Source organism: Cavia porcellus, unplaced genomic scaffold, assembly GCF_034190915.1.
Source record: "Cavia porcellus strain 051 isolate PalLab524CR breed Dunkin Hartley unplaced genomic scaffold, mCavPor4.1 scaffold_8, whole genome shotgun sequence".
NCBI lineage: Eukaryota > Metazoa > Chordata > Mammalia > Rodentia > Caviidae > Cavia > Cavia porcellus.
The window spans coordinates 15,986,389-16,092,411 of record NW_026947491.1 but is presented as its reverse complement, the minus strand read 5'-3'; the positions used below and the strand labels follow the sequence as shown (position 1 = coordinate 16,092,411).

General features: G+C 48.4%; 2 protein-coding genes and 1 long non-coding RNA gene across 19 annotated transcripts in view; 2 read left to right on the top strand and 1 right to left on the bottom strand.

Moving 5' to 3' along the window:
* Positions 1-6,739: 6,739 nt before the first annotated feature.
* Kidins220 (kinase D interacting substrate 220) lies at positions 6,740-78,477 on the top strand. 15 transcript variants are annotated; one of them, XM_023562950.2, is made up of 33 exons: positions 6,740-6,911; positions 12,774-12,917; positions 15,186-15,284; positions 16,114-16,212; positions 20,116-20,214; positions 20,969-21,070; positions 22,236-22,334; positions 23,167-23,364; positions 24,894-24,992; positions 26,142-26,240; positions 27,639-27,737; positions 29,758-29,935; positions 32,468-32,632; positions 34,056-34,235; positions 35,571-35,736; positions 37,806-37,957; positions 38,222-38,511; positions 40,607-40,747; positions 41,109-41,352; positions 41,468-41,556; positions 42,183-42,327; positions 45,237-45,399; positions 55,563-55,741; positions 57,219-57,445; positions 59,788-59,904; positions 60,574-60,630; positions 65,503-65,535; positions 68,318-68,452; positions 70,181-70,279; positions 70,997-71,233; positions 72,539-72,619; positions 76,721-76,772; positions 78,158-78,477. In XM_023562950.2, exons 2-32 carry the CDS (start codon positions 12,810-12,812, stop codon positions 76,769-76,771), a joined length of 4,230 nt encoding a protein of 1,409 aa, XP_023418718.1. In that variant the 5' UTR covers positions 6,740-6,911; positions 12,774-12,809; the 3' UTR covers position 76,772; positions 78,158-78,477. The 15 variants fall into 15 exon arrangements, with proteins under 15 accessions (XP_023418718.1, XP_023418719.1, XP_023418720.1 ...); XM_023562951.2 differs by having other exon boundaries at positions 78,104-78,477; XM_023562952.2 differs by lacking the exons at positions 76,721-76,772; positions 78,158-78,477 and having other exon boundaries at positions 20,972-21,070; positions 68,321-68,452; positions 72,539-75,457.
* Id2 (inhibitor of DNA binding 2) lies at positions 78,036-91,636 on the bottom strand. Of its 3 annotated transcripts, none has more exons than XM_063254434.1 (3): positions 91,176-91,636; positions 90,812-90,875; positions 78,036-78,233 (listed from the first exon to the last, which is right to left on the bottom strand). In XM_063254434.1, exons 1-2 carry the CDS (start codon positions 91,521-91,523, stop codon positions 90,819-90,821), a joined length of 405 nt encoding a protein of 134 aa, XP_063110504.1. In that variant the 5' UTR covers positions 91,524-91,636; the 3' UTR covers positions 78,036-78,233; positions 90,812-90,818. The 3 variants fall into 3 exon arrangements, with proteins under 3 accessions (XP_063110504.1, XP_003464992.1, XP_005001559.1); XM_003464944.5 differs by lacking the exon at positions 78,036-78,233 and adding an exon at positions 89,232-90,024 and having other exon boundaries at positions 91,176-91,635; XM_005001502.4 differs by lacking the exon at positions 78,036-78,233 and adding an exon at positions 89,232-89,985 and having other exon boundaries at positions 91,176-91,635.
* Positions 91,637-103,831: 12,195 nt separating this feature from the next.
* Positions 103,832-106,023, top strand: part of LOC134477244 (uncharacterized) — a 9,070-nt gene continuing 6,878 nt past the window's right edge. The window contains exons 1-2 of the long non-coding RNA XR_010049160.1: positions 103,832-104,396; positions 105,208-105,439. This is a non-coding gene — a long non-coding RNA (uncharacterized LOC134477244). The remainder of the gene's footprint in view (positions 104,397-105,207; positions 105,440-106,023) is intronic.

Genomic DNA, 106,023 nt, shown 5'->3' with positions numbered 1-106,023 from the left:
TTTCCCAGGACTCTGTAGGTTCCCTGTCAGCTGCAGGCCAGCCTGGGCAGCCCAGGGAGTCCCTGGGGCGCCGGGACTGCGGGCATGTGCTACCACATCTAGGCCACCAGCATTTTAAGAGGAGACATTCATGTCTGAAATTGCTGATTTGGACAAAGTCTGAGAACGTCTGGACCCCTTAGGTCAGCAGGGAGACGGGTGTTTTAAAAACCACAGTCCTCACCTCTTTCTCACTGAGGGCGGAGCCCTGACTTTTAGAGAGGTTCACAGGGTAGGCACGGCAGTGACTGTGTGTTATCCCAGCACTCCAGAGGCTGAGGTAGGAGGATTACAAGTTGGAACTCAGCTTGGGCAATTTAGCAAAACCCTGTTTCAAAATAAAGTAAATGAATATAAGAGGCCAGAGATGTAGCTCAGTGCAAAAGCCTTGGTTTGATTCCCAGTACTACAAAAAAAGTAAATCCACAGATGGTTAAGATGTGTTTTCACCTATGTGTCAACCTGGAAACTCATGAGAAAAGTTGAGGAGTTTGGCTTTATCAGAATCTACTATGAGGCCAGGTTAGCTGTCACACCTGTCTTTCTAGCACTTGGGAAGCTAAGGCAGAAGGATTGCTATAAATTCCAGGCCAGCTTGGGTGACATAGTGACTTCAAGGCGAGGGTGGACTACACATTGTGTCCCTACCTAAAAAGAAAAGAAAAAACCCTGTCATTGTTCACAGCTTGCATGGGGCCTTGCACTCATGAGAGTAGACTTTAAAAGAAAGAGAATTCGCAGGATAATGCGTAACTGGAAGGAGTAAGAGGAGACTCAGGAGGGCCGGACTGGGGCACTGGCTGCTGGGGACATGGAGGCAGGGGCTCCGCTGGGGGCTGTTCTGAGGACCCCGAAGTGGCTGTAATCACAGCCCTGTTGGGCAACAGCAGCTGAGTCCTCATGACTGAGGGACCTTCGGTTTCCTGCGAGGGACCCGCATTGCTGGAGGTGCAGGCCCAGGCACGCGAGGCTCTGCTGCAGTCCAGGTGACCACAGTGACAATCCAGGTGACAGAGGCCATAGGGGACCCTCTCCCCCCGGGGTCCTCGGTCTTTTTTTCTTTTTTAATTTTTAAAATTTTATCGGTACCAGGGACCGAATTCATGACTGCCTGCTTGCAAGGCAGGCGCTTATGCCACTGAGCTAAATCCCCAGCCCCAGTGGTCCTCGGTCTTGCAGGGCACCAGATGGCTGGTAAACTCTGGGCTGCTAAACCTGAGTGGCTGTCTCCAAGCCAGACATCCTGGACGGACTGACCTGCTCCACACAGAAATGGGAAGGACCTGCCTAGATGGTTCACACCACAGAGAAAAAGGACGCTCTACTCTCCCTTTACCCATCTGACAGCCATAGGTCCAAGTGATGGGTCCCTTTTTTTGTTGTTTGTTGTTTGTTTTTTTTTTGTAGCAAAACCCACTTTTAAATCCCTGACTGGCTCAGAAGAAAACATAATCATAAATAAAGCTTTTCTCTGTGTACTGGGGATCAAACCCAGGGGTGTTCTGCCATGCAGCTACATCCTCAGCTCCTTTATTTTATTTGCAGATTCATTCAGTCATTCTGAGACAAGGTGTCACTACACAGGTCAGGCAGGCCTTCAACTCATTATGTGGCTCAGGCTGGCCTTGAACTTGTGATCTTCCTGTCTCAGCCTCCTGAATGATGGGATCGTACGCATATACGCTGCACCTGGTTTCTTTTTATTTTGCGACAGCGTCATGCTAAATTCTCAGCGTAGGACATTAATCTGTGATCCTTCTGCTTCAGCCTCCCAATGTGCTGGGATAACAGACATGTGCCACTGTGTCCAGCTGAAATCAGGCTTTTGGTGAGTATGTCTGTTTGTCCTTTTTCCCTAGTGTGATCTCTCTGTGAGTGGGGCCCACATGAAACGAGAGAAATCAAAACAGCACACAGTGAAGCTCTCCAAGAGCAGACTTCTCAGGAGAGGCAGGCAGACGCAGGACACTGCACTGTACCTGGCGATGGTGGGTGGCCCCTGGGATCCGGGCTCGGACGCCCTTTTGCTGGCAGGCAGACAGGTGAGCAGGGTCAACCTGCCTTGCACAGGTGTGAGCGCTGACCATGTCCTGGGTGCTGTGGAGTAACAAAATGAGCACCAACTGCGGGCGGCGGGGTGCATACCCAAAATCCCAGCAGTGTAGGTGGCTGAGGCAGGAGAGTTGCAAGTTTTTAAAAACTTGTACTTTACTGGCACATTTTATTTTTTTATTTAAAGAGAGAAAAAAAAACAGCAGTAAAAGGGTACAAGTCATACAGAATTTCAAGAAAAAAATATACAGTAAGAAATCACTAGTTAATAGATTACATATTGTCCTCTTAGAAACAGTTGTCCAGGGCTGGGGATTTAGCTCAGTGGCATAAGCTCCTGCCTGGCAAGCATGAGGTTGTGAGTTCAATCCCTAGTACCAAAAAGAAAATAGAAACAGTTGTCCAAATTACAAAATTAAAGCATACAAAGTGGACATCCATATAGTGAGACTGCAGACAGTTCTGTTCAATGATCCAACAAAAACTCAGTAATATGGTTTTCTATCCTACACACTTAAATATACATGCAGTTATATTCTTTAGACCGTTAGACTTTCTTTTCCTCTCTTTTTTACAATAACAATTACACTTTTTGGGTTTTATTACTCCCACAGTTCTTATAACTTTTTTTTTTTTTTCTGAAGAGAAAAAAAAAAAAACATGTGACAAAGCAAAACAGAGTCAGTTAGAACAGAAGAATGGACATAGTATATGATGCAAAAACAGAATACCAGGTGATCAAAAATGGTTACCATTATGCCTCTTGCTATCTTAAAAAGAGTTGCCTATATCATCAGGTATAATAGAATTGAACAAAACGGTACAGAACAAGACCAATAAAACCTACATTGGAGACCTTACAGAACTTCAAAAGAAGATAATAGTCAAACCATAATGGGCATCATAGTAAATCTTATTGCCTTCAAAGTGGTTGCCTATACCCTCAAACTTGATACTATCAAACAAAACAGAATATAGTAAAGTCAGTCAGAACAAGATGGGGAGAGCAATACTGGGGTTCAAATCAGGTTGATAGGAAAACAAAAAAGTTACTATAATATATCCCGCTATTTTTTAATTTAGTTTTCCCTTAATTAAAAAATAAGAAAAAATAAATTAATTTTTAAAAAAGGAAAAAAAAGGAGGAGATTGAGATAAAAGAGGACACAGTAACAGAACAACACAGGTAAGAACCAAACAATTTAAGCATCATTATGTTTCACCGCCAGATAACCTGACATAATAGTAGTCACCATAGTGTCTCTTTCCTTGAATTATTTGAGTATAACTTCGTATACTAGAGCTTCAAACATATCAAGACAGTGTGAAACCATTCAAGAGAATGAAAGAATTACAGGGTATTTAGAACCAGCTAACACAAAACCAACAATGGTTTCTCTAATATTTGTTTGCCTATAAAAATTTTGTTTATACTATCGCATATAGTAAAATATAATAAGATACAACATGTTAAAACCAATGGAAATAGATGAGCAACAGCTTGATAGGACTTCAAAGCAAGATGATATTAAATGAGCACTAGCTATTATGGTATCTTGTTTTCTTCATAGTAGCTATTCCTACTATCACAGACAATAAAATTGAACAACCCAGATTAAAACCATTTCAATTAATGAGTGAAAACATTATATGGCTTCAAACCAATATGATTCGGAATCATGATTACCACATACTTTTATGTATTCTTATCATTTCTTACACTGGGGAAATTATTTGGTATTTATACATGTGAGTTTGATTTATTTCACTTACGAGTATGGTCTCAAGCCGCATCCATTTATTTATAAATATCTCAATGTGATCATTCTTTATAGCTGAGTAGTACTCCATTGTATAAAAATACCACAACTTTTTTATCCATTCCTCAGTTGATGGACACTTAGGTTGTTTCCAAGTTCTGGCTATTACAAATTGTGCTGCTATAAACATGGGTGCACATATATCACTGTGGTATGATGCTTTCAGCTCTTCTGGGAATATGCCTAGAACTGGAATAGCTGAGTCAAATGGGGCTTCCAATCCCAGCAATCTGAGAAATCTCCAGACTGACCTCCACAATGGTTGCACCAGTCTACACTCCCACCAACAGTGCAGGAGAGTTCCTTTTTCCCCATGCCCTCTCCAGCATTTATTGTTGGTGGTTTTCTTGATCTTGGCCATTCTCTCAGGAGTGAGATGAAATCTCAGTGTGGTTTTAATTTGCATTTCTCTAATGACTAATGATGATGAATATTTTTTCATGTATTTATTTGTCGTTTTTATTTCTTCATCTGAGAATTGTGTATTCATCTCAGATGCCCATTTTTGGATTTGATCTTTGAATTTTGGGGGCCTGATTTTTTAAAATTTCTTTTTATATGTTTTAGACAGAAGTCCTTTGTCTGAGGCACAGTTCCCTAAGATTTTTTTCCCAGTTTGTGGGTTTTCTTTTCACTATGCTGGAGATTTCTTTTGATGTGCAGAAACTTTTTAATAAGAGGTGATCCCAATAATTGACTATGGGAAGTATTTCCCATGTGGTTTGAGTCCTGTTCATGAATTCTCTACCTACTCCTATGTCTTCAAGGTTTTTACCCAATTTGTCTTCCAATAAATTTAGTGTTTCTGTTTTAATATTTAGATCTTTGATCCACTTAGGTTTTATTTTAGTACATGGGTCTAGTTTTAGGCATGGGTCTAGTTTTAGTTTCCAGCATATGGAGAGCCAGTTTTTCCAACACCATTTATTAAACAAGACTGTCGTTCTTCCAATGAACATGTTTGGCCCCTTTATCAAAGATAAGGTGATTGAGTGTGTTCGTAGTTGTGATGATATCTTCTAATCTATTCCACTGATCTTCGGCTCTGTTTTGGTTCCAGTACCATGTTGATTTTACTACAGTTGCTTTGTAGTATAACTTCAAGTCATGGATGGTGATGCCTCCTGCCTTGCCTTTGCTGCTTAGAACTGTCCTTGCTATTCCAGGTCTCTTCTCGCTCCAGATAAATTTTAGGAGTGATTTCTCAAGATCTATGAGGTATGTTGATGGTATTTTTTTTTTTTTTGTCTTTTTCCTTTTTATCAGTACCAGGGATCGAACTCACGACTGCCTGCTTGCAAGGCAGGCACTTATGGGATTGTATTGAATCTGTATAACAGTTTTGGGAGAATGGCCATTTTCACAATATTTATTCTTCCTATCCATGAGCAAGGGACGTCTTTCCATTTTCTGAGATCACCTTCAATTTCATTTTTCAGTGTATTATAATTTTCCTTATATAGGTCTTTCACTTCTTTTGTGAGAGTAATTCCTAAATATTTCATTTTTTTTGATTGCTAGTGTGAAGGATGTGGCTTCTCTTATTTCTCTCTCTGTGATTTTGTTGTTAGTATGTAGTAGGAATGCTATTGATTTTGTATCCAGCCATATTGCTAAATTTATTTATTATATCTAGGAGTCTTTTAATGGAGTTTTGGGGGTCTTCTATGTAGAGTATCATGTCATCCTCAAATAATTTAACTTCCTCTTTTCCTATCTTTACCCCTTTTATTTCTCTCTTGTCTAATTGCTCTGGCTAGTATTTCCAGCACTATATTAAATAGGAGCGGTGATAAGGGATATCCTGGTCTTGTGCCTGATTTTAAAGTAAAGGCCTTCAATTTTTGGCCATTTAGTATGATACTGGCTGTTGGTTTGTCATAGATGGCCTTTATTATATTGAGGTAAAGACCATCTATTCCAATTTTCTACAGGGTTCTTATAAATGAATGTTGGACCTTATCAAAAGCTTTTTCTGCATCTATAGAAATGATCATGTGATTCTTACTTTTGGCTCTATTGATATGGTGGATTACATTTATTGATTTACGTATGTTGAACCATCCCTGCATGCCTGGGATGAATCCCACTTGGTCATGGTGTATGATCTTCTTGATGATTTGCTGCATCCTATTTGCTAATATTTTATTGAGGATTTTTGCATTTGTGTTCTTTAGGGAGATTGGTCTGTAGTTCTCTTTTTCAGTTGGGTCTTTCTCACGTTTTGGTACTAGAGTAATATTTACTTCTAGGAACGATTTAGGAAGGATTGCTTCCCTTTCAATTTCATTGAAGAGTTTGAGGAGTGTTGGCATTAGGTCTTTGTATTTCTTGCAGAATTCTGCAGTAAATCTGTCTGGGCCTGGGCTCTTCTTTGTAGGTAAGGACTTAATTACATTTTCAATTTCATTAATAGAAATTGGGTTATTCAGTAGTTTTACATTTTCTTGCCCTAGCTTTGGTACTTCATATGCTTCTAGGAATCTGTCTATTTGCTCTGTGTTATCAAACCTTTGAGTTTAGAGGGGGCACATTTTAGATACACATTCCTCATAGGGAATGTGAACCTGTACATGACGCATCTCGCAGTTCTCCTCCCTTTCAACCGCTCTTCCCCTCATTTACAGAAGCTCTGGAGAGCTGAGTTTGAGCCCAGCATGAGCAATTTAGAAATTTAAGGAACAGCCCTGGCCCCAAATTGAAGCCAGACAGGCAGAGGAGGTAGCCCAGCACGGAGGCTCTGGCGGGGCTCAAACCTCAGTAAAGCACGCGCACGTGCACGCGCACACTCACGCAGCGGCCTCCTTGGAGCCGCCCCGCCCACCCCGCCCTCACGTCACCGGTCAGTCGCTTCTGCGCAGGAAAATGGCCGCCGGCAGTGGGGAGGGCACCTTGCTCGCCGCCTGCTCCGCTGCGCCAGTCCCCTGACACCGCCCACGGTGCTGCCGCCGGGTTCCACCGCGTTGAGGCGCCGTCCTGGAGGCGGTTGTTTGTGAGACGGTGAGAGTGAAGGCGGCCGCAGGGGTCCGCGGGTGATGGGAGGAGGCGAGGGCGCGGGTGAGGTGGGGTCTCGGGGCGAGCCGGCTGGGCAAGGTCGGGGGTCGGGAGTCAGGGGGCTATGGCGTCCATGAGGGCTGCTCGGGCACCCCGGGCGATCGAGTCGTGTTCTCGGGAGGAGTCGGCGCTGTCCGGGCTCCGGAAGGTCCGGGATTCGGCGTGTCTTTGGCCAGACTTCGCTGTCCTCAGGGCGGCGGGTCGGAGCGAAGGACGCTGGTGCAGTGGCTTCGGCTCCCTCGCCCCTACCTCCTGGAGAATCCCGTCACTGGGGCCGCATCCCTCCTGTGGCGGGGTGTTACTGTATTCTCCCCCGCGCACCATTGCTGCATTGTCTTGGGCGGACTTTTAATTCAGCACTGCGCCGGAGAACCCCAGCGAACTGGGGACCTCTGCTGCCCGGGCTGCTCTGGCAGCCAGCCACGTTGTAGTTTTTATTCTTTTAAGTTGTTTGGCCATCGCGAGAGGCTTAAGTGGTGAAGAATATTTTCTTATTAAACACTATTTATGGACTCTTCGCGCCCTAGAGGCGCTTGTTAATGCAGGTTTTTTCGCTACCTACGGTCACCAGTGGTAATTGTTCCGCCTGGGGTGTGGCTTGAGTTGCTCCTTGGCATGAGTCTGATGTTCTAGGTTCTGCCCAAATTTGACAACAGCGAAGACCAGAAATTAGCAGGTATTTTTTTAAGCACCTGTGGGGGGTTTTCGTGCGGAGCAGAGGTTTTTTTTGGGTGTGTGTGTGGGAACTGCGGCAAGGTGTGTTCTTTGTTCTCTAGCTTGCTAGTGTGCACTTAATCTTTTGTGGTGTTTGTTTGCGGTGCTTGTTGAAACGTCACTTTCTACCGAACAGGGTTTTCTGGGGAGGGGAAGTGTCCAGTACTTGACCGGTTTTGCAAACCATTTGGAGGCACTAGTTTGAGGGTCTATTTGTACGGGTCTTTCCAGATTTATCTTTTCTAATATGGGGAGGGTTTCTCCAGCCCTGCTTTTTCCCAGCACTTCACCTTCTTCTTGGGTCAGCCACCCCAGGACAGTGCTCCTGCAGCCTTGGTGAGGGCAGGGAGTGGGCATAAGCATCAGAGAAACCTGGCTCTTCCTCCTGCCTATGTCTCGTTAGTGACAGCAAGGTGTCTAGTCATATGGGTGTGGCTTGTGGTCATCTGTGACCTTTTTTCTTTTAGTCACATGATTTTTAAAACTGGTTTCATCCAGAATGTCTTCTGGAGATTTTGGTGGATCCAAAAGCTCAAATGCTAGGGATTCTGTGCTGTCCAAAGTAATGATATTTTCCATTTCTTCTCTATTCCCATTCCCTGCGTCCTCTTCGGTGGGCCTGTGATTGGCGCCTGGAGTTCTGGTTGTTTGTGTTTGCCCAGTCTGGTGGCAAACACCTCGAGGAGATAAGTTTGTGTCTGAGCGCACCACCTCCCTCTCCCTCTTTTTGCTACAGAGGGTTTCTCCCCTCATGACTTGCAGTAGAGGGCTGAGAAATCAAGAAACAGAGACCTCAGTTGAGAGGAGACTCAGAGGACTAGATGAGCAGCTGGAGTCCTCAGCAGCCCCACGCTGCCAGGCCATACTGCTTGTGTCTCTTGAGAGGACTTACGTTCTCTGTCTCTGTTGGATTTGCTCTCTGCTGACTGCAGAACCGCACTGTTTTACACACGGCCCACAGTGGCTGGCTCAGCCGCGGTTTTAATTCCGGTTCCAGATTTACCTGCTTGTCTTTTTGTGCAACATGTGGACAGGTCCTGTGTGTGTCGGTGACAGCAGAGAAAGTGGTGGTTGAGAGGGCAGGGCTGTGGTGGGGCAGAGGCCTGAGCCTGAATACTTGGAGAAGTCACAGGTGAACCCACCGTAAGTCACACTTCGCACCTGTGTGGCTCCTTCCTGTTACTCACTATCTCCTGGGCACCGGGTAGGAGGCAGCCACCAGGTCAGCAATCAACGGTCAGTGGTCAGCGTTCCGCATCTGTGTTGAGGCTTCTGCTTGGCATGCCCTGGCTCGTTTCCTACCTCACGTATTCCTTCAGGTCTGCACAAGTGACCCTTCTGTGCCATCATAGCCAGGGTGGTAGCTTCTTTTCTGAACTCAGAGCACTTTGGGTTCCTCTAGCACTGTTCTTCCTTCAGTGATAGCTCAGGTTTATCACCTTGCTGCAGCGTTTGCTTTTGCATGCTGTTAGATAGGTTACTTAGGTGTGCAAACCTATTTTGTCCTTTGTAAAATGAACATAGTACTTATTCTACAGAACTACTGGAGATTTAAAAGCATAGCTATAAAATGTCTTGGGAGCTAGAGTGACATGTGAATTCTGTTGTCATGGAAGGCTCTTTTGTGAACTGAGCCCGTGGAGGGTACTCTATAATAGTCTGCTACAGGCTGGCCTGGCTCCTGTGTATAGCGATGCAGTGTTCTAGACCATTCGTCACTGTCAGGGAGTACTTCACGTAAACAACTGAAAGGAAGACATGATGTGTTCTGGCTCGTAGTTTCAGGGGCTTCAGTCTATGATCTGCTGCTCCAAAGCAGAACTGTGATGGTGGAGGGTGAGGAAGAAGGAAAGCAGGAGCTGCACGGTATTCAGGAAGCAGAGAGAAGAGAAGGGGAGGGAGGAGAGAGTCAGGGACAAGAGTATCCCCTCCCAGATCAGCCCCAGTGACCTGCCAGCTCCAGCTAGCCTGCTCATCCTGAGAGCTTGATTCTTCCCCAGCCTCTGAACCCATAAGCCTTTGGTGGACCTTTGCAATCCAGACCATGGCAGTGCCGCAGGCATTAATTCGCAGACGGGTGGAACCTGCCCTTTGACTTCCTTCCCCTGGGATCCGTTGACCCCTCCTCTGTCTTGGGCAGCAGGTCAGGCAGTGGCAGAGCAGCTGGAGGTCCTCACCCAAGCTGGGATGCAATTTTTATTTTAATTTTTAACTTACGGAAGATGCACAAGAATAGCACAGTGAACTCTCTTACGCCGCACTTGGATTCATCAGCTGTGAAATTAAAGTTTAGTGGTGCTAAGCGCCATTGAGAGGAACGGAGCAGGGCTTCCGTGGAGGAAGGATGGGGTGCTCAGATGACATTTGTGTGGGGCAGAGAGGGGATGGGAGGTGGAGAGGGCTGAGTGGTCAGCAGGGCCTGGCCTCTTTGCTGTCAGCCATTGCGAAGAGTCAGGATTTGGTTTTGAGCAGGGGGGCAGCAGGCGGGGTTTGGAGACTCCCACTTTGGGAGAGTCCCTGGGCAGATGTGGAGAGCTAGGGCTGCCACCAGGCTTGAGTGCTGGCCCTGGGACGGGTCTGGGGATTGTGCTTGGGCCACTCACTGGGAATGTTCGTGGGAGAAGAAGGGGGTTGGATTGGCCCCTGCAGGAGGCCACAAGCAGGACATGCTGTGTTGCACCTGGCTTCCATGTTATTGGATTCGAGAGGCAGAGTACCAGGGCCGTTGTGGCTGGGTTTCTCAGTGGGGATGAGAAGGTGCTGACCCCCAGACCCTTTTTAGAAGACATTTTGAATATGCCAGAAGAGTGAGCTGTTGCTGTTGTTGTGCTGTTAAATTTGTTCACAGACCCCAGAGATGAGCTCCCTGTAGCTCCTGCTGTTGACCATCGGTGCCTTGTAAAAGCTCATATCAGGCCAGCATCAGGCCAGGCTTTGCTGTTGAGCGAGAGGGTGAAGGAGCGTTGCGCTCTGTTAGAAGCTGCCATGATGGAGTGAGTTAAGGGGTACAGTGTCTTCCGTGGGCCAGGGATGGTGGCAGTGCTGGCTGCTTGGTGTGGAACAGAAGGACATAGTGCTTGCCCTTCAAGTGCCATGATCTGTGTCATAGTGGGACAGCTGCTAGACAGAACAAGCTTAGGAAGGTGCTGGAAGGAAACAGAATGGGTCCTGTGATGAAGACAGATGGGTTAGGGGAGCTAGCGGAAGGGCACTTGGGAAATTCTAATATTCTGCTGTGCCATCAGATCCCAGGATTAGTGCTGGGTTTCTCAAGCTCCTGTGCTAGGCCTCTGTGTGTAACTGCGTAGGTATTTTGGGGTGGGGAAATGGAGGAAGTCAGGCAAGAAGCCTGCTCTGGGTGACATCACAGCAAGTGCAAAGGGGCCTCACCAACCCAGTCTGGTCCCGGGGGTGCAGGCTTCTACCTCCTACCCAGAGCTACTCATACAAAGAGCCTTTGTGTTTTCTTCTGTGGTCCTGGGAATGGAACCCAGAGCCTCCCCCTGAGCTACCTTTCCAGTCTTTTTTATTTTTTGAGACAGGTCTTACTCAACAGACACTAAATTGCCCAGATTGAGCTTAAACTTGGGACCCTTCTGCCTCAGCCTCCCAGAGTACTGGGATTGCAGGTATGTGCCACCACGCCCAGCTGCACATTTTTCTTCCTATGATGAAGTGTCTGTGTCTTTTTTTCTATCTTAGTAAAGTGCTTCCTGAGGTGCTGAGTCAGGCATAGCAGTGCACATGTGCATGGAGGCCAAGTGTGTCACCTCCTTGCTGCAGCCCTGCATGTTAGGAAGAATGGTTCTAGCAGAGAGCACTATACCCCTCTCTTCCCCCATTGTGTTCCTGCATCCACCCTGTCACACGTGGGGGCTGTACTGTCACACAGACCATACTGTGCTTGTCATCCTTGCTGTGGTAATGTGCTGTAGGTCCTGCTCTGCGGGTGCAAGCACCCCTTTTCTCTGGTGTGTGGATGCTTATGTAGGTAACTACACACCAGCAAGCCGTGGGCTCCTCCTGTCCAGGGTACCCACGGAGCACCATGAGGTCTGGTCTGTCAGCAGTGGGCACTGTGAGGGTGGACCCCAAGCTGGGGTGGAGCAGCCCGAGGAGGTAGGCCTTGCTTCAGTGCTCCAGGCTCTGGGGTGACTCTGGAACTGGATGTTTTAACTCTTAGAAGGCAGGCAGGAGCAAGGCTGCAGGTATCCCTGGAAAAGCAGCGATCATCCCGTTAGCCTGGATGGGGAACTGTTGGGTGCTTCGTGGTCGGTCAGTGTTCAGAGGGAGTCCAGAGTGGTCTCGCCTTTGTCCCATGTCATGGTCACAGAAGGATGCTGTCTGAGGGTGCTTCCCCAGAAACTCTCTCTGCTCCCTCTAGAGCACTGAGGCCAGGACCCGCCACTCAGGGTCAGGTGCTTTCTGTCCCTGGTCCCTGCTCCCCAGGCCCTGGTCCAGCCTTGAGTACCGGGGACGAGGAGAGTTGGCTGTGGTGCTTGCTGTCTCTGTCCAGGTGTGTGCACAGCTGTGAGTCCTGGGGGAGGATGGTGGCCACTTGAGGAAGATATCATGGGGGAAGATATCCCAGATATTGGGCTCCTCTGTCCCCCTTACAGCTATGCCACTGTGTCTGATCGCAGCATCCTTCCTGGGCTCTGGGTGGCAGGAAGAGGGCAGGGGCTTGTGCTAGGGCGTTGTGAGTGTAGGACTAGCGCAGGTGAGATGCGCTCTGCAGGCTGAGACAGGTGGATTTATTGGTAGGCAGGCCGTGAGAGGAAGCAGGAGGTCACGGATGCTTCCAAAGTGTGGAGCCCCAAAGCAGAGTGTGGGTGCTGTAGAGCGTCAGCCTGGAGGCAGCACGGGGAGCAGGGGCTTGCTTCACACTCAGGGTGATGAAGAGTATTCGGAATGGCCTGGGTCCAGGCCCGGGTTGTGTTGAGTTCAGAGTGAGCTGCATCTTGGGGAAAAACCTGTTCCGTCAGCATCATGTCTGCCGAATGCCAGCACCAAGGATTGGGACTGGGGATATGCTTAGTAGTGAGTTAGCTCTTTTCTAACCACAGATGATGTACATTTCCTCTATTTTAATAGGTATTGCAATAAAGATAATTACAACTTTCTGCGAAAATGTCAGTTCTGATATCACAGAGTGTGATAAACTATGTGGAGGAGGAAAACATTCCTGCTCTGAAAGCTCTCCTCGAAAAGTGCAAAGATGTCGATGAGAGAAATGAGGTAAGACCCAGTTTCTAAACACAAGTGTTTGTCAACTGTCCTGTCCGTATAAGGCACTGCACTGTGTGGCTGGGGGAGTAAGGATAAATGAGTGGTCTCACCCCTCATCAGATGACTGACCATCGAACTTGCAATTTCAGGTGGGCCTCTAGATCCTTGATAGAATGTGCATTCTAGAAAACTGAAATGTTTCTAGGGATCTAGGGAGCCTCTAGGAGGCAGTCATCCTATAAATAGATAAGCCAGGCAACACTAAGACTTTTAAGATATCTTCTCCAATTAAAACCGATCAGAAACCTAGAGGGAAGACCTAAACCTTGGTAACTCTTTGAAGAAAGTGTAAGGGAAATAATTCAAGTCACAGGGTAGAGACTTCCTGAATAGCACAGGAATTAATGGCAGGAAGGGACAGATGGGCTCTGGGGAATGCAGAGCTCCTCACTGCACCAGAAACTGGCTGTAGCAGGGGACACAGCCCGCAGGCCACAGATTACCAGTCAGGACCTGCAGGAACTCCAGACACTGTGACAACAGAAAGCAGATAGCTGGCCACTTAGTGGGCAGATGGACTCCGCAGATGTGTTTCAAAGGAAGTAAAATGGTCCGGGACCTTAGCATCGTATTTCCAGTGCAGTGTGATTTTTTTTTTTTTTTTGCCAGCAGATACGATGGGCGAGCAGTGGTATCTTACACCTGCCTGTCCATCTGTGTGTATTGGCACGTAGGTGCAAGTGTGTGCCCATATGTGTGCTGCGTGTAGATGGGTAAAATCTTTTTGTGGTACTGGGATCGAACCCAGGACCTTCCATGTGCCAGCAAGTGCTGCCCCTGAGCTATGTCTCCAGCTCTGTCTTTTTATTCTGAGACAGGGTCTCACTCAGTTGCCCAGGCTGACCTTGAACTTGTAATCTTCCTGCATCAGCCTCTTGAATAGCTGGGGTTACAGGCATGTACCACTGTGCCTGGCAGTTAAAGAGTTTTGTTGAGAGATGTTTATTATGGTAAAAAAGCACATAAAATGAAATTTACCATTTTAAATACTTTTATGTTTTTTAAATGTGCAGTTGGGTAGTCTTAAGTGTTTTCTTTTTGGTTGGTTTGTTGATTTTTTTGTTTTTTGAGACAGGATTTCCCTATATAGTCCAGACTGGCTTGAATTAGCAGTGATCCTCCTGCCTCAGCCTCTCAAGTGCTGGGATTATAGGTGTGCCACCGTGCCGGGCTTTTTGTTTTTTTCCAGACAAGGTCTCCTTGTGTAGGTCTGGCTGGCCTTGAACTTACTATGGATCCCAGGCTGGACTTGAAATCTCAGTGATCCTCCTGCCTCAGCCTCCTGAGTGCTGAGATTAAAGGCATGTGTCTCCTTGCCTACCCTGGTAAAACTCAGATTTTAACCCTGCTTGTTTTACTTTCACACTGTCATGTGTTTACGCTTTCCCACCTTTATGGTGTCAAGATCAAATCCACCTAATATTAATGCTCAGTTTTAATACTGTGTGTATTTCTAATGTTTCTTTTTTTTTTTTTTTTTTTGTCTATTTTCCTTTTTATCGGTACCAGGGATCGAACTCACGACTGCCTGCTTGCAAGGCAGGTGCTTATGCCACTGAGCTAAATCCCCAGCCCCTTAATGTTTCTTTGTTTAATGTATTTTTGGTTAGTTAACATCACACCTTTCAGTGATCGTGAATAGAGAAGAATTTTTATAAATGAAATTACCTTCATGTAAGATATTTTATTCGCATATTGAGGGTAACAAAATGTGTTAGTTTAAAAATACTATTCTGGGCCTGGCATGGTGGCACATGCCTACAATCCCAGGAATCAGGAGGCTAGGGCAGGAGGATCACTATGAGGCCAAGGCCAGCCTGGGCTCCACAGAGAGACCACATCTCAAACATCTCCCCCCCCAAAATAAGTAGAAATAGGAAGCTAGAAACTTCTGGTTGGGCTTCTGGCAGCTCTGTGGGTGCCTGCCTTCTACCAGGCCTGCCCTGACCTGGCTGCATGTGTCTCCGAGGCCCACAGGCTGGCAGCTGCCGCACATCCTCCTGTCATGAGGCTCTGGAAGCCAGCACGTTCAGGCCAGGGTTGGTACATGGCAAGGATATTCCCGCTGATGTCCTGGTGGGGCGAAGGTGTCCCGTGGGGGACAGGCAGTGAGGAGGAGAGGAGGGGCCAGCCCCCTTTTTGGAGCTGGGACTCCTGCATTGGTTTTGGATGGGGTGCATTGTCAGGCTGGGCCCCTGAGTCCCCTCTGCTCCGCAGTGTGGGCAGACGCCGCTGATGATCGCCGCTGAGCAGGGCAACCTGGAGATAGTGAAGGAGTTGATCAAGAGTGGTGCCAACTGCAACCTGGAGGACCTGGTGCGTGCCCAGTGCATCCCTGCGTGTCCCCTTTCTCCTTCCGAGGTCCACTGCTGTGCTTCTGAGGAGAGATTCAAGAGTAACTGATGAGTGTGTTACCTTTCCTGGCCTTGCATGCTGTCGCCTGTGTCCATGTGCTCCCGTGAACCAGGTGCTGTGAGCAGTGAGGGCGCAGGTGCATGGTTCTGGGGACACCTGTTGGTAACTTACCCTAATTCTCAGTGCCCATCATGGCACGGAGGACAACGCTCCACTGCTGAAGGAGAGTCACAGTTCAGAGGGTGTGTTTCCTCGCTTGTCTGCTTTCATGGAGTTGCTTTGTGGGCTACACAGCCACTTTAAATTAATGATCATTTGAATTACGTTACTCTCATAAATGAAAGTTAAAACAGGATTCTTGTACCTTTCATTTATAAAATGAAAGAGGATAGTTCTGTCCTTTGTCACAAACTTTCTGAGCTCACCCTGTGGAGTCCATGTGCCTCTGCTCTCAGGTCTGATTCCAAGGTCTCTAACGTCAGAGTACAGTCAGGACTGCCGGCTGCAGGGTTAGCTGTGGGGCAGAAGCCTCTTCTCTCCACCCAAGCACAGTGTGTGAGTAGCAGTGCAGGAACGGAAGGAGCAGCTACGAAGCCACTCCTTTACCACTCCTGCATTGTGCTAGCGATTCAGTAGCAGGAAGTGCTGCAGAGGGCTTCCGGGTTAGTTTCAGCAGCTCAGATCGTGTCCATCCAGTGTGATCAATTGGTACGTCAGCTCAGGTTGATTTTTTTCCTCCCTTTGAACTATGGCCTTTGGTTCTGAAGCCTGCCCTTTGTGTGTCTTCAAGGATAACTGGACAGCGCTTATCTCAGCTTCCAAGGAAGGACATGTGCACATTGTCGAGGAGCTGCTCAGGTGTGGGGTGAACGTGGAGCACCGCGACATGGTTTGTATGGGGTTCCTCATTTGAGTCCACTTGGCCTGGCGCTTATTAGCAGCCACAGGTCTTGTGCAGGCTTCTGGGTTCATGTGTATATGTGTATAAAAATAGTTAAGATAGTTACACGAGTGATTTCTCTGAGCTCACTGAAGAGGAAGATTTGTGCCCATGTTGTTTGGACAGTTGAATGCAGGTGTCTTGTGCTCTGGGTGAATGATTTGGAGATGACAGTGTGTAATGTATTGTTGCCCCCTGATTGATGAATTTTGAAATTTTGTTTTAGATTTCTCCTCTTCCTCTTCTTTTCTTTTTATCCTTGAAGTAAAATAAATAAAATGGATTTGGAAAATAAAAGGATATTATTGTGTTTTTTAGGATTTGAGGTAGAACATTGAAACAACTCTTTGTAGTGTTTTTTTTTTTTTTTGTCTTTTTCCTTTTTATCGGTAACCAGGAATCGAACTCACGACTGCTTGCTTGCAAGGCAGGTGCTTATGCCACTGAGCTAAATCCCCAGCCCCAACTCTTTGTAGTCTTAACCCCAGGTCTCATAATACCCTTTTAAACTGTTCCTAGTCATCATTTTCAGTTTAATTCAGCTTAAAATTCTGAAATGTCCTTTAAAAACAGCTCATTATTTTTTAGTATATTAGTGTTTTAGTACTTTTGTGAAAATTGTGTCCTTTAGGTAGGACTTTTAAGAATGATGTCCTGTAGATTTAAAAGTGTTTTTGCCAAGGGTAATGATTTTCAGAGTTGCTCTGTAGATCTCAGTGTAAATATAACTCTGCGCCAGCCTGCCATTGGTATGCGGTACACTTTGAACAAGACGTGACCCTTCGTTAGCACTGCACTCTGCTCGATGGTGGTGCTGGTTAAGGCGTGAGGGTGAGGAGAAGGATCAGTCAGGCTGGTCCTGGACAGTGTCTTGGCTTTTCAGAAGTGAGTCCCAGTGGCCAAAGAGAAGAAGCAATGACTGCCTTGGTGTTTGCAGTGGGTGTTGGTTGGCTGGTAGTGCCTTTAGTACAGTCAGTCTGAGTCCTTAAGCAACGACAGTGTTCCCCCGTCTCGCACTCAGCAGTGTGTCCCCCAGAGGTTCACCTCGGTAACCCTGGGCTTCAGTGTGCAGCGAGGGGGTGCTGTGCTTCTTGGCATGAGAACACCCTGCTGTAGTTTGGAGGTAAGATACTGGAGAGGGAGTGCCCAGAGACTGGCCATATCCTGGAAGGGGCTGGGGACCTGCCCCTTCTCCCTTCCATGTCCCTTGGGTGTCAGGAGGTGGATGGCCCTTTTTGCCATGGTTCTTCCTGTGACTCAGTGGTAGTGGTGCGAGGTGACCATAGCCTGAGACCTCTGAAGCCATGAGCCAGAGTCAGCCTGTCCTTCCAAAAAGTTGTTTATCTCAGGGCTTTTGTCACCGCAATAAGATTGTGCCTGTGTCCAAGGAGAAGTTTCAGATGTACTGCACAGAACTGCAGGGGAGGAGTTAACACTGGCGGGAGCTGGGTGGAACCTCAGGGGCAGGGGCATGCAGGGAGCCGGGTGGTCTCTGAGTCTTACTAGAGGCCTTGTGCCCATTGTCATTTGAGTAAATAACATGGGTTTTGACTGTGTGCCCAACTGCCTCTGGGTCCTCCATAGATGGGCCCCATGTCATTTAATCGACTCCATTGTACAAGTCCACACACTCAGGGTCAGTTTGATTCTCAGCACAGTTAAGGAACTTGAGGCTGCAGGTGAACGTCTGAAGTCACTAGCTGTTAGGTACCCGGAGAGGATGTGAGCTCAGGCTTGCCTCTTCCAGAGTCTTCTTCCTCTATTTTCTTTGTCCATCAGCAAGGGAGGAAGAAACTTTGAGGTCTGCATTGGCAGATCTGTAAAAACTTGGTAGGATTTTTAGAAAATTATGTCTTAAACTTACTTTCCCTCTTCCTCCTGTTTCTTCAGAACAGTGTTCACAAAGGATCTAAAATCCTCTGCTTGGTTTTAAAATGGCAGAAGTCAGGAAAACTGAGGACTCTGTCTTATAATAGCACTGCACTGAACCTCACAGGACTTGGGGTCAGAGCAGCTGTGGGCTGCGGGAAGGTGGAGGCCAGCAGCCTGAGCAGGGAGGGAGAGGAGAGGAGCAATGCTGGTGTCCAGGACACCTGTTGAGGAGTCTGCACCCAGTGCCAGTCTGGGAGTTCAGGAATTATGAAGCTGCTTCCAACTAAGCCTTCTCAGTCTTCTTACTGAGTGGATTTAGGTGTTGTTTCCTTGAGATTAACATTTTATCTCACAGGTAACTTTCTTGGAGAGTATTAAAATTTAAAGTGAGGCGTGGTATGTAAGATGTTCTGGGTGGACATTTCACAGGTTAAAACATTCGTGTAAGTCATGAATTGACTAAATGGCCAGGTCTGTAATTGACCTAAATAAATTTCTTCATGACCTTGTGAGTTTTGGAGAGTCCTTCTCTGGTATCTTTAGAATGTCCCTTTGTTTGGACTTGTCTCATGTTTCCCGTGATGAAGTCGAGGCTGTGCTTTGTTCTTGAGGACACTGCAGAGCTCAGTGCAGGAGCATGTGACACCAGCATGTGTACTGGCTGATGTTAACTCTGATCTCTTTATCCACCTACCCATCATCCATCTGTCCATCTGTTTGTCCATCATTCACCCATCTTATCATTCATTTACCCATCATCCATCTGTTCATTTACCCACCCATTGTCTGCCCATCATCCACCTCTCCACTCAAAAATCCATCTTTCCATCTGTCTATCTACCCATCCATTATCCATCATCCATCTGTCCATCCATCCGTCCATCTGTCATCCATCTATCCATCTGTCCATCCATTATCCCTCTGTCCACCTATCCATTTATCTGTTGACCCATCATCTATCCATCTACCCATCCACAGTGTGGTGGTTTTTTAGAAACATTCTCCTATGGTATAGTTTCCTGAGGTGTAGTGCATCGATGTGACCCCTAAACAATGCTGTGTGGCCTGCCCTGGCTCCACCACGTTGGTGTCCCCTTGTGATGTCCTTTGTGATCCAACCCTCAGCTGTCTGCCCTATCATGGCTGCCACTGATCTATTTTCTTTCTCTGTAGTTTTGACTTTCCCAGATTAGGATAAGCATTTTTTTTTATATGCTTTTTTTTTTTTTTTTATTGGTACCGGGGATTGAACTCATGACCGCCTGCTTGCAGGGCAGGTGCTTATGCCACTGAGCTAAATCCTCAGCCCCGGATAAGCATTTTTTTTAAAATCCTTTTTTAATGATGTTGAAACAGGATTAGAAGAATTAAGTGATTTATAGTCTCAGAACCAAATGTGAGTTGGTCCAAATACTAATTTTAGAAAGTGAACAGAACACTTGAGTCCTGAGTAAGCTTTGGTTACCCAGCCTGTTTTGTTGAATTGCATTGTAGCTGAAGAGAACACTACTCTGGAAGCTTAGGAACAGTGTGTTATCTCGCTGCCCATGACTTGCTGAGTCCAAAGGAAGTATTTGAATACAGAAAGTACTTAAATATTTAAATTCAGGGGTTACCTGAATTTGTTGGAATCCCTCCGGGAATGAAGTCTAAAGGCAAAGGAGAAAGAGGACAGCTAGGGACCTGGAAAGTTTCTGGAAACAAGGTTTTAAATAGCCAGAAGTTTTAGAAATTTTTAGAGTCCAACAGCAACATTCTGTTTTAGCTTTTGTAATACAGTACAAGGCTGAATTATTGGTGGATGTAAGAGATTTGATTGATTGTATGTTCTAGTGTCTACTTCTCTGGGGACTTGGGGAATTTAAAACTACATACTATCACCGTGGGGAAATGATGGCTTTGGTAAAGATACTCGTAGAAGGAACTCTGTGGTGTTCTCCTGCTCATGGTGACCCAGTTTGCTCTCTCTCTTTGCGCCAGGGCGGGTGGACCGCGCTCATGTGGGCCTGCTACAAAGGCCGCACCGATGTCGTGGAGCTACTGCTGTCTCATGGGGCTAACCCGAGCGTCACTGGTCTGGTAAGCATGAATGGAGGTGCGAACCAGGTGCTGTGCTTTCTGAAGGAGTGCTTCAGGCCAGTGGTGGCCAACTTCTAAGAGATGGATGCCCAGACCAACCCCAGAAGCCACTTAGCACAGAGTACCCATGCTGGACCTACACCTGAATCCTGACATTTTTGTTTAGAAAACAGCTCCTACACTAACATCTTTGTCCTCAGAGAAGAATACAGTAACTCGAGTGCTGTGGGTCCAGCAGCAGTGCCCTCAGCTGGCCTGCCTTGCAGTGACCCACGCATCTGAGTGCGTGGGACAGGGGTGGAGCTTGTTAGCTGGCTTTGGTTCTCCTCATCCGTCACTCACAGGGCACCGTTGGAGCTTGGGCGTTGGTTATGACTGTGTGCTCCCGGAAGAGGCCTTGGGACCCTAAGCCGTCTTGCCTGGTGGTTGTGCCATCTCTATGCATGCCGTGCTGTGGACAGTTGCACTCCCTTAGCTCCGCAGGCCTCCCTGAGCCCTGCCCCACCTGGACAGTCACCTTCCCTGCCCCAGTGCTGTGAGAAGGAGCATGTTTACCACATGGGGCTGAGATAGGCATGTCTCAGGTGCCAGTTGTGTTTTTAAATTGGAGAAAGGGCAGTAACTTGATTAAAAAAACCTCTTCTTTTACACCTGCTGGCACTTTCCTTAGCAAGCATGCACTGCAGACATCTACCTCACAGGTTTTCTCCCTCTTCTTCCATCTCCCTCCTCCCTCCTGCCCCCTCCATGCCAGCAGTACAGCGTTTACCCGATCATCTGGGCGGCCGGCAGAGGCCACGCGGACATAGTGCATCTCTTGCTGCAGAATGGAGCCAAAGTCAACTGCTCGGACAAGGTGAGTCAGCAGGGGCTACCTGCATTCCCCTTGGTCCTGGGAATGTGCTTAGTGTGACATTTTTGTGTTTTTGAGACAGGGTCTCACTGTATAGTTCAGGCTGGCCTTGAATTTACAGCGATCCTCCTGCCTCAGCTTCCCATGTGCTGGGATGATAGCACTGTGTTTTCGAATATTAGTACAGTGTGTATCGATACTTCTGTCACAGACAGAGCCCTTACCTGGCCCTGCCATGGTTCCTGAGTGGCCGGGTAGGGATGAGGGCATCCCGGACTTCTCCTGGGGAGCTCTCTGTCGTAGCGGACCTTCCTCACGCTTGTCTTGTGGCCTGCTCTGCACGGCTTCCTCAGTAACGGTTTGGTTCACTCTCCTGTGGAGCTCAGGATCCTAGAGCCCATCTCACGCTGCTGTTTCTTCCCAGATCAGCTTCCTGCTTGCTGCCGAGGCTCTGTGCTGTGGACACTGCAGGGTACCTCCTGTCCACATGCTGTTTCTCTGTGCCCACTGCTGTGTCCTTGCCACCTCAACCACTGAGCTCCTGTTTACTCTTGAGACTCACTTGAGTGTCACAGCAGGGTGACGTCGCACTCAGTGCTTCCTCCCCTTGGGGTGGAGAGCCTGCAACTCAGGGCCTCTCAGTGAGGTTGTTGATGCCTGCTCACCATGCAGTGTTTGTGCCATGAAGACAGAAATGTCTTTTTTTTATTTTCCTTTTTGATCATTTTGTGCTTCCATCATTTCCATTAGCCATCCTTGGGTTAATGGCCTTGTAGTCAAACAGGCACACACCTGTAATCTCAGCATTTTGTGAGGCCGAGACAAGAGAGTTGCAAGTTTCAGTGCAGCATGGGCAATTTCACCATTTAGTGTGACCCTGTCTCAGATAAAAAATGGTTGCAAAGGTAAAGCATGCAGCTCAGATCAAAGGCCCAGGTTTAGTTCCTAGGACTGTAGCAAGCAAACAAGCAGAACACAGCATAGCAAACAGTTGGTGAGCGCTGTGAGAGCAGCCATGTCCCTGATTATAGACATGTAGCAGAGGGATGAGTGATTAACCATCCATTCAGGGGAAGCAAGGAGAGAAATGGGGTTTATTATCTATGGTTAGAATTGTAAGTAGTGTAAATAAACATTGATCTGACCATGTGTGTTTTCCTTTGGTCAGTATGGAACCACGCCTTTGGTTTGGGCTGCCCGGAAAGGCCATCTGGAGTGTGTGAAGCATCTATTAGCCATGGGAGCTGACGTGGACCAAGAAGGCGCAGTGAGTACCCGTCACGCCCCAGGCCAGGGTGGTGAACCCCTGGCACCACGTGCTCCATGGTGGCCGTTGTCATTGGGAGCTGGGAAGGGTTTGCCAGTGCCATCCCGAGTACTGGGGGAGAGAACTGCTTTGTTTTTAACAGAGACCATATTTGAACTTTAGTGTTTGCCTGGGGAAATTTCTATCCAGTCTCTAAGCAGTACTAAGAATAAACAAGCACATCTGTTTCCCTAAGTGTACCCTATTATGAAAAACAGTAAGTGTATGTGTTTAAGGCTTTAGCACTAATACGTGTTGAGTTTCAGGAGAGTAAAAGTATAAAGACAAATGTTGTTAATTCTAATATAGGTTGTTTGGAAGGCTTTTCTGGTCAAATAATTTTAAACTTTAATTGTGGAAAAAAGTTTTTATGCTCTATGAAAATACTTTTAAAAACTTTACAACTTTTTGATGTTTCTGGACCATATTTTATTTTATTTCATTTTTTTCTGTCTAGTAAATGTTTAAAAATACAAGAAATTTTTTTTATTTGCTTTTGTTTTCGTACCAGGAGTTGAACTCATGGCCTCCGTGTGCCAGGTAGGCGCTAGGCCGCTGAGCCACAGTCGCGCCTGAGTCTTGATTTTAACAAGTCCAGCTTCATATTGTCATTTAGAGAACTAAACTTCCTCCTAGTCCCGTGACTCAGGAATCAGTGTACCTTCAGAAAATGAAAGTTGGCTCCTTGTCACTGTGCTGTCAGGAGTAACCTATGTGAAGGTGTCCGTTTTCCAGTGGCAGTGTGGACTGCATGTTTTCTAGACTGCCCAGCTCATTGGGCTTTTTTTTTCAGAACTCCATGACTGCACTCATTGTGGCCGTGAAGGGCGGTTACACACAGTCTGTCAAGGAGATCCTGAAGCGGAACCCAAATGTGAACCTGACTGACAAGGATGGGAACACGGCCCTGATGATCGCCTCGAAGGAGGGCCACACGGAAATCGTGCAGGACCTGCTGGATGCGGGTACCTATGTGAACATCCCGGACCGGGTAGGTCTGCTACCATCTGTCAGGGTCTTGGATGTGACAACCGCCCTTGCTCTGTCCAGGCCACATCCTCGTGCACCCTGAGGCTGGATGCAATGCGGTCGCCTGTCCTCACTGTGCTCCCACGGGTGTCCTTCCCAGCCAGTGTCACTCATGTTGGGCTCCGCCACCACCTTCCCCCTTTGGCCTCTGTAGATGTCCAAGTTCCTTCTCTCAGCCCAGTGACCTTCCAAGGGCTCACTGAGCTGTCCACTTCCATGGAGGGTCCATGTGACAAGCCAAGGGAGCAGATGTCCCCCCACTTCCACTCGGTGGCAGCCCTTTTACTCTTTATTTTGTGGCAGGATCTCAGCTGATGCTGCCCTCAGGTTCCGAGCTCAGCCTCTGTCCTGGCGTCCTCGGCATGCTCATTGCCCCTTGTGTTCCCACCCTACTCCCACAGTTCTCCTGGAAGTGGAAAACCTCACCCGGGCTCCCCCTCGGCCTGGATGCAGTTTCCCCCTTCTCTGCACTGCTGCCCCAAGACAGGTGCATCCCATGCTCCGGTATCTGCCCTGCCAGCACCTTCCCTCCCTGTGCCTTTGCAGGGCACTGGTTTCCCCGCCAGGCCTCTGTGCTTTCCATCTCCTGACTCCCATCTGCTGCCTTGGGTCAGCCTTCAGCTGACCAGTCCCTTTTCATCAAGTCATCCTGTTCTTCCTGTCTGGTTTTAGTGCACTGTGTGTAGTTTTTCCCTGCTAGGCTGTGACTTCACCCGGAGCCAGGCCCTTCCTGTCCGGTTGCCCAGAGCCTGGAATGCTGCCTGACTGCCATGTGCAGTGACACAGCCTCCCTGCGGCAGGTGCTTACCTGGGCTTTGTGGTGCTAACACGGCCTGCAGGCGCCTGCTCTGGGTCTTCAGGAACAGGCCCTTGGCCTCCTGACCCACTGTGCAGTGGCCTGCTTGTCCCTGAGGTGTGACTCTGCAGTGAGTCATAAGATATTTGTACCCGCTGGCAGAGTAGCCCTTGAGGTCATGGGAGATGGGATGAGGAGTACGTGTCCCTGGGGGATACTGCTGGAGGATGAGGCCTGGGCCACACTGGTGGGGCTGTGTCCTGGGGTGCAGGGCCTGTGGAACCTCAGTGCTGTGGATGCCGCCTCTGTCTGTGGGAATCAGGGGCTTTGGTTGTGGGACCTTAGCCCAAAGGACATTGGTGCTTGTTGGGTGCCTTGACAGCCACAGCGTCATTGTGTCTAGTTTACATCTGAGCCAGAGATGGTCTTCAGAGGGTGTAGATCCTGGGTGTTTGGTCTCTAAACTGTATTGTGGGGCCTCAGGACTTCTCGTCTTGAGGAGTCTGTAGTCCCTTACTCTGAGGACTGATAACGTCAGGTATTAGTGAAGTTACATGTTTGTTTTTCTAATTTGGAGATACTCCTTTTATAGAAAATACTCAGATCCCATCTGCTGTTGATAAATGAATACGCTAGACTCTGAGGCCATGCCCATTTGCTCTCACATCTGTGGACCTTGGCTTTTGTTTTTTCAGAGTGGCGATACTGTGTTGATTGGCGCCGTCAGAGGTGGGCATGTTGAAATCGTTCGTGCACTTCTCCAAAAGTATGCTGATATTGACATCCGAGGACAGGTACGTGCCACCCAGATTACCCCCCAAAATCATTTTTGAGTCAGATTAACAAAACCTGTACATAATGTTAAAGGAAAATTAATATGAGACTCTTCTCTTTAAGAACATGTATTGTAATCTGGGTGGTTTTAGTTATGTTTATTTTTATACTTTTATGTAAACATAAAAAGCGAGGCTGCAGGATGGTATATGATTGACTGATTAACTGACTGTTGAAAGGTTCCAGTGTAGGAGTCTCGGGGTGGGGAGAGAGTGTTAAAGAAGAAGGCCTTCCCAGGAAGGTAGAAGTAGGCAGAGTGAGGGGACACTGTCGCTCCTGACCGCTGGAAGGAAGGAGGCTGTTCCGGTATGGTGACATTAGGAGAACTGGGCACAGGAAGAGAGACAGCAAGGGCAGTGGAGGCCATGCCAGAAAGCTGGGCGGTGTCCGTGTTTCGGAGTAGGACCCCACTCATCTAAACTGTGGCCCATGAGTCACCTGGCGCCAGCAGAAGTCATTGCCTTTTGGGTTAAAACCATATGTAGGCTAAAGATGGCTTTTAGATCACCTGCTTCAGACTTCTGTCCATCTCCTGTGTGTCCATCTCTTGTCAGTGCTATTTCCCTGCTTCTGTCAGTTTTCTCTGCTGCACTCCAGCTCTGCTTCTCAGGTCTGTGTATTGATCCTTGGGGGACGAGACAGGATGCTGAGGGATCCATGTTACTCAGCCAGTGCAGGCACAGGGTGTGCAGAGCTGGACATAGGGGACAGTGCCCCCTCACCTGGTGTCGGTGAAGTGTGCTCTGTGTGGTAGCCTTAGTGACACTGGGCAATCCGTTTGCTGCTTAGGCGCAGAGGTCCACGAGTCCGAATGCATGGACGCCTTGTCCAGGGTTCTTCTGGAGCCAGGGTTTTTCCTGAATGCTGACTCCTCCCTGTAGTGTGACTCCTTACTATATCCTGTGGGCTTGCTCCCTGCAGTCAAGCACTGTTAGGTCTTCCAGGGTTTTTTCAGAAATAAATTTCTTAAAAATAAGTTCCAAGTAGCATAAAGATGAACATTACTTCCCACCATGCTACTTGTTGGACTAGCTTCAGGCAGAAATGCTAATGGTGTCTCATTCATGTTTAACCTGGGGTCTTACGCAACTGATTGTTTAATCACACAGGACAATAAGACTGCTTTGTACTGGGCTGTGGAAAAGGGGAATGCGACCATGGTGAGAGACATCCTACAGTGCAACCCTGACACTGAGATCTGCACAAAGGTACATGTGACATCCCTGTCCTGCAAGTGCCAGCGCCATGCTGAGTCCCCGCGCTGCTTGTAGTTCTGGTACCTGCCGTTGGCTCTAGAGCTCCATAGATTTGACTGATGATGCTCTGGGTTCAGTCGAGCAGCAGCTTTTTATCCTTTCGGGAGCTGTGTATTCATAGCAAAAGACTGTGTAACTTGTTAGTTAAATACTTTTCAGACAGTAGACCACCAGCTGTTCATAAATAGTGAGAAGGCTGGTTTTGGGGCACACACCTGTAATTTTGGTAGCTTCAGAGGTTGAAGCAGGAAGATTGCCAGTTTGAAGCCAGCCTGGGCAGTTTAGTGACACCCTGCCTCAAAATTGAAAAAGAAATGCATTTTTGGAAAAGGGTTGGGAGCGGAGCTTAGGGATCCCTGGCTTTAGCTCTCAGGGAAAAGAGGACCCTGGTGGATTTTTCCCCCAGATTCGTTTAAAAGACCATCGCAGATGGTTATTGATTCTGCATGCCAGTCAGCTCAGTCTATGTTCCTCTAACCATGTGATGGGCACAGGACTTATTAGGGCCCAGGGACGATACCGAGCCCATGGGTAGTAGTTTCCCATGAGAGATGCGTTTGGAACCCTGGACCGAAATGGCCGGAAGTCTTAAAGCCAATGAGGGGTTGTCCATGAGTCCAGCCTGTTTTGTCTGTGGGCCTGGAGCAGCTTGTTTTTTCAGTTCCTGTTTTTATCAGCAGCATCGGCAGCACATCTCCAGGGGAGTCAGGGCGTGGGCACCACACATCCTCATGCTGCCCATGTCTTCTCCTTCCCTGCCTCTGGCTCTAGAAGCCTCTGAAGGTGGTCCTACAGTGCCCGAGGGCAGCAGCCTTCCTGGGACACCTGCTGGCTCCCAGGTGGCACATTGACCATCTTGTTGTTCTGCTTCTCTTGGCCCCATGTCATGCTGTGATGGTGGGCAGCTTTCCTAACTCAGGAAGGTCAGGCCGGGTGGCCTCTTACTTCCCCTTCTTCCATTGGGAGGACGTCCTGAGCTCTGGTGAGGCTTTCCCGAGGCAAATGACAGCATTGCATGGTTTCCCTGCTGCTTGCAGGGGCAGGGCCTTCGGTTTACAGGTGTTGGTCTGCCTGGGTGTTGCCTTGGCCCTGAGCTCCATGGGGCCATCTCTGGAGTGCTGCTTGAGGTCAGTGGGGCATTCTGTGTCCAGCCAGGGAGGAAGAGTTACTTACATGCAGTGAGAGGCATGTGCAAGGGAGGACACGTTCTTCTTCATCTGTGAACTGTGTTTTCTTGAAGACACTATAAATGGTGACCCTTCCCAGCCTGAGCAATGGCTCAATGAGTGCTTTTGTGTGACATAAGGCACGGGGAAACAGAGCCAGTTATATTTCTCACCTGTGCCACAGGATGGTGAAACCCCGCTGATAAAGGCCACCAAGATGAGGAACATCGAAGTAGTGGAGCTGCTGCTGGACAAAGGGGCGAAGGTGTCTGCCGTGGATAAGGTAGGGTCCACTGGGAGCACCTTGTCCCTGCAGTGTGCTGGAAGGGGTTCCCAGGATGGCTCAGAGTGGCATGGGGGTCTGCCCTTGAGTACCCTGCAAGGAGCATCCTTGGGGCAGAACCCATACAGAGGGCCTGGAAGTGCCCTTGGAGGGACAGATGGTGGCTATGGGTGGAGCAGAGTTTTCCTGCTGCGCCTCTGCCAACCCTTTAGACAGCTTTCTTGGTTTCCTAATAAAATTAGCCCCAACATTATTTGATGCTTTCTTTGTGTAGATGTGAGCCCTGGTTTTAGCTCTCATTCTAAGCAGACTCAGATCTCTCTACTTCAGATTGATTTTGGCCCAGGAAAGATGGATGTAGGGACGAGAGAGCTTTAAATCTCCCATGTATGTGTGCCTTGGGCTTTCCTGGTTTGTGAAGTTAGCATTTATCCTTCTGTGCTTCTCTAGGCAGCGGAACAAGGACCGCAGGACCAGTGTGTCAGCTTTCTGTCCCACCAAGTAATGCTGGCTTTAAAAACAAAACAGCAAGGGGCTGGGGATTTAGCTCAGCGGCATAGGCGCTTTCCTTGCAAATGTGTGGTTATGAGTTTGATCCCTGGTACCGATAAAAACGAAAAAGACAAAAAACAAACAAAACAGAACAGCACCGGGGATGTGGCTCAGCGGCACAGCGCCTGCCTGGCAAGTGCAAGGTTCTGGGTTCAGTTCCCTGTATACTAAATAAAAACAAAACAAAAGACCCCATTCATTTTACTTCTGAATTGCTACAATACCGTGTGTAAAAAAGGAAACTTTAGTGTTAAAAATCAGGAAGACAAGAGAATTTACTCATAAGAATAAATTTACATGTGAAGTTGGCTTTCCTAGCACTCAAGTGGTTGCCCGCTGCAGCCCAGCAGGTGTTGTTTCCCCTGTCCTTTGAGACTGTGTATCTGGGGAAATGCTTTCACTTTAATTTGCCTTCTCACAGGCTCAGGGTGAGGAGGACGCCAAGAGGTGAGGGGCAGACAGTAAACTCTGGTGCCCATGCGTTGATTTGGGCGAGTGCTAAGACCACAGAAGGCTGTGGCTGCTGGATGATGGGCGGCGAGGGGCCATCTGGGATGGGGATGAGGACTTGGGGTGCGAGCCCCACTTCTTGGGGTGCGGCTGAGGTCCGCAGTGTGGGGACAGATGGCAGTGAGACGACATTAACTCTTGTGTGGCGTGTGTCACCTTGTGGATGTTTTTGTCACTGCTTGTTGTCCAGCCTCATGCTCTTACAGGATGCTGTATCAGGTCAGGAGTGTCCTCTTCAACTTCCTTTCCCCCAGAGTGCCACACACAAGGCAAGCAGGCAACAGGGCTGGGGAAGGCTCCAGAGAGGAAGGCACCTAGGAAAGAAGAAGAAAAAGCCAGCTGGGGAGTCCCCCCACCCTAGATTCAAACAGAGAGTTGGGCCACTGATGCCAAGAACTCTAGCTTGTTAAGTTTTGGTCGCTGGTCCTCTTCAAGAGAAGCGCAGCTCAGGAAGTAATAAGCAGAAGCACACCTTCTGCAGATAGGAGAGGTCTGTCTGCAGTGTTAGTTTTTCTCAGTGCTGTGTGTGGATGCTGATGAGACCAGAGGGTCCAGCTAGGGGAGAGAGGAGACTGACGTTCAGGACAGTGCGAGTGCACAAAGGTCCTGGGAGCAGGGTGGGTGCCATCGTAGGGCAAAGATAAAGATAGCCATGAGGTGGGTACACATGAGTTTGGAAGGTGGATGATGGCTTACCAGTGACTTTGGCCCTGGCCTGCAGGGTATGGAATAAGATCTGTCACTGCTCTTTCCTTGGGCTGAGGTGATGGGCCACCTTTGCTTGGGGGGCCAGGGGAGGCAGAGGTCCTGAGAAAAATGGATGAGGAACCAGAGAAAGAAACTGGGGAAGACAGATGCTGTGTTTGTACACACGATCAGTAGAAAGAGTGCACACTTCTGTTACCCTACGATGTGCTTGAGAATGTGACCTTGCATGCCTCCTGCTGTCACCTTACAGAAAGGAGACACTCCCCTGCACATCGCGATCCGAGGGCGGAGCCGGAAGCTGGCAGAACTTCTTCTGAGGAACCCCAAGGATGGCCGGCTGCTCTACAGGCCTAACAAGGCCGGAGAGACCCCATACAACATTGACTGCAGCCATCAGAAGAGCATCCTGACGCAGATATTTGGAGCCCGTAAGTGGCTTTTAGATTCCGAGTGTCCAGTGACAAGTAGGAAAAATAAAGGGCAGACTTCAGAGTGGTCATTTAACTGGCAGGTGTAAGGGCTGAGAAGCTTGCTGGTTCACTGTGGAGGACAGTCCCCCAATGCCTGAAGTCTTCTGCGTTGTGCTGTGGGTGCATTGAATCAGCAGTCAGCTTTTAGGACTGCTAGAAATCAGCCCACTTTCTACAAGGTTTTTGTGTGGTGTTGCCCAGGGTGCTTTGTGCCTTTCCCTGAGTGCAGTCTTCTGTGGGTGATAGCCCCCGTTTCCATGGTCCCCTGCTGTGCAGTGACATCTGCCAGATGAGGCCCAAGCTCTGTGAACGTCCTTCCTGCCACTGTCCCTCTCTGCCTTGGAGTCTGGCCCCTTCAGCTCTCCTGTGTCAGTGACATCTTTTGCCTTGTTGTGAATACTTAAGTCCTTGTGCTGTTTCCCTTTTCATACGTAGGGTCTGTGGCTTTTATTCTGTTCGTTTGAGATTGTTCTCCCTTCCACATTTTTGTTCTTCAGGGCTGAAGCTATTTCTACTTCTCTCCTTGCCCTCTTTAACACTCAGCCTAACGAATATTGCGCTGAAGTAGTTTTTGACTGAAAAGGCTGTGCACAAGACTAATCACCCGTACGTGATGTTTTCAGATATGTAGTAATTTTCCGCTGGAATTAAAGGAAAAGTATGTTCCAGAGTCCAACAGGAGAAACAGAATCCTGTCCCCTTCTTCAGCTTTTTATTCTTACCTTGTCCTTCAGTAGGACCCTGTGGTGTTGATAGTTTCTGCATTTTAGAATATTTTCTAATTGTAGTAATGCAGCCTCATTAAAGCTCAAGAATGAAGGCATGAATTTAGTAGAAAATGCGAATGCCTCCTTGTTTCCTATCTCCTGACTTGTAATTATTTGAATAATTCCTTCTGGGCTTTTCTTTACATATATTAGAATATTTTATATAGCTTTAAAAAAGAAAAATCAGGTCATAACATTATAAAAATTTCTAATGACCTGTACCATATTTTAATTGTTACGTATCTTTTTACCACAGATCTTGATAACATACCAACTCTCTGTGGATAAACCTTTGCTTAGTTTTGCTGTTAGCATGCTCTAGGGAACAGCTCTGGTGTATGCCTATTGTCTCTGCTTTTTATGGTTACTTTCTTGAGATAAATTCTAGAAGCAGAGCTGCCAGTTCAGTGGATGCCCACAGTTATGTTCACCTTCCCAACTGACTTAAAATGTTTTTCCTCTGGCAGCATAAGGTGGTACACGATCTTGCAGCCACAGTATGCCAACCTCTTCGTCTTTGCCCATTCGATTAAGAAGAACTCTAATTTTAATTTGTTTTAAAATTATTAGTCTTCATCGATTATTTACCATTTGTAGTCTTCATAGATCATTTACTATTTGTATTTTTGCCATTTTTCTTTTTGTATCATTTGCCTATACTTTTGAGTTTCTAATATTTTTTAAAAGTTGACTGTGTTTTTTGTATGTTAGGATTTTGATCTTAGATGCTGCCTAGATGTGGCATATGTCTCCCCCGGCTTACTCTTGCTTATGCCCATGGTTTTAAATTGTCCATCTAAAAATGTTTTCGTAGTTCATTCATAAATCTTTGCCTATAGTTTTGGCCTTACTATTATGTTGAGAAAGAAATGCATTTTCCAACAAAGATGTTTCAGTTTCAGCCACACTTTATTCTAGAATTTTTATGGTTTTTAATTTTTATGTGTAATTTTCTGATGTTTCAGAAACACTGATTTTGTTATGACTGTGAGGTGGGTAGTGTTTTAATTGCAGTTTTTACAGATGGGTGGCTGAGGTTTGGGGACACTGCATACCACATACCAGTTTATCCACTGGAACTGACATGTAGTGCGCCATCTGCTGGCACCTGTGCTGGGCCCTGCAGTGTCGTGGTGCCTCCATCTGCAGTGCCCATGAACCACAGCAGACTGTGCATGTTCTGTCTTAGCTTCTGACATGTTTTTCTCACTTTTCAGTTTGGACGCAGTTCTCAGATTGTGCATGGCACTGTTTTGAAGTAATGAGTTAGTGTGGGGAGAACTAGTGTCCCTAACACACTGACCCATGTTCTCTGAGGATCTATTGTATCTACTTTCTTTCCATGTGTGGATACTGCACATGCTGAACCTGTCTGTACACACTAATTTGTGTCAGTATTGCCGTAGTTTGTTGATGCTAAAGTGCATTGTGGTCCTCATGTTAAGGTCTGTGATTGGAAGGGTCCTGCAGCTGATGCATAAGAGAGCATCAGATGGCATTTTGGCAGCACTGTTTTTCATTATTGTACATAAAAGAGATGCAGTTTGTGATAAGAAGTGGTCCTCAGTTCCACAAAGTGTGGTATTTAGAAATCCCTGAACCTTTTTTTTGCGAATCTGAATGGTTTAAGGTTTTGTCTGCTCATAAGTGAAACGTGAGAACTGAGGTCCTGTAACAGCAGGGCTGCTATGGGAGGTGAGGCTGTGGTGTGTTTCACTTTCAGGACACTTGTCCCCTACGGAAACAGACGGCGACATGCTTGGCTATGACCTGTACAGCAGTGCACTGGCTGACATCCTCAGCGAGCCGACCATGCAGCCGCCCATCTGTGTGGGGCTGTATGCGCAGTGGGGGAGCGGGAAATCCTTCTTGCTCAAGAAGCTGGAAGGTGAGGACCGTGGGCAGCACAGCTGTTCTGTAGGAAGGAGAATGGGAGTTCTGAGGGCTGGCCGGGCCAGCTAGGGATCTCCTCGCCTCCCCTTGTTTCTCCCTGAGCCCTTTGAGTTTTCTTTCCATGAAAGCCTCAGCCCTGGGAAGCAGCAGGGAAAGCCTTGGTTGCGAGTCTCCGTCCTTTTCTCACTGCTGAGCCCGAACACCCAATACATGCAGCTGAAGGAGGACAGGTTTGTGTGGTGCACAGTGGGTGGAGCTTTCAGCTCAGAGCTGGGATCCAAGGCAGCAAGCTGCAAGTGACAGCAGCAAGTGGGAAGTGACTGCACCGGCCCTCTTTTTGTCCTTTGGATTTTATTCAAGGTGGGGGCACTGAGTCTTATCCAGAACTGTGTCAGACCAACCCATGGACCAATTCCATAGTCACACACCCTGACCCCAGAAACACAGGCTCTGGATGCAGCCACCTCTGCAAAGTGCCCCCTGTGAGTGCAGGGGCTTTGGGGGCCTCTAACCTTGGCACCTCAGGTCTCCTGGCCCCGCCCACATGGAGAGGCTGTGCGGCTCTGCCTGCCCCCTTCCCCGACTCCTGTGCACACTGTTCTGAGTCACGACCACTGTGTTGAGTCATTTAGTCACAACCAGAGCCTTTGCACCTGCAGCTGGGACGCTGTCCCTGAGTCGTGCCTCTCTCTAGAGTCCTTCCCTCAGCATACACACCTTGAGGTTGACAGATCACACTCCTCCTCCTTCAAGACAACGTTCCGTGCTGTGGCTAGTGATTGCCTTGGGTTCTATAGGAAGAGTGACTTGTGTCAGGTGTATTTGGGCTTCCTAGATCTTTGAGAACTGATTGTGTGTGTGTGTGTGTGTGTGTGTATGTGTGTGTGTTTGTGTATGGTACTGAAGGTTGACCCCAGGGCCTTCACACTGACCTCCATCTCCATCCATTTTTTAAAAACTTTTTTATTTTGAGGCAGGGTCTTGCTGAGTTGTCCAGGCAAGATTTGAACTCGAAGCCTTCCTGCCTCAGCCTCCCAAAGTGCTGGGGTTACAGGTGTGCACCGCCATGCCTGCCCGGGAACCCTGGTTCCTTATCACAGTTGTCAGGAGAGGCTCCCGTCTGACTGATGGAATCAGAGAGGCTTGGGGAAGGCACGCAGTTTGAGGACAGAGTATTGTTTGGTTTTGCCTGTGGAAACAACTCACTGTTGCTTTACAACCACAGAAATCCAAGATCAGCAGCCTCTGCCTGGGGGTTGTGCAGCCTCAGCATGCAGCAGGTCAGGGCTTGGTCCTCAGTGAAGTGGTTAGTTCCGTGCCCAGTGACAGCATGTGCTGAAAATGTGAAGATGGCACACCCAACACAGAGCTGTTTCTCACCCCAAAGAGGGTGGCGTTTCCGGGGCTTTGTCTTCCAGATGAGATGAAGACCTTCGCAGGCCAGCAGATCGAGCCTCTGTTTCAGTTCTCCTGGCTGATTGTGTTCCTGACGCTGCTGCTGTGTGGAGCAGTGGGATTGGTGTTCACCTTCACTCTGGACCTGAGCCTGGGCGTGGCGGTAGCCCTGAGCTGCCTGGCTCTTGTGTACATATTTCTAGGTGAGGCCTCGCTCTCTATTTGCTGTGGAAACAGAGAACACACCTGCTCGTTATTCATTGAATACTATCTAGTCTTTCCTTTAACATCTCCATATAGCTTTCTTTTTTTTGTCTTTTTCATTTTTATCGGTACCGGGGATCGAACTCACGACCGCCTGCTTGCAAGGCAGGTGCTTATGCCGCTGAGCTAAACCTCCAGCCCCCGTCTCCATATAGCTTTCATAATTGCTAGAGAAAACGGATCTTGTTTTGCCATTTTATACGCCAAAAGATTTATGCAATCTGAAGAGAAACCATAGTGCTCTTTTGTATTTTATAAAATGGTCTAAAGGAACATTTTGCCCACACTGTCTTAGAGTATGCTTTCCAGTTAGTTTACTATTGCCGGTGTTGAAGTAAGACTAATTCATTATGCTTAGTCTTTTACATGTTGATTAATGATATATTTAAGTCTTTTCTAAAGTCATCTTGGCATGCTCTGGAACATTTTTTGATAACTATTATTTTTATTTTGTCTAAAAGAAAAACTGCACATGGTAGTGCATGCCTATAATCGCAGCACTTGGGAGACTGAGGCAGAAGGATTGTTGCAAGTTCAAGACCAACCTGGGCTACTAAGTGAGCTCAAAGCTAGCTTGAACTACTCAGTGAGATCCAGTCTCAAACCAAAAATAAAAAAAAAACAAAGGAAAGGCTAGGGTGGGGCTTGGTGGTAGAGCTCTTGCTGTGCATGCTCAGGGCCCTTGGTTTGATCCCCAGCATTTCCACCACCAAAAATAACAAATAAATATATAAATAAATTAAAATTAAAAATTAAAGCAAAGAAAATAGAACATAATCTCCATTATTGAGAATGTCTTCTTTTTTTGTTTGTTTGTTTCGTTTCTTTGAGATGGGCTCTTGCTTTGTAGTTCCGGCTGGTTTTGAACTAGCTATATAGCCCAGGCTGGGCTTTAACTTGGGACAGTCCTCCTGACTCAGCCTCATAGTGCTGGGATGACAGGCACATGCCCCAGGCCTGGCTGGGAATCTCTCCTGTGGCAAGAAAAGAGATGGAGTCATTATTAGAGGAGCTGGTAGTTTCAGCAGTTGCCCCAGTGGCATTTGAGTCGGGACAATATCATGTCCTTGATGGTGATTTAAGATTCTATTTTGTCAGCTCCCTTTACATTTTGTATAAACTTCTGTAAGTGGTGGGCTTATAGTTCAGGAATTGGTCAGGGAGCAGTGAGGAGATATGGCTGTGTGCAGTTGGTATCACCACCGTAGCACGTGACTCTTAGGAGTGAAGAAGCTGCTTGACTGATGATTCTTTTTTGACATCTTCTATTTCAGTTGTCATTTACTTTGGTGGACGGCGGGAAGGAGAGAGCTGGAACTGGGCATGGGTCCTCAGCACCAGACTGGCGAGACACATTGGCTACTTGGAGCTCCTGTTCAAGCTGATGTTTGTGAACCCCCCAGAATTGCCAGAGCAGACCACCAAAGCTCTGCCCGTGAGGTGAGTTGGTCCACTTGGTGGAGTGGCCCCGAGCGAGACTTAGCCAAAACACCTTCCACTTGATAACGTGGTGCATTATGTTGCCGAGAATCCTGGTACCTTGAATCTTCTACGTGAAAAATAAAAGTGTACCCTGGTCAGATACATTTGGGAAACTCTGTGGCCTGTCTTCCTCTTGCACGTGAGGTCCCTCTTCCATAAAGAAACATGTTTCACTTTGATTAACCACGGCGTCCTCGTCGCCCATCTTGGAGCACTCTGAATTGAGAGTGGGTGTTGACAGAGGGCCCAGGAAGCCAGCTTACCTCCTGGAGCTGCGTTTCCTCATCTCTGGAAACCTGTGTTTCACATCCAGCAGGAAATGTATAAAAGCTAAAGATGAAAACCACTTAAGCCAAAGAGCAAGAAAAAGCACGGGACTCCAGAGGAAAATAAAATGAAAAAAAGTTGGAAACAAGGCCAAATGGGTTCGGTAGGTGTTAGGAAAAGAATTAAAATGCATTAAAAGATTAAGCACTTTAAAATTACAGTAAGATAAAATGTGTATGTTATTTGAGATGAAAATAAATAGCTTAGACCAGAGAAAACATCAAAACAATATAGGAGAGAAAAATGAAGGGTAAACCAGACATTGCAGCCCTGCCCTGCATTCTGCCTGCGTGGGCTCAGGCAGCCACAAATCAAGAGCATTTAAAACAGTGCAGTTGGAAAGGTACAGATTTCCTCATCACTGTTCTTTAAGCAGCACAGCTTAGCAGTCATTTGTAGAGTGTTTCTTTCATGCTGGGGAGTGGGGACCCTTGCCAGGAGGTGCGAGGGTTCTGCACAGATGCTGGGTGCTTGTGCAGAGGCCCGAGCAGGGCCTGTGGTGGTACCGTACCAAGGGACCCTGGAATTAGCTTGTGGGATTAAGCACCATGAGAACAATACATAATTGAGAGGTTTAAAGGAATAAACTCAGGAAAACTTAGGAGTTGAATAAAATTGGAAGAGATATCTTTATAGAAAATAAAAACTTTATTTTAAAGTGAGTAAAACAGAATGGTATACTGCCATCAGTTGCCCCTCAGAATACTCTCCTCACTTCAAAAACTTCCCCATGGTTTCCCCCACTCTGTGAAGCAGTTCTGGAAGTCCTCGTTCAAGAGTGTCTTAATTGTAGAGCCTGCATGTCCTGAGTAGACTCAGAACATTACCTTTTGTGGTTGTTTTGGCTGTGGGGAAGAGGAGGCTTTCAACAGTGCCAAGTGTGGTATGGGAATAAGCTGAGTGCATACCACAAAAAGAAAACAATAGAGACACTTGAATGTGCTAGCATTTTTAAGTTGAAACAACTAAAATAGCATCACCTAAGACTGCAACGTGTAACATTGTGATCTCAGATCTTTTCTCTTTTTGGGAGTTGGGGTGAGGGGTGGGGAGGAAGTCTCGCTGTGTAGTTGAGGCTGTCTTTGAACTCACCGTGTAGCCCAGGCTGGCCTTGGACTTGGTGATCTTCCTGCCTGTACCACCATGCCCAGCCCCGACTATGTCTTAAAAGCAGTGCTTGTCTATGGAGTTGGGGTGAGAGTTCGTTTACGGTTGGAAGGAGAGTGCAGAAGTGATGATCAGAGACTCAGGACAGATCATCCAGAAGAACAGCTGTGGAGAGAGCATCTTACAACTGTTTCTGCATCCCTGTTGGACGGGAAAGCTATAAAATCCGATACTTGAAAAGTTGAGGTTTTTTTTCGGCATTACTGGGCTTGACATGAGCAGTGACTATAGTAAGGGATATTCTCCTGGCCCTGATGTCTTCAGCTGGCGTTAGAGCTCTGCAGCTCTACTGCCTCCCCTGGCACAGCAGGCAGTGCCTCGAGGCTGCCCAGATACCTACGTTTTCCCTGGGGTTCCCTGCTTTAGTTCCTTGCTCTAACCAAGGTGTGAAGATGGTAGAAATAGACAGTGCCTGCTTGTGAGCTCTTTCCCTCCAAGGATTCTCAAGGCGTATTTTGGAAGGCATGGAGGGGAATGTCAGTGGGCAAGGTTGTTCCTGTGATGCTGAGGTAGCATCTCATGTCCCCCCATAGGTTTTTATTTACAGATTACAACAGACTGTCCAGCGTTGGCGGGGAGACGTCGCTGGCAGAGATGATCGCGACCCTCTCAGACGCCTGCGAGAGAGAATTTGGCTTTTTGGCAACCAGGCTGTTCCGTGTTTTCAAGACTGAGGAGAGCCAGGGTGGGATTCCTTTCCTGCCTTCCCCTTCCCCTCCCCCTCTCCCTCCCTCTCCTCTCCCTCTTTCCTCTCCCTGTCTCCCTCTCTCTCCTCTCCCCTCCTCCCCTCTCCTTTCCCCCTCCATTGGTGTTTGCACTTGCCCATGGGATGAATCTTTCATTTCTCTTTGTGAAAGCTCAGCTTGCACCTCAGTTAGCAGATGCTGGGACTGTAGCGGGCACTCCACGTGTTGGTTAGTAATTGCTCAAATCACTGGTTGTCTCACAGGTAAAAAGAAGTGGAAGAAGACATGTTGCCTGCCATCTTTCATCATCTTCCTCTTCCTCTTGGGCTGCATTGTGGCTGGGATCACCCTTCTGGCTGTCTTCAGGGTGGACTCACGACATCTGACAGTGAACGCAGTGCTCATATCCATGGCCTCGGTGGTGGGGCTGGCCTTCGTGCTGAACTGTCGCACGTGGTGGCAGGTGTTGGACTCGCTGCTGAACTCCCAGAGAAAACGGCTCCATCACGCTGCCTCCAGATTGCACAAGCTGAAAAGTGAAGGATTCATGAAAGTAAGACCCAGTTATGATGTGCCTATGTCCCCACTGCTCTGCTCTGCATGCTGGGGTTGAAGGAAATGCATTTGTAAAGTGATGAGGCAGTGCATGAACTGTTTAGTTTACAGCTGAGTTAAGAGGAAAGTACAGAAGTATGCTCCTGCCTCAGCCTCCCAGTGCTGGGATTACAGGTTTGTGCCACCACATCTGGCTGGTTCTTCTCTTCTCAGTTACTCTGACTGATTGACTGTCTCTAGTTAGTGCATTTAGACTGTTGACGTCAGAGATAATGGGCGTAGATGGGATTAGGTGCTGCCATTTTGGGGCTGTGTTTGCTGCCCTTATTCTTCATTGCTATAGTTGGTCTTTTCCTTTGGTGGTTTTTAAAAAAATTTTAAAGAGCATAAAACCAAACAACACAGTAAAGCCAATCAAAACAAAGCAGTAAAAGTGATATAGGACTTCAAAACAGGATAATAGGAAATCAAGAATGGTTATCATAATGCATCTTGATATCTTCAAAATTGCTGCCCATACCATCAGACATAATAAAATCAAACAAAGTAGAACAGAACAGAACCAATCAAAGCAAAATGTGGGATAAAAATAATAAAACGGAACAAAACAGCAGTATTGGATTTCAAAAATAAGATGGGAGGAAATCCCCCATCTTTGCTATAATGCATATTGTTATCCAGTCAGTAGATGCTCAGACTACCAGCTCTAGGCCTGCAAAGTCAGTCAGACAATTCAAGCATTCAGTTGCTTTTGTACTCAGTTGCTAACAGCTTAGCTTGTGTTCCTTTGAATCAGTTGGTCGCTTATGGTGGGGTGGATGTGTGGTGGTGGCGGCAGTGTACTTGTCTCCCAGCCTGCTTGCCAGTTGGCTCATGGGAAGGGTGAATTGGCTTCTTGTTTTTCCTTCTGTACCCAATTCCTTCAGTGGTTTTCATATTTCTTTTTTCATTAGCCCTGGAATTTTTTTTTTTTTTTTTGGTATTGGGATCAAACTCATGACCTCATGCTTGCCAGGCAGGCACTTATGCCACTGAGCTAAATCCCCAGCCCATAGCCCTGGAATTTGTAATACACATTTACAGATGATCCAAGCCCATTTTCAACACTATTACTCTGTATGTACCCCATTACAGGGATGATCCTATTCATCTCTCCTGCCCTTAGTATCTTTGCAATCATTAATTTCACATAGCTGTATAAATGTGTATGTGCCTAAGATTGTATTTGTCAGCTGTCCTGTGCCTGGGACATCTTACCTGACACCCACAATTTAAAGGAAGACAGGTTTAATTTGGCTCATGGTCCAGGGGATTCAGTCCATGGTTGGCTACCCCAAGGCAGGAACATCATGGCAGAAGGGTGCTAACTCACCTCATGGTGGCCAGGAAGCAGAGGAGGAACAGTGCCAGAGAGGAAGGGTAAGGAGCAAGGTGCAGACTCCAAGGTCATCCCCCCACACCCACTCAGAAGTGTGTTGTGCCAGTCCCCTGCGTAGATCTCAGATCCCATCTACTCTTTGTGTACAGTGCCATAGTTCGTGAGTGTAGGTAATCTGATGGTGATGCCTTTCAAGGTGAGGATTATGTGCTGGACCTGAAGGTGTTACACCTACTGCTTTTCCGAGCCTGTACTTTCTTGAGGCAATACAAAAGGTCTTGGAACAGTGTATCTTTAAAAATGTTCAGAGGAATTAATGCATTCTTCCATAGGTAGTGCTTACTTACTAAGTATAATACAGGTTCTCTTAGAGCCTAGTAATGTGAGCACACTTTAAAAAAAAAATCCAAGCCCTGAAGCCGACATAGTAGCTGGGCCCTTCCTTTGGTCAGGGTCAGAGCCAGTGGGAGCATCAGTGGGGTGCACGCCGGGATCTTCAGGATTTGTACCTGGCACAGGTGCTCCGGTGCTGAGAGCCAAACAGCTGTGTCTCCTGCCCCTTCGTGCCATGCAGGAGTTGGGTGTTCCAGGTGCAAACCTGGTGCAGAAGGCACCGGGGTGGGTGCAAGGGCCACGGACTATGCTCCCCCTGCCGGGAGACGTCCTGTCCACCTTCGCTCTGCCTCAGCACCACCCATGTCTCTCCTCTGCGCAGGTGCTGAAGTGGGAAGTGGAGCTGATGGCCAAGATGGCGAAGACCATCGACAGCTTCACGCAGAATCAGACGAGGCTGGTGGTCATCATTGACGGCTTGGATGCCTGCGAACAGGACAAAGTGCTGCAGATGCTGGACACGGTGTGTCCCAGGCTTCTTGTGTCACTGACAGAGAGAGCACATGCACCACAGGGTCCCTAGGCAATGTGCTAGGATAGCAATAATGGGGTGGTGGTGGACAGGGTCCAGTGTGCCCATGACTGTGCATGGCCAGGGCAATCTGAGCTGTATGTGGGCTGCGGGGCTGTCCCAGTGGGATGGCGCAGGTCTCTGAGGATTCCTTACAGTCAGATGACGCAGACCTAGACTGAACAGAATGACATCTGATGAAAGATGAGAACTGTCCTAAGATTTTTAGGCCCTGAAGGCTGACCCAGAGTTTGGGGAGATCTCTGTATTTTGGAAAAAGTGTGCATCACGACGCCACACTTGTCCTCGCCAGGTGCGCGTCCTGTTTTCCAAGGGCCCATTCATCGCCATCTTTGCCAGTGACCCACATATCATCATCAAAGCCATCAACCAGAACCTCAGCAGTGTGCTTCGAGACTCCAACATCAATGGCCACGACTACATGCGCAACATTGTGCACCTGCCTGTCTTCCTCAACAGCCGCGGGCTTGGTGGTGCGCGCAGGTTCCTGGTGACCTCTGCGACCAATGGGGACATTGCCTGCTCAGATGCGCCAGGTGAGGGTTGCACATGGGTCAAGAGTTACCCTGGGGCGACTCTGTCATCCTCTGGGAGGGCGCAGCTGGCAGCACCCACAGCAGGGCTGACAGGCTCTTGGGCCACCTCCTTCAGGGCTGCAAGAAGACGCGGATAGGAGAGTCTCGCAGAACAGCCTGGGGGAGCTAACCAAGCTGGGGAGCAGGACGGCCCTCAACCGGCGGGTAGGTGTGCTTCGTGCTGAGGCCCCAGGGAAGACGTGGGTACCAGCGAGCACTGGAGGCTCTGTGAGTGCTGTGGCCTGTGAACTGGGGCACACATGGGTGACCTCAGTCCATGATGTGACATGGGCTCCTGTGGCCCTGGAGTTTGGTTTGGTTTTCTGCCATTCAATTTGGAGGTTTTATTTTTCTAAAAAAGTGTTTTTGGTGACATTTGGATATCTGCCTCTGCCATCTTGAGGTATGGATGCAAAGTTAATGGAATGTGTGACCTCGATGGTGCTGAATTCACAGCAGTGTGGGGCACTCCTGGGAGTCTGGGCTCCAGGCTGTGGAGGTGCCATGCAGAGCCCAGGGTCTGTGTTAGATGGTGGTGCCCCTCGTGTTGGGAGGTGGGGTTCTGGGGCTTTCCCTACCCCAAGCCTGCCATGGGTTCTGCTGGAGGTGTCATGAACTGGCCGATGCTTTAAAATCGGCCAGTGCCTCCTCGCCTTTTACTGTGGGGCCCTGTGGGAGCCTCTATGGCATCAGAGCTTCTCCCAGCGCTGTCCATTCCACTTGGGCTGACACGATGGCTTATGTGGCCATTCTGACCACAGAAGCTTAGTGCCCACTCTGCTCCTACTCAGGACACTTACCGGAGAAGGCAGATGCAGAGAACCATCACCCGGCAGATGTCCTTTGACCTCACGAAGCTGTTGGTCACCGAGGACTGGTTCAGTGACATCAGCCCGCAGACCATGAGGCGGCTGCTCAACATTGTCTCCGTGACAGGTGGCCCCTCCCTGACTGCAGTAGAGGCGCTGTAGCAGCCCTGGGCTTTCAGGAATGGGGTGGGGGGGAGGGGGCAGGTGGGCGTGGTGTGTGTGTGTGTGTGTGTACATTGCCAAGTGCATCTCAGGCCATGAACATCATCAGTTGTACATTATTATAGTAAAGCTTGATGACTTTGTCTTTCACCTCATGTTAGATTTAATTTTTAATTTTCCTCTTATTGGAAAGGGTAGAGCAAGACAAAACATTTGAACTTGAGCCCTGCTCACATTACTTATTCTTTTTTTTTTTTCCTTTTAGTACTGAGGATTGAACCCAGGGTCTGTGTACTAAGTTATATCCTCAGCCTTTATTTTTTATTTTGAGACAGGATTTCACTAAGTTGCATAGGTTAGGTTTGAACTTGGAATTGAACTTCAGGAGTGCTGTGATTAACAGGCTTGTGGCACCATGCTGGGCTTATCCTTTTGAATCTTTTGTTCTCCTGTACTCAGGAATGTGTGTTACCTATTGAGCACTGCTGAGTGGCTATCAGTGTTAGGAAGGTCACACCATAGATGAGTATCATAGTATCATAATTGAGTCTGGGATTTTGGTAGATAAATACTGACAGTTATTGAAGAGTTTTCTATATAAAAGTTGTGCTTTATTTGAAATTTGTTTTATTGGGCTTTTTGGAAGATACAGTTTAAAAATAATCTTAGATACCTTCTTTGGACATTTTGTTGTACTCTTTTTTTAGTATTTTAAAGCAGTTTCTCTGTCTTAGGCAGATCTGGTTGGCCTTGAACTTGTTCTATGGCCCAGGCTGGTCTCATACAGTTAGCAGTTCTGCCTCAGCCTCCCAAGTGCTGGGATTACAGGCGTGGCCCACCATGCCCATGCCTGGCTGTCTTTCTTTTTTTTTTTTTTATCGGTACCGGGGATCGAACTCACAACCGCCTGCTTGCAAGGCAGGTGCTTATGCCACTGAGGTAAATCCCCAGCCCCTGTCTTTCTTTTTATAGGATAGATATATCGTTAAGGTGGAACATTTGTTTTTATTCACTCACGATTTAAAAACGAGAGTTCTTCTGTTGTGTGACGACTGGTTACTCCCTGCCCCAGCTCCACTGTGTTCTTTGTTCTCCCCTTCCCTGGGCTCTGCCCTTGTACGGTTGTGTTGTACTGTACTGTTGCTCAGCTCTGAGGCTCATGAGGACACTGTCCCTCGTGGGCTGTGTGTCTGCCTCCAGCACAGCCCTAACTGCCTAGTCCCTTGCTTGTCTTGTCTTTCTCTGTCTCTCCCAGCCTGATCTTGGTTCTTGTGGTGTGGAGGTTGAGCATCTGTCTCTCATCAATACATAAGGTTCTGCACTTGGGCTTTTTTCTTGCCTTTTCCGTGTGGGGTTGAACCCAGGGCCCCCAGCGAGCCAGGTAGGTGCTCCCCAATGAGCCTGCGCAGCCCCTGCGAGTGAGAGAAGTGCTCAGCTAAGCTGCTGGCCTTGGGCACAGCGCACTTGCCCTCTCCGTGCCACTGCTTTGAGGGCATCACCCAGGCATGGGGAGTAGCTCTGTGTGGTGCCATCGTAACTGCTGTTCCCACTCAGTGCTGCAGGTTCTCCTCACAGGATTCTTTCAGTCTGAAAACTGCAGAAGGCATGTGTTGTGCTTGATTTTAATGTTTTGCTTAAGTACTTAAATTCTGTATTAACCTATTGATGTGCTATTAGAGTAGATTCCTCATGTCTTGTTATAATCTGCCACCCATTCACTTCCTACTTTTTCACCTGGTTTGCTGCCTCTCCCTGAACACCCTGCTGCTTTGGTGCCTGTTCTGTCCCAGCATCAAAACAGAGCCTGTAGGTTTCCTGGCTCTCAGGTGCTTGTGACCTTAGGTCTCGAAGGGTAGAGCCTGAAGACCCAGTCACTCGTTAGCAAGTCAGAGCCCGCTTTCCAAGCAGCAGAATTCAGGGATCACAGTATAGTTTGTGTGTGAGAGAGATTCACTGGGGGATGTGATTCTGGGGATGGGAGAGCTGGATGTGAGCTACATGCCTGATAACAGCAAGGAAAGGGCTCGTTTGGGAAGCCAGACAACTAGGAGTCTGCGATGAGATGCAGACTCAGGTGCTAACAACGAAGAAAGCAGCCGTAGCTGGATGTGGTACCACATGCTTAACTGCTGTGTGGGAGACAGAGGCAGAATGGCAAATTTGAGTTCAGCCTGGGTGACTTTGTGGAGACCCCACTGGTTGTTTCATCTAGATAGATAGACGGATGGATGGATCGATAGATTGGTGGATAGTTGGGTAGGTAGGGCTGCAGGTGTAGCTCAGTGGAAGAGTGCCACTAGAGTCAGTCCTCAAGATCCAAGACAAAATGCAACACACACATACGCCCAAATACAAAAAACAACATCAGCAATTCAGAATCCTTCCTAAATAATAGGTCTGAGAAACAGAAGTCAGGTAGTGGGTTACTTACATAGTTAGCCTGTAACACATAGAAACAGAAGTGTACAGGGTCGTGCACCCAGCTGTACCTAAACAAGAATGGGCCAGTGTGTTAGGCCCCACTGAAGGACCATTTGGATCTTAGTAGGGGCCCACTTAGAAGACGGACTGGCGAGTGACAGTGCAGACCATGTGACACAGTTTGAAATTTTTTGCCTGCTTATGTGTGGGTCTAAATCAGTAGTCAGTCAAACACAAAAAATCACCTGGAACTTAAACAGAATCATATTCAAGTCTTTTTAATCTCTATAACACAGCTCTCGATTGTAGAAATCATATAAACACTAGCTCTGACTTTATAGTATAGTGTATTGGCAGGTTTTTGAAAAGTGCATCTTTTATGGATGGATGCAGTGTTTCCCTTGCCATAATGTTACACGTCCATTAATTTTCAAGTGTTTTTGCTTTCCACAGGGAGGTTACTGAGAGCCAATCAGATTACTTTCAATTGGGACCGGCTAGCAAGCTGGATCAACCTCACTGAGCAGTGGCCATACCGGACCTCCTGGCTCATCCTGTACCTGGAGGAGACCGAAGGTGTTCCCGACCAGATGACCTTGAAAACCATCTACGAGAGGTATACACTGACAGCTTCGGTCCCTCCTGCTGCTGTGTGGCAGCCCCTTAGTGTCCTGTGAACGCTGCTCAGATGAGCATAGTGATGCTTAGTCAGACCCAACTTGGATGGCAGGCAATCCATTGGTGCATAAAGCCTTGTGCTGCTGCCATGGAACCATGCAGTGCTACTATTGATAATGTGATTGCTGTTTCTGTTCTTGGTGTGTAAATGATGCACCAGTGAGAGGTCAGCCTCCACGCAGGGGCCATATAGTGGTAAAAAGGAGGGACATGGTAAGTGGTGGAAGTGATTTGAGGTGGCTCCTCACTTCTGTTGCTGGGGATGGAGCCAGGGCCTCTCACAGCTGGGCAGGTGCTCTGCCCTGAGCCACACCCCAACCTCTCATCTTTCTTTAATGAGGCTGGGGCGATAGGTGATGGAGACCTCACCATTTCTCTTGATTTGTGTATCTGTGCACTCTTGCTTCTCTTGATGGACGTGTTGCAGTTGACTTTTTAGCTAAGAGTCATGCCTTGTGCAGTTGTTCTTTCTGCTTTGTGTGTGCAGGTGCAAGAGCTGGCCAGAGAGACCATCTGGGTTAGGGCCCACTGCAAAGCATGTTACACCTTTACAGAGCTTAGCTACTTTTAAAATTTAAAGTATCTTTCCATTTGTACCTATTCCCAAACTTAAAAATAGTTGCAAGGTTTTTTGTTTTGTCTTGTTTTTTGTCTTTTTTGGTGGGAAGCAAATCTCATTTAAGAAGATGAAGATTGAGTTGGATATGTGACATTTTGATTTGGTTTCTTAAAGGTTTCTCTATCTTTTTAAAAAGATGATTTATTTCAGCATAATTATTGGGATCACCACTCTTTTGAGTTGATCTGGACAGGGACTCGAAGTACTGTTAGTAGGGCAGCCGTCTTACACGGTGTTTCATATAATACCTACCCTTGTACAGCTGATATTTTAGTCTCACACTGTGCTGCGGGGGTGATCATTTTTTTATGCCATAGTGGAACTGGGTAATCTGTTCTTGTCCAAAATACCAAATAAATGTTTCATATTATTTCCAAAAAAAATAAAAAAGGAAGTTGCAAAAGTAAGACTAGTGAGAAACAGCTTTCTACCTGCCTTTGTCCAGCTTGACATCGGAACCGTTTCACTTCTGCTTTCTCACATGTGCACTCTTTCTGTATCTGTGTGAATATATATACAGGCATATAGCTTGCCCAGACTCTGGGAGGCTGATTACCCACAGTGCATGATTCGCTCTCAAACCTTAAATTTTGAGAAACTTGCATTCTGATCAAGAATAAAACACACACATTTAAACAGCTGGAGGACAGCAAAAGTAAGGTAGTTTAAGCAGTTTGACATGTAAGCTTTACCAGTCGCGGGCCAGATTGCTGTTTCCTGGATGGTAGAAAACTTTGTCTATAGGACTGTTCTTTCCTGATAGAAATTTCCTTGTCTTTTTAAATTTTTCATCCTAATTTCTAACATTGAGCCACATGAGAAATTTTCGTAAGTTAACTTTTTTTTTGTGGTGGTGCTAGGGGTTGAAACCAGGAACTTGAGCATGATAGGCCAGTGTTTTATCACTGAACTATGTTTCCAGCCCTTAAAAAAAGTGTGTTTTTAAAATTAATTGAAATGTATTACAGACAAAAGAGACTTTTTTTTGATGCTGGGGATTGAGCTCACAACTCTGTGCTTGCAAGGCAGGTGCTTATGCTGCTGAGGTAAATCCCCAGCCCAGAAAGAGACTTTCTAACATATAGGTTAGTGAGAATAGTAATTACTAGATCTTGCTTGTGAAAAACAGTATTTGTGAAAGAAATGTTTTGAGAGGTATTTTTCATATGTAACGAAAAGTGGAGTGGATTTTTATAAAGGAATATTTTATTTTGTTCAAGTAAATACAGAATAGTCTATGTTAGAGGTGCAGTGATGTCACCTTTGTTTTGTAATTAAAGGAGCCTTGTCGGACTCACTGTGTTTGGGTCACTGGGGCTCACAGTGACATTTTGGAGAAATGCGTGTGTCTTATGTGACTGCAAGAATTTTCAAAGAATATTTGTAGCTAGAACAAAGAAGAAGAAAAAGCAGTGCAGAAAGCAGTGTTTGAGAATTCATAAGGCGTTGACAGAGTAGATAGAATACGATGATTTAACATGAAAAACTGTAGGAGGATGATTTGATTAACATGTTGCAAACCACCTATTGGCAGGCATTTGGATGATTTAGATGATGGTTTCTGGTTAACCATAGTTGAATTCTTTGATGCTTGTCATTTGAATAATAAAAAGTTTTATTTACAGCTGACAAAAAGCATCAGTATATAATTGATATTCATTTATTTTATTAAAGAAATCTGATTTGGTAAAAACAATCAGAAAATAGTATTTTAACGCTAGTAGTAAAATTTATTTTTTTAATCTGTAAAAGGCTTCATTTATTTTTATAGTAATTTGATGACACATCTGCTTGCTTTATTCAGCTGAAAAAGAATGTTGGTTCTCGGTGTTTGGCAAAATTGCTTTGTTAAATTATTTTCTAAATTGTTCAACTTTTAACAAATGACATTTGATACTAACACTGGAAAGCAATTTCAGCTAATTGAGTAGATAGCTCTATAAAGCATGGGAACATTAAGATGACGTACTGTTCATTCAAGATTATTTTAATTGGTACAATTATTGTAATTTTCTTACAATTATGTGTTGAGCTAAAAGCTTTTGTCTAGATCATTTGAGGGTTTTTTGGTTAACATACATTTAGTAAGAAAGGGAGTAAAATAAAAGCTAGCTAAAGATTTTCTGTCTACTTTGTACTAAACAGCATTTTAGACAACCAATGAAATATTTTAGTGTGAAAGTCTATTTCTGCTATTTCAAGCACTTAAAGAATGATGAAAGTTTTTTTGAAGATCAAGTTTCGTAGTTTTCAGTAAGATAATGTTTTAAATTTTCGTTTTGGCACTGTTCAGGCAGTCTCTTACACAGGATCATGAGGTCAGGGTCATTTTGTGTGAGAGAGAATGTACTTCGCTTTGATACTCTCCTAAACAGCTTTCAGAGTGCTTCGAGATGGTGGCCACTCTCCATTCTGCTGCAGCAGCTGTGTGCAGAGCACGCACTGTGGACGTCTGATTTATAACCTTTACAGCTTTCCCTGAGCTCTGCATGCTGCTCTGTGAATGGATGTCCTAGGATGTGTTTGTCCAGCTTGTGCCTAGGGTTTGCTGGGCTGGGTTTGATTTGATTGCTGCCGGTGTCTCGGGCCTCTCACCTGCTCATGGCATCTCGGGCTTCTCCCCTGCTCCTGGTGTCTTGGACCTCTCCCCTTTCTTCCTCTCCTGTGCTCCCATTCGTCTACAGCGCATTCTTGCGCTGAGCGGACTTGTCTCATTGGTATGCAGACATCAAGGAATGGGAACAGCTCTAGAGACTGGATGCCAGTCGGGTTGAGTTTGTGGAGTTGTCTCACCTCTCTTGTAGTAATCCTTGCACTCATTTTCTTCTCTTAGATTTTGAGGTAGCAGAAATTTTTTTTAACATTGTTTCATACATGCTGCTTAGTTGGGAAGCTCACTTTGTTTTGTTTTGTCTTTTTGAGAGAAGTTCGCACTGTGCATTTCAGGCTGGTGTTTGCATTTCAGGCTGGTGTTCAGCTCACTTTGTAGCTTAGTCTGGGCTTAAACTGGTAATGATCCTCCTGCCTCAGCCTCCTGAATGTTGAGATTACAGCTGTGCTCCACCAGCCTGGCATACTTTTTTCAGTTTTTTTTTTTTTGTCTTTTTCCTTTTTATCAGTACCGGGAATCGAACTCACGACTGCCTGCTTGCAAGGCAGGTGCTTATGCTGCTGAGCTAAATCCCCAGCCCCCTTTTTTCAGTTTTTAATTGATAGACCTGTGTGTACTTAAAGCAATGTATCAATGGGATGTTACTGAGATAGGAATTTTCCAAAGCATTGCACTTACCTTGTATATCACAGCATGTTTCTTAGCAACTCCTACAAACCCCAGCTATGCTGCTTTCTTCAGCTCTGACTGTGTCTGGCAACTGCACAGGCTCCGTGTGCATTGCTTCAGCAGCCGGCTCATGGCATCAGGCCCTTCTGCAGCTGGGCTTTTATGTAAACTTTGCACTATTTTTATGTCTGGTTTTTTTGGTAGGTGGCTTTTCAGTAGCTTTCCATAGGATGAAGTTAATTTTTAAAATACGTTTTCAGCCATTAAACTTGTCATATCATTTTCAGCATCTTATGTTAATGTGGGACCCCCCCCCCAAATCTTAATATTTTCAACTTGTATATTTCTAACCTCAACCTGAAAAACTCTGCTGTATTAATGCAACGCTGTTTAGAAACACCAGAGTCAGTTTTTCTAAAACATGTTTTGGAACATAAAAGTATGTTTGGTACATAAAAAAAATCATTACATATGCAAGTTTACAGTTTATTTAGAATACAGACCACCTTGCTTGTTTATATATTTTTATCAAATCTGATTATTGAAAGAGTCAGATTTATCCCCCAAATTAAAGAAGCCTTTAGAGGTCAGTAGTCAATTTTTTTTCTTGAAGTTAATTTTTCAACAAAGATTTGTGATCTTAGACTATCAAATCAGTGTGTTTTAATGTTTTTAAAGATATGAGAAAAAAAGAAAATGAATACAGCAGTGTGTAGCACAGCGCTGGCCAACCGGCAGGCCCCCAAGTGGTCACAGTGCTGGCTTTCTGCAGTGCCCTGGATGCCGAGAGGGGGCAGCGTTTCCCTGGGAGAGATAGTTGGTGTCCTCTGCTGCTGCTTCCCTTTGTATGAAACTAGGGGAGAACGGTTTAAGGCGAGGCTGAATTTCTATTCCTTTCTTTTTTTTTTTTTTAATGATGTTTTTCAACAGTGAGATGAGCAAATGAATTGCTACCTAATCGTGGCATAGTTTGAAGTTGACTGATACCTTATCCTCTAAAGTAAGTCTTCCTTATTGACTTTGTCCTCTTAATCTTCTAAATATATTTCCTACTTTTACCTCCAGTGGAACTTATTTCCTGACGCCTTTACAACTGAGTCACAGCCCTGTCCCCTCCTAAAATGCTTTTAAATTAGCTTTGGAGAAGTAGCTACTAACTAGATATGAAAGAAAGACTAACTTTTAAAATTGATCTTCTTGCAAATTTAGATGTAAATTATTAAATACTAAAGAGAAGTCAGTTCTGTAGTTATTTAAGGTTAATTTTTTTGTTTTTGTTTGGTGTTTTTTTTGAGACAGAATCTCACTGTGTAGTTCTCACTTGAACTCACAGTGATCTTGCTGACTCAGCCTCCCAAGTGCTGGGATGTTAGGTGTGTGCCACTGGTCCTGGCCAAGATTAAATCTTTTAAGATAACTTGTGTAAAAAAGTTTTATTTAATTGTGGAACATGCTCGTAGGATGACCCTTGAGTTCAGAGCCCCTGTACGCTCTACCTGCTGTTCAGAGTTTATCGCACTGTACCCACCTTCTTCTGTCTGAATGATGGAATATGCCGAATGACCCATCGCTTGGTGGGAACTTATGGTTTGATTAGTGGTGTGTCAGACAGCTGTAAAAATTCGAGTTCATTTTCTTTCACTAGAACATTTTGAAATGTCATCCTGTGCTGTAAATCTCTGGTGCCAAAAAGCAGACTGCTTTTTGATGAAGATGCAGTTTTTATGTCAAGTGGGTTATGCACCAGTGTTTATACTCCGTTCCCTCAACCCCAGGAGAAACTTCTTCTCCAAGCAGACTCTTTTGCAGAATTTCAGTGAACAAAGCGGAATTAGTGTGAGTTAATCCACTCAGCTGATGGCATTCTTAAATTAAACTAGTGGAGCAGGGGAAGGCCAGCAGACTGTCTGGACACCTGTTACCAGGTGCAGAGTTGCAGGTGACCGCTGCGGCCCTGCAGCCCTCAGAGCATCTGTTTGCTCAGCCTCCAGTTAGTTCTGGCAGTGAATGGATAAGCTCTGCCTGGAGCAGGTGCCAGGTCAGCGGCACAAACCACCTCCCAGGGATAGCCATTTCCTTTGAGTGACGTGGAATGAGAAGCACAGTGTCGGAAACGTGGGTCATGGTCCGTGGCCCACAATGTGTGGTGCAGCCCGTGGTGAGACTGCTGAAAGGGCTGGTGCTTCCTGTCGCTTCTGTCGCCTGAGCTGTGTGCCTGGAACGGGGCTGCGGCTATGTGTTCCATGCAGCATTTTGTGAACAGAGAGGCTTAATTCAAAGTCCACACACAGCCAAAACTCCAGCAATGGCAGCTTGGGGGTATGCTGACACATACGTGTCACCCTAGCACTCTGGGAGGCCGAGGCCAGCCTGGGTAACTTAGTGACATAGTGAGCCTCTGTCTCAATGTGAAGAGTAAGGTGGGTGGGAGTGTAGCTCAGTATGAAGGCCCCAGGTTCACTTCCTAGTACTGAAAAGAAAGTTCCAGGATGACTCAGACAGGAACTGGCACATTGGTCTTCGTTTTTTTTTTTTTTTTTTTTTTTGGTACCAGGGATTGAACTCATGACCTCATGTTTGCCTGGCAGGCGCTTAAGCCACTGAGCTAAATCCCTGGCAGGAATTCTAGTTTCATATGCAATAAAGTAGAAGTGCTCTTGGGTCTTAGAATAGCGACTTTCCTGGGAGGGGAAACTACACCAGTGCAGAGGATGGGTAGGCGTAGTGGGGGGAACGGGAAACACAGAAGGCTCCTGAGTGCCTAGGCTCCAGCTGTTTGCAGAGGTGGGGGGGTATGCCGACCAGTGTCTTGTTGTCTCTGGGTCCTCTCTCGGGCCGCTGTGCTGTGCTGTGCTGTGTGGCTGTTTTCTGTCTGTGTCCCTTCTGCCTCCCAGAATCTCCACAGTGTTTTGTGCAGGATAGGTACCCATAAGTGAGCTCCCAGTGGAAAAAGCACTTGAGGGCTTATGAGGTGTTCAGTTTGTTTCACTGTAATAAAGGTCTAAAGAAAATGTGGGCTGGGAGTGTGGCTCTGATTGAGGGCTTGTGTAGCACATGCAAAGCCCTGGGTTCTATCCCTAGCAAGAGAGGAAGAGGAGGGAGGGGGAGGGGAGGGAGACAGAATTTATCTTAATGTTTGACCTCCTATTAAGTACCGACATTAGTAAGCAGCTACTTTCAGAAAAGTGTAAGTAGTGCCTTCACAAATTGTACTCTAAAACTTTGCTTACGTTTTGATTTAAAGTGAAAATTTCTTCTGGGCAGTTTAAACCCTTACCTTGAATAGAAGTGCTGTGAGTGGCTCACTGTAATTCCTGCCTAGGAGCCCAGGCAGACTCTGTAGACCCTGGCATCTGTGATTAGCGTGTGGCACCATGCACTGCTATCAGCATGGACAGGTGCTGGGGGTTGGTGGTGGGGAAAGAAGCCCCATGTAACACCATGAGGAGCTCATGGATGCCTGAGGTTTTAAACCGCTGTCCATGGGCCATTTAGCTGCTGGTGACTCCAGCTCACATGATTCATAATGCTGGAAGTGGAAGTTCACTCTTCATTGGAAAGTGAAGCTACTTCAGTTCTTTAAAGGCTACATCTATGGAATGGAGGCCCGTGTGACTTTGAGGGCCTGTTGCCATAAGGTTATCACATGAACATCCCATCTGGCAGCGGGTTCTCGGCCGAACTCAGCCTGAGTGCCTCCTGCCTGGCCGTGTTCCTGCAGGAAACACTGCCCGCATTAAGGCTGTGCACTGGTATGGGAGTGCGAGTCATCTGTGTCATGTGACTTGTGAGCTGTGTTTCTGTCCCCATCCTGCCAGCCTCTCTCCTCTCTGCCGGTGTGAGAGATGCCTGAACTAGCTGGGCTGCACAGTGTACTCATCCCCCAGGTTCCCTGTTGCATTTCAGATTTATCTGATAATCAGCTCAAATACTGCTGTTTTCCCATCTCAGAGAGCTTCTCTATTAGGGGCACCTGTGTGTCCCTCTAAGGACCCCAGCAGAGTACTAAGCCCAAATTGCTCTTTTTCTCTCCTCGATAGCACCCGATTTCTTTCTCATTTGCTAGTATTGTTCTCTGGATTTTCGAAGATGACTAGGCAGGTATCAGGTCTGAGCAGAAAAGCACTGATCCTGAAGAACTCGAGACTGTTACCCAAAGCAGGCCTTCTGCTTTTCAGGGAGGGGCTTCTCGCAGTAGAACCTGCTGTTCAGGGTTGTCCAGGTGATTTCTGAGCAGCGATTTGTGGTGTATGGGCCCTATGGGAAGCTACTGTGCTCAAAGGCACACTTTCCTGAGTTTGGTGTTCGCGCATGTGTGCCTGGGTATCACCCGCTGGCAGCCATTACTTCTGGAAGTCCCCCATTTGGCAACCTTGACCTGCTGTTTGCAGATGCTTAGCTTTTTAAGTTTCACACAAATGGAGACAGCTCTCTATGCACACTGGTGCACACCGGTAATCTCAGCTCCTGAGACAGATGGATTGAAAGTTCAGGCCCCTCCTGGTCTTCTTGAGGTCCTGTCTGACAATAGCGAGGGGCTGGAGTTGAAGCTCCGTGAGGTGCCCTGTGTTCAGCCCCAGCATCACAGAAAAATCAGAACTGCTGGGCGCGCTTTCTTGGCTAGAGTTTTACTCAGCACCTTCGGACAAAGCTTGTTGTCCTTCCTTCCTATGGCTCAGTCCCTACATGCTCTGTGGGTCTCTCAGCTTTGTGATGGCTCTGCTCTTAGCAGGTGTTTAGAGGAACCCCCGCTCTTCCAGTCTTTCAGCCTCCAGCACCTTCCTGGGCTTCCTGTCCCTCCTCTCTGGTGCACCTTGAGCTTGACCTTTGAGTAGCAGGAGCCTGGGGCCGGTGCATTGAGCTGTTGGCCTTGTCACCATCAGCCATCTCCAAAGACAGGGAGGTTGGCCAGTTGCATATAGTGACGCGTAATAGTATTTTTCACCAAATAAAATTCCTAGTCAAACATCTCTGCCTGATACAGAGTTGTTTATTTGAAATCAGCGGTGTAAGAAATTCCACATAAAGGCTCGGGGATTTAGCTCAGCAGTGGAAGTATCTGCCCAGCAAGTGCAAGGCTGAGTTCAATCCCTGGTACCAAAAAACCAAAAAGTAGAAATTCCACATAAGAAACGACTGTTACCAGTTACTGTGTGGTTAATAAAAATATGTGTTTTTTCCAGTCTCCTTTTTTGTATTTTCTATATCTTTTTACAACAGAAAAATAAAACTTATTTCCTTCCTTCCATCCATCCTTCCTTCCTTCTTTCTTTCCTTTCTTTCTGCACTTGGAATTTAACCCAACACCTTTGCATTGAGCTGTATTCACAGCTCTTTTTTCTGAGTTGTTTTTGCTTTGGGACAGGATCTTAGTAAATTGCACAGGCTGGTTTAACTTGTGATCCTCCTGCCTCAGCCTCCCACAGTGCTGGGATTGCAGGTGTGCACCACCATGCCTGACTAAAATTTTTTTTAAAAAAAGAAAAAGCCTGAGCTGGGAGAATAGCTCAGTAGTGGACTGCTTCCATGGTTTTGATTCTTAGGACTGAAAGAAAAAGAAGTCTGTCCTAATAGTTTCCTAGTTTTTATAATTTATTTAAAGTTCTTAGTTTTTTTTTTTTTTCTGTAAAAGAAAGAATTGTAGTATTCTATTGTAAAGTCGTAAGGTACAGAAGCAAAGTTTCTCCTGGGGGTGTGATTTGGGGTAGGTTTTGTTTTCTTTCTTTCTTTCTTTCTTTTTTTTTTTTTTTTTTTTTTTTTGTCTTTTTCCTTTTTATCGGTACCAGGGATCGAACTCACGACTGCCTGCTTGCAAGGCAGGCGTTTATGCTGCTGAGCTAAATCCCCAGCCCCTTCATTTTTGTTTTTGAGATAGGGTCTCACTGTGAAAGCCAGGCTGGCCTCAAGCTCATGGCAACACTCCTGCCTCAGCCTTCTCAGTGTTGCACATGGCTGAGTGGGGAGTTAGTCTTGCTGGAGCCCACTGTCTTCCTTGGTTACTGAACTCTTATCATCCCTGTTATGTCACTGTCCTCCCTCAGTGTTACCATGATAACGTAACTATCACTTACGTGGGTCTCTACCCACCGTTTTAAGCAAGAGTGAGGTGTCTAATATGTTAGATAACAGGCTCTGAACTATATGGAATTAGATTTTCTCATAGTGAGGAGAATGACCTTTGCCTTTCTTTTCTTGTTCCAAGAATATCAAAAAATATTCCAACAACCAAAGATGTGGAGCCCCTGCTTGAGATTGATGGAGACATAAGAAACTTTGAAGTGTTTCTGTCTTCGAGGACCCCAGTTCTTGTGGCCCGGGATGTGAAAACCTTTCTGCCATGCACAGTAAACCTGGACCCCAAGCTCCGGGAGATTATTGCAGGTGGGTGTCCATGAAAAGTCACGATATGTGAACTAAGCACTACACAAGAAAACGAATAGAATATAGGAGTTTAGGGATGTTAAAGAGATGTTAGCCAACATGGTGGTACACTCCTGTCATCCCAGCACTCAGGGAGGCTGAGGCAGGAGGATCCAAAATTTATGTGGACAGATTAGTGACTTATGGTTTCAGCCTGGTGTGGAGGTGGCACTGAGCCAAGGCGTTAAAGTTTAGTGCAGGGAGTTCCTGTGCTGCCCTGTGTGCACTGCCCACCACTGCTGAGACAAAACACCGAGTGCCTGCAGCAGGAGGAGGGGAGGGTCCTCTCAGTCTGTAGGAGGCTCAGCCCAGAGTGGGCTCTGGGGTGGGGAGAGGGGCAGAGGACATCACAGGGCAGAAACAGCTCCTGGCAGGCAGGTGGGGCAAGCGGAATGGAGCCAGCAGTGGAGGAGCCAGTGGTGGCAGTGGCCCCTTTTCTGGCATCTCCTCTCCCTGGCCCTGCCCCCTCCTCTGCTCTCCTGTTCTTTCCAGGCTGTGTCCCCTTAGGACAGGCAGCACCCGCCCCAAGGGCAGGCTTCTCACTGTCTGCACCCAGGACTACACCAGTCAGTCAGTGCAGTAATTCAGTGATCACACGCCTTAATAACCAGCACATGTGCCCAGAGCCAGCCACCTCTGAAAAGCCCCACCTGTGACTGCTTGAGGCTTTGGGGGGCATTTAGACATGAACCCTAACACCAGCCTTCATCGAAATGGGATGCTTTTCACCACTCATCTCTGTTGGCAGCCCTTGAGTTTTCTAGGAACTGGGCAAAGTCACCTCACAGCAGTGCTGCAGGACGCTGGCCAGGCCCTTCCTGCAGTGCGAGATAGAGTGCGGCTTGGCTGGGCAGGGTTAGACAGGGAGCTGCGGTAGTCACCAGTGAAGAAATGCACATCTTAGCGTCCCCAGCTGGGGCTTGCCGGTCCCTGAGTCTGTCTGGTGGCAGCATGGGGCATGGGCACTCACCCACTGTGTACAGCACCCTGGGCTGCAGCCCCAGCACCAAAAGGGTTAAATGAAGGAGCAACCCAACCCGTGCTTGTCTCTTGTCTGGTGTGGTGGCCGAGCCTTCTGCTACGAGCCCCTGCAGCTGAGAGTAGATTGGGCCGACACCTAGCAGTGTGGAGGTCCTAGGGCAGGGAGGTGGGGGGAGCAGCACAGATGAGGCATGAGTATTGTGAGCAGGTCATAGATCCTTTAGAAAGTAGAAGACTTAACAGCACGGGTAGCTGAGAAGGGTCCAGGTGTCGAGGCTTCTCAGATGGTGACGCAAGCTTTTGTGTGCTCCTTTGGGTGCCTGGCAGAGTTGGGGAGGAGCAGTTGGGACTTCCTATCCCCGAGCGCTGGCTGCTCCCTACAGAGAGGACGCCATCTGGCAGGCAGTGGGTGGGACTGACACATGTGTCTTATCTTCTTACTGCTGGGATCTTGCAGACGTGCGTGCCGCCAGGGAGCAGATCAACATAGGAGCCCTCGCCTACCCACAGCTGCCCCTGCACGAAGCCACACCTCGGGGGCCATCGGGCTACAGCCAGCCCCCCTCCGTCTGCTCATCTTCCACATCTTTCAACGGGCCCTTCGCCGGCGGGGTGGTGTCCCCTCAGCCCCACAGCAGCTACTACAGTGGCATGACGGGTCCCCAGCACCCCTTCTACAACAGGGTAAGCGGCTGGCCCTGCTGCATGGCTCACGATTTCTCCCAGGAAGGGTGCATATGGCTTCTGCTGCAGATTGTGTACTTGGCCTTAAAATAGATAAAGGGTAAAGATTTATAAAATGTGATTTTTCAAAGATCAGCAGAATTTTGACTTTTTGTATGCTCTTGATCTTAAAAGAATCTAAAGGCTGGGCCTTGTGGCACACACCTGTAATGCCAGCACTTGGGAGGCTGAGGCAGGAGGATCACTGTGAGTTCAAGGCCAGCCTGAACTACATAGTGAAACCATGTCTCAAAAAAAAAAGTTTGAATGTCAGTGATGCTTTTAGTTTTTATTTTCTTGATAAGGAAGTAAACACCAGGTCAGCCATAACTATCCATTGCTATAAGAGTCTGATTTTCTTTTTGGTATACTTTGTAAAGTAATTTATACTGACATTTACAACATCGATCAACTGAAATTCCTATAGTTGTTCTTTATTCCTGTACATAATATAATTTATATCTTTTAAATGTGAGAGAGTAATGGAAAAACACTGATTGTGAGGCTCAGGTGCTATTGTCAGTTAAATCCACCGTAATCCACCTTTGGTATTTCACATTGTTCTCAGTTCATAACTGCTTACTTTATACAAATGCACAGTTGTCTAGATGTAAGTGCAGAGATCAGAAGCAGCAGACCTTACTGGGTTTAGGTGACCCGAGCTGTCTGTTCTCGCTTTCATGACCTTGTTCATTCTCCTGTGAGCAAGGAGGCTGTGAGCCATGCCTGCTGCTTCCTGGACCTGTGCTGTAGGGTCAGTTGCAATTCCTAGGTTTTGTTGTCTCCCTCTGTAGTTTAATACAAGATTGCATCATATTAATTAATATTCATGGAAGCCAGTTGTATAGTTAAATAAATTTCCTAGAGCTGGGAGGAAAGAGAAGTTTACAATCACTGTGGCCAAAAAGGAACTCCAGAATTTAAATGTTCAGTTTTGGAAAAATATTGGCTATGTTAGTAGTTAGGAATGCAGTTCATATAGGCCCTGGGGGGCTAGGCATCTAGCTCAGTGGCACAGCATCTGCCTGGTAAATGCAATGTCCTGAGTTCAATTCCAGGTCCCCCCCGAAAAGAAAAATAGAGGCCCTGGTGATGTTATTGCTTGTCTCTATTCAGACAAAAAGCAAACAGGTGGAGCAGTGGTGTTTCGTAATGCATTTCTAGCTTTATGAAATTGAACTATGGGATAGACAATGTGAAACACAGATTTTTATCTGCCAGTCTTAAAATCTGCAATGGTTTTGCATAAAATAGCTTGGTTGCTGCCAGTTGAAGTTTTGAGACTGAGTTTATTTTGTAAAGAAAAATTACCAGACCCTCTTGGCTGATGGAGATCTGCTGTTCACCGATTTCAGGACTCATGGTCCTGTGGTCCCAGCCACTGGGAGGCGAGGGAGGAGCCTTACCACATGAGCTCATCCCAGGTGACCTTCTGAGACCCTGTGTCAGAAATAAACGATAAAAAGGGCTACGTGTAGCTTAGTGTGAAAGCTAGGTTTACTGGAATTTTCTGGATTTTAAAACATTTCAGATGTTCTTGTTTTTAAGGTTAGTGATTTTTCTGTTGTTTTTGCTTTGGTTAATTTAGCCTTAAGGAGAGCCTTAAGGCTAGTAGTTTTGAGCCTTAAGGAGAGTAGTTCTCTTAACAGTCAGGGTAGAGACTATGAGGGGAAGATGTCCCTTGGTGCAGTGGAACCCAGTGACCCTCGTCTCTGTATCTGACTCAGATCCCCTGATACTGTTGTTCAAGTCCCTCTGTATTATTTAAAATGAGATTTCTGCTTTGGGGCACAGAGCATGCTGGGTGTCAGGGTCTGGATCACCCTGGGGATGGGAAGGGGCCCTGTTCCTGAATCTATGCTGGGGTTCTTACATGGCCCTGGCCTTTCAAAATGGTTTATGTTAATTTTTTTTAAAAAAATGTGAAAAGTATTCTAATAAGCATTGTACTTCAATAAGATTCCAATTTTTTTTAAAGCTATTGTGAGACATATATAGGTTACCTAGAACCTGACACAGGAAAACCACTGTAAACCACTTGAAAGTGTAAAGATACATTTTGTCAAACTGTAAGGTGTAAAATTTTACTTGTTATTTTGAAAGCTTGTATTAAATGAGGAGTATAAAAATGTACATAATAAGTTAAATTTGAGTTGACAGCTCATAAGTACGAAGGAGACGTGTTAGCCTTTTGTTTTGTCATTTGCATTAATTGGAGTTGTGTTTGGTTAGTTTCATTTGCTGAATCTCATGACACTTTGATTTCTGTGATTGTTCATTTTCTGTTACATGTTTCTCCATAGCCATTCTTTGCCCCCTACCTTTACACGCCAAGGTATTACCCTGGCGGCTCCCAACATCTCATCTCACGTCCATCTGTAAAAACAAGCTTGCCTCTCAGAGAGCAGAGCAGTGGCCTAGTAAGTATCTCACGGGGACGGAGCGTGGGCTCGTGGATGCAGGCAGCGCCATCCGGGCGACTGCCTTTCCAGAGCAGGGAAGTGCAACCGGTGTTATAAACAGCGTGAAGAAACTTTGAGCTGTTACTGACAGAAAATGTGTTTCATCCTGTTTGTTGGTAAATATCTGGGGAGGGAAAAGGATCAACAGTCCCAGGACTAAATGTGGACTTTTTTTTGATGAGAGATTTCTGCTTTGGAATGCAGTCCTTGGTTACCAAAACTTTTAAGAACTAATGTTTTACATCTGCTAATTTCTAATATGTTTTAAAGGAAATGCTTACATGGTATGTAAGTGTGTATATATAAATATATACACACTCGTGTATGTAAAATAGAGGATGTAATGGAAAAATTGTTTCTGTCTAATGGCACAAATTAAATAGCTTAAGGGGAAATCATTGAAGTGCACCAAAACTAAAACACACATGTGCCTATATAGGTAGGGGTCCCTGATGACAGACTCGGTTCAGGTGACAGGGAAGAACAGACTCCGTTAGGGTCATTGTAACGCAGCTGTGGAATGTTGCTTGTAAAAGGGGTGCTGCGGGATGATGCGCCCCACTATGCCCTGGCCTTCGTCTTTGTGGTCTGCTCACCCCACCTCTCGCACTCTCCTGTCCCCGCTAGGAGGTTATCCAGGAGGATGCTGCCGAGGGGCCTCCCTCCCCCACGGATGCCTCGAGGGTAACGAGCAGGCTTGCGGTGGGCGCTGGCGCACGTGGCTTCCTCAACTCACTAATGCTGCCTCCCCCGTGGATGTGCTGGCGGCGAGCGTGGCGTAGCCGTTACTAACCATTAGAGCTGGTGCTTGACCTGACACTGTCGTCCTCCTGCATTTCCCCTTCTTCAGTGACATGGGTGGGGCTCTGCTTTCCAGTGGGAAAGGGTTTTCGGCACCACCTGGGGCGACTGCCTTTACTTGTCTCTTAGGGCCCAGCTTTCTGTCCCCCTTGACAGAGTTAAGGCTGTACTCGCCATTGCACACGGGGCTGTCATCTGTGAGACTGCAAGACATGGGTTAGATGTTGTGTGCTTTTGTCTGTTTACTGAAATAAAATTTCCAGACAGAACAGGGTTAGCATGGAGAGGAAGTCACATCTATCTGTATAGCAGTACTGTGATTCACTAATTCTTTTTTATGTATTTATTTATTGGACAGTGTCTCACTATGTAGTGCAGGTTGGCCTTGTGGTCAGCTCTGTATGCCAGGCTGGCCTCTGACTCATACCTGTCCTCCTGCCTCAGTCTCCCAATTGCTGGGACTACACCTGGCTTCACTGATACTTTTGTTGTAGCAGTTCTGTTCACAAACAGAAGTGCTTGGCCAGATTTTGTTTTTGTTCGCAAACTCTGCATCAGGTGACAAACAGGACTGTGGCCATCTTTCCCACACAAACACAAAGCTGGCTATCTTTTCCAAACTCACAGAACAACTGAGTTCATGAGCTGAGGTACATTGTATTTCCTTAAAGCCTTCAGTGAGGTTTAAAAAAAAAAACAAAAAACTCAGAGGAGGAGGAAGTCACTTGGTAATGATTATCCCAGACCGTGTACTTAGTAAGGAACATTTGTGCTGAGCCTTAAAAGCTTGTCAGGGCCAGGGTCCTGGCTGAGTGTTCCCACACTGTCTGGCATGTGCGAGTTCTGTGTCCATCCCCAGCCCTGCACTGATGGACAGAACCACACTCTGCGCAGGAGCAACTTCTAGAGTCCAAATTCCCATGTGTACTGCTGTGCTGAAGCTGCTCTGTCTCAGATCCAGTGCAGGATGGGTAGTTTTTGTGACACTGACCTGCTGCAGTGGAGGCTGTTCCTGTGTTCTACAGTGTGCAGATACTTGGAAAAAGGTGGTTTTCTTCCAAAGCCCATTGGGAAAGGCCAATCTTGCAGTGGGTTTTTGGGGAAAGGGAAATAGCATGGTTCCTGAGGGGTTTAGGAACCCCGTAACAAAGCTTACAGGTTCTCTGCCTGCTTTAGTGCCTTTGTTTAGTAGAATAACCATGTTGCTGCTGTTAGAACATTAATAGACAGTTGTATAACTCCCATAGTGCATAGTAAATGCTCACCAAGTGTCCTTCGCTTCTGAGAGCTCACCAGTGGCATAGTGTGTGAGATGTGCTTGGCAGAATGGTGGTCCAGGTAGACACTGGGTCCCTTGTCGAGTCAAAAGCAGTGGTGGAAATGTCAAGGACTCCTAGTGCGGCCGTCCTTGGCCTTCTAGCAGGACTAGCAGTGGACGGCATGTCTCTCAGTCTCCTATGCCCTGTATGAGAAAGGCTGCTATAGATAGGTCAGGAGCTGAACGAGCACTTTGGAACTAACTATCGTTATAGATACAGAATAATGTGGGGGAAAGCCAGATCGAAGAGGGTTAACTAGCTACACAGTTGGGGCTTTTTTGGGGGGCGTGGGTAAATAATAGATGGGCTCTTTTTTTTTTTTTAACCACAGAAGTTTCTGGTGAATCTTTATTTATTTATTTATTTTTTGTCTTTTTGCTTTTTATCGGTACTGGGAATCGAACTCACGACTGCCTGCTTGCAAGGCAGGTGCTTATGCCACTGAGCTAAATCCCCAGCCCATCTGGTGAATCTTTAAAAGACAGATCTTAGAAAAATAGTTGGGTTTTCTTTCATTTAACCTTGTAAGAATTATAGCTTGTGATGGCCAGCCAAGGATTTATCAAGTAGATTATAAATGTATCCTAGTATTTCACATAAAGGCCAGGATTTATAAAATACAAGTGTTCACACTAGAGTTTTCTCTAAAATTTTATCTCTGAGGGAGAGTAATACCAATTCTTACAAAAAAAAGAAAAAAAAAAAAAGGAAAAATGACTTAGATGCATAGTATGCCCAGCTAGTGTTTCCCATTTCTATGCAGAGGCTGCTTCTTGCGGAGTGAGATCTAAATCGAAGCTCTGTTCACAAACTGTGAGTGCAGGCCTGAGCCCCCCTTGCTCTCTATCCTTCCTCAGGTTTCCAGAAACAGAGTTAAAATGTACCCGACTTGGGCACACAAAGACTGTGCATGGTGCTGTGGCAGTGCAGGAAATGGAAGCACGCACAGAGATGCAATGTGAAATCCTGACCAAGTGGAGTTAGCTGGAGGAGTGACTGTCCTGCTATGACCTTGGGGCCACTCCTGTAGCCATTGTGGGGAGCTCAGATGTTGCAAGAATGAGCCAGGTGTGGTGGCATATACCTGTAATCTGGAACTCTAGGAGGCTGAGGCAAGAGGGTTACAAGTTGGAGCCTAGTCTGGGTAACTTAGCCACTTAGCAAATAAACAAGTAAAATACTGTACTACACTGTACCATACTACAGAAAAGCCCTCCCTAGGCACAACCCCTCTTGTCACAGAAACCAACAGCAGAGCTGCTATGCCTGCTGTCAAGCTTGGCGTGAGAAGTCCACCCCCGCAGCAATCCAGGTTTGGCTGTCCCCTGCTGATTCAGCACAGGACACAGTCGACCCCTGTGTGCCTGTGGCTGACTCCGAGCTCCAGGGCTCACATCTCCTCAGCCCTCTCAGGGGCTTGAGGCAGCCGAGGGGTGCATTTTACCTTGGAAACGGCACAGCAGTCATGATTGCGGAGTTTCATAATCAGCAAGGCGGCGCTGACCAGTCCTGTGACTTCCAGGCTGCCCTGGCCTTTACTGGGAGAGACTGATGCAAACCATTGGCTTAGTCAGAGTTTGCAGAAATACAGATCTTGCTTTCCATGAAGTAAGGTCCAGTTCATGGAGTGACTGAGCTCAGAGTGAAGAAGAGCCCACCTGTAGGAAGTCCGATTTCCACCACTGGTTTAAAACCTGTAAGCCGGGGCCGAGAATAGAGCTCAGTTGGCATCAGCACCTGCCTGGCAGGTACAAGGTCCTGAGTTCTGTTTCTGGTAACAAAAAACAAACAAAAAAAAACACTTGTAAGCTGTGTTCAAATAAGCATTCGCCCAGCCAGGGCGAATGATGATCTAAATTTACTTTGATACAGTGCCTCTGTCTGTTCAGATGAAGTTCCAGACGCCTTAGGTGAAGAGCCAGGAACTTAGACCTGAGGCTCACCATGAGGATCTCGCAGTAGCTCAGCGCGCTGGAAGCCACGTGCTTTGAACAGGGTTTCAGTCTTGTCTTGGGTGCTGTGTTTGAGTGTGGAAAAGTACTCGCTTTTCCCTTTCGTGAGAGTGTAGTGAAAGATTGTATTTACTTCCTGCTTGTAAGTCTTCATACCAGACTTCAACACAGAATCCTTTTCCCCAAGCAGTTACTAAATTTCAGTCAGAGTGACTGGGATGTGTTCATAGAAACGGAATGACAGGAATCTTAACAGTGAGAGAACCGTTAAGGTTAAAAGAAGGAATCACATTCATTACAGTTGTTTAGTACTTGTGTGTGTGTGTTTTTAAGATTGCCCTTAAAAATAATAACTTTAAGCCTTATCCATCAACTTTGACAGAATTGTCATTTCTCAAGTAGTTTGAAGAGTCAGTTATATTGTCCAGCTAGTTTAACAATAGCTTTCTCTTATGTTTTAGGGAGCCCTAAAATAAACTGTAATTTCATTAGCACTTTTTAAAAATATTTTTTCATATCTTCACAGATACAAATATAGTTACTTTTTAAATTTTATTTACGATAAGCTTAATAATCTAGGAAATGAGGGTCCCACCATACCGTTCTGTTAGAAGACATCTGGCATTAGGCTAGCCACCCCCTGCTTTTTGTTTGCTAAAATGATGATCTAAATTTACTTTGATACAGTGTTGTCAGTCATCTCTATATTACTTTAAGCATTTAAAGAATATTTGCCAGGCATGGTGGGAAATACTTGTAATCCCACCACTTGGGAGGCTGAGGCAGGAGGATTACCACAAACTCAAGGCCAATTTAAGCTATATAGTATGAGTTCAAGGCAAGGCTGAACTGCATAGTGAGATCTTGTCTGAAAAAGGAAGGAAGAAGAGGAAGAGGAAGGAAAAGAAAAAAGAAAATTTGCCACCAGTTTAACAATAGTTAACAGCAGCAGTTGTTTAAATTAGAGCTTTGAAAAATCTGTGTCACTAAAATAGTTATGTTAATTGTAGGCTGCAGCCTTTTTTTTCTATTATGATTTCTTGGCTCGAGAGGCCTGCTTTTGTACTGCATTGTAGTGCGTACATTACAGTCTACATGTGCCGTAATACAAACCCCCAAACTGAAAGCATATTTATTTGTGAATATCAACTCCATGTGGCTAGGTATTTCATTTTATGATCAGTAAGCCTTATTACTAACTGGCTTAAAATTTAAGCTTGCAAGTTAGAGGGGCATTGAGTCTATGATGCACAGTTTATACCTTTAATAGAGAAAATAAGAATTTTGAGAGCAAAGTTTACAAATTACTGAACACGTTCGTGAAATAGTGTGTGTTTGTGTGCATGCATGCATATGCATGGATGCATGTGTGTGTGTGCAGGGAGGGGATTGTTCAGAGTGAAGGGAAATGACGGGCCTGACGGGGGAACGCAGTCTTTGCCTTTCTGATGTTTTCCTTACTGTGTTCTGTTCCTTCCTCGAAGCTGTGTGAGCCTGGGTCTAACAGACAGAGACAGGTACAGACACTCCGCAAGTCGCCTCGCCTACTTAGATGAGATCGCTGGCTGCCATGTGCTGGGCTGTGTCTAGATCTCTGCTTCTCTGGGGGCCTTGCGTTTCTTCTGTAGTTGCTTCCAGCCTTTCCATGGTGCTCACCTTTGGCTAATCAACTTCAAGCTTGCTTAATAAATTTACCAGATAATGTTTCAAAGTGTAGTTTTAATCTACTTATACTGTAAAATGAAACACTTCCCTCATGGTAATTTTAGTGTTTTGATAACTTTACTTTTACCTGGAGAAATTTTGATTTGTATGAATGTTGGAAGTTTATATTTTAACAGTTTAAACAAACTAACACTTGCTGCATTCAGTTTTCTGTATTAGAAAATGTTCTTAGAAGATAAATTCTGATTTGTAAAATCAATATGTCGAAATCATCTGTTCTTAAAACAGATAAATTTCAAGTAAGAATGCATTTCAAGTTATAATTTGAACAATTCTGTATGTTCTCCAAGTAATACATTGTTTCTTTCTTTTTTTTTTTTTTTTTTTTTTGTCTTTTTCGTTTTTATCGGTACCAGGGATCGAACTCACGACTGCCTGCTTGCAAGGCAGGCGCTTATGCCACTGAGCTAAATCCCCAGCCCTGAAAATGTTATTATTTAAGAGTAGTTTCTTTTGGTGGAGACAGGGAGTCAAACTCATGACCTCGAGCTTGCCAGGCAGACACTTATGCTGCTGAGCTAACTCTCTGGCCCTAAGTTTCTATTAAGAATTTATCTGCTGAGTCCAGATATGGTGGCCCATGCCTGTAATCCCAGTACCTGGAAGTCAGAAGTGAAGGCTCACTGTGAGTTCGAGGCCAGTCTGGGCTACATATTGAGTTCAAGGGCCCCTGAACTACACACTGAGACCCTGTCTTGGAAAAAAAAAAATCTGCTGAATTGTTGAAAATGCTTTTAATTTCCTTAAAATTTTCTTCTTCCTTTCCTTAATGATTTCTATCTAAAAATCATTATTTGGGTTACAAAATTTGTTTGGCTTCAAAATAATTTTACTATATATGTGATTATTGCGGCCAAGATCTGGCAGGTTATTATTATTTCCCCTTTGTTCAAAGAATCATTTAATGGTTTTTTCATTAACTGAGAATTTATCCCCTGATAAAGCCCAATTTACAGTCAAGCATAAGATTGTAATTTCCTTAGAATCTGATGTCTGTGCATCTGTACAGAGTCATTCAGAAATAATAACTATATATGCTATATAGTCTACAATGTGGAAAGATCTGTTAGTTAGTCTTTAGTGATATTTGAGTCACAGCCAGTATGTAAGGCGGGTATGTCCAGGGTGAGGAGAGATCATTTGAAAGATCAATTGTTCAGCACTCAGGAAGTGAGGTGCCAGGTGGGTGACCCTGGGTACATCGCCTGCAAAGGAAAGCAGATGAGGAAGCTCCTTACTATGTGACCTTGAGTGTGACATGCTTAGAATAGCTTCCTGGTCCAGAGGGATGGGCTTGGTTGCAGGGCTGGAGAAGAGGAGGAGAGAAGTGTCCCAGAGGTGAAGAAGATATTCTGAAACTGATAGTTCTTACTGTATGAGTGAGCGGCAGGAATTGCTGAGTTGCATGCTTTAATGAGAGAATTACACAGCCTATGAATCATACCTCAGCAAAGCTGTTTTAAAAGAGAAATGAAGATAGTGTAAGTGTAGTGTTAAACATCCATAGAAAGCATCTGCAAAGGTGAGAGGATAATGAATGCTTTGAGCATGGGCTGTGTTCATACAAGCAGGAAACAGAACAGTCCAGTGACATGAGGGCTAACTCCCAGAAGGGTGAGTGTTACTTCTCACACTCTAATGGCAGTTCAACCCGGACCATAGATGCCATGTATTAAATTTATAGTTAATTAGGGACAAGCTAGAGTGCTCGCTTCAGCAGCACATATACCTTTAAAAAAAACCTATAAATACATATGCTTTGTGCAATACATTCCAGGTCATTAATCCCAAACTTCCATGGACCTGTGTCGTGCTTGCTAATGCTCCCTCTTGCAGTAATTTTACTCTTGTCTGCTCAGTATGGTCTCGTTCCTTTAGCTATATTTATACTTATGCATAATATCTGTATATTATATATACACACTCACTATATGTGTATACAGTTACCAGTACAAATAGTATTACATTACACTTTCACATCACAGAGAATGTTTTAATAGTGGCTAATACATTTTTGACTATTCAGTAGTCTACTTTTGTCCCAGAAGTGATGAGAAAGTAGAAAATGCGTTATTAATTCACATACCCTTGAAGATGTATGTTACATACATCTGAAAGTTAGACTGAGACATTATCATTTTAATCCTCTTTATTCGTTGCTTTGTCCTCTCTTTTGTGGTTTTAGTGTCTACAACCTCATCAGAAGTAATTGGAGCAAAATAAATAGGAAATTAAAATAGCTGATAACTCGGGTTCTGGTCCCAATGAACTGTGAATCAGAGGCCTGCTAAAGCCTCTGTGGGCATTTGGAGAGTGAACAGGGACCACAGGCAGGTCAGAGAGGAGCACTGGGCTTAGTTGTCCTGGTGTTGAGGCTGCCCTGCGCCCTCATTAGGGAGGGAACCGGGACGTGTCGGGGCAGTGTCTCTCTGGGGAGCTGTGATCAGGCTCTGTCTGCTGCTCCTTAGGTAGCTGAGTGTGTCCCGTATGGCAGGCCCTGTGTGTACTGATTCGTAGTATCACCTTGAGGATCTATACTAAATGCTGTCACGCTTGTGTTTCCCCTCAACTTAGCAGGGCTCAGGCCCGGCCACCGGACCAGTGCTGTCCCTGAGCGCCATGAACGTGGACGCTGTGTGTGAGAAGCTGAAGCAGGTTGAGGGGCTGGACCAGAGCCTGCTGCCGCAGTACTGTGCCACCATCAGAAAGGTGATGCGTGCCTCGCCTAGGGCGTAGAGCCGCTCTGCTTGAGTTCCCGGACCAGGGCTCTGCTGGAACCTGGCTCTGGGAAGAATGGGGCCTCGCCCCAGCCTTGCTTTTTATTCCCAAGGGGCAAATGGGTCACAGAAAGTAAAGAGGCTGGACTGCATTCAGTACGTTGGTGGGCTGCCCTTCTCCTAGTGCGGCCAAGCAACCCTGAGGGCTCCTCCCCCTGGGCCTGTGTATTTAACGATAGGGGCTGAGCACCCCAGTTTGACAGTGTGAAATCCACAGTGCTCCAAAATCTGAAATTTTCAACCATGTGAATCAATGTGAGTTTCAGACTGCAGATTTTCAGTGCAGTCTGGGCCCAGGAGACCCTCAGCCTGTAGTGTGCTTCCAGGACTCCGTCCCCTTGAGCACGCTCACCTCATTTCCCACAGATGGAACTGATAACCTGTTTCACCTGGCAAAATCACATGACCATGGCTCTGCACAGCTGTGGGAGGCTGCTCCAGGGCTTGGTCGTTAACCCTGTGTCCTGGCAGAGCTAATCAGGTCCTTGTAGGAGGTCCCCCGCCAGTGGCACTTTCAGATGGGCATAGTGGAGAGGAGTGTTGGCTGGAAGCCTCTGCTGCCCATGATGCTCAGGGTGCTTGGGGGACACTGTGAAGCGGGCCCGGGGAGCAGAGGATGGCTCTACTGGTCTCTACCACATCAGCCGAGAGGCTCTGGGGCCTTTGCCATGTCTCCGAGTGCTTTGTGTTGCCTGCTCTAGGAACCCGGTGTCTGGATCTCAGAGAAGACAGGGAAGTGCAGCCCGGCCTGTGACCTTGCAGCACTTCAATTCCCGTGTGACCAGGCTTCTGCCCACTCTTCCTTACTCTGACCCTGGCTTCTGAGGACCTCTTACCCATGTGGTTCCCAGGCTGCTGTAGGCTGGCATGGTCAGAGCAGGGCTCCAATGCCACTGGGCCGTATGGTCCTCACTTCGAGATCCACATGGACCCAAGTGCCCCACTGATGCCAAGCAGGAGGGGGGTCCCCAAATTTCACCCTCTAATGGACCTGGGTTTCATAGTGCATCAAATCAGCAGGCAGGCTGCCTATCACCAGGAAAGAGAACATTCTTGATTCCTCTGAGGGAAGTTAGCGTTAAACTGAAAGAGCTGAGACCATTGTGAGCCTGTGTGTGTGTGTGTGTGTGTGTGTGTGTGTGTGAGACTGAGTGTGGTGTAAGGTGTGTGTGTGTGTGTGTGTGAGACTGAGTGTGGTGTAAGGTGTGTGTGTGTGTGTGTGTGTGTGTGTGTGACTGAGTGTGGTGTAAGGTGTGTGTGTGGAGCCAGGAGTTGGCTGTCCTTTCTGTATGTAGGCCCCACTGGTGCAGATGAGCTGGCTTGCTTATCTGGTGGATGGTGGTGTCTGTGTCCTCCCCAGCAGCCCTGCAGCACTCAGCCTGGTCCTTCTGGAATGGGCGGCAGTGCTGCTGGTGCCCCTGTAGCGGGTGGGATTGGGGAGCAGCCGGGCCCTGAGCCTCGATTCTCCCTGGGCTGCGCGAGCTCTGGTCAGACTCTGCTTGTTCCTTACAGTGTCTTGTGACATTTTGGGGAGGATGGCAGCTGTCCTCCTCTTTAATGACTATCTTAACACTAAATATCGATGCACTTTTCAGTCATCAGTGGTTCAGAGAATTTCCTGTTTTGTGGTCTTTTATCATTGCCTTGGTCTTTTTTCCAGGCAAACATAAATGGTCGGGTGCTGGCCCAGTGTAACATTGAGGAGCTGAAGAAGGAGATGAATATGAACTTTGGAGACTGGCACCTATTCAAAAGCATGGTGAGACATTCGTGCTGCATGTTAGTGCAGCTGCAGAGGTCCTGGGACCCAGTGCACAGCCACACCTAGCGGTCCGGTAGAGCCAGGTTTCTGTGCTGGAAGAGCATGGGCTGAAGCCAGGGCTCCCCACCCCTCAGAGCCCCCCACCTGCCTTTGCTGCAGTCAGGCCCAGGTCCCTTACCCAGAATCCCCATAGGACCCTACCCCTTTCCTGGCCCTGGCTCACACTTGTCCCCTTCTTTTCACAGCTGAGTGCTCTGGGCCAGGCTCTCTTCCTTGACTCAAATCTGCTCTTCCTGCCTCTGCTGCACACGATTCTTTTCTTAGGTTGTAACCTGAGGGGAGAAGCCAGAGTGTATCATTTATAGAAAGGGTTATTTCTGTCATTCCTTTATTGACTAAAAATAAGATGTAGTACACATTCATTGGAAATTCCTCTACAGGAAGTACATGCTCCCGTTTGCATCATAACTTTTATTTTCAAAAACTATTTTTCTTTTTAAACTTGTATTCATTCATTCATTCATTTTGGAGACTGAGTCTTGCTCTGTAGTTCAGGCTGGCCCAGAACCTCCTAGTAGCCCAGAGATCCTTCTGCCTCAGCCTTCCATGCGCTGGGGTTCCAGGTGTGCACCACTACACCATACCTCAGAGACTCTACAGTGCTTCTAATGTGTGATTCGTCAGTGTGGGCGTGACATGTTTTCTCCCGTTCAGATACTAGAAATGAGAAATGCAGAGAATCAGGTGGTCCCTGAAGACCCCCGCTTCCTCACCGAGAACGCAAGCTCTGCAGCTGCCCACGGGGAGTCTGCCCGCCGGTCCTCACGTGCAGAGCTGCCACACACTGAGCTCTCTGGCCAAGCACCCTACACGCTCAACTTCAGCTTTGAGGAGCTCAACACGCTGGGCCTGGATGAGGGGGCCCCAAGGCACAGTAACCTGAGCTGGCAGGTGGGTGTGGTGCCAGCAGGGTGCCCTCTCAGGTTAGATGCCACCCCCCAAGTCCGGGGTGCATGGGCTTTGAGGGAGCCCAGGCCAGGGTTGGGCCCGTGGGAAGCCAGGGGAAGGAGCAGCTGGACCCTGGGCCTGGCAGGGGCTGCGAGGGTGAGCCCTGCTGTTCTCCCTTTAAGTGTCCTTAGCCACAGGGAAAGTGGAGGTGTAGTCCATACTCACTGGAGCCACTGCTGGGAGGCCCCCCTCATTCCTGCGACCAGGGCAGTGGCTCCTCTAGGAGCATCACCCTCAGGAAGCCCAAGATTGCCTGGTCTGCTCCTGGGCTTTGGGCGTGTCCATCTCAGTGGCTTCCTGAGTGTCTGGATTTCTCAGCAACCCCCACCTGGTCAGGCACCGCAGGCCCAGCACCCCCAGAACCTCAGCGTTGCGGGGTCCCAGAGAACCTGACACAAATGAAGTGTTTCATGTGGATGATGTATTTGAGATGAAGTCACATCACAGTGTGTTAACATAAATAACATTCCTATGAAAAATGGCATTTTTATATTTTCCAAACCCAAATCTGATGAGGATGGGATTGTTTTGCCATCCATCTGATGCCAGTCTGCACAGAAGATGCCTGGGGACGTGGCCCTCTCCAGCCCCTGCCATTCCTCTATCAGCAGGTCCAGCTGCCTGCCTCCGCCTCTGTCTCCCGATCCCTGCCCCCTCCTCCTCCATCTTTACACCCTCCCCTCCTCCTCCTCCTTTTTTTCTCTCCTCCTTTTTCTTCTGGTAGTTGAGTACATTTTCTTCCTCTAAACTGAGACTTAAGGAGACTTTGCACCATACAAGTTGAGAAAGTCTCTTACTATACCTTGAAGAAGTTTTTTTTGGTACTGGGAATGGAACTCAGGGCCTTGTACCTGCTGGGCAGGCACTGTGCCCCTGAGCTGTGTCTCCAGCCCCTAGAGTGTGTTGTTTTAACTGTTACCCTCTTTGTCACTTCCAAGAGGAATTTATAGAAAAAAGCAACCATGTCTTAAACATCATTAGAAATCTGAAGCTGCAAAAGCAAGTGCTAAGATTGCTTGGCCTGGTCTTTAATTCTGCTGTTAGATGTTAAAGGTAAACTGAGGCTAAGATTTTGTCCAGCCTCCTGATAAGGGTTTAGTACCTCATTGCACTCACGCTGTGTCAGCAGGGTTCAGGCAGACTCCTTCAGAAGAACTGGGCCTTTGGGTGTGGTTTAGAGGCATCTGTCCTCAGCTGGCACTGCTTCCCGAGCCCTTCCTCACCTGCATCTTTCCCCTGTCTCCACAGTCACAGACTCGCCGGACCCCAAGCCTGTCGAGTCTCAACTCCCAGGACTCCAGCATCGAGATCTCCAAACTCACGGACAAGGTGCAGGCCGAGTACCGTGATGCCTATCGGGAGTACATTGCGCAGATGTCGCAGCTAGAAGGGGGTGCAGGGCCCGCTGGGGCCAGTGGCCGCTCCTCCCCGCACAGTGCCTACTACTCGGGGCAGAGCCCGTCAGGGGGCATGGCCCACCCCAACCTGGAGCCGGATCGAGGCAAGGAGAGCGAGCCCAAGCCAGACGAGGCCCGGAAGTCGCTCCTGATGAAGAGGGCGGATGTGCTGGACTACTCGTCATCAGGCGTGTCCACAAGTGATGCATCACCCCTGGACCCCATCACCGAGGAGGACGAGAAGTCTGAGCAGGCAGGCAGCAAGCTGCTGCCGGGCCGGAAGAGCTCTGAGAGGCCCAGCCTCTTCCAGACTGAGCTGAAGCTGAAGGGCGGTGGACTGCGCTATCAGAAGCTGCCCAGTGACGAGGACGAATCGGGGCCTGAGGAGTCAGACCATACGCCACTGCTGCGTGAAGACAAGGACAAGAAGGCTGAGGGCAAGGCCGAGCGGGCAGCCCGATCTCCGGAACACGGCGCTGAGCCCATCCGCACCTTCATCAAGGCCAAGGAATACCTGTCGGATGCACTCCTGGACAAGAAAGACTCGTCGGACTCGGGCGTGCGCTCCAGCGAGAGCTCACCCAATCACTCCCTGCACAGTGAGGCAGTGGACAGTGCACGGCTGGAGCGGGCCAACCTCATCGAGCTGGAGGACGACGGGCGCGGCATGCGGCGTGGGCTGCCCCACAGCCTGAGCAGCCTACAGGAGCCCGTGCTGGCACGCATGTCTATCTGCTCAGAGGACAAAAAGAGCCCCTCTGAGTGCAGCCTCCTGGCCAGCAGCCCCGAGGAGGGCTGGCCCACCTGCCCCAGAGCCTACAACCTCAATCGCACACCCAGCACCGTCACGCTCAACAACAACTCTGCACCCGCCAACAGAGCTGGCCAGGTGTTCGATGACCCGGATGGGATGCGGGAGAGCTCCCAGGGCCTGCTGAGGCCCGGGCCTGGCCCCAACCCTACCACTCCTGCACTGCAGAATGAGAATCTCAAGAGCCTGCCGCACAAGCGCGGCCAGCGCCCCAGCTATGCCCGGCTCCCCCAGGAGCCTGGAGAGCTGCACACAGGGGCTCCGGCCGACAGCACAGGCTTTGGAGAAGAGAGAGAGAGCATCCTGTGAGGCTGCACCAGGCTCCTTCGAGACAGCTCTGCAGGGAAAGTCGGCTCAAAAGTGCTGAAACGGCCTCGTCTGCAAAGTGCCAGGGTCCCTTTTGCAGCGCATGTGCTCGTCAGATGTTGAGTCCTGGCATCATGAAGCGGCAGCCGGCTTTCCCCCTGGGGCTGTCGTGAGAGGAACGTGCAGGGTCCAGAGTTGTGCTTAGTAGGTTAGGAACCTGAGTTCATTCTCGTAGTAGCAGTGCTCGTCAGAGAGGTGTTAAATTTGAAGTAGAAAATATGTAATGACCAAGGCTTTAGAAATTGGTAAGAAAATTCTGGCATGGTAGCACACACCGGTAGTCCCAGCACTTTGGGAGGCGAAGCAGGAGGACAGAGTTCAAGCCCAGCCTTGGCTACTCAGCAACTCAGCCAGATTCTGTCTCACAAAGGGCTCCATGTGGAGGCCCTGGGGTTCAGTCCTGGTATCCCCAAGTCCCTGGGCTGTCATGCTGTCAGGAGTGCAGAGGAGAGGGTGCGATCGGTCCAAGTATTCCTCCACTGCAGCACTGCCCTAAGTGCTCACGGCTCACGTCCATTGCGTGCCAACCCTCTGAGAGCTGAGTGGTGAAGGTTCCTGGAGCTGGCCAGGGAGTCGAAGGGCAAGCGCCGATGCCAGTGGTGTTCCTGGCACCCAGTGAGTTACATAGACATCATCTACATCAGGAGAGAGCTCGCTTCTTTCATCTGTTCCTAAAGCAGCCCTGAAGCCCTGGAGGAATACTGGGGAAAAGGAAAAGCACTTAAGAATAACATGCAAGCATGAAAACACAGAGGAGAAGGAAGCTCATCCTGAGTGACCGTGAGATTCGATGCTGACATTCCCGCTGAGGCCGGACCCGGGCGGGACCCCCTGGCAACACGGTGACGCTTCTCTCCAAGTGACTTGTGGGGCAAGGTTGACTGGCTGTGCATGCAGGTGTGGGTTGCATAGTAGATGGTGATGTCACACATATGGGGTGACCTAGCTGTAGTATTACTTGTGTGATGTTTGTCTCCTGCTGGGTTCTTAGCAATGCACAGAGGTGCCTCGATTCACAAATGCTTTTGTTTGCAAACAGTTTTTGGTTTGTTTACAAAGAAAAGCATTTGGCAAAATTTGGTTTTTGCTTGCGAAGTGTGCATCAGGTCACAAACATGTGAACTTAGTTGGAATGTGGCCATCATCTCTGAAAATTGTAGAGCAAGTGAAGTTTGCAAACCGAGGCCCCTGTACTGAGGAAGCCACCTGCTGGGCCGGCCACTTGCATGCCGCCACGCGGTGGAGTGCATTGTGGGTGTCCGTGAAGAGTGTCCTGCATGCTCTGTAGCACATACATTAGGCTCCCAGGAGGGCAGGTGCTGCTGCAGGCACAGCCTGGGCAGTTGAGTGTTCTTGTCCATGGTGCTGTCCGGTTGGCGTGATTACCGATGATTCCTCATGCTTTCCCACTGAGGCTCCCCACTGCTGGCAGCTCCACTCTGTGCAGCTGGCAACGTTAGTGCTGGAGGCCAAGCACACACATAGATTCAGAAGACAATAAAAATATGCATGCCATGCAGACCCCTGCGTCTTTATTCACGGCCTTGATGACGACTGTCATGTTTATTAAAAATAAAGTCCTTTGTGTACTCACTTCGACCATGTATGGAGTCCATGACTTTCAGCCAGGAGCAGCAGCCAGGTCTCTGGCAGTGTCGCCCACTGCCTGTCGAGGCCCTTGGAGGGGACCTACACTACCCACCCAGCGCCTGCACTTGGGATGGCCGCAGTGACACAGTGGCTGTCCACGGCTCCACGGCAGGTTTGCCCTTCTGCTCCCACAGGAAGTCAGCGAGCTGGACGGGTCACTGAGGCCCACTCTCTGCCTTTGGATCCGTGTGTGTGTGTGTGTGTGTGTGTGTGTGAGAGAGAGAGAGAGAGAGAGAGAGAGAGAGAGAGAGAGAATACTGCTTAGTGTGCATCACACATGCAGTGGGGCATGACAGGAAATTGGGGCTGTATAGCTGTGTGGCCTCCCTGTGGATCAGGCAGACCATATTCACTGGGCTTGTGAGTGGAACCTCCCGAGCCTGATCCACCTGTGTGGCCCAAGGGGTGGCCACGGAGAGAAGCCATTTCAGTCTGTGTGGCGTCCAGTCAGCTCCCCGGGCCAAAGGCCTGAGAAGCTGCTCACTGTGCTGGGAATGGTTTCTCCAACCACAAAGAAAGATCTGTCTTCAGGTTGCATTTTCCGTACATGAAATTTGTTTACGCAGCAATCAGGGTGATTTTAATTACCCATGCAAGTAATTTCAGAAGTATATTTGCATCTCGATCTCAAGAAGGCCATATACCTTCTCATGTATATCCCAGTGCTGCAATAAAAGATGTGTGATCATTTGCCTTACTAATCACCAGAATGTTTTGAACGGCATGGAACTCTTTCTCTTCCTGTCTAAAGCACTGTACTAACTCTCAAAGTCTTGGAGATGGCAGAATGTCTGGTTACACCAGGAATTCTCAGCCTGTGTAGCAGAATCACAGAGCTTAGGACATCCTGCCTCCTGGCCAACTCCTCCCAGCTCCCGGGGAGAAGGGAAGCGGGCGCGGTTGTCTGCTTTGTTTATCAGCAAGAGATTCCGGGAGAAGCACAGGTGGTAGGGAAGAAGCAGCAACATTTGCTGTTGTGGCCAACGCTTGATGTTGGTCTCATGGGCTCTTCCCTTTTGCCGTCATTCCCTTTTGCCGTCATTCCCTGAGTGAGCTGGAAGGCAGGAAGTGACTGGGTGACTGTAAGTGAGCACTTGATGGCTTTTTAGTGATACATCATTTTTCAGAGGCTGAGAATCCCTGGTTGAGGCCGACTAAATAAGGAGACTTGAAAGCCTTGTATAATTTTGAACTTTTCATGCCTAGGAGGAACATGCCATCCTTGACATAGATAGCTCCTCCGAGGACCCGGATTAAGGTACGTAAGAATTAGCTGACACGATTGGTATGCTCCACCCCTCTGCTAGAGCTTGGTAAGAGGCTTCCTAAACAATAGCAGGAAGTGAACCACTGTCCCTCCCAGTGGAAGGGCTTCAGTGACCCTGAGATGGAGCCACAGGCCTGGCTGTGTCACTGTCACTGGGCGGTGGCGTGGGCAGGTGGCTTCTGGCAACTTCTTGCCACCCAGAGGGCACAACTTGACCCAGGGCCTGGGAAGATCCCGGATGGGTGTTTCTGGTCTGGGACAGTGAGGCATTGGGGGGAGTGGAGAATTTGTAAGAATAGAAGGATGCCTGGGCATGGTGACACACACCTGTAATCCCAGCCCTTGAGAGGCTGAGGCAGGAGTTCAAGGCCAGCCTGAGCTACATAGAGTGTTCAGGACCAGCCTACACTGCATAGCAAGACCCTGTCTCAAAAAAAAAAAAAAAAAAAAAAAATCCAGGAGCAGAAGATATAGCTCAGTGGTACAGCCCTGCCTGACAAGTGCTAGGTCCTGAATTCAGTTCCTGATACCAAAAAAATAGAGGGTGCTGTACAGTATGAGCAGTTGTAGGTGACCTGGACAGGATCAGAGAGCAGGCAGGTCAGCACTGCAGACCATGCAAATCTAAGGTGCAGAATCCTGAGGCCAGTGAGTGGCACAGCTTACCAACCAATGCCCTGCAGCCCTATGGTGGAGGCCACATCTCTGCCTGGGCCTGAGTCCCCACCCAGGGACAGTACAGTGTCCAGGCTTCTGAGTGAAGACCTCAGCTGCAAGACAAGTGTCAGAAACCAGTGAGAGGTTCCGGCTTGTATTTCCATAGCCTTTAATGGAGAACTTTTTAAAAGCCAGTAAATATCTGACCAAAGCCCAAAACTGGCAAAAAGCATAGTTCTGTCAGGTTGTAATGGGTAGGGCCACTGTGCACCCCATGTGGGGTACAGGGGTCTGGCTTGGACAGTCGACAGGACTTGGCTGCAGGTCTCCTCGGAGGCCTCTCTTGGCCTCACTGAGGAGGTGCCTGGCAGGTAGGTGGTGGTGTGCGCCTGCAACCCAGCACTCGGAGGTTGAGGCAGGTGGACCACTGGGATTTTGAGGCCAGCCTGAACTGCACAGTGAGAGCCTGTCTCAAAATATGCTCCCGGACATAACACGTAAGGTCTTGGTAGTGTTGTTTTTTCCTAGTACTATCAGGGACCCTTCCTTGGTTTTCCTGGGATCTAACAAAATGGGTGATAACAGCAAAATAAGTCATTTAGATGGATGAATGAAAATTTACTTTGAAAAAATACATGTAAAAATTCAAATGCCACCACTTTAAGGCCGCCTTGACGTGCACTGTGACAGCCCGCGCTGACTGCATCGTTTCTTTGAAGGCATCAGGGCCCCGTGGCACCTCCCGTCTCCTCATTCTGCTCGCTCGTGCCGCACCACGGCTTCCTCTCCAGAACCCTGCAGGGAAAGAAGATGGCATCTGCACTCAGAGCCCGCTGCCACCACTGCCGCCTGGCGGCTCCTCGGGAGGCTCAGCCTGCGACACCCTGGAGCCCGGCCGCAGTCAGTGGGGTTGCCACCCATCATCCGTCTGTCCTGGAGCCGCACTGCACCATGAGGACTGCTGCCCTGTTCATCTGCAGACCCTGTTGTGTTTCCCACCGACGCAGCTCTTTGTGTTGAAACAAGCTGTTCTCTTTGAGTGCTGAGTGCCAGTGTGATTTCTTCCTCCTTCCCCCAGGTCCTTCTACTCAGCTGCCTGTTTCCTTCTGTTGGTGGCTGGTTACTTTCTGCTCCCAATTTACCCCCAAGCAAGGCCAGGCTTTCTCCTGCTGCTGCCCCAGTGCACCTGACCTTGCATTCGCTGTGTGTCGGGTTTCTCTGGCCACCGCCCCAGCTCTATCCCCTGGGCACACAGTGACACCATACTGCACTTGGGCAGATGCTGCCTGGGTCAGGGTCTCTGAGTTGGGCTGACCAGCCCTGCATTGGGTCTTCCTCATTATCTATTCATTGGCCTGCATCCCTTCATCTGTAAAACTTGAGTAAGCTAGGTGGAGTAGCACACACGTGTCACCTCAGCACTGTGGAGGCTGAGGTAGGAGGGTCACAAGTTAGCAAGGGCCTGTCTTGAAATAAAAGTGGTAAAGAGGATTCCTTCCATAATTTGTATTACTTACCCAATGCTTATGCAAAGTATGAGTCACTTTGCAAACATGAGCTCCCTAACTGTAGCCAGCTAAAGGCCCAGTATGTTTCCTGCAGACTTGCGGCGGGAGTAAGTAGGAGTCACGTCTGGAGGGCCAATGAGTGCATCTGCCCTGCGCCCTTCCACTGCCCTGGCATAGTGGTGAGCTCGGTTCTCAGGTGCTGCCTGGGTGAAGGGACACTTGGCTCACAGAGTGTGAAGACAGTTCTGCCGTCACTGAGTCCTGCCCCTCCTGTGTGCAGGGAGTCCCCATAAATGTCCCTGTGCTGAACAGAATTATTTGCCTGAAGTACTAACCTACTGTCCTAAGTTCTATGGGCTTCATTTTATGTGAAAGACAGAAAAGAAATGCGCCTCTTAAGAACATGTAACAGGTGCTGGGGATGGTAGTACACACTTGTAATTCCAGACCTCAAGGAGGCTGAGGCAGGAGGACCACAAGTTTAAGACCAGCCTGGGCAACTCAAGGAGACCCTGTCTTGAAATAAAATGTAAAAAGGGGTGGGGAGGTAGGATGCAGCTCAGTCCTCCGTACAAAAAAAGTTCTTAGTTAACTCGTAAGAGTCCTGAATTTAGTAAAATATAAAGTTCTCCATAGAGAACTGTGAGGGCTGAGGATTTAGCTCAGTGGCATAAGTGCCTGCTTGGCAAGTGCAAGGTTGTGAGTTCAAATTCTGGTACCAAAAAACAACTGTGGATTTAGCTCAACGTTCTTTGTTGGTAAATTGAAAAATCTAGGCACAGACTTTTCTAGCATGCGGCAACTTGTTTCAACTTGCAGCTGAGTTAATCCTGATGTTGTGTAAATTAATCCCGTACCAGGAGCGTTACCAAGCAGAAGAATGGTTATGCATTGATGTGAAAGCAGGTGACCGTTGTGTGGAGCCAGGAATGGCAGGATTTTGTGTGTGAAGTCAGGTTCTCATGCAAAGTTGAAATACCAAGAAAGGGACTCGATGGGCCTACAGTGATGTCGAATGTGAGCCAGGCATGGTGGTGTACCCCTGCAGTGTCAGCACTTGGGAGGCTAAGAGGGGAGGATCATTGCCGAGAGTTTGAAGCCAGTGTAGGCTGCATAGCGAGACATCTGCAAAAACAAAACTAACAAAGCCAAGTACAGGAAGAACAACTGAAGAGTTTGTTGTGAGTATCACATCTTGTAGAAAACACCATTAATACAAGATAAGACTTTAAAATCCATAATGCAGCTTTGATGAGTGGAGAAATCAGAAGCTTAGTGTTCTGGTTTTTCAAAGGAAACTGGACAAAAATAGCCTCGACTTGAGGAAAGCAGTCATTGGTGATGGAAGGTGATGTTTTCTCTGTGACCCAGAAACAAAGTGTCAAAGTTTGCCCTGGAAAATTACAGCTTCCCCGGATGCCATGCGGCGCTTGCACACGCCGGAGTCCCAGGAGTGCCCACTGGGTCCCCGGCCATCTGTGGTGTGGGGAAGCTGCCAGGTCGCCACGTATTCTGAAGCGGGCAGGGGCTGCGTCGATGGGCAGCGCTGTGTGACTCACTACCAGGCTGCTTGGATGGGCGTGCAGAGGAAGACTTCGGACAGTTGGCTGCCGGGTTTGCTGCTGAGGGATGCTCAGCATCCCTTTCCCTCGGGATGCTCTGCAGAAAGTAGGATCTGCCCAGTCGGTAGGACGTGTCACTTAGAGACAACACCACCCTGAAGAAACAGTTCTGAGGAGGCGTGGTGATGTGAGCCTAAATCCCCAACATTCTGGGAGGCTGACGCAGGAGGACTACAAGTTGAAGCCCAGCCTGGCCAACTTAAAGGTTTAAAAATGACTGGATGTAACTTAGTGTGAAGGCCCTGGGTTTAATAAACTAAACCTTTGGCTTGGTGGTCAGTGAGTTTGGGAGATTCTAACCAAATAAACTGCTTTGTTACACAGTCTGTTAGAGGTTTCAGTGTAGTGACCTCACTTAAACCTGGAGAAGGTGCTGAACAACTTAACACAACTCTTCCACCTGGCCCTGGTGACCCTTGGCCAGCCTGTCCTGTCTGTATTGGCAGTGCAGGCATGGCTGAGGCCAGAGTCCAGAGGAGTTCGGGCAGTTTCCAGAAGTCAGCCATTAGCCATCATATTGAGAAAGCACTGAGGTTACACAGCAGCTCTGCCAGGGCTCTCCCGGGTGCAGACACTTGCTTGGCAAATGTGAGTGCAAGCTGTCCATGTGTGGTGGGGAATGGTTGAGTCCTGCTGTCCACCCTGACTAGGTGTCCACCTATGAGGCCACAGGACATGGGGATGTGGGCTGCCTCAGGAGGGGCTGTCATAGCGAGCTCCTGAGACACACTCCTGGGAAGGCACATGCAAAGGGTTGGTCTGCTTGTCCTTCTGTTGGCTGTCACCAGGGCCTATGCCACCACCCAGGCATCTCCCGAGCTTGGAATATCCCTGAGAGATGGAGGCAGCATGTGGGGGCGCATACCTGTGAGCCCTGCACTCGGTAGGCAGAGGGAGGAGGACACTGTGGGCCGGGGTCAGCCTGGGCTGCAGGGTGAGACCCTGCCTAAACAAAACATAAAACACAGAATGTGAATCACTGGGGAGAAAGTCCCCTCGGGCTGTCCACTGCGAGCTGGGTGGCCTGGTTCTTCCTTTACCAATAGGCCCCTCTTACCAGCAGCTTCACACTTACCTGACCAATGATTGTCAGAAAATATCAAGTAACACATTCTAGAGTCAGTCTTATATATTTTTATCATGGTATATTACTACCTTTTTCTCGTTCATTTTTAATTATCATTTATCACGTGCAGGGACCTGTTTATGAAAAGTTTTTTTTTTTTTTTCTTTTTCTTTTTTTCCGGTACCGGGGATCGAATTCACGACCGCCTGCTTGCAAGGCAGGTGCTTATGCCACTGAGCTAAATCTCTAGCCCCTCATTTTTTTTTTTTTTTGTTCTTTTATGAAAAGTTTTTAACAATTCTTTATTAATTTTGGGTACGGGGATCTAAGTCACGACCACATGCTCACCAGGCAGGCGCTGTGCCTTTGAGCTGCACCCCCACCAGGGTCTCCCTTTCCAAGATGAGCCTTATCTTAGTGTTACTGGGTGCTGGGGTACCCAGGGGTCCCCCTGCAGAGAAGGACAGCTGAAAAACCGAGCCATATAGTTACCAATAGTAACAGTAGGGAAAAAAAGAAGTGTCTAAAGACAAAGAAACGCCCTGAAGAACAGAAGTGTGGGACAACAGTAGACCACCGCCTAGGGAGAGAAGGAAGCCACTGGGCAGAGGCCCCAAGGCAGCCCTCTTTAGTCCCGTCAGCAGATGGACGTCAGATCCCGCAGTCCTGCGCAGGCTTCGGAAGGTGTTCTGCGCATGCCTCCCGCCGTGACTGACAGGTTCTGGTGACTGACAGGTCATGCCTGTTTGCCCAGCCCCTTTGCTATACACCTCAATCTCCTGCCTTAGCAGATCTCTATGTATGGAAGAAAACAGCACATGAAGTGTTTGGTTCTCTCTGACTCCAGGCATCCTCTGCAGATAAGGGAAACTTCCATACTGACATGTTTCTTTGAATTCTGAATTGAAAAATAGTGGGTATTTTTCTTTGTTTTTAGTACTGGGGATTGAACCCAAGACCTTTGCACTGAGCTACATCCCCAGCTCTTTTTATTTTTTATTTTGAGACGGTCTTACTAAATTGCCCAGGTGTGGCTAGAATTTGCACTCCTCCTGTCTCAGCCTCCCAGAGTGTGCAGCCTCACCTGGCCAAAGTTAGTTCTTTTAATGTTAAGAAGTAAATCTGAATGGGTTGATTTGTTTCATAATGAGGATTTTTTAATAGGGACATTTTGCATAATAATCTAAGCAATTTCTGTGGTTCCAGCTATTTATAGAGCACATAAGATAAGCATTCTATCAAAAATGTTTGAGAAAAAACTTCTTGAAAGAATTGATATTTCTAGTTTGTATGCAGTTCAGTGAAGAAGTAAAAGGTAAAATTAATAGTTACTTGATAAATCTTGGTAAGGTCTTTTTTCCATAATTCCCAGAAATGGAAAAAGACTCAGAAGGACTGGAAAATGTTCCAGCCAAGTAATTTCAAGTTCTTTACCCTCAATAAAATTGAAGGCAGATGTCCTTGAGCTGCCCTTGGAGAGGATACTGACAACTAATGTTTGATGATGAATCACCATGCAGCCTCCAGCATATCATTTGGAAGCTTAAAGATTCAGTGACACCATTTCATTAAAAACTGCTTTCATTTCCATCTACTTATTTTGGTGAATAAAATTTCTTGGCACTTATATGTGAACAATTTTTTTAAAAAGCAGGAATAAAATTCATGCCAAACTCCTGCTCATTTAAAACTATGCATCCACAGAAAGTTAGAATAACTGCAAAACATTCTTATCTCATTAAGAGACTTCTTGTAAAATATTATCTTTGTGTTTATAACAAACACTAGGTGTTGAAGAAGGATTTATGGTCACTCAAAACAAAACATTTTTAATTTCTCTAGCACTGTGGAAACACAATTAATAAATAACTTTCAAATGCAAACTTGCATCATGTAGAACAAAATTTTGTGGGGAAAGATGGAAAGAAACACCAGAGAGAGGGGGAAAAATGAAAGATTTTACTTCTAAAGAAGAAATTTTTTTTTTGGTCTTTTTCCTTTTTATTGGTACCGGGGATCAAACTCACAACTGCCTGCTTACAAGGAAGAAGAAATGTTTTAAGTATGGCTGATCATGGCCATCAACTGATGCTATTTCAGTGAATATATTTAAGAGAGTAGTGTAGCTATTTTGTGTAAGAATTAATTTTGCAGACTTTAAGCAGATAAAAATTTGAGCTGGCACGCAAGAGGCTGAGTCAGGAGGGTTGCCATGAATTTGAGGTTAGGCTGGGCCATATAGCAAGACCTTGTCTTAAAACAAGGAAGGGGGCCGGGGATTTAGCTCAGCGGCATAAGTACCTGTTTTGCAAGCTCCAGGTCCTGAGTTCAATTGCCTGGCACCAAAAAAAAAAAAATAATAATCCTTTCACCATCTGATTGCTGCCAACCCCCACTCACCCCCACCAAAAAGTTCCTTAAAATTCACAGTGAAGAGAGAGGTGGCTTCCTTGTCAGATGCCGTCACTGTAATTTGCAGTAAGAAGTTTTCCTCTGTGTCACCGATGCACTGGTAACGGAGCCTCAGCACCCTGGGGCTGCTGCCTGGACTACCATGGGAGGGACAGAAGAAACTGACCTAGGGTGTGGCTAACATTTCCAGAACTTTTGTTTGGTTGGTTTTAGAGACAGGGTCTCACTCTGTAGTGCAGGCTGGTCATGAACTTGCTATGTAGCCCAGGCTGGCCTGGCACTCACAGAGATACTTCTGCCTCAGCCTCCCAAGTTCTGTGATTACATGCCCGTCCAGGATATGTGCTTTGTTTATTTCAGCCAATCACTAAGATTTGGAGGGTGTCCCCTTCAGTTATGAGGTTGAAGACCACCGTACATTTCCAGTATTAAAAGTATCCCTACCGGCCAGCTGTACCTATCTTGGGGGTGGGGGACAGAGAGGAAGAACTTCTATAATCCTGGAAATTCATTTCACTTAACTTGTTTGTTTATTACTGTAATAATCGTTTCAAATCTAAACATTTAATAGCATGATTTCCTACATAGAAATTACACACATATGACACATATAAATTATGTATGGAAATCATATACATATGTATACATATACACAAAAAGTATACATATCCTAGCTGGGTGTGGTAGTACACACCTGTTATCTCAGCACTCTGGGAGGCTGAGGCAGGAGGATCGCAAATTCAAGCCCAGCCTGGTCAACTTAATGACTTGGTGAGACCCTGTCTCAAAATAAAAAGTAAAAAAGGCTGGGATGTAGCTCCTTGGGAAAGCTTTGGGTTCCATCCCCGTGACTGACAATAAAGTCACACAGACGAACACATTCTACAGAGGCAAGGGTAGTTTCCGTGTGTACCTGAAAAACGCACATTTCATATGTTTATATTACTCATGATTTATATTGTCACACTATTCAATGTAATAGAGATTATACCGTCAGATCTCCAGACGTAGAGGCTGGCGTCCCCGCACACAGGTCAGGTACTCCAGGCACTGCGAACCACCCTTGGGGCACTCACTGGGCGATGGGCAGGGAGTGTCCCCTGCTGCACGCCTGTCCCCCAGGACACCAAGGGCCCAGGGTCCAATCCGTTGGAAGTATCTTGGCTATAGCTAAAAAAGACCCAGAACCGTGACATCGAGCGTCTCAGCAGCTCAAGGAAATGCCAGCCTCGCTCCTAAATCGAGCGCTACAGTGGCAAAGAAAGAGAAGCTCGGGGGAGTTGCGCGGGCCAAACTTATCCCTGCCATTTGGAGCAAATGTTGCCAGGCCAGGCTACAGGGCCCTGCGCCGAGGCTGCTCTGCCCCAGCCTGCAGGCCGAGAGAGGCGCTGTCCATGGTGGGTCCCAGCCCTCTGAGCAGCCCTGAGTTCTTTTTCTGTCTTTTTTTTTTTTTTTTTTTTTTTTGGTCTTTTTCGTTTTTATCGGTACCAGGGATGGAACTCACGACTGCCTGCTTGCAAGGCAGGCGCTTATGCCGCTGAGCTAAATCCCCAGCCCCTTTCTGTCTGTTTTTGAATCAGGGTCTGGCCGTCTATGCAGCAGGCTGGCCCTGAATTCCGGCAGTGCTCCTGCCTCAGCCTCCCGAGTGCTGGGATGACAAGTGTGTGCCACCTCTCCTGGCTCCCCCCTCTACATGTAAATAAAAGTGTGCATAAATTTAGCAAAATCAGTTTTTACTATCTCAGTGATAAATGAAAGGTGGACCAATGTTTAAGAGTAAAGGAAAGCACTTTTGCAGGAAATTTTAAAACTGAAACTGCCTGTTTTGGAAAGGCTGAAAGTTTTGAGAACAAGAAAGATTAATTTTGAGTCTTTGCACTAACAGTCAAAACGTAAGTGAAGCACATCACCTTAGCATTCAACACCATACAGTAATTACAGCTACTGAAATCCTAAGAGAAACAACACCAATTAAACGTAAAACAAGATCGCTTAATGTGCTTATGCACAGGATGCTGAGCTCAGGTCAACACGCGGCACATTGCCCAGTGCTCTAAGAGTTAATTTGGCTTTTTTTCTTTTCCCTCACAGGTAGTGGCTATATCGTTCCTTGGTAAGCTCCTCTGGGAAATGTCCTTTCCTTTGGCCCTGTTTTGTTTGGTTTTGTTTTGAGACAATGTCTGGCTCTGTAACACAGGCCGGCCTTGAACTCACTGCAAGCGTCCTGCTTCAGCCTCCCAGAGCATGTGTTCTCTATTTCATGAGCAGTGTTCTCTGTCTGTCCAGCCATGGTGCATCATCAGGGAGAGTCCCATCTGTCATTCCTCCCCTCCTGTGACTCTGAATTGCTTTTCCCGTCCGTGGAAATGCCAGGGATAAACCATGGGGCCCGTCAGTGTCAGTCACCGTCAGCCACAAATCTGAACTTGACAAGTTTATCCGGAGATTTCCCTCCTGGTCAAGGCACGTTTAAATCAGATTGACTCAATCAGCTAGGATTAAATTAGAACATTAATTATGGCCTTTCCTTTTCAGGGGCTGCCTTGCTTCCACGGAGCTTTTGAGACAAAAAGTATGAAGAACTGTGGGTTCCGAACTTCAGCTGCAGAGCTGAAGAAACTAATTTAGAGCTCAGAAAACTGTGTGTGTATAAAACCAAATTTCTAACTCTGTGCAGGGAGTTCTAAAACCAAGACCCAGGCCTAAGAAGAGAGTGTGCTCACGTGTACATGTTGATCAGAAATATGAGTGTTCAGGTTAAAAAAAAATCATCACAGCAGAAAGCAGCGTGGCCAGAACCCCCGAATCTTCGCTTTGGGCCCACCCAGCCCACCGCTGGCGTCCTCTCTGGAGGATCTTCAGCTGCACTGTCCTGGCTGCCTTAGGGTCCGGAGTGGACCCAAAACTTTTCCCTTTTTGACTCTGGGGAGGAGTCAAAGGTCACACAGTGTCAGATTTGGTGACTAAAGCGGATGAGGACATCTCGTTCTGCTTTTAGGAACTGCCTTTCCCTCGATGGCTCTCGACAACGGAACTTGGTGTATTTCTGATCCCACTTCATGAAGACCCGTGCAAAGAGGCCTCCAGAGCTTCTGCAGAGAGCGGCGAGGATGCTGGGATGGGTGCGTTCAAACCGAGGGGAGGGTTTGGAGGGGGATTCGGGGCAATGTGTGCTTTGCTGTAATCTTTAAAATTTACACATGCTCTGTCTTTGGGTCACCCTTCAAGTGAGGCAAGGCAAGTGCTCTTCCCAATCTCCCCATAATGGCAGTGTGGGAAGAGGAGGGGACGCACCATAGGAAGAAATACCACATCGCGTGTAAGAACTATTTCAAAAGCACATGGCCACCCTAGGAGTACAGCAATCATTGGAATCGACCATTGAAAAATAATGTCAATAAAAAGGATTAAAAGATTTTTACCAAATTTGCTAAATGCAGTGCTGCACTCCTGTCATCTCACCACTGAGGCTGAGGCGGAGGACCACAAGTTGGAACCTAGCCATGACAATTTAGTAACTTGGCTCTACCTTATCGCAAAATAATAAAAGTAAAAAACCAACAAGGTCCAATACTTAGAAAAAAAGAAAAAAGAAAAGGACAGAGTGACAAAAAATGAAAAAGTCAGACAAAAAAGACTGCCTCAGCTGGCGATTGCATAGCGCTTTTCCCGCTGAGCACATGGCCCCGCAGTTCCAGAGGTGGCCAGCAGGTGGCGTGCTGGCTCCACGGCGCGGGCCTCCAGAGTGGGCGCGCTGCGTCCACAGATCCCCTCCGGTAGGTGGCGCTGTAGCTCCGGGTTGCAGCCCGCGCGTGGCAAACGGCGCCCCTGCAGAAGCGGGATGCGGCCCGCCTCGCCGGGGTCGCCTATGCGCCACGCCCTTTGCCCTTGGATGTCCGGGCGACCAGGGAGCTGGGGTCTGCAGCCAGCTCTGGAGCAAGGGGGACAGGGCGCCATCTGTCCTCTCTCCTCCTCCCAGGGACTCTGAACGCACACGGTGAGGACAGCCGGCCCGAATGCAGGTGACTGGCTTCGTGTCCCCAGTTTCCTGGGGCTGTGCATGCTCACCCACCGCTCTGAGGCGCCGCTGCAGCACCGCGACCTCGAAGCCTCGCTGCAGTCCTCCCTCCAGTCTGGAACGCGGGTGCCAGCGCCCCACTAGCCCTGTCCCGCAGAGGAGGCCCCGCCTCGGCGGCGGTGATGGATTCGGTGTCAGCGGTCAGGAAACGCGCCGCTGCTGGGGCAGACTCGATGGCGCCACCCAAACACCTGCTTGGCCCAAAAAGTGGCCCCAGGTGAGGCACGGCCTGTCTCACCCTTCCTTCCTCAGTTCCCGGCCTCCGTGATCAGCCTTCCAGGGCGCCCCTCCCCCAGCATGAGACCCAGGGGTGTCCCTGCGCGTGCAAAACAGGTCCCAGGTGCGGCCCAAACAGCCTGGAGGCCCTGGCTTCCAGGCACTGCGGGCGCCCTCCTCCCCACCCTCACCTCCCAGGCCTGGTGGCAGTCAAGGGTGAAGGGCGATTTCAGAGTCAGCGGCTCGGAAAGCTGCCGGCCAGGGCAGGTCTTCTGCAGCCTGCGTGGCTACAGGTGGAAGAGAGCCCAGCTTCAGGCCCTGGATCCGGGAGGGCTGTGACCCCAGCACTCTGGTGGTGAGGCAGCGCGGCTGCATGTCTCAAAGTTTAAAAAAAAAAAAAAAAAAGAAAGAAAGAAAGAAAAAGAAAAGAATGGTTGGGGATGTAGCTCAGTGAGAAAGCCCTGGGTTCCTAAAGTCCGTGGCACTGTTCTGCCCTCTCCCGCTAGAGTTATCTAATTCCTGAATCTGCAGTTTATTACCCTACCACGAGTCTTCCTAAAAGACCAAGAGACTTTCCAGGCTCCACAGTGACTTTGCTCTGACATCCAGGATCACAATCCCTAGTAACTCCGACCCTCCCTCCCAAAGGACTAGCAGAGCTTCCAGGTGTCCAGCCTTTCTAGTCCCTAGAACTCCTACACAGCAGCGGGGCCCCTTGCCTCAAACTGCTGCCCTGGCCACAGTCTGATAAGAGTCTCTTGAAGGCTTAATGGGTGGGAAAGGAGAGGAAAGAGAAAGGGTTAAACGGAAAGAGATAAGGGAAGAAAGAAGAGAATGACTGCAGCTTGGGGCATGCAAGACAGATCTTAAAAATCATCCGGAATTCAGGCATTACTGCAGACACATTTTATTATAATCTTAATACAGTCTACATAAATTTGAACTCATATTTATTTGGGTTCTGTTATAACATAGCATAATAAAAATCAAAGCACTGGTACTCTGAAATAAAGCAGGCAATCCCCGGTCAATAAACACACTTGATTTATTTTGTATAAAAGGTTAAGTTTACAACTAAACTTTTATAAAAAGTTTAGCATGAATAAGTACAGCATTACACATTTGATGCAGAAATACACATCTCTGCCACTATACAAGAAAACTCTAATTAAAGAGTTCACAAAGTTCCACTCAATATATATATATATATTTATATATAAATATATACACAGCATTCAGTAGGCTTGCGTCAAAAAGGTAATTTCTGACCAAAGACTTCATTTAAGTAACTGAATACTGAATCCTTCTGGTAATCACGCTCCACCTTTGAAAAAAGGCAAAGTCTACTTAGATTGGGCAATTCCTTGTGATTTTAACTCCCCATGGTGGGAATAGTATATAAAGAAGACCTTCCAGCTGCAGAAAGGGCATTTAAAAGTCTTTTTCATAAATAGCGAATATCACAGTCCAGGTCAGACAACATCCTGGAAAGATGATTATTCTTAGCTGTCCTTCTTATTTTGCTTTTGAAAAATGTCCATTCAAACTTGTTGTCCTCTTGGAAATGGTTGAAAAGTTCGGCGTCTTATAAGTTCCTGCGGACTTGTTGTTTTTGTTGTTGTGCAAAAAGAAAGAGAGAGAGAGACTATGAAAGAAAAAGAAAGGAAAAAAAAGTCATGAACACCTGCAAAAGATCGGGAGAGAAAGGCGTGTTTAGCAGACAGAACACAAGCCAAGGGCAGAGGCCGGCAGCCTGGCGCCGCCGAGGAAGCCGCAGTTTGAATATTTAACCAAACACTGCGAACCCTGGCGTCCACATGCAGCACACAGACTCGGCCTCCAAGGCGCAAATTAAACATGAAAATCACAGAGACTCCAGGGAAAACTTCCCAACCCAATCTCCTATTTGGATTTCCAGCGGCAGTGCTCACAGGCGCCAGGCTGCTGCTTGTAACAATTACTTGATTGGAAACAGCCCTTCAGTGAGCAGATAGGGAAGACTGGGAACCCACAGCCAAAGAGCACAGGGGTCCCCGGCCATCGGGAGAATCACAGGGCTGTGCTTTCAGTGAAGGAGGATGGCTGTGGAATTTGTGGCAGTACGATTAATTACAGCGGAGGTTAGCACCTCATAGTACCGGCGAAAGAAACAGCAGCCAGGGGAGGAATTACGTTTGCTATAAAAGCCAACACACACACACACACACACACACACACACACACACACGCGCGCGCGCGCGCGCTCTTCCCCGGGCCACCTTCTTACTAAGTTCCCTGGGGAACATTCTGGGCTCTTGAGTAACCAGCGGTACAAGCCCCTTCTTGTCTGGTAGGACTACTTAGCACACATATGACAAGGGAGTAAGCACGTATTTACTAAATAAAACATTTGACCGACGAGCAAGGGACCTCACACGGGCGAATTACAAAAACACGCGCACGCACTCTAAGAGACACAAACCAACACTCACCCTTTATTCAGCCACAGAGTGCTTTGCTGTCGTTTGATGTTAAGTCAGAAGGGAATTCGGATGCCTAGAGGGGAAGAGGATAAAGGCGCGATGTTAGTCTTTAAGGGGAAAAAGAGCCTCTTTTTTTCACTAAAGTAATCCACACATCAGCAAGTTGCACGAAGCACGTTTAGACCACCATGCACGCTACACGCGTTAATTCACACGTCAGAACTTACTAGCAATTGCACGCACGGCTCAATCTGCAGGAAGACTTTTTAAGGGAATAAGGGAATTAGCTTCCTTGGAAGACTCAGTCTGGACCTTGCTCCTAGAAATGACAGCCTCGCCGGTGCCTAGCGCGGGGCACTGGGGCAGAGCTCACCTGCAAGGACAGGATGCTGATGTCCGTGTTGAGCGTGGTCAGCGGCGTCCTAGACGCCTGGTTCTGCCCAGGTCTCGGGTGGTGCAAGGTGACGATCGTGGGGTGGGAGTCGAGGGCAATCTGCAGGTCCAGGATGTAATCGATGACGTGCTGCAGTATTTCCATCTTGCTCACCTTCTTGTTCTGGGGTATGCTGGGCACCAGCTCCTTCAGCTTGGAGTAGCAGTCGTTCATGTTGTACAGCAGGCTCATCGGGTCGTCCACCGGGGTTTTGCTCCGGGAGATGCCCAAGCTGTGGTCCGACAGGCTGTTTTTCCTAACGGACCTCACCGGACTGAAAGCTTTCATGCTGATCGCGGGGCGAGGAAGAAACAAACCGGGTTGCCCTGGAGTTCAGGCCGCCGCCTGCAGAGAGAGTTGCGCTAGGCACCGGGCTCGGCTCAGAATGAAGCGCGAGCCCGACGGGGCGGATTTTATTTGCGCTCGCCGGGGACATTCAAGCGGCCATTCTTTCGTTCCTATTGGTGGAAAGCGGTGCGTCCGTCAGGCTGAGGGAGCGCTCCTATTGGCTAGTTCGGGAACGGGGTGAACGCTCGGTTCTTCCGCATTCGCAGCCAATCCTCGTGAAGTGGGTGGGGCCTGCGCGAGCCCAGCTGGGCTGGTAAATAGAGTACAGTAAACCGGCGCCCGGCGCGGGCCAGTGCCAGGGTATGGCACGTCCTCGATTTTAAGTTTAAATGCATGCGCACCCTAGCTCGGGGGGTGCGCCCCAACGAAAGCTAGCAGCTCGCAGCAGCCCTAAAGTCACAGCTTCAGGGGACAATGTCACAATGCCCTGCAGCCCACGGGACGGCTTCAGGACACAGCCAGCCCTGCAGGAGCAGAGGGAGAGGGAACCAATAGTTGTGCTGCTGGAGGCCACGAGTGCAGAGTGAGTCCCGTCTCTAGACAAGGAAAAACTTTGTTAAAGGAAAAAAAAAAACCCTACCAACGCATGCATTCGGGGAAGGGTTTAGTGTGGGATTTTGCAAAGCAGGAGTCATTGTTGGCAAATCAGTAAGATGAGTGCATTTGGAATCCGCGTCCATCCACGCTGGCTCTGACTGCTAAGGGGCACGGGAGTCGGGGAGGGGACACCACTCCTGGCAGGACTGTTACAACCATCCCGTGACTCGGAAATCCTTAGGACAATCTACACACTGAAACTGCATTTCCACACTGCCCTTCAGGGGACTGAGTCTGTCTGATTACGCACAAACCTTGATTTCTGGGGTTGCATTCCCACACCTAGCCATTCATCCACCTCTTCTCCCTTTATTTAAGCAATTATTTTACTATGTATGAGACTTGGAATCCTTTCAACACAGGTACCGGAGGCACTGGAGTTCCCGAGAACTCATCCTTTTGATCTAAATAACTTTACAGCTCCAGACTCCAAATATTTTAATTCACAAAGAAGTCCTGCTTGACTGAGAACTGCAGAGTATTCACGGGTTGTGTGTTGGGGAGGTGGGAATCATACCAGGGTCATGTAAAAATCATAGTAAAAAACACACTAGAGGACTCTGGAAAACATGATCTTAGCATCTTGCTTTTTCCTCCATCTCCGCGCCCTTTACATTTAAGAAAGAGGAAGGAACCAGGAGGTTGCAAATAAAGCTCTAAAGGGGAAACGGTATTTTTCCTTCAATTAATGATTAATTCCTCGGCTGGTGGGCCAGGCTGACCTCCCTGACAACAGCGTGCCCTAGGGCTTTTCTCTGGGGAGGCCCCGTTGCTGGCAGTGCAGTAGGTGTCACTCCATAAGACCCAGCCACTCCAGCTTGGAGAATGAAGGCTGAGAATGGAGGCCATGGAGACCTTTCCTGGGCCCTGCCCACTAACTCATCCCTGTCTTCCCCACAATGATGGAGGAGCCAGGTCGCCTGATTATCAAGCCTGGCAATGATTTACCCTCCGACCTCCCCTCCCCTTCCCAAGCCTTCTGATGTACTTTGTGTGTGTTTCTCTGTCACATCCTTGCCGCAGCGGGACAGATTTTGTTTTGACATTATTTTGGTTCATGATGTTATACTCTGACTATTTTACAATAATAGCCAATGTAAACAAACATCTTTGGGATTCTCAGATTATTACTTATGATTCTTGGACATGGCCGGCGCTTCAGTCCTCACACATTCCTCTGCTTTCCCCAAGGACACCGTATGTTACCGTCCATGACAGCCTCTCGGCCCCACGCATGAAGCCTGGGGCTGGATGCTAATGTGCTTCCCCTGTGGTTCTGAGCAGCGCTTTCTCCCAGGATCGTTTTTTGTATTCTGCTGTAGTAAAACTGCTAAATATGGTGAAAGTTTTCTGGTGTTGCTTTCTTTAGCTGCCTCATGGAGTCCAGTCTGCCTGGCCCTGTTGAATTCGATTCTATTGGCAAGCTACGCGGTTTTGCATTCATTTAAAGATCGTTTTGCTGAGGATCAGAAAGCGTATAAGTTAATGATTTAAAAAAAAAAAAAGGCCTGCGTTACTAGTTGTCTCAGCAAGGCCAAGCTTTTAAATCACCTTTAAAATTATGCTTGGGGTGGGGGTGCTTGATAGGAAGGGGGCAATCGAATTGGAGCATTTTGGGGGTAACTTTAAAAGGTACTAAAAAGCCCGCAGATTAGGCTGGGGATTTAGCTCAGCGGCATAAGCACCCGCCTTGCAAGCAGGCGGTCGTGAGTTCGATCCCTGGTACCGATAAAAATGAAAAAGACCAAAAAAAAAAAAAAAAAAAAAAAAGCCCGCAGATTGGCGTCTATGTGGGTTTGCCTTTCAGGCTCTGAAGTTCACATGGTCCCAGCTGCAGGAAGGGCTGCATCCGTGGGTGGTGGAAAGGTGCGAACAGTTTCCGGCGGGGACTAGGGTGTATGGAAGGCGATCCTTGACCTCTCCCGCTCACCTACTGGCTGACCCTACATTGAAGACACCCAGGGGCCGCTTTTCAGGTTCCCCAAGCCTAGTCGCGCAGCTTGCAGGCCTGCCGCGCGCCCCACCCCAGCCAGGCTGCGGGCGGTAATGAGAAGCAGCTCGGTGCGCCGATCTCGGCCAGGACCCACGCGTGGGGGATCCCACGTGGCGGGGGCGCGCGCGAGGTGCTCCCGGCACATCTGGCGCAGTGGGGCGCGCTAGCCTTTCTCCCCTCGCCGCCTGTACCTCCACCCCCGCTCGGTTTTGTTCTCACAGCTCTGTCCATTCCGCCCGTGACCCCCCGAGCGATCCCTGACAGGTGATGAATTGGCAGCGGCGGCGCGCGGGGCCGGGCCGCGGCGGGGCTGGAGCCGGAGCCCCGGAGCAGACTCTCCGGCGCCAGGCGCGTGACGCCGCCCATTCACAACGCCCCGCGGCCGGGTCCTCCCGGCGCCGCTCCGGCGGCTGCCATGGCAACCACGCCGTCACTCAGCGCGCGCGCCCGGAGGATCAATGCCTGTGAGGCCCGGCCCGCGCGCACCTGCAGCCGCCGCGCGTCTTAGGTTTCCCGCGATTTGGGGAGAGGGAAGAAGGGGGGAGGACTGGAAAGAAAATCTTCCTTTTGGTAGGAAGCAAAAAACAAACGAACAACAACAACAACAAACCCCAGGGAGGCGTATTGTGGCTTTGGACGTTGCCAAAGCAAAAGGTTTTGCTTTATTTCATTTGTTTTTGCAAGCGAAGGCATCCAGGACGGGTCTGGCGCGGTAAGGAGGTCGCTTGTGCTCTGCGCAGCCGAGACTGGTTTATCCCTTTGGCCCCTCTGACTCCTCACTGCAATAGCTTTGATCTGGACTTTTAAAAATACCTCTCAAGGACCCCCCCCCCACCCCCAAACCCTGGCCCCTTCGGCCCCACTGTCTTGCGCTTCGGAGCTCTCGGAGGTCGCGCCAAAGTTCCGCACTTATGCGTTTTGCAGGGCAGTAAACGTCACCCAGCCCCAGTCCGGGAGAGGCGAGGAGGGCGCCTGCCGCGCTCCCTGGTTACCACTGCAGGGCGGGCCGGGCCCGGCCGGCGAGCGCCGCGCAGGGCCCCCTCGCCCGGCCTCAGTAGAGGCCGGAAACCTGCAGCCACGGCCGCCGCTTCCCCGCCGGCTTTATCTCCAGGGAAAGTTCCATTTTAAGAATCAGATGCCAGCATTCCCGGACAGCTTACGGCATCCGATCCCCGAGGGCGCGCCTCTGCTGCGGGGCTCTGGCGGCGGTTATTTATCGCCGTCCCGGGGGCGCCGCGGGCGCGGGCTCCTCCGCCGGCTAGCAGCGCGCAGCGCGGGGGCGGGGCGGGGCGCGGCGCCCGCGGTGCTGTAGGCTTCTAGGAATCGGCATCTGGATCGCATAAGGATTAGACTTTCTGCTGTCCGTGTTTATTTAGTGTTTTGGCAAGAGGGAGCCCTTACGCCGAAACCAGATAAACGATTCTGGGTTTATAACAGCGCTACGCAGCCCCGGCGAGGCGAGGCGAGGCGGTGGCCGGGGTGGGGGAGGGGAGCAAGCCCGACACGAGGTTTATTTTCCCAGCTGGGTGTCTCTCCGACTTGCCTGCTTTCTTATGCTTAGGGTGGCGCACAGCTACGAAAGCCCTAGCCAAGCGCCCAGTGGCGACGCCGACTTCGCTGCCCCCCACCCTCGCCTTCCTTCCTTCTAGGACTGTGATGCTCTCCTGTGGACCCCGAGAGCCCCAGGTGACGTGGCCGTGCCAAATCCTGTTGCGTGCTGCCGTGTAACCCCCGCCCTAGGGCAGGATCCCTTTTCGGCTTCCTTCAAAGAAAGCAAAGTTTGGGCGCAGGGGCCGATTTCACTGCCTGCGCTGCAGCGAAGTGTCCCGATTTGGGTCGCCTTGGCTTTTCCAAAGGATTTCCCTTTGTCACCAAATTAAAAAAAGACAGCAAATTAACTCAAGCGAGAGATAAGGTCTTGGAAAACCACCACGAGCTGGCGGGAGCCTGATGGGCGTCGCCAAGCCAGAGCGCTGGGAGGTGCGGGGCGCGGGCAGGGTCACTGCAGAGTGCAGGGACCCCATGCGTCCGCAGGAATCGCAGCAGCCAGCGACAAGGGCAGACTCGTCTGGGAATGAAGCTGCACCTAATATTATCATGCGACTGCAAAAACCGAAGGAGGCCGGGCCGCTGCCCCTAACAAGAAACACATTGCGCGCCTGTCCCGCCCCTCCGCGCGTTGGCCCCGGTTATCCCTTGCGCTCGAGCCAAGCCGTTGACCTCGGCGGGCGGAGCCGCGCGCCCCGCGTCGCCCCGCGCGCGCGCGCCCGTCTGCGTGCGTCCCGGAAGCTTGTAGGCGCGTTGCCTTGAGCCCTGGTGCCACGCACTGGGGCGGCGCCAGCTCGGGTTTGTTTGGGTACAAACTTGGGTTTTAAAAACCAGTGTATACCCCATACTTTCCGCTTGCTTAGGCGATCGCCACTGGCGTCTGTCGCCTCCCTTCCCCCTACGATGGCCCTGCGCAGCCTCTCCCTGCCCAGTTACTGGGACTGCACACTCTTGGGACCGGCGAGCCCCTGCCACGCACCCAACGCGTGACGCCGCGCCTGCTTCCGCGGCAGAGCCCAGGACAGAGGCTGGGGACGCTGAGAGCGGCAGGGGCCCTCCTGGAGAAGGGCCCTAGGCTCAGGGCAAAGACCTTGGTTTGCTAAATGCTGCTTTAATCCATGCATTTAACTTTAACCAGTTCGCCTGCCTTTTCCCAGAGCGCGTGAAGAACGCGGATAATCCCGCCATTGGCGACGCATGTGGGTAACTGTGGGAGGCTGAGGCGAGAGGATCCCAAATGAGAGCCCAGTGCGAGCAATTTAGAGACCCTATTTCAAAATTAAATAAACAAAAATGCCTGGGGATGTAGCTCGATGTGAAGGTGCTGGCTCAATCCCCAGCAATACACAAAAACTAACTTTTTGAAAGTTAGGCAGGCGCTGACTCTATGTCTCAGCAGAAGAAACTGAAGCAAGGATCAGTGACAGACTCCTCTGTGGCAGGTTAGACTCCAGCCCACATTTCCTGCTAGGGGCAGAGAGGTGTGTGACCCTCACGCCAGGTGGAGTATTGATTACCCTTTTTGTTGTTTTAATCTTGAATTTTACCACACCCTACATGGCCCAGAGGAATGAATCTGTGAAACGCTCTTTCCCCTTTCCTCCAGAGTTTTCAAACCTGACTGTATACTTACCTCACGGCACTCTAGGAGACTGAGGCAGGAGGATCCAAAGTTTTTGCCCAGCTTGGGCAGTTTAGTGACTTAGTGAGACTTGTCAACATTTAAAAAATTTTAAAAATTAGCTCAGGGTGGAGGCCCTGGGTTCAATCCCCAGTTCTGGAAAATAAATTTTCCTGGAGGGAGGAATACTAACTTACAAAAAGAAATATTGTTAGGTACGTTGGCAAACACCTGTAATACCAGCACACAGGAGGCTGAAGCAGGAGGGTTGCCATAAGTTTGTAGCCAGCCTGGGCTATATAGTGAGTTCAAGACCTGTCTGAACTATGCTGTACTAGACCCTGTCTCAAAAACAGAATATTTACCAGGATTTTTTATTTTTTATTTTTTATTTTTTTTGTCTTTTTGAGACAAGCTCTCACTATGCAGTTCAGGCTGGCTTAAGCTCACTTTGTAGCCTAGGCTGGTTTTGAACTCGGAACAAGCCCCCTGTCTCAGCCTCCTAAGTGTTGGGATTACAGGCGCGAGCCACCATGTCCAGCTATTTACCAGGATATTTTACTGGCCTTTCAGAACATGAGATGTGAAGTGAGTTGTGTGTGCATCTTCTCCACACATCGTGGACTCCTCAGAGCCACTATGTCCTGACTGCTGACCTTGAGGAGTGGCCAAGCTCCCTGCCAAGTCTGGGGAGAGCATGGGGTCAGGAACGTTCTCCGAGCTCAGGCTGCACACAGGCCGAGCAGCTCAGGGGCCCTGGCCATCTTCCAGTAGGAGGGGACCCAGGAAAGCAGCTCTGCCTGTCTGTCATCCCACTGGGGAAGGGAGGACCTGGTCAAATGCAGGACACCCATTTATTTGTTTATCTTGTTTTATTTTTATTTGTTCTGGGTATGGAACCCAGTGCCATTGAAGGTAGCTCCCCAGCTCTTACAAATTTGTTTGTGTTGAGAGGGCTCTGGTTGAGGTACTGTGTTGCTGGACTGGGCTTGAAGCCTCCATCCTTCTGCAGGTATGCATCTTACATGCAGCCAAGAAGGCCACTGTTAAATATCCATTCTTTTTTTGTCTTTTTCCTTTTTATCGGTACCAGGGATCAAACTCACGACTGCCTGCTTGCAAGGCAGGTGCTTATGCCGCTGAGCTAAATCCCCAGCCCCTCAAATATCCATTCTTAAAGCCGGGTGTGATGGTGCTCACCTGTAAGTAAGGCCAGCACTCAGGAGGCTGAGGCAGGAGGATTACTGAGAGTTCAAGGCTAGCCTGGGTTACAAAGCAAGACCCTGTCTCAAAGGATCAAAATATCTTCGTTGTGCTCTGGGACTCTGCAGTCACAGAGTGGGCAGGTGGAGCAGTGAGGGGCACACAGAGTGCAGGGTGTGCACCCAGAAAAGAGCTGTCCTTCAGAAGCACAGAGAAGGCCCCAGTTGTGCATGGTGTTAATGTAACCCCGCCTGAGCCAACCAGGACATAAGCAGGGAGCTGTGCTCACAGCCTCCTCGTGGACGGCTGGGTGAGCTAAGGAGGCTGCGAACATCGGACCATAATGCGTCCGTAGTAAAGCAACAAAGTGCGCAGTAAAGCAAGGCCCAGGGGCGTGGCAGGAGTCACGTCCTTCCCCAGGCTGGAACAGAGGGCAGGTTTCTGAGTCCAGAAATCACAGCCATGAGATGGAGATGGAGTGCATCCCATTATCTGTCATCCATCCATGTGTTCATCTGTCTGTCCACCCATCCATCTGTCCATCCTTCCATCATCCACCCATCCTTCTGTCCATCCATCCACCATCCACTCATCCTTCTGTCCATCCATCATTCACCCATCATTCTGTCCACCCCTCCATCATCCACCCATCCATCTGTCCATCCATCATCCTCCCATCTGTCCATCCATCATTCACCCATCATCTGTCCATTCTTCCATCATCCACCCATCCTTCTGTCCACCCATCTGTCATCCACCCATCCTTCTGTCCACCCATCCATCATGCACCCATCCTTCTGTCCACTCATCATCCACCCATCCGCCTGTCCATCCATTCGTCATTTACCCATCTGTCTCTCCATCCATCCATTCACCCATCATTCCTCATCCATTCATCTTTTCCATCCATCCACCTGTTCTTCCAGCTGTTCTTCCACCCATATAGTATTTACTGAATTCCTACTCTGTGCCCTGATTCTCCTGGAGTTCAGGAAGCTTCTGTGGGCTAAACTGATGCCTCCCTACTGGCTGTCCTGTTCCAGTGGTTTCCTGCATAGCTGCTGACCATGACTGTGACCATGACCAGCAGTGCAATGGGGAGGGGAGGCAAAGGCCCCCAAGAGGACAGGATAAAAACTAGAATCCAGTGTTCTGGGAGGCACATGGAGACGGTGTCACTTGAGCAAGGATGGCAGGAGATCAAGAGGGGGCACTCAGCAGTGTTGCATGGTGTCACACAGGGCTCTGGAGGTGGCTCCATCACCCAAAATTTGATGCAGAGACAGCACCAGGGCACACAAGTGGAGACCACGAGACCCCAGGGACCCCAGCATTTGAGGACGGCTGCCTAGAGCTGCTCTGTGGACAGCAGTGACAGGAGCAGGTGTCAGTTGGGACAGCCCCTGTGGACAGTGCCTTGAAGGGAGGAGAGGCATCGCCCGAGGCTGGCAAGGCCCTTTGGGCCCAGGAAGGTGCACGGCATGGTCTCCTCCCCAGGACAGGGAGCCCAACCTTGGTTCTCACCCAGAAGGTTTTATCTGCATCTTTCCATCCGGCCCCTGGGCTGCCCTGGTTCTCTCAAGTCAGGGAAGAGAGGTGGCTTTGCCTTTAGGTTCTGCTTCACTGCATGGCTGTGGGCTTTGTGGGGACACCAAGGCAGCTGGCTTGCTTGGGTTAGGCACAGGATCTGGAAGTCAATCAGCTGGCACAGGGTGGTGGGCAATCATGATGACTGCTGCTGGGTTCCCATAGACCAAGGTTGGTGACAGACAGGTGGGGAATCTCAGGGGGCTAACCCTTGGCCTCCAGCAATCCTGGCTTCCCCTGTGGATTCTTCAGGCCTCCAGGGCTGCTTCCATGGAGATGCAGCTGGGCTGGCAGTTGCTCATCTAAATTTCTGTTTGAGATTAGCAGAAGTTGGGTGTGGTGATCCATACATCTGTCATCCCAGCACCCTGGGAGGCTGAGCCAGGACGATTGTAGACTGTAAGTTTAAGCCCAGCCTGGGCAACTTAGTGCCTTAGCAAGACCTTGTCTAAAAATAAAAAATAAAATAAAAATGGGGCTAGGGATGTAAAAAAAAAAAAAAAAAAGTGAAAACAATCTTCAGGAATCCTTTGAAAATTATCCTTAAATTCTAAAAGTCAGTTCACTTCTTGGTCAGGATCCAAAAGCAAGGACCCATGTCCAAAATGTCATTGTCTGGAAAAACCAAGGTGTCATAATGCTGGGGGTGTGGCATGTGGACCTTGATCTTGAGGCTGGGGGGGGGGGTGTAACCTGGGGGCAGGGTGTGGCCTTGGCACCAGTGGCCGAATACTGCTTCCTGACCCTGCCTAGAAGGAAAGTCCTAGGGTCATCAAGGCACCTGTCCCTTTCCCTTTAACAGTGCCGCTGGGGTTCCAGGAGACTTCTCCCTTTCCTGTCACAGTGACTGCCCAGCACCTTGGCTCCAGCCAGGTTGCTCTGCCATTGGGACTCATCCTTAGGTCACAGGACAAGTGGGCAGTGGGGCTTGGTGGAGGGCTCTCAGCCCTGGGGACAGGATGCTTCACCTCACAGCAGGGGCAGGGCTTGGGCAGAGGGCTGCTGGGCGCCTGGCCGTGACTCCGGGCACCGTCTTCCTGGATGTTTTCTTTCATTTTCTCTAGAGATAGTCATTCGGAAAATTGCTAACAAAACAAAGTGAAGCTATAAAATCCCAAGGGTACGGCTGAGGATTTAGCTCAGCAATGTAAGTGCCTGCCTGGCAAGCACAGGGTTGTGAGCTCGATGCCTGGGACCGAAAAAACAAAAAGCCAAAAAACCTGAGGGTACACGTGACAACCTTGATCACTTGAAAAGCTGCATTTTAGCAATGACAGCCGGAAGCAAGAGGAGAAATCAGTGCCATCGACCCACACAGAGACCTTTCATCCCCCAGCCACCTTGGTTTTTGCAAGAGGACTGGAATTCTCCTTTGGCAAATACCCACCACTGTCACTAACCATCAGCTGCTGCATGCAGGGTCCACTTAGGAAGGATGCAGCCTGTGGAGATGCAGCTTGGGCCCTGAGCCTCCACTCCCGTCTCCAGCAGCCTGTGCCTACCCCACACAGTCCAAGCTATTCCAGTGTATGTCTGACCTGCCGCTAGTTACAGATTGGGTGTTTTGTTCACCATGAGTTTTCACATCGATTTTGATTTCTTAAATATCACATAATATTTCTCTAGATCCCTGAGTCGAGACTCTGATGAACCTCATCCTGGAGTGGCCTCACAGTTCTTCCAGTGTGTGCTTGGTCTAAAGCATGGGGGAGGCTGGGGTTAGCTCAGCGGCTGGAGCGCTTGCCTGCTCATTGTGAGGTCGTGAGTTCGATCTCCGGTACCAAAAAATAAATAAAATAAGTGAAGTTTGAAAACCAAGTCTCTTGAGGATCCTTCCCTCTGCTTAAACACACTTGACCCCTCGTGCATTTACACCGACTGCCACAGCTCCAGGTGCTGTTTCCTGGGGGCCGGCGGTTGTGCTGTCCTGGCTGCCTCATTGTTCACATAGGCATGCACAATCATGCACACATAAATACACACAAATACGCAAATACTTAATGCAAACACATGTTTTCTTTAAGTTCAGAACAAAGGAATAGGAAGCTAAATGCTAGGACAGGACCACCAGGAAACTCCAGCCAACTTGATAATCTTGTACTTTTAGTTTTACTATTCCAAAATACTGAAGGACAAGATTTTTGTATGACAGGACAGTGTTTAGGTTGCTCGGCCATTGGCAGTTGGACTTCTGCAGAAGTAGTGATTCCAGAAGCTTATAATATTCACGGAAAATCAACATCTCAAAGCACGGGATACAAGCCCTAGTTCAGGCCAGCACAGAGGAGGTTACTTAGGACAGCAGCTGGTCTCACTGTGAGATAAGGGTGCAGAATTCAGGGGTGGAAGCCACAATGCCTGACTCTCTACATCTGACATCTGTCTCCCAAGAGGCCAAGGATTTTTTTTTTTTTTTTGAGACAGACATTATGTAGTTCAGGCTGGCCTTGAACTTGAGGTGATCAGTCGGTCTGCCTCAGCTTCCTGAATGTTGGGGTTACAGATATAGGACATCCCCCTGTCGAGGGGCACAGTCAGAGTGCAGCCGCCAAACCCACCCAGGAACTATGGGCATCTTGGGAAATGGGATTTCAGGAGAAAAGTGAGGGTCTGGCATCCTAAAGGAGACTGAGGGGAAGACCAATCCCGTTTTCCCCCTGGGATCCACTGGGTTCCTTAGGGTCACGGAACTGCCTCCTCCCGGGACCTCCAGGTTCCCTGGTATTGGGGTCTGTACCCAGACTCCCGGTCCCCCTAATGGGTGCACGGTGAAGGCTCAAAGCAATGAGACACATGCCTGGTCTTCAGAGCATGGATCTTGGGAGGGGCTCAAGAACCCCTCAGAGCAACAGAGGTGCTAATTAAGGAAAACTATTCAGAAAGTCTTCAGGTGGCCTCAGCTGTGGCCTATCTTGCCCCCTGAGGTGTCTCCTCATTCTCAGTCAGCCATCCCCAGGCCTCACCACAGCCCTGCACTTGTATTCAGCTTCAATGCTGGCCAACACTCTGGCCCTGGGCCAGGTGGAGAAAGTGAGCCCATCCTGCCCCACACCCCAGACATGGTCCAAAGCTGGAGGCCTGGACTATTGCCCTCATTCCTGGCATTTCCCAGTAGCCTCCCTGCGGTTATTGCATAACCCGGACTTGGCTTCTGCCAGGCCACTGCCCAGGGCGCCAAGCTCCTGCTCCTGTGCGTGTGGCACCAGGCAGCTGACAGGACCCTGCACGCATCACAGCGTGAGCCAGTGGACCTGGGGCTCAGCTGTGCCCTTCGGGCTGTGACCAGGGCGACCTGTGCAGGTTCCGCAGCCCCAACGCTGACCTTGCAGAAAGAGTGCAAGTCTCTGCCCAGCTTCTGCAGTGACGTGTCCCCACCATAGGCCCATTGCCTGGGCACCGGGGCAGCCGGCTGCCATTGAGAAGTGGCCGGCTGTGCCCTAAACAGGCAGCTTCCCTGACCCTTCGGCGCCTCGGAGTGTACGCACATTGGGGTGCCCCATCCTCAGTGTCCCTGGTGACAGCAATAAGGAAAAAGCAGCAGTGTTTAATTAGGCTAAGATGCTTACTCAAAGTAAGCGGCTGGGAAAGGAAAATGGCACAAGCTCTAAGCGATTTACAATGTAGCGGGATCTGGGGCCCCGCCCTTCTGGTATTCCAGAGCGTGATTGGCAAGTGCTGAGTCATCCCGTGTTCACTGCGCATGTTTTTCCCATAATTCACTCTGGTGGAACGATGCGCGAGATGAAGTCCCTGTACGTGAAGGTGAAGAAAAGTCACTGTGGTTGTGCTGCCACGCCTGGCAGGCATGAGCCCTGTTCGGGACCCTGGCATTCTCCAGGCGTCTCTGTTTTTGTTGTGTTGCCTCTGGAGAGTCAGCCTTAGGACAGGGTCAGGGAGGCTGACCTGGAGCTGTTGCCCCGGTCTAGGTGAGCAGAGGGGAGAAGCCTGCAGCTCCGGCTCTGCAGTCTAGCCTAGGAAGACCACAGAATGGGCGGCTTCATCTCCTCTGGCGAAGGTCCGGACAGAGCACAAGACTGGAGGAAAGGCCTCCTCTGTCCTCAGGGCCTGGGTCCCTGGAGCTTCTGCCTCTTCGATTTGGACTCTGGGGCCAGCCCTCCCTATCAGCTGCCCTGCTCCTAGGATGCTTTGCCTGCCTGGATGTCCAGCTGCTGCTGGAGGATCGCGGGACTTCTCGGTACCTGTACCAAAGCTCTTCTTGTCTCTCTCCGTCCTGTGAACGCGGCGGTTCTATGGAGAATTACGGGTAAGGGAGGAAATGACCCACGGACTGCTAGGAGATGGTTCTGAGATCCAGTCCTGGGTCCCCGTGCCATGTGCTGGGATGGAGGGCCTCAGAGGCATGAACTTCCCGCAGCGCCCTTTTTTTGTCCTTCCCTCATCCCCTGGAAGTCAGCAGGCAGGCCGAGGGCCTCTGTTTAAGAGTAGCTAAGGAAAACGTCTCTGCGGAGAAAACATTTTTATGACCTGTGATTTTTAGACCCATTCTGCCTTGACTTGAAGGCTTTTGAAAGAGAGAAAGAGGGCCTTACCCATGAAGGGACCACAAAGACTGCCTCAGTCAGTTTCCGTCTTTTGGTTTTTGGCCTTGAACTTACTATGTAGCCCAGGCTGGCCTTACACATCAAGAAATTCCCCTGCCTCAGCCTTCCAAGTGCTGGGATTTCAGATATGTGCCATCACATCACTTTCGGGTGGTTGAGATCCAGTACCCTTACACATGAAAATGAAAGACAGGCTCAGTTGGGTTCCTGAGTACAGTTCTTGGCTGGTCAGCTCCCTGATAGAAACCATGGTGTAACGGCCTGGCGGAGGGGAGCTGCTCAGCCCACGGTGACCAGGAAGTAGAGAGAGGGAGGAGCCAGGAAGTAGAGAGAGGGAGGAGCCAGGACAAGAAGGCACCTTCCAGGTCACGCCTCCTGCAGCAAGCCAGCGACCTCATCCACAGGTGAAGAATCCAGGGATAGGTACAGTACCCAGGACAATGACTCCCAAAGCCCCGCCCCTGTAAGTTCTTGAGGCTAATGGTCCCAGTGACCTTGTCTCTTGTCTTATAGTAAAATGGCTCTCTGGAGCCCTGCCTGGAAGACTTGCTCTCTTATGTGGTCAGGGATTTTGTTATCTCCCATAATTCACCCGGGTGTGAGGAACCCAACCGAAATATGGGGAGCCCCAGAGGGGCCCTGCAGACGTGCCACACCGGTTCGGCTTGAGCAGCCCATCTCAGGACCCCTCGACAGTCCGGATGGTCCACGAGTTGGCTAGGCGATGCACGCGGCATTTTTCCAGGTGAGTTGACACCAAAGTGAACATAGAAAACTACTAATTTCGAGTCCCAGCACGATCTAACAGTCAAGTCCAATGAGACGCGAGCTGCAGGGCTGAGCGCGTGGGCTGAGGGTGGTGGAGCCCTCATCTTCCCGGGTCCTACATCTTCCCGGTTCCTACTGCTTCCCTGGCGGAACTTTTTACTGACGTGAACCTATTTAAATAAGGTTCACATACGCTTATGACTCTGGCAAACGCCTTTTCGTAGAGTCGGAGCAAAATTCATTAGCTAACTTCTCCCTCTCCATTCGCTGCTGCCAGCATCTCACTTTTTTTTGAGGAGGGGCTGGCTTTCCTTGTCCGTTAATCATAAGATTCTCCAAAGGTCAGTGCGTGAAGTGCCCACTATCAACGCCTGAAAAGCATTAAACACGGTTTCTGGAATGCAGCATCCGGGCACTTTGGTTTCTGGGCACGGTGTGTGTGTGTGCGCTGATGGTGTGAGATCGCTGCCAGCCTCGGTGGGTGGAAGGGGGGTTTGTCCACGAGGGGCAGAGCTGGGCGTCTTTGCTCCCTGGCTTCATTACCATGTCAATCCCGGGAGC

Excerpts from the sequence above, each read along its gene's own strand:
- Kidins220 (XM_005001497.4), top strand. The coding sequence starts at position 12,810 with ATGTCAGTTCTGATATCACAGAGTGTGATAAACTATGTGGAGGAGGAA. Across the intron at positions 41,353-41,467 it reads TGCCTGCTCAGATGCGCCAG|GGCTGCAAGAAGACGCGGAT; the intron begins GTGAGGGTTGCA and ends CACCTCCTTCAG. Across the intron at positions 71,234-72,538 it reads ACAGTAACCTGAGCTGGCAG|TCACAGACTCGCCGGACCCC; the intron begins GTGGGTGTGGTG and ends CTGTCTCCACAG.
- Id2 (XM_063254434.1), bottom strand. The coding sequence starts at position 91,523 with ATGAAAGCTTTCAGTCCGGTGAGGTCCGTTAGGAAAAACAGCCTGTCG. Across the intron at positions 90,876-91,175 it reads TCAGCATCCTGTCCTTGCAG|GCATCCGAATTCCCTTCTGA; the intron begins GTGAGCTCTGCC and ends CTTCCCCTCTAG.